Below are 144,179 nucleotides of genomic sequence, written 5' to 3' on the forward strand. Positions count from 1 at the left end.
TTATTAACTAAGGCGATCTTGAGAAAATTCTTTAAAAATAGTTCCGCGGATGGGTGCGTACTTGAATCGTATATGTCGGGAATGATGGAAACTGTACCAGAAGTATTATTGGTATTGTTGTCTGAAGTGGAATTCATGGTGACGAGTATAGAAGATGCTTGTCTACGAGTAATAGGCATATCATAATAAAATGAAATATGAAAATAAAAGACCTGCCTTATAAGTATATGAAATGTAGAGAAGACAGTCTTAACAACGAGAGTTTAAATTCCTTGGGGAGCTATGGCGTAAAAAAAAAAAAAAAAAACATGATTGATTGACATAGGGCAGGTAGTATAGTTCTTGAAAGGAGACAAACAAATTCTTAGAAGAATAATACAAAACGTAATTTTATTGCATATACGTACATAATGTATGAACGTCACCAAAATGTTAAGAGAGAAATGAATAACATTTAAAGTAAATGAGAATATGGAGATGATAATTAATATTTCGATTTACACGGGGCTATCTCGTTCTTATGTTAAGACTGCCATATGCATATTTCATTACAATAGCAAACACAGTTCATGGTTGGCAATTTCCAGACAAGTTTTGTATTGGTCGGCTTTCACAAAGGATATCGAAAGGATGATAGCAAGTTGTTCTGTTTCTAATAAATATCAAAATGAAAACTGCAAAGAATCATATTATTGCAAAATACCTCAGAATTACTATTTTTTTTAAAAAAAAAAAAAACTGATGTTGCGGATTGTCAATTTGAATAGTCACGGATTGTTTTGCTAAACTATTAGAACTAATACCGTTAAAAAGAGCAGATTCGATTACAATTATTAGTCAATTCAGGTAAACTCATGGTGTTTCACCAATCATAGTTGCAGGTATCATGGCATTTGAGTTATTTCAATGAAATAATTATATTGACAAGTGGAACATTCAAATCATTACAAGTAGTTCTCGCTATCCAAAGTCAAATGGTCTAACAGAAGAAGCTGTTGGTATCGGTAAAATTACCAACAATTAACAAAAGTTCTGAGAGTTGTACTTCCCTAGATTTTGTTAGAATATATAAATTCTTCAATTGCAGAATTAGAAAATTCATCATCTCAATTTTTGATGGGTCGTAGGTTAAGACTGAGCATACGTGTTAATAATGGTTTCCTATAACCTGAATTTGTAACAGAAGAGAGTAGGAAAAGGTTACGTACAAGAATAGAACAGCATAAAATATATTATGATAGTTGTGCGCATGATAATTATGTTTCTAATCCAAATGTAAGATATGGATATGAGAAAACTGATATACGAAAATTTGGTAACATTGTACAAGAAAATAATACTCCTAGATTCTAGTGGCTTTAGAATGAAAGTAAAAAGCTTGTTAGATGAAATCCGCTTATTTAGGACCACACAGTTCTAACCGAATATTTAGAAATTAAAGTGAAACTTCAAAATCAAACTGAAGAATCAGAAACTGTAAAGGATGAACAATCAGAACAGCCACGAAGTATGCCAAACCAAGTAATGGCGTAACTCCTAGTAGTGTAGGGTCTAAAGCATAAACAGTAGTTACCACAAAAAGTAGCAGTGTTGTAAATAGGCACAAGAGTTGAGGATTTTGATTATACATAAATTTACGTCTCATTGTGTGTATTCATGTGTAATTTTTAAAGTTTGAACTGCAAATTGTAACTTAGATAATCTGAATATTATTTTTTAAAAAAATAAGAAAGGAAGGTGTAACTATGCTGTAATTACAATAGTTAGCGAACTAGTCTATATATTGACTTTGATAGTAATTAATATGGCCCATTGTAAAAAATTGATACAGTAGTAGTTGTTGCTATAGTACGGAGAACTGCCAATAAAGTACGTAAGTCCAATTAGTAAAGTATCTATTACTTAATAAGCAAACAAAACATAGAAAATAATGTATGTCAGTAAGAAAATACTCAAAACAGTATTTATTCTATTTACAATGTTTTGCGTGCACGTACATCCCTTTACGTGCGACTTCACAATGCCAATTTGGTTGTAAGTACGGAGATAGTCTTCAACTGCCTACAAAATCTTTTTTATATTTTGTGTATGGGACCGCAATGACTGGACTCCTTGTCTCCGGGAAATATGATTTCAACTATCAACTAAGCAAGAATCACCAAATCATACAGTTGGAATTAATGATGATCTTCATTTCTGAGTGGTTCAACAAAATTTTTATTACGTGACACACCGTAAGGTGCCTTGGAAATATCGAGCAACAAACATTGTACGTTGGCCACTGCTTGGATACAATGAACCTCATTACCTATATTAAAAAGTATTATTAGCAATATGGTTTCTGCTGACCAATCAAGAGTAAGCACTCTAAACACGAAATTTGAAGTCTACTTTTCCACCAAATAACCAGAAATGCTGCCACATTTGTCTCCTACCATATTCTTCTTCCTATTGAAAATGTGTATGTTGTTAACATGATTTCCACTTCCGATTCATAAAAGATGGTGCCAGATAACTAATAATTCTAAATATAATAAACAGACTATAGCTGTTTCCTCTCCAGTCCCACACTGTTCTTCAATGTTATTCCAGGGTCTTTCTACCATTATAAATAAACAAATGAGAGTATACGAATAAAAAGTAGGAATCCAATAAAACACCTAGAGACTATGTTGAGTGATCTTCACTACACACGTAAAGATTTACGATGCTTCGCTGCAAACTCTTCTTGCAAAACATTGAGGACTTTAAAGGAGGCATTACGTTACATTCCGTGAAACATATCATTTCGTACACATAAAATTGGCCTTCAGCATCCCAAGAGACGCGCTCTTAAAGTAGTACAAGAATACAGCTAATGACCGTGGTAGGTTTGTTATACGCAAACACACTTCGAATTTAAAGAATAGGTAGTATTATTCAGAGCTTTTCCTTCATCCACATGACTCATTATGTATATACTTTGATATTTCTTTCTCCACATTCCCAACACGAAGGTTATTCATCTATATGTGGAAAAACTTTTAAAACACCATAATTACGAACGGAATTTCACACTCAGGTCATGAATGAGATCTCTTCACCTTGTTGACAACTGTACCGTTTCAAATCGTTTAATAATTTGCTATATTCACTACATGAATATTTTATGTACTTTCATGAACAGACATATGCCGTTTTAATTTGCTCCTTTCACGAAATGATTTGCAACATTCTGTACACCAAAATGGCTTTTCACCTGTATGAACTAACTTATGAGTTTTCAAGTACTTAATGTCACTAAACGTCTTACCACATTCTTCACAAGCAAATGGTTTCTCATTTGAATGGACTGCAAAGTGCCGTTTCAAATCTGCATTCCAACGAAACCTTGCACCACATTCCTCACAAGCATATGGTTTTTTATCTGTATGCGTTAACATATGTCGTTTCAAATACTGATTCGTGCGAAACGATTTTCCACACTCGTCACAAGAAAAAGGTCTGTCCTCCCTATGGGTTAATATGTGCCGCTTCAGGTCAGTACTCCAACCATACGATTTCCCACATTCCTCACAAGAATAACGTTTACGTTCTTTACGGTCTGTCACTTGTTCACTCGATTGATTATTCTGAGAGACTGATTTTTCACGTTCATTTGAATGTTGGTCATCCATCGAGATTTCAACATTCATATGGACAGACAGATGTATTTTTAGGTCAACGTTACGTGAAAAAGTCATACTACAATGTTTACAGATATAATCATATCCTAACGTAGGAGTAAAAGTGTCTTCATCGGTGCCTGCATGTTGCCTAGTACGTAAGAGAACAAAAATTATGTTAAAGGCCAATCATATAAATGCAATTACATAACTTTTTCATCAAATGCATTCAGTATGGTCTTTTATCCTCATGCGCAAAATAAACGGGTTTCTTCTAAGAATTCATTGAAGTTCATTGACGGAAGTCGTAGATTGAATGTCATTTTTCTTCTCACAAGTAAACCTTACGTTTGGGTGAATCGAGTTGCTGACTGAGACACATATGAGAAAGTAGTACTAAATGTGGTTAGTATTTCAGTGAAGTTGTAGGTGCGAAGCTCCAGGGGTTTAGGAGATACAGCTACCAGAACATCACATGGAAGTACAGAATAGTCTTCATACAGTTGGAGGTAAAAGCTCTGTAAGACCTCTTGTAACGACAAAAGGTGAATAACAAATATATGAGTATATATTAGGACTAGGGGGAAGTCATATAGTAAGGGTATACCTGACGGCGGCCATCTTGAAATCCGCCATTTTGAATTAAGGTTAAGTTTTTAAAATAGGAATAGGGTCATGTGATACATGATTTAAGGCGCAAATTTAATCAGAAGAACAATGGTCACGTTAATTTTGAGTTACGCACAATTGATAAAAAGTTACAGGGAAATTAAATATTGTTGCAGCATATGTATTAGTCCTTTACCCCACCTTGTAAATTTTGTATCAATGATAATAATTAAATAAAAACCAGGTGGATAAATATTAGGTCTATGGTAAGAGTTGCCTTGATGGCGGCCATGTTCAAATCCGCCATTTTGAAGCAGACAAAAGTTTTAAACATGGACACCTTATCAATAGCAAATTTTACCATAAATCCAACGGTATAACCATTTTTGCTTTATCATGAACCAGCATTTGTTATCGCATAAACAAGTTGCTAATTTAAGGAAAAATGACCAAAGAGGAATTGATTTATAATTGAACTTGGGTCTTTTTTTAAGAAAAGTCCTCAATTAATACAATCAATATGTAGTTCAGAAAAGAGTGCATGACTTGCACAAATGCTCTGCTCACAGTAAGCACACATGACAAAGGCAATCGAGTTACACATGACACATCTGTCGTTAACAATTCCGTCAAAGCAGTAGTCGTAAGGAGCGATCCATTTAATTTTGTGCTGGTTAATGATAAAGCAAAAATGATTATACCGTTGGAGTTATGGTAAAATTTGCTATTAATAAGGTATCGCTGTTATGCGTTTTGTTTAAAAATTTTGTCTGCTTCAAAATGTCGGATTTGAACATGGCCGCCATCAAGGCAACTCTTACCATAGACCTAATATTTATCCACCTGGTTTTTATTTAATTATTATCATTAAAACAAAATTTACAAGGTGGGATAAAGGACTAATACATATGCTGGAACAATATTTAATTTCCCTGTAACTTTTTACCATTTGTGCGTAACTCAAAATTAACGTGACCATTGTTCTTCTGATTAAATTTGCGCCTTAAATCATGTATCACATGACCCTATTCCTATTTTAAAAACTTAACCTTAATTCAAAATGGCGGATTTCAAGATGGCCGCCGTCAGGTATACCCTTACTATATGACTTCCCCCTAGTCCTAATATATACCCATATATTTGTTATTCACCTTTTGTCGTTACAAGAGGTCTTACAGAGTTTTTACCACCAACTGTATGAAGGCTATTCTGTACTTCCATGTGATTATCTGGTAGCTGTATCTCCTAAACCCCTGGAGCTTCGCACCTACAACTTCACTGAAATACTAACCACATTTAGTACTACTTTCTCATATATGTCTCAGTCAGCAACTCGATTCACCCAAACGTAAGGTTTACTTGTCAGTATCAAGGATATATGAGGCGTCAACTGATAGTTTAGGAGTGAATTCAAACCATCTTAGTGTTCAAATTTTATTTGTCCTAATGGGAAACCAATTCTGCACCACGTAACACGTGGTATCTGGTAGAACAGCAGAGAGGGCTTTCTTTACGAATATACAGATTAATATAATTGTCAAACATCAACAAGTATATTTTATTAGAATTTGTTTCTACTCATGTATGTACTTTCCACCATTTAAGCATATTCCTGGAGCAATGATTTTTAAAAAATAATCTGATATTATCTAAGGAAACAACTGTATATGAAGATATTCGTTAATAGCTTCAATAATTGTATCTTACTTCAATAATGAAAGGAGATGAGTTTACTGACGACTGACAGGTACATCACTACTAACTGCTGCTTGCCTCAAAACGAGAAAATCACTCATGACTGAGGTGGAAAAAGTATGTCATTTCCTGATGTGGAATTATTTCATCTATTGCATGTTGATTGAGCGAAATAACTTAATCGAATCACATTTACTTGATTGTTATATTTCAGAGTTAACAAATGATGTTGGCGAAGAATTAATTCTACAACTTATGCATTTAAAAGACATGCATGAAGTTTCATAAATGAACCTGATTGTGTTTAAGCGAATTGGAAACTGTTCTGGCTGAATTTATGAACACAAATGACACTCCGCAATACGCAAGTATTCTGAGAATACCGCACGTCAAAATTACTAAATTTACTTTTAAAATATTGCGCTGGTCTAATAACTTACAATGCCATTAATCAGATAAGGTCGCTTCAAATGCAAAAGGTAAGAATGTGTATCTTTCAGGAACGCTTCGAACAAAATATATCCTGGCATCTCTCTTTCCAATTAATGTAGCATATGAAATTCGGAATTATCATACTTCGTTTATTTTATCAAATATGCAAACAACTTTCAACGCTGTATATAGCGCACTATACAATGAAAATGAACTGGCTTTTCGAACAATCTTTTCAAATGAAGAAGTTTCAATGAACTGTGTTTAACTTTAAAAATTACGAAATGTCCTATACATATTGATCAATAAATGGCATAAACTGATTATTTACTAAATAGAAACAAGACGTTTGAGTCTATAAAAACAACGCATAATCCGCTTAAAGGGAACCTTGGGCAATAACGTTCTGTCCTCACTATTGATAAACCTTAACCATGGAGATCTAGGAGTCCCTATGCTAACAGTACCTAACGGCGTAAACCTCTATAATGTTACGAAAAAGATACACTCGTAATTGTACAACAACTGAATCGTACACAGACTTAAGACCTTTCCGATTATTTGTTCTCATTGATATTAACAGCACTCCCTTCCCAAGCAGCCTATTCGACATGTCAAAATATAAGCACGCCTGATAAATTAAGCAATTCCAAAGAAATAGTTTTAATACAGGAAACCGGAAGAGATGAAAGGACAAGTTATATATGGTGCATGAAGTTGTACACGCGTAATAACAGATACCAGGAAAAATGAATTCATTAAAATATGATATATATGGCAGAATCTAAAAGACAATAATTACATATTTGTGTTTTTTGTTTATAATTTTAATATCTTATGTACAGAGGTAATGTACTACAGTGTTCTGTTGCGCTTATTTCGTATAATTTTATTTTCAGGAAGTTTAATCAAATATTATAATTTGGTTTTCACTATTTGTCTATGATTTTGAAATTACTAAGAAGGAAGTAAAAAAATAGGTTGGAATAGGTCACCATCAAAATCATTTTGATGTTTAGAAGTTCTTAATCGGCCATATTTAATATTTCACATTTTCCGAAAACACATTTCCTTTGCAGCTCAGGTATTTAATAATAAATGTGTCTTAGCGGGATGAAAAAGCAAGCATCCAGCTTTAACTCGCTTTTTGGTTATGTGATTTATTTCAGCCAAGATCCTGTAGAAAGATGCTTTTTCACGTTTGTATTACGGAATGCTAAATTCGTGGAAGAACACGCATTAAATTGTCCCTGAATCATTTTACGAAACACACTACATTCACCGACTTACGTGTGAAAAAAGTAAAACACTATGATTCTGAAAGGTTGGTGAAGACGTTTTCTTTGAAGGAAAACAGAAACGTCAGTGAAAATTGTATAGACAATTTGCCATCTACTTTGAACGTGGTGACTAGTGCACACGTTATAATGGCCAAAACTTATTTAGCATACTTTATAATGTTATTGCATATTGTCAGTGGTGTTTGTTGTTTATTCTATTCTTATTGACAATAAAAAGAAGAGCAGACACCAATGTATAAATATTTCACCTCTTTTGCCTTTAGACCGCTTAGTTGTGCTTGCACTTTCCTTGCATCAACGAAAGAATCAGCAAGCTGGTTTTACCATTTTCTTTAGAGTAAATGAGTTTCAATATTTCTTTTATTGAACTTGGACAAGTGACTCACAATTAGGTAAAGTCGTGTCATGGTGAATAGAGGATTATTTAAAACGTTGGAAAATTCAGGAGAGTAGCGAAACTAATTGTTTATGTGGGTTTTTGTCCTATTCCAAAGCGTTAAAAAATATTTTTTCTATTTTACCTCTAAAGCCTTTGTATTTGTGAGTATAATCATGACACTGAAGAGGGTATGAGGTAAAGTTCCTTCGTATACCTTTGATAATATATACCATATGCAGTTAGAAAATATACCTAGTGGGGAAAGAGGGAAATTTTGTGTCATAGTTCAAACTTCATACTTTACATTAGTAGATTAGTATTATAATGAGTTAAAATTGCATTATTACTTACGAACTGATAACCTTTTAAATTAACATTACAATAAATAATTGGCATTCATATGAATCATTGTCATTTTCGTAACACGTTATTCTGATCTACATGAAAAAGAGAACAAAGTCTTGTAGAATAAAGCAACTGTGTATTAAAAAGTGTCGATTTTCATTTGTTTAACTTATTCCAGCTTCAGTAAAACAAAGTTCTGCTGTATCATAGTCATTTGTTTATTTTGAAAACTTTAGTTTTTTAAGATTCTTACAACAGAAGTTTCTTCTTAGTCTAATTAGTAGATAATCTAAATTGTTGGTTTAAAATCTGTTGCGCGAATTCAAGACTTATTAGTAGTTCCTACTAACTGTAGAACGAGTAAATACATAAGTGTAATAGATGTTTTCATGGCAAGAAACTAGCAAACTCAGTTTTTTTTGTATTTTTTAGTTTGTCGTGTTATTTTATGTTTGAGGCTGGTCTTGTATTGCCATATGGATTCTCATTAGAGAAGTCCACAAAGAGAAACAGAGAGTTATATATTAAAATATGTGTACAAAATTAACATTAAAAGTCTGTGATAACAACTTCTGTGTATTTATGTATGCTATTTGTGCGTATTTGAAACAGATTTGGATAAGTTAGGTTAGGTATTAAATGAAGAAAATATCGTGCCCCTTGATATTAATGATTTCAACTTAATGAGAGTATGAAACGGAACCGAAAGTTAATACTGACCATTGCCGAAGCCCCCAATTCCCTATAAGCATAATAACGTGTAGTGTGATGTAGAGCTCTGAGAGTGTGTAACACGCAATCCACAGGTTGTGAAATACAGAACAGAGCTAATTCGTTTTTTGAGTCCTTAAGATTCAGTTTACGAAATTTGAATTCTTTTAATGTAAAGCCATTAGCACGAAATTACTAAACATGTTACGAATTCTGTATTTCAATAGAATCACATTCAAGAATTAAATATCATTTTCAGAATAGGTTGTACGAGATATTTCGAATGTAAACCGCATCAAATTTGCATTATAAGAATAGAACCGTGTGTGAAAGAACAGTTCGTGAATTCTTCAGGATAAGTATTTGATTCCAAATTAAAATATATATTTTATTGACTTTTTCTATTTTTCGAATTTACCAAACTCCTTTTTTTACACCTCTACTGGAACAAAGATATTTTTTCAGAAAGCTGTCTAACCCTTTTTGTCTGTACACCCTATAACTGATTTCCGGTAATCGACAGTTAAGGTACGGACCTAGCGACTGAACAAATGAGAACCCCTTAATGAGTAAAGTGTAGATTTGTGTACAGGTTTGACCCCAGGCTAAATTTGAGTTACATTTTCCGTCTCTCGAACTGGGAGCATATGCAGACCTGGGGGTAGTGGGGTATGATACCAAATGGGCAGAGGGAATTTCATGGCGGACAGGAAAATAAACATTATTGTTATTATCTCCTATACTACATAGTAGCGACACTGGAGTATGTTGGTTTGTCAAAATAAATAGTAATAATGATAATACAGAAAAAAGATCCTAGACAGTATGAGTACATTAGATTCTTCAATCAACCGATCCAAATTATAGTAATTACTTGTTTCACTGTTTATGGTAAGTTACAGCCAGCAGAAGTATATAAAATTATGTAAGAGATGGACCATTTATCTTGATACGCCCTTTAACTTTTGAACTAATAGATATAAAACGCTGAAACCATGTAAATATCAACAGTGTGATATTGTTTGGAATATCCTTGAATACCAGCAGATTACCAGTGTAGCGAAGCCATCAGAAAGTTGTATTTTTCAAATGCCACACGTCAGATTATTACATAATTCAAATCTACATGTAAACGGAAAATTTTCATCATATTTATTACGGAGTGTTACACGTTAAGGACGTTACAGAATGACAAAAATCGAAAAACACACGAACTTTTAGTTCTACAACAGTAAATACTCAAATGACACGGTCAAGGTAATGTTCCCAAAGTGTCTTAGTGCCGAATACTAAGGTCATCGTATAAGGTATTTCAAACAAGTAGATACAAAATTACAAGTTATGAAAAAACTTTTTCAAGGTATTTTATCTAAAAAAAAATGTGTTTCAACAAGCATCACATCCAATTACTTCGATGGTCTTCAACAGACATAAACATCATAGTGCCGTTTAGAATAATTTGATATCTCAAACTATTCCGAAGATACAACAAAAGTGACTTTGATATATTTCTTAAAATGGTACGTTTGTGGGAATTCTTTGAACATGTTTTGATCAACTTTGCTTCTCTGATCGTACAACAACGCTGTTTGTTAAGTCCAAATACAACAAATTTTCGGAATTATATAATTTTAAACAATGTTGCAAACTTTATTAGTATTTACCATATCTCCAGAAGGGTTTCAGAATTAATGTTGCTGTAAACACTATTATGATCTTCATTGATATTGGAAACCTTTATATAATTCGACGAAGTACTTATCTAAGCAGATTTCTGAAAAAAAGTTCAATCTTTTGCATATCTGTTCCTATTCATTCGAATTCCAACATATCATTTCATAAAACAGACACTAAAATATTTTTGATATTGTTGCCCTGCTCATCTCACCGGTGTGCTTACTGCTATAGAGGCGGTCAAAATTTTGATGTTTGTGATATATTGCTGTGTCCTAAGTTCGCAGCACTAAATAACATATCTGATATTGTAAGTTTTTATTTAACATATAGATTTGAAATATGTAATAACTTTATGTAGTGTTATTTGAAAAACTATAAGTTGGGTTAGCAGCACTATTAGCCTGATGCTATCATATAGCATGTCACACAATATCCTCTGCCGATGTTTGCATAGTACAATTTTTTCCCATCTTTAATTATTTAAAAAGTTATAAAGGCGAATAAGGTAATGACACACCGTGTGTACGTAAGTAGCATCTGTATGAAGGCTGGCATTAAACGAACGACCATAAATTTTCAAGGAATACACGATATACACGGTACATGTTTATTTAGTTATGGACTTTTTATCAGTCCCTTGCAAATATTTTCAACACCGTGTGCTGGGTTTTCTCGGGGTTCTCCCGTTTCCTCCCACTTTCTTCATTCCACTGTTTCATACATTTTTCATAATCACCATCTCCTTTAGCCTAACCGGCATAACCGTGGGACGTAAAACTCAAAAATTTCATTTAATTTCTTTTTCAAATTTTTTCAGCGGATTTTTGGTTCTATGAAGAACTTTAGAAAGCCGCATCTAAATTACTCCTTTGCTATTAAATTAATCATCTGAGAAGGAATAGATTTCTAATTTCAAAAAGGTAGAAACATGTAATTTTGGTTTACGAAAATAATCATTATGTTAATTTTGTAGAACCAATATAAATTGTATATGGTATATAAATTTGAAATAATACGTCGAAACTGACTGGAATATATTAAAAAGATAAATAAGTGTCTCTTTTCTGGACAAAGCTATCTACACAAACTGAGGTTTATGGGTTTAAAGACATAAATTTACTACATCCCAGTAAGCTATTATGAATATATTACAAAAAGAAGCTGAAAGCATACCTTTAATTTAGAATCGTAATCAGTTTCCTAAAATATATCTTAACAGAACAATGCTTTCAGGAACGGAACGGGGTACTATATATGATGATCAAAATATTAAAGTAGGTTACTAAAATTAATATTACCTTACAACATGGCTTCCACTTATATCATCTCGTTTATCTTCGACTCTCCTTGCTGATACCGATCTCTCTAACTGCTTAAAAATCTCGACCATTTCCTTTCTAAATTGAATCCCAGAATTTTTTGACACGCACGCATTATCTTTCGTATCACAATTTGGCTTCAGAGAAAGAACTTCTGAGTGTACTTTCGGAGTAAAGAATGTGGTTCCATGCTCAATTATATTTCTGTCTACGATGTCTGGTATTATTAATTCTGTGTTACCACTAGCATATTCTGTACTTGACAATATTGATTCTGTGATTTCGTTACTTTCAGTGATATTTTCCTTTTTTATTTTTCCTAATATTGTGTTTGCGGTTGTATCTTCAGTTTCGGTATCTGGTAAAACTAATTCTGTACTTTCAGTAATATATTCATTTTCTGTAATTTTTGAAATCGATTGTTCACTTCCGGTGATGGTTTCTTTTACCGTGTGATCTGATAATTGTGTTTTTGTGTTGTCAGTGACATTTTGATCATCACTAGCTGATGATAGTTGATCTGTATTTTCAGTAAATTCTACTAGTTCTTCTTTTATAGAAACAATAACTTCACTCCAATTTTCAGTTTCCATGCAGTGTTCTCGACTTTCCTCAGTGAGCTCTGGCTCCATCGTATTATTCATTGGTGTAAAGTGTAGAAATAATTTATGTTCATCTTCAAAAATATGGACTTCTTTCAGAAATTAGTTTCAGAGCTATATGTACATTCCTCTTGTGCTAAATTTCTCATATTCTCAACACCTAGAACGGAAAAATATATGTATCTTCTTCTGTAACAATAAAGGAACAAACTATCACAGCTACTTTTTTTATAACACACACTAAAATAAACGCTACAACATAATTTTATTCCTTGTTCTCCTACTTCCAGAAAAACAACTAAATTAATAAGGAAACAGCGGAATATAAAATATTCATCTAAATTAGTTATATGCATAAATATTTTAACAAATGTTGAGTTGTATCGCAAACACATAACAAAATTACGAGTGATCTCTATACGAAGCATGCAAACATTGTCGTCGTTTAGCAATTTGCGATATGCTTAAATCGCGAATTGGACTGACATGAGGCGGTATATAATTGTATGTAATGGTTCTAAGAGACGTCTCTGTTTGAACGATCCTTTTTAATGAAATGAAATAAAATTAAAGCCTTCTTTTTAACGTCCCAGGAATCTACGTTTCAGATTAAGAGAGACGTATAATTAATGGACGTGAAAATGATGGGGAATCCGTGAAATAAGACTGTGGGATTACCCCGAGAAAGCCCAAGGACACGATGTTGACCACTACAAACTTATTTAGCCGGGGATCGAATACCACTGAGCAACCATGCCCAATTCGATCCTCTTAACTTGCGAAACGGCAAACTCTTTTCTCATATCTAAGACCAAGCTTTCAGTATAACATGACACCTGTTACACAGAAGGCTGTTTAAGCCTTATGGTAGTGAAATACAGAGCCTTGCCCTAGGACGTAAAACCCCGTTTCCACCAGCGATTATGCTCGATGTGAGATCCCCGTTGGTGAACGATTGCACGACATCATAGTTTCCACTGGAGACCTCTATTGAGCACTGCCTGATCCAATTTCGCCCACTCCTCCCTGCACACTTTCCAAAGGCTTCCAAGTGTGGTCGGATGACGCTTATTGATGTCCCGTTTGAGGAGACCGAAAGCACAGAAGTTCATAGGGGATGCATCTAGTGACTGGACGGGGATGGGATAGTCTTTACACCTATTCCATACGTGTCATGTAGGCCACCGTTCGTTTGGCAGTATGGCTGCTGGCCTTGTCCTGGTGGATGAACACTCTGTCAGTATCATTACCATACAAAGCCGGGGCATGCTAGCGATAGATGGGTTCCAGTACATGCTCGATATAATACGCAGCATTCACCTTGATATTTGATGACACCTGGTGTATCGTAAGTTTTCCTTTTGCACAGAAACCCATCACTACCATAAATCCCATTGGAAAACTTTCCTTGCAGGAGCGAACCCACTTTGCATGATCGGTTTCATCACTGCGGCGGTACTAAATTGCACGCATCTGCTGGGATCCTGTCAAATAGACCGATGCTTCATCTAAGGTGATCACATAACGCCATTTGTCACCTGCCAGGTAACCTTCATACAGACTTTTGCATGTCAGCCGCCGTTCTGCGATGTGCGTTGGCTTCACACCATGGACCCGCCGCTTGTGTGCACTTGTGAGTCCCAAATTGTCGCGTATGATTCGGTGTACAGTTGCAGTTGACCGTCTAACACGCTTCGCTATGTCACGTTGGGTGGTTGGATTTTCCTGGGACACAAACCGGCGGACCTTGGCAATGACGTCTTGACTGCGTTGTGGAGCCGGTTGCTTCTTTTCCCCTTTTGACGACTCCTGGCAATGGTTTCCTCTGGGTTTGCATTGCGGTGGATGGCTGCAATAATATTCTTTTCAGACACTGTGAAACATTTCTTCTTGTACTGTGTTCTTATTGGGTTGTAGCTGTAGCCTATACGATGTAGCCCTTCAAAAAGGGTCGATATTCGGCGGCATCCTGCTCACACACGTCTCTCCTCTGCACGGCTTGTACACAAGTGTCTGGCTACTCCGTACTGCCTGCGTCAAGTTGCTGACGAGAAACTAGCGCCTCTGGTGGGGACTGCAAATTGCTACCATAAGGATGAATGCCTTCTGTACAAGGCAAGCATACCATGCAACCAAGATATCGAACTGAGGATCGAGCTAGAGTAATAGCTAAAACACGAGCTCGTTAATCAGTCCTTTTCCTCTTAGTCAATCATAGCGCATATCACATGCTTCCTGCATGATCTTATGTAAATAAAATTGAAATAAAATAAAAGGTGGTATTTCATTGAGTGCTTTAAACAGAACTGATTCAAGTGATTTTCTTTCAAATTAGACAAATAGATTATAAACCTAGCTAAAAATACAGTTTGCAAATAACAAGTTACACGTATTTGAGTTCTGAATCACAAAGTAATTATGTTAGATTATTTACTTCTACCTCATATATTATCAATCTCTCTTACGCAGTTTTCCCTGTTTAGGCCAAAATAAAAAAGCAGCACGAATATTTCGCTCCTTAGTAAGACACGTAATCCCGGGATAAATAACATAAGTACCCTTACACTGCTCTTGTACACCTTTTTGTAGCAGTACTAATGCATTCACACTTTTAGAAAGAAGGGGTCTAATTTTGTACGTGCCATTCTTTGAGCGGAAGGTTACGAAAGCTGTTTCATGACTGGTGTGCGAAGTTTACAATTTTGGACATATGAATAAATAGAGTACGGATGATATTACAATTTAGTGTAGGCTTCGGCAAGCTAGAAGAGCATGGCAGCCACTACTCAATTTTCAATATTTCTATGTAATTTCTACCTTAGGGTGTTTTTCCCTAATTGGCTCATGTTAAAAGAAATTCAATATAACGAACAATTTTGATGCTTATAAATTTGACCGTTTAGAAAGTGGAAAATTATTGTGGTATTGTGTAATATTCCTTCAGTTATTATTATTATCAATAACAGTATTCCTTTATTATGTTACTTCATTGACACTACAGTTAATCACGGCAATCCAAATGAATATCTCGAAACTTAATAGCACACATCAATTTATATTACAAGACTTCCTTAGAAATGCAGTATTCCGGCAAGGAAAATATCTACATTTATTACAGTACAATGACAATAGGTTGAATTTAAAGTATAGCCGTTCGCGTTGGACTGTCCTGTAGCCATATTCTTGCTAGTTCCTCGATTCGAAGTTGATATTATGCCTTGGTCTTAGAGCGAAAGTAGTCCGTAGCCGGTCTTCCTACTTCCTGCTGGTTGGTGAAGCATCGTGCTTTCAAGAATTATGCCATTGATTGAAGCAGATAATAGGTCAAAAGGGTACGGTTTGAACTATATGCGGAGTATGTCTGCTGGATGACATAAAAATTCTTAATTTTTTATGCGTTTATGAAGCCGAGTTAGGTTTTGTGTTATCCTATTGCATCATTGCGTACTTTCGGTTCACCAATGCAGGATATTTCTGGCGTAGCGCATCATATATTCGCTCAAACTGATCGCAATAAGGGTCACCATCGATGGTACAACTGTTACAAATGAACTCGAAGTGAATTAGTCTCTCATAGTTCCAGCAGATAGAGTATGGCTTTATGCTCAAAACGGCATTTGTGTACAAGTTCTGGAAACTGGCCATTACCCAACCACTTTTTGCACACTCAAGATTTAGAATTCACCGATTATACATTGCATGTGTCAATCCGCTTCAAAAAACGCACATTACGTGGATTTTGAAACAGTTGTAGGAAACATCTACCTTCTTTTGGGCATGAGCTTAGGTCGATTGATGTGGCACAATGAACCAGCTCCTAATGGTTTTTCGAGTTCTGACCGGGACATGCTAAGGTGGTTGCACAAACGTTGTGTGCTAATGGATGGATTTTCTTCATTGGCGTGTCAAGTGACTAGAATCTAATACACTGGGTGAGCTGAAACTTGGCAGATGTTCGACATTTTCACAACTTTCAAGAAATTTCTGGAACGACAAATTTGCTGTGCTGTGGTTCACTGCACCTTTCACTTTCGCACGATGAAAAGTTTTGGTTTCTGCCACACCATTGTGTCCGTGCTCCAACTCATACAGACCAGTTGACGTATCAGATATTCCTAAGCACTTATAACAACTACCACTCAAAAATTGTCTAAGTGTACTGACCGAGTGGCCCACTTTTTGCACAGTAGTTCTTGGCAAAATTTTACCTTCCACGTACAATCGATTATGCCGTGTGCACGCGTCTGCTTTCTCTCTTTTGAAATTATCAAGAATTACCACCTAACCTTGTACTTGCCTTACTTTAGTGACAATTGTTTCATCTAAAGTTTAACAAATTTCGCGACAATGTATCTGAGTTAGTCAACACTGACATTGTGATTGCACTATTCTTCTGTGATAAATTATGATTTATTCATTGCGTTTGCCTGCTGATATAATTTTAGTGTATGGTGTGTTTATGTTTTGCGTGTAGTGGCCCAAATATGTGGTAATCAATATGTTATTTATCACTGACCATGTTTTTTCTGTTTTGTTTCTGCCCTTAAAAAGGAAGACCTATCCACATTTATTTAGTATATTGTGATGTTTGTATTTTTATTGTATATTTCACTTATCAATGTAAAATTGGGTTATTTGAATAGTAGTTATTTGAAAACAGTGGTGTTTTATCTATTAAGTGGTTTAAAAATAGTCAAACTTTTCCGCACGATGTGGCCGTAGTGTCTCAAATCTCAGGGTAAGAACTGCAACGGTCAGGCTTATCGTTTAGTTTTATTGTGATAAAGCCGTAAAAATATTTGCGCAGGCCTGTGAAATTTTTTTTCGTGTTTTGATACCAAAAACAACAACCACAAGCAGATTCAATCGCATTCATTTTGAAGATATCTATTTTTAAGATGCCTCTCTCTGTGGGCGTTCAATCACAGTAAAATTCGATGATATCCATATTTTGTGATCACTTAAAGTGAAAGTAGAAAGAATTATGTCTGGGCTAAACTAAAATTCTGATCATTATCTTTTTTACTCCGCGAATTGAAATTAGTCTTTTGTTTATATATATACTTTCGTCTCTCCTTCTAGTTTTCGTGATCTTACCTCAGAAATATAATGAATTCCTTCAGCGTCACTATTCATTTAAGTGATTTCAAGTTTTGATTAGTTTAGGGAGTATACTAAGTAAATTTACCCGGATGATGAATCATGTTTTCTTGGTGCCAAAGATAATTCACTTTCTCGAATTTAACAAACGTCCAATACACCATACTACCATTCTGTGCTTTAACTAAAATTGTGTTATCTTTGAGAATGAAAACCTTATACTGGAGACAGTGCATAGATATGTTGCGCTCCTCTAGTTCTAGAATATAAATAGATGTGTATTTTGATGCAAGTCTTGTTTCTTGGATAACATTAGAACTTTTTACATCCACTTGCCACTATTGTACCTTTAAGGTAATTCACTATGATAAACTTTAATCTAACCGCTATGGATGTAAATACACCGAGAAAGATACCGACAGCCCTGTGCTGGGTGATTGTTAAAAGCAAGGAGGATACGGAACACGAGGAAGGACGAGGCGAAGCTGCTGAACGCATCCGTAAGGGGTAGGTACATCACATATGGTCGGTGCACGTAAGTGAAGATACTGGACATACATAATGTAACTCACGTCACTAGATGCCTTACCTATGTCATCATGACTTAACACAATGCACTGATATGAAAATTATTAGATGTTATGAACTATTACTTGTTTAAAAGTAAAAAGTGCAGATTAAGAATAGTCCGTCAATAAAAAAAATCTTTGATATCAACTCAAATAGTAGTCTTTTTTTATCGATTATTATTTAGGGTTCAGTCGAGCAGACGGTTCTACCAAACAGAAATTTAGAGGTAAAATACGTAAAACATTACTCGTTAAGGAATGAGTGTGTGAATGTAAGTAATTACTGTCAGTGGACAGGATCTTGAAATGAACTTTGAGTGATAGTGAAAGTACTTTATGTGTGTTTTCAACTATCTTTGTATATGCGTATGCACCCGTCACTGACGCGCCTGCTTCCTACGGGCGCACTCCCGCGCTGCAATTCGGATTTCCTTGCTGCGCTTTTGTCCTGACTCGATTAGATCGCAGTCGTGGTTTCAGATGCCACCTAGCACAAGTTGATTCGGGTTTTATGTATTTGTAGTAGTTTTTATGCCATACATCCACATTGTATTAATACTGAGCCCTCCTGAAGTCAACCTGCAAGTAGCAATGGAGCTTCTCATTTAGTGCATGCTCTATTAAAACAAATACAAAGATCTAACTAAACTTGGAATAGGAATAAATGTGTCAAAATTTGGTAAATCTGTCTGCTCGAATAATGCCATCATTCCAAACCCTGTAATTGTTTCCCACTTGTAAACGTGAAATACTGGTTTCCTATAATTTGAAAATTTTCTCCGCCAATGGAATATAGTATTAACACAATCCTCTTTTTCGTGCTATCACTCATTTTGACCGTAAAATTACCGGGTGCAGTTTTACTATATGGATTCATAGATTGTAAAATCTTCCGTAGGGGTTAGGGTAGGAGTAAAAACGGGTTAGAAGCCCCGCAGGGTTTCGTTGGGTTCTGTCCTTGACATAAAATGGACAAATTAAAGTCTTCCCTAAATTTTTAGGGCCTTATACGATCTGTGGATACGTATAGTAAAACTGCACCAAAAAATCTACGGTTTCATAAACTGACGCAGCGACGTATTTCATTGACAAGAATATCTCAAATTATTTAAAAAGCGAAGTAAATGTTCCATTACGCTAGTTGCAGTCAGATATGCTGCGTTTATAAAATTCTTAAATACGTACACAGCTCAACTCTATTGAAGAAACGTATGATTAATTTTTTTTGCAATTGCTAATTCACTTACCTGTATTAAGTATTATTGATTATACTATTTTAGCAACTTCTAAAATATTACATTATACATAATTTGTTATTGTGTTCATACTTACTAAAACTCTTTTTTTCTTTCTTCGTACAAGTGATACAAATGTTGGCAACACTCAATGGCAAAAAGTGGCTAAAATCATAGCTAAAAATGACCTAAAAATAATCAGAAGTTGTTAGGAAAGATAAAGCAAACTTTCGCAGGGAGACAAACCTAAATAAATCCCCTTTCTACAATAACAAAATCAAAGCAACACTTCCCTAAGAAAAATAACAATGATCGTCGTCTACGTTTTCAGGTTCAGGCGTAGGTTTCTTTTTACTGGTTTCTTGTACCGGGTGACTTTTATCTCAACTAGTTACAAAACAGTGGATGAAATATCATATATAGAAAATAACACTTTTCCGCACTGTGGAATCCAAATCTTACTGTTAAAGTTGAAGAAAGCGTTTTTGCTTTCAACCTGTTGGTGAGACTACACTTGACTGTATTCACCTGGTTGATTGCACACATGACTTCCGTCTTCGCATGTGGAAGCGTTAGTATAAAGAAAGCCAACGAAACGAATTCTGAATATTTCGAGTTCGCAGAACCGTGTGTTATTCCCAAAGATAAACACACACACACACGCATACGCATGACCTAACTAAGAATGAAAGAAAAAAACCAAACAAATTAGTGAAAGGTAGTGCTTATATCCACACCCCCTCAAGAGAGGCAAGAAGATAGAGACTATCAAGGTTTGTACACACCTTTGTACTCTTCCCACTTGCTTGTATTGTTGTGAAAACAAACAACTTTCAATTGTTTCAATTCAATGGACAGACAGAAATTTGTATGTGAATGTCCGGGATACTGGGATCTGTGAGTGTAATGAATGTGAAACGTATCAAAGGGGTCGTACACATCATCTTTGGTGCATTGGGTCCCGGGTTCAAACTATGCTCCCACCAAGTGAACTTTGTGGTGGACAAACACCGTGTGCGTGGGTTTCCTTGGGGTTCTTCCATTTCCTCCCACTTTCTTCATTCCACCATTTCATTCATTCCTCATCATCACCGTCTCCTTTAGCCTAGATGGCATAACCGTGGAACGAAAAGCAAAAAAAAAAAAAATCATTTCATTTACATATTACGTAACGCGGCAAAGGGTTCGGCCTTGCGTTAATTTCTAATACCTTGATTTGTTGGCAAAGAAAAAAAAAAACACATACACAAATATATTCAAAATACAAGCATTTTTTAATGAAAAGTTCTGCAATTAAAATTATTTTTTATTGTGATAACCGCCAAAACAAGCAAAATTGGTTACAAAAAATCAAAAACGTTACGTTACAAAGCGGGGATGGTTTCAGCTTTGCATTACATAGTGTGGCAAGGGTGAAGGAGAGGCTAAAATTGATCAAAAACAGCGTTACATAATATGTAAACAACCCCTAGCGCCTAAATGCCTATCGCGTGTGTTACCTATCCGGAACACGTTTTTGAATGATTCCAATGTCTTCATTAGTTCTCGAGATATGTACCTTCGAAGCAATGTGTAAAAAATAAAATGGTCTTTCCATCGATATGTCGATCGATTGCTTGTCATGACCAATACTATCATTTCTCAAAATACGGCACTTTCCTCGTCGGGCACCTTATATACAAATACAGTGGCAGATCCAGGATATGATCAAGTAAGGAGCAAAACCATAGTTTGCAGCTTTATCCCGTCTAAAACAGGATTGAAGGCCATTTTATCCCTTGAGCGTCAAAGGGGGGTTATAGCCTTCTTGGATCCCAGCCTGTATATTATATATATGCAGGATGTTCGGGATAAATTGGACAGTTGGTTTGACTCCATAAAATATGCATTTACGGAAGATGTTGCTTGCGTTCTCAAATATATTTCTTCTCTTTGGTTTCAGATACAGCTGTACAGGTAAAGTCAAACAGAACTACAAGGGACAAATGGAAGCCACCAGAATATTGTAAAAGAGTTACGTACAACATGATGATTCGCGCCGGGCACCCAAATTTTGCAATCACGTCAGCCACTCAGTGCTCCTTAAACACAGTGAAAGCGATACGAAGTGAAATGCAGAAGTGCAACGGACTACGAAGCCGTGGCTGCGAGAAAAGTGCACAGAAGACGGTCTGATTACCGCCGCACACAGAAATTCATGCAACAATTGCAGGAGATTGTGAAGGGGATCCAGATAAGGGAATCCAGGCTCTAGCGCGAAAAATGGGTATTGCCCCGTCAACCATGCTGGTGGTTTTGAACAAGGACCTTGAGAGCAAGACTCTGCTCCCTGTCATATGCTGGGAAGACCCTGAAGTGATTGAGAATTTTTACTTCACCGGTCCCGACATCTGGCCCCGAAACTACCGTGATTGCAATCCTATGGATTATTATGTCTGAGGCGTGGTGGAGCAACTAACCAACCGCACTCCCTGCACCACGAAGACCCAGCTGATCGATTGGATTCAGGAGGCGTTCAGCTCTTCCTCGGGATACCGTGAAGGCTGACGCCAGATTTCGGAGCCGCCTTGAGGATGTTGTGGACGAGAACGGTGTTCATTTTTTTTGAGTGTTTTGGCTCTGCCTGGTTCTCTATTCTGTACACTTTCCATGAGGTCAATTCAATTTGGTTTGAAGAAGCTATTCCCTGTTTATTACTTCCACCTACAAGTGTCAAATTTATCCCGAACACTATATATATATATATATATATATATATATATATATATATATATATATATATATATATATATATATATATATATATGAGAGAGAGAGAGAGAGGGAGGGAAAGAGACAAAAAGAGAGAGGGAGAGAATCGGTTGTTAAAAGCACAGAATAGCACCACTGGATTTACTTCTTGCAAAAATCCTTCAGTTGAAGACTTACGATTTTATGTTGGACACCGATTTTCAATTTAATTGATGTTTATCTTCAAGTCCTAAAGTGAAAGCTAACGCTAGGTCAGTAAAAGACTTTAATAGTTTGAATTCCTCATTGACACTGAAAAGCGTCATTTTCTAAGGATGCTTGTAAATCAGGACGTCTATTCTGGATTTCCTTTACGAATTCTTTACCCAAGTTTACACTTATTTTTCGAATATTCTTCTCAACGTCTACTTAATTCGCAGGTTTTGAAGTCATTCTAGGGGAGGGATCAATATGACCATCAAAGCTGCCTTTCATAGCGGGGTATAGAATACTGACACTTAGAGAACGAATTAAACTTCAGAAGATAACAAAATGACGCGTAGAATAAATAAAAAAAAAGTGGATGAACTAAGAAAATGACTAGAAATTGCTAAAAGCTGTTGGCTCGGCTCGGTGATGACTAAGCCGTGAGCCGAGCCGCTGTAGCCGTGGAGAACAATAGTGACTACGCGAGTTTCTTGTTTTTAAGACAGACCAAATCTCAGCATCAAACTAAGAAGGGAAATTAAATGACTTTTGTGAGTTTTGGGAAAGAAACAGTTTGTCAGCAGCTACAATTGTATCAGTAAGATGCCCTGTAGCATCATCAATGGTGCCATTTTCCAACAAACACAATGGAAAAAGATCCAAGGCACGACAGATATCACCCTTTTCGAGTCCTCTTCCACAGTCTATTTATATGCTTCGAAGGTCTATAATTACTGTTAGAAGTTCTTATGTTGAGACAAAATGTTATATCCAGTCAATCGTGATCAATAGGAAATAAGTTCATACGTAAAGTTAGATCAATGTTATTTCATGAGGAGAAAACATAATATAGGTTCCTATCTCCGCGCATATTGAACATATTATGCTCACGTAAGCACAGACGATGAATATCACACTTACAGTAGTATTGCTCTCACCTGAGGACACTTTTGGCCCCTGGGTCCCTACCTCAGAACCCATGTTTCCTGGCCCGGGCTCAATGACCTAGGGGTACATAGGACCACCCCCTCTAAATTTTGGCAGGGGTACCATGGCCCACCCCCTAAATTTTGACAGGGGTACATAGGATCACCCCCCTTAAATTTTGGAAATTCCCAAATCTAAAAATTGGGTGTGGTAGCCTAGGACCATAATATGTACCTCTATTAGTATTGGGGGTCTATGTCGTTCCCTTTCATGGGTAAAAAATTACCAATAATTCAAATTTCGGGGCTTTTTGACTTAATTTATCCCCTTTGATTAGGTGTTATTACCTTATATAGTTATATGGCATATATAGGGGTCCATTACCTTTCATAAGATATGGGTATATTGGCATACCCCTTTAAAAATTTGGGAGGGGTACCTTGGCCCACCCCTTTAATTTTAGAAATTGCCCAATTTAAACATTTGGTATTATAGTACTGGACCCTAACATGTATTATGAACAATTTGGGTGGTCCACCTCGTTCCTTTTAGGGATACAAAATTGCCAAAATATAAACGTAAGCAATACGTTGTACCACGTATTTGGTCTTTTGGCCCAATTTATCCTCTTGGATGAGGTCCTATTACCTTATATGGTTATGTATAGGGGTCTATTCCCTATCATAAGACAGGTACATTTGTGCATCCCTTGAAAAATTTGGGAGGGGTACCTTGGCCCACCCCTTAAATTTAAGAAATTGCCCATTATACTCATTTGGCATAATAGTATAGGACCATAATATAGATGACTATAAATATAATAAATATAGATTACTTGGTCATGTATATTGGTCCATTTCCTATTATAAGACATGGGTATATTGCTGCACCCCGGGAGGTGTACTTCGACCCACCCCCTTAAATTTTGCAAATTGCCCAATTTAAACATTTGATATTATAGTATAGGGCCCTAATATGTATTATGATAAATTTGGATGGTTCACATCGTTCCTTTTTAGGGGTACCAATAGTTACACCTGACGAAATGTCTGTAACTTGATCATACGATCCACGAGGCAGTTTCTTCATTTCCTCCGGTTGTTTTAGAGCTGCCTTTTCCACTCTGTTCATCCGCACAGTCCCTGTTCCATCATGACCTTTAATTCCCAGTGTTTCCAACAGACGCACGGATGTAAAAAAGTTATCCATGTAAATGCTGTATCCTTCTCCTGGTGTAAGCCTTTCAACTAGATTTAAAACAACTGAACCTCCCACCCCGACTTCAGAATTTGTGTTTCCCGTTGAAGCATCCTGATAAGGTTCTGCAGAAATTAAACATCCTAAACGTGTACACATGGCCCATATTTTAAAACCAAATCTTATCGGTTTCCCTTGAAGATGTTGCTTACAACCGTGGTGCCCGAAGTATGGTACCATGGACTCATCAATGTTCACATATGAATCTTTAGGAAAATACTTTAACCAATGTTCGTTTAACATGGTCCATAGTGGGCGAATTTTACTGAATTTATCACTGGTCAAGCTTAGTATTATCACAAACACTTAGATAACGCAACATTTCTTCAAATCGATTTCTACACATGGTCTTAGCTACTCCAACATGATGGGTATCTACACCCAGGTCCCAATACAAACGATACCTGGAAACCTTACAATAACCACTAAGCAAAAGAATCGCGAAAAATAGTCACATTTCGTTAGAAGTAACATCAAATTGTTTCCCATCTTTCTGAACAGTGTAAAGTCTCGAATAGTTAACGAAGAGAGAAATAACGTCATCGTCGAAGAATAGTTCGAAAAGATCAACAGGAGACACATCTTCTAATAATTCTGGCCTTTCCCAGGTACGTGGAGGTTTCGTAGGAATGTTGACCCTCTTCCATTTCCTGATTGGAAGTGAATTACGTTTTACTTTTTTTGAGCGCTGTGAGCTGCTGACACTAGCAGTAGGTAGTTCAAGTTCACTTTCCTCTTCCAATCCTCTTCTGTCCACAACAATTCCGTTGCACGTAATTCTTCTAATTTCAAGCTCAACGCTTGCACTAAGCTGGTTACCAGATAGGTTGTTTATTGATGCACTTTGGCAATCCTCGTCACCGCTGTCTTCGTCGCTCAATTGTGAGTTCTCAGGAGGAGTGATATAAATATTTGCATCTAGGAGGTTGTCCTCTGCTTCAAGGATGGCAGCAATTTCGTTGACAGTCAACCTGAAGAAAAAGAATATATAAAGGATCTATTTTAGTGTGAGTAGAAAATATCGTTCAAAAATTTCTAAAACATATTTTATACATTTAAAAAAAGAATATGTTCTACAAGTTAAATTTTAAAACAAGTAAAACACCATAACAGTCCGTAATGTTTGCAGAGCTGAATAATAATATGATCAATAATTCTATAATTCATATGGGATGCTGTCGTACTCGAAGAAACAAAAAGAAGGTAGTCTTTTACACATTCGGTTTTGAAATTTGCATTGTTTCATACGCTAGAACAATTACTATATTAATTACTTATTGTGCACATTACAAAAAATGAATGTTTCAACCTAAATAGCAGAAAGAAAATACCATACTTGAAAGATTATAAGTGTATTACTATTTTATGCAAAATATTTTAAAAATTTGTATAATTAAAATTTGTTAGTTGATGAAAATATTCATTTTACAATGTTATTGTATCACTTAAGTTTCTGTTGCATGCTTAGAAACACACATTTTAGCTAAAATGCCTATTTCTGTTTGACTATCCAACATTTTCGCTAAACTTATCCGTACAACCGATAATTATACATATATAATATCCTTATCACCTGTTGAAACTGATAGAAGCGAGAGAAGGTTCGATAGAAATAGGAATAGCGAGTTATTTCGCTTAAATCAGTCCTACCTGACAGAACTAGCAATATACCCAAAGCGTAATATGCTCAAATGTTAACCATCTCTGGTGTTCCCAGTGCCCCAATAATTGGGCAGCAGGCTTCTTACAGTAGGCATGCCTACAGTTCCCACTACCCAATGTTTGGGGCACCAAAAAGGTTTAATTGAAAAACAGTGGATTATAATAATAATCGCCAAATATACTATTATACCCAAATTACAGAAGTTCGAAAACAACAAATCAATAAAAACAAATAAAAAAAATCAAAATATTACTACTTTAATATCTTACCTTTTCTGGTCTGACATCGCGTCTTGTTCTTCAGGAAAGTCCTCACTATAAAACACACAAAGGAAGCAAAAGACAGTCACTAACCGAATGTTGCAATGTAGCCAGATACTCCAACTAATGATCCATAAATAATAGAGTTTTAAAAATTTTTTACATTTGTTATTAAAAAATCAGAAATATATCGCCCAATTTTTGGGGCAGTGGAAATATATGGGTTAATTTCTCAAACAATTTCTCCAGCTTTCGTAAAGACCACATAAATCCTGGAGATGGAGTGATGATTTGTATAAATAATAAGTGGAAGAGCAAGAGAAGATTGGATCTTGAACGAAATTGTGAACTTATTTGGGACAAAGTGTTTATTCCAAAGTGTAGCTCTGTGTTTATTGCGTGCTTCAATAGACCACAGAAGAATACTCCTCAATACATCTTAGAAGTTTGTCATGAGTCACTGTTACAAGCATTATCACTCGGCGACGTCATCCTATTGGGTGATTTCAACCTCTCCATCCCGTGGCAGGACAGTAAGCATGGCATCGCTAAAGGCGGAAATGACAATTATTTTATGGACAATTTTATTCATGGACTTGAACTGGGTCAGCACAATATGCATAAAACTCGCAAAAATAGCAATCTGGATTGTGTTATCTCTAATTTAGAACCTCGTCGTATTGTTCCATGCAGAAATCTCTTTCCGTCGGACCACGATTCGTTGGATGTTTCATTCAATTTCTTCCCCTCCAGTACTACAAACCAGCCCCTTTAAGTAAATCACAACTTCTTTGGAACCCCCTGGGGTGACATCTGTTGGGTTATTGAACTCTTTTCTTGGTGTTTGTTGTAGACAGGATCTGTCGACGAGGCGGTGGACTTATTCACATCTGTTATCCACTCAACTATAAAGGATTTTGTCCCTGTAAAACATCAAAATCGAAGAAGTTTCCCGTTTAGTTTGACAATGAGCTGCCTGATCATCTTAAAAACAAAAAGGTTGTTTGGAATCTATGGAAGTCACATCCGAGTGACTACACATACAAACAATTCGCTAAAATTAGAAGCTTTACGAAGAAGGTACAGCGAGGTAAGTACTTTGAACACATGGACTCAATTTATGATTTTACTGTTAGCAACTCTAATCTATTTTGGACTGTAATTAAATCTCGATCGAAATCTCCCGGCATATCAGCAATGGTTCATGACAAGAATTTTGAAGCTAGTGATGCTCAGAGACGCGACCTTTTTAATAACTACTTCTGTTAAACATTTCCCGCTTTTCCCCTTACAATCCATCTTTCCTCTCTCCGCCCCATTTGTACTAACGCCTTATCAGACCTCTCTACCACCCCGGGTGAGGTTTTCTTTCTCTTGCAGTCGCTTTCTCCACATAGATTTCTTGGGTCAGACAACATTGGCTCTCTCTATCTTAACCAAACTGCTTCAGCTATTTCAGTTCCTTTATCCATCCTATTCTGTAGATGCTTCAGAGAGGGATATTATCCCACTAGCTGGAAACTAGCTCATGTGACCCCAGTATATAAATCAGGACTTCAAGATCAAGTATCCTCCTATAGGCCAATATCTCTTCTTTCTGTAATATCTATTATCTGCGAAAAAATAATATGGACGATCTCTACTCTCACCTATCAGTTAATCCTAGTGGCCTTTTGCTTTTTGCTGACGATTGCAAATTGTATAGAGAAATATCATGTTTCCATGACACAATTACCCAACAGGAAGACAAATTATCTTGTAGAGTGGTGAGTGAAATGTGGCAATTGAAACTTAATAGTAAGAAATGTGTCAGTATTCCAATTACTCTGAAAAGTCTCCTGTTCCCTCCAAATACCATATTAACAATTCCCCTATAACACATTCTGCTAGTCATAGTGATCTTGGTGTTATCTTTGATTCGAAACTCTCGTTGTCTGACCACATGTTCTCAATAGTTACGAAATCAATGCGTATGCTGGGGCTTCTTTACCGATTCACTGAATACGTACTGTAGCATCATTAACAACATTCTATAAAACTCTAATAGCGCCCAAGATCGAATACTGTTATCCCATATGGGCCATGCCCGCATCTACACATCTCTCAAGACTTGAGTCTATTCTCAATTTCTTTATTGGAATAGTACGTTTTCGTGTTCCCGCACTTCGAAAATTACCTAAGAAGGAAATTTTGCGGTATCTTAATATCCAGACGCCGGAAGTACACAGAAATAACTCTGATTTGAAGTTTCTTCATAAGATTGTTAATGGGAATCTAAGATCAGAAACCCTAATTCAACAACTATTCTTACACGTCCCTTCCCGCAAAACCCGGAATACCCACCTATTCCATTTCACGCCCTAGGTTGTCAATTTTACCGAGGTCTCTTTTTCACCGAGTACCGGACTATTATAATAATCTAACTAGTGAGGTGGACATTTTTTTCGAGCTACCCAGTGTTTGAAAGAGCCAAATAATAATAGTTGTGCACTCTTTGTTAATACTATTGATGTTACTGTTGTTGCTTATTTTTATTCTTTTTCTTTTTTTCCATTTGTTTACATTTCCCTGTATAAAATGGCACAACTATACTGTATCTGGGAACTTGTTCAATAAATAAATAAATAAATAAATAAATAAATAAATAATTTCTAATTTCATAATTACTATTACAGTGCTTAGGGGTTGAAAGTAGACAGGACAGCATGCAAAAAATATTACACCAAAGCCGAATGGGGCAACCTTTCCTAGGTATGAGCGCGGGAAAGTACTGAAAATTGAACTTTGAGCATTAATAGCTTAAATACTAATAGTGTTGGAAGAAGTATGGTGAATTTCAGAGGAAACCTGACTTGTATTTTCGAAAAATGCCACATTCAAGATGTTCGGGAAATTACACAATATTTTAATTAAGCCTTATCCCTTTTAATCCACAACAAATCAGTCAAGTGAAAAAGCCTTTGCAGATCAGCTGTCCTACGAGAGGTTTTTCTTCATTCGCACCAGGCCAATTTCGGAATGGTACCTAACTTGCAGGCCCCAAGTAGTCTCCTTTCCAATGCCTTTAACGAAGGACGTTATTCCTCTGACACATTCATCAGGCCGGAGATGCCATAACACCATTATAATTCTAGTAAGTCTTCTGGGGCTATCAGCCAAGTGAAAGTATTTACATCCGATGTCGACATATGTTTCGAATGTAGTTATTGCATTCAGCTGCAAGGATTATGATGAAAAGACCAGAGTCAAGTCTGTTTTCCCCACGAAGGGGGAGGGATGTCTAGGCTTTAAACGGCTACCTTGTCCAATGTGTATATTGTCTGTTGATGTGTTTATTGCGGTCAGAATGTTCTGGGAGTTAAGTTATATTTTATTTTGTATAGATACAATTTTATACTGGAGGCAGGCTTAATCATCTCAGGTAGTTCTGAATCACATTCTTAAGACCATCGAGACTTAACGCCCATACACACGTTGAACAGGCAAAGCCCAACACGGATTCTCGGGCTAAAGCATGTGTTGGAGATTTTTTATTTCAGCATAGTTGTTGATGGAGTTTGGGGAATCTGAGTTAAGTGAAAATGAAGCCTCCGGTGGTATCTCTTTATCATAAGAAGGTACCTCGTTAGGTGTGGCTGATGTCCTCTCAGGCGATAAATGTAGTGGTTCCCGTTGTTTTTAGGGACGGGTCCCCTGATGTGGTTCCTCTTGGTTTTGTCTATCGTATGAGATTTCTTCTAGTACTTTGTTTAATCTTCATGTTTCTTGGTGAATGCTTCTTGATAGCTTATCTTCCAGTATTAGGGGAAGGTTGTACTATGTGTGATTTGTATATGTAAACAACTCCTTGGTATAACACCGCTAGGTATCTGGAGTTCCTATGTTGGATATATGTGTGTTCTTGTGTGCAATTCAGACGAATAGTCCCGTTGGAATAAGTTTATCCTACTTGCACTCCGCCTGTCAGCAATGCTTGTACATACATGAGTGCCTACTCTGTGCTCGGTCACTCAAGAGGGACGGGAGTGCAAATAGTTTAAACTCCTCCTTTCGGTTTGTCAAACGTCAACACTGCCGGGGAGGGAAGAAATACGTTAGTTCTTGGCTCTAAAAAGAGCGGATAGGTACTGTTCCTAGAAGTACAGAACGATCCTCTGTTCGGGTCTAAGTCTGGTCTTAAAACAGACCATCAATGCCTGTAGTCTTAGTCATATAACCTAACAGAACGTTGGTAGTTAACATTGTACTTAGCGCGAAGTATCCGTAAACAATCTGTTCCAATAACTCATATTAGCCCTGTGCAGTGTTGTTCAAATTTCGCGAGGACTGTGCTTGCCTCTCAATAAATCAGTTATATGACAGTTTCTCGTATCGAGAACCGGGTTCCATCAGGTACCCTTGCCTCACATATGAGGTATTGAGTATATGATTTTTAGGCAAATAACATTTAACTGGAAAAGCGATTCGCAATTTCCGATGTATTTTGTGTAGCTGGAATCTAGCTGCTAGCAGTAGTCTGATTTGCTGATTGAATGATTTGTGAAAGAATCGACGGTATTTATGGTAAAGCGAAGTTGGGTGGAAAACCTTCAGCTTCGAACGAACGGTTGGCGCTCTATGTATCCAATCATGAGGCAGTGAAGTGGTCCTGATAAGGGTTTGGTCCTGAATGCAAAATCAATGCTGTTGGGCAGTGATGTCATCAATTAGTTCACATAGAATGGATCAAAGATGGCTGTAACATGCTGATAAGCTACAAGTCTTTTCTGACTTTTGTTCTCTACTTCCTCCTTTGAACAAATTTTCTTCAAATAGTTTTTTACCTGCTTGAAACCGAAACAATAAAGAAAATTTTTATTTTTTACATTTTTTATCAGTAGGTTGCGAGAAAACTACCACTACAGTACTAGCTGCTGAGAATTTATAGAAATTAATTGCCGCTTTCTTTGATGTCAATTACGGCTACAAATGAACATTACTAATCCAAGGTTCGCTGTTGTAGTTGATGATGTTGGGAACAAAGGTGAATGCTTCAAACTAGACCAAGAATAGGTGACATGTGTTATTTATGTGAAGGTCAACCATTTCTTATTGTAAATATATTAATTTAATTTTCTCTTCACCCTTGAACCAAAATAAAGACCATATTTTTTCGGAACCTCCCTCCGCGATTAGAAAGGAGCTGGTTCCATCCCCTATGCCATCGCTCAAATTGTATCCAATTGACAGACTTTGAATTCAGATAGAAGAAAACATGAAAACTGTGGTCATTCCAATGTTAATAATAATAATAATGACACTACATGAATATAGTCTCTACTTCTCAGTCTCAAGTCTATTTCCCACTTATCTTTAGAACGAAAGAGTTCTGCACTGATTTGTATGGACAGAGCATTTGACATCTTGGGGAGAAACCACTGCAGGTTCAGAGTGCTGTTCTCTATTATAGAAGAGATTCCCGGAAAACTCAATTCCCACACACCGAAAACGCAAATATTTTAAAAGAATTTACGTATCATTCGAGACAACAGCCTGACGACCAGCTGTTTAGTGAGTTTTTTCGTTTTGAAATACAGTACATGAAAAGCAGTTGTTGTTTGTTCCAATGTAGTGAGTATACTATGAATAGAATGTAGCGTATAGCCACGTACTTCCAAAATTTTAGGTGGCTATACGATAGTTTCCAAAAATTAGATGTTGGTATACGTCGTATACCCTCCATTACATCCCTGCAAATGGTTCATCATTTTCATCGTTAGCAAATTCTTTCACCACTTTCTCTTGTAAATACATGCCAAGAACTATTTTCACACCAACATGATTGCTATTTTTAGTTCCAAAGTAAAGTATTTCATATACTTCGTTGTTCAACTCCCCATTAAATTCCCATCTAACTTCATACCTTTTACTAAATCTAGATTTTTTCATTTCTGTAAGATTTTCTAACTTCATACCCTGTAACACGTCCCTATCTTAAACCATTCGCTTTCGCTTCTCTTTCTTTCTTTACATATATCTTCCCACATTCACACTTTCTCGTACAATAGTCCTTCCGAAAACTTTCCTCTCTCAGAGATCCGAATACGGGGTTACTTTGCCTCCGGAACTATATTTTGACCTGCGAAACACTATTCTACATGTTTTGTCTCTGATATAAAATTAAAGAAAATGGAGTGGTGGTTTGCCATTGCCTTCCATCCAACAGTATCCCAACCATTAAATTCACTCCACCTAGGCCTTGGGACTAATGTCCAAGTTTCCGAACCAATCACCACGATTTCCACAAACTTGACAACTGCAGAACGACTGCCTTCTCCCAGAACACTCTTCGTCTTGCTACTCCGTTTGGACACATTTGGTAGGGGTGGTAATTCTGTCAATGAATTACCGTTGACAAAGCTCTAAATTTCACTGTAGCATGCAATTCTCCCCAATCGAAGCACAACTTGATATTACACACTAAATTTAAGGAAACGTCTTGTATCAGATTTTAAGCATTGTATCTAACCATATGGCCCAGCTGATCGAATATTAATGAAGAGAAATTTTAATTTTTAAGCGAACCTCGTATAAAAGCACTCTCAAGAATTTTTCTCTCAGCAAACAGACGAATATGCATGTGTGCGTGTGCGTCGCGTCAGCGACGGAAATTTTGGTGACCCTCTCGTCTCTCCAAATAAGGTGCTAAAATTCAGCACAGAGAACAAACTTCGTCTCTAAAAATTCCTACCTATGGGTTGTCATAGCTATTTTTAGCTTTGACATCACCAGGCTGCATTGAGTCTGTCCACTGCGTAGAAACGCGAGGAGACGGGGAGAAAATTTAAGTAAGTCTGACTGGTGCAACTAACATGACAACAGCTAGTTACCATGGAAAACGTTCTGGACGAGTAAACACATAAGACTACGCGTATCATTGTATATTAGTTACGTTGTTAAGTTCAGTGCTTTAACACATTAAAATTGCGTTAATAACAATGAAAATGTCTTAACAAGAAAATTTGAAATCTCAATACGTTTGCACGTGATTGTTTATTTTAAAATCGTCTTGACGATAAGAAGCAGCAGAGCAGTGAAAAGCGTCCAACCTATTGGAAAGAAGATAGAATGATAGCAAGGGAATTCACCCCGCAACCTTCAGGACCCCCCTGGAACCACCAAAAAATGATTTCTTTCAGTATCAAAGCGAGTGAAAAGTGACAGTGCGAAATAATGGAAAATAACGATGTAGTGAAATACAACCAGTGACCAGCGATTACCGCGCCTTCGGCGATTGCAATACGAAAAATTGGGTTTAATGCTAAATTTCATTATCATATTCAGTCATTTAAAGTGCCAAATGCAAAGTAATATGTGTTTGTGCTGTTTTAGTGTTGTTAATTAAAGTGAAAAGTGAAATCTTGCGTATTCTTTACCAAAATAATTAAGTTTCTAGTTTTAAGAAATAATCTAATTTACTTTTCTTTTCAGCACAAATAACCAGTGCCCATGCAACGTAATAATTTTCACATTATTAAATTGTATCGGCATTGTGAATACAATTAAAATCAGCTTTTATGTCTTTTTCCCAAAACGGATCTAACCCTAACTGTGAACCGTGTTGTCCAATGGATATATGGTCGGCTTTGGCTAATTGTTATCGAAGTCTAAAGGAGACGCACGAAAGATAAAGGATCGAATCCCGGACCGTAGTAAATGACCAAGCCCTCCTAGGGAACCGCAGGACACGAACCACTTACTGTCATAAAATGGCTTATCCCGAACAGGGACGTACAAGGTTTGAACCCCGATACTGTCATATGTATTCGAGAATTAGAGAAGCGCTTTGCCTCTTTTTTCGTAATACACATGAATTTTGAAACTAGAAACATTTTCGTGCGTACAAGTGTCCATAAGACAATTTCATTAGTATCATATTATGTTTTATTTTATGTTTTATTAAGGTGTACTACTAACTAACTAACTAACTAACTCTATGGCCTATGGAACCCGGAGGTTCAGTGCCGCGTTCACAAAAGCTCTCCACTGACTTCTATCCTTAGCTAATTGCATCCAGTTTCTACTTTGTATTCCTATCTCTGCGAGATCCATCTTAATATTGTCCTCCCATCTGCGCCTATGTCTTCCTAATGGTCGTTTTCCTATGGGTCTACCAGTCAAGACTTTGAAAGCGTTTCTACTTTCTTCCACTCTAGCTACATGACCTGCCCACCTAAGCCTCCTAGACTTGACGACCCTAACAATGTTGGGTAAACCGTATAAACTATGTAGTTCCTCGTTATGAAGCTTCCGCCATTCCCCATTCTCGTTCCTCTTGGGTCCGAATATTCTTCTCAGGATCCTGTTCTCAAATACTTTCAGTCTATGTTCTTCCCTCAGAGTAAGCGACCATGTTTCGCAACCATACAGAACAACAGGCATGATTATCGTTTTATATATTTTAAGCTTCAAATTCCTCGACAGAATTCGCGACGACAAGAGATTTTGAACCGAATAGTAACACGAATTCCCTGCTTTTAGTCGACATTTAATTTCTTCGTGAATATGATTTTCGTCTGTTAATATTGATCCTAAATATTTTAAAGTATCTACTTTATCAAAAGCATTATTTAATATTTTAACGCCTCCACAATTTGCCGTATTACGGTCCCGACGCACTTCCATGCAAGGTGTACTACAAGGAAAGAAAAGAGAGAAAGAACGCTATAGTTAAAGAAGGAAATTCAGGGGCGCAATTCTTACATTAGCAAAGCAGTGTGCCCAACTAGCGAGGGAAAATTTTTGTGATGTTAGCGACTGGAAATTTTGGGGTTAATACGTTAAATTTCGTATGGTTGATCAATTACCTAAAAGATTGCCCTATTTTCAAAAGTCGTTTTTATTCTATAGTGCGAGAACTAATAAAAACAAACTTAGTCAAGTCATGGGAAACTTACGATCTCCTTAAACATTTATGTTAAGTGGAACAGTTATTTTTAGAACCATGCTTAGTTTTTAAACCGTGGAATCTAATTTATTTTCTAACATGAATATCAATTTCGCGTCAGATGTCTACCATTATATACTCATTCAAAGCATATATACTTACGACACATCTACATTACTGTGAAGAGAGTCAGATTTCTTGAGAAGCACCACTAACTGGAAAGAATTATGTTCATTTGAAATCAACGAATTCTGTGCTAACCTACAGTTTTAAAAATGTCTCAAATGATTCAACTGTGTTTTGCACTACACAATTGCTAGTAGATTACATATGTATAATGATCAACACAACAATAAAAAGGAAAATTGTTAATCAATACTAGTTTCAAGAATATAATATTCAATATAATTCCTTCACTATGTGATTTAATAGCGTTTTCCTTGGAGCAAATTACCACGTTTATATATGTAATTAAATAAAAAAATCCAAAACCATATTTAAATATATTATCTTAGCTGGTAGCACTCAATAATTTACAAGGTTAAATAGATAATTCTTTAAATATCACAATAGCCATTACTCAATAAATTGTAGTAATTGTTAGACAAAGAAATTAACAAAATATTTACAAACGTACGGAAGCTAACAAGTTATCTTTAGTATATTCAAAACAATAATACAACGAGACACACAAATACAGCAAATATTCATAGAAGCGTAGAATAATTTAATTTTCAGGATCCTTCTTCACGGTCAGAATATTTTCATAAGAATCAAGCAAAAGTAAAAGTAACACAATTCTATTAATATAAATATTGCTGCTACTATATAAGAATTACACATTTCAGTATATTTTTTCTTTTATTTTCTTAAGTAATATATAATTTCTTCTAAAGTGAGTTGCAGAGCGCTATTTCTTCTCGCCGATCTGATGTACTTCGTGCGTGATTTCAACATCCCAATGGTAGTCAAAACACATTTCAACTTACATTTTAATTTAACGATCATTAATTACTTATCGTAACACAAAAACAAGACAAATACATTAAAATGAGAGAAAAGAGTTGTTCGTTCAAGTTTAGTGTTCTTTTTCAATTTTAAAGCTACGTGAAACTTGGCTGTAATGTTTAACGCCGTCAGCTGCTTTATGGCCACGTGCTTTAATCTAAAGAGTATTCCAACAGATATCGAATCTGGGACGCGATATTAAGTCACTCCTCCACCAGTCACAATTTATAGAATGTGACCAATTAGGCAAAGTATAGGGTGGCCCAAAAGTATGGCATTACCTAATAATTGGTAAAGGCTGAAAAATATAACCAAAATCTGTCATCTTGAAGTCCACTATTCTGAATTACACGCAAGTGTCTTAAATAGAAATCGTAGAATGTAATGTGTCCTGTTAATACCAAAATCTTGCAAGAATTAAATGGAACTGTTCGCTTTTCTCAAGCATTACCCATTACGATGTTTCCTTGTTTGTATTTTAGCAGGTGACTTACTATACAAAATGGCCTGGCCACATGCAGATTGCATTGAAATGTTTCTGATTTCTGCAGAACGAAGCGCCAGGGTGATTGGAGACGATTTTATCCTCACTCATTCTTATAGATCTCTTATTAGCAATGGTTCTGTTTTCAAGGTTCTGAAGAAATTCCAAGAAATCAGATTTGTGTCATATAGACCCCAAACAAGTAGACTACGCATGGCGACAGATAAGGCAATGTTGCGTGATTCAGTAAAAGTCCCCATGTTAAGCGTGGGTAGTGTAGCCCGTAAGCTACGTTCGTCTCATTTCAATCATGCGTATTATGAAAGTGAATATGTTGCAATCTATCGGCAGTTCCGTAATGCGTAGATGTCAGAAAAATGCTGCAGAATGGCCATATCGTTCCCCTGATCTGATGCCACTAGTCTGTTACATGTGGGACCATGTAAATTATGAAAAATGAAATGAAATGAAATCTTTAAGTTTAACCCTTAACGAGTTTTCGTAACCATTTGGTTACACATTTTTTGATTTTGCCTATTGGGTTGAAGAGTGTTTTATTTCCGTGTTGTTCGTTGTAGTTATGTGTGTACATACTTTCTGCGATGGGAGTGCAGCTATTGCCCCCTTGTGACAACTCTGGTGAATTTTATGCGGGAAGTAGTGTATGAATATGTTGTTATTTTGCAAGCAGTGCTGGAAGCAAACAAAAAATATTAAATAATGAAGGTAAGCAGTTTTTGTTTTTTACTTTTCTCGATATGTTCTTGTTTGTAAGTCATTGCCCAACAATGTGCAAAATTAAAAACAGCATAATGTCAAAAATTTATTACTATTTACGAAAAAAATATACTACGTAACAATTTGGTTACATTGGCCGGTAACGGATCAAACGTATACTTTGTACAGAAAAATACAATATATTGGACTAGCTTATATTGATGTATCATTTGATATTTTTTAGAGAAAATCTAACGTGAAAAAGAAATATAGTACTCTGTTTATTCGTCACATTTTAAATTTCATACAGAGGCTCAGTATGGAATATATATATATATATATATATATATATATATATATATATATATATATATATATATATATATATATATATATATATATATCTACATGTGTGTATAAATAAGTTTTACTGTGAAGTCTCATGTCAGATGCAAAGGAGAAATATTGTGATAGACTATTTACATTTTTGCAGGTGTCTGTGTTTCGGCAAAAATGGATGAAGAACGTACCTCCGTTGATATATCCTATGGAAGGAAACTAAGCATAAGGCCAACAGTAGTGATCTTTTTCTCTTCTAATATATCGGATTTCGGAACCTCGGATTCAGAACCTGATCTTACTTTCAGTGATTCAGATCCAGATTATATACCTGAGATACAGTACAGAGTGAGGCATCAGTCCGTTAATACTTCTCTAGCACAGGAACATCTTGGCATTCACATTTGGTTCATAGTATATGTTTTTCGGGTGGGTAATGGACCATATTGTTTGACATGGTTGCCCTGGCGGCCATCTTGGAAGCCGTAATCTTGGATCCAACTTTGGATTTTTAAAATGGAAGGGGATAAGTGGAGTATCATTTGATACGACCTCAATTTCACGGAAACAGTGATACAGACTACTTCACCTGCCGTTATTGGTTCAGAAGTAATTTTGTCACAAAGTGTGAAAATTTAGCATTACAGCATTATTTGCTCTATGTGCTATCCTTCTTGAGCAAGACAAACTGCAAAGCGCCTCTGCCAATCCACTTGGATTCGCAACAGCATGTCAAAGGTTTCACAACATTGCAAAATTCTCTGCTTCAGATGGTGGATATCATGGATGGGTTCTTGATAAGTAAGGTTCCTCAGATGATAGCAGAGGAAGAGCTCTACTGGCGTAAAATCTGGACCACTCTATCCGTCTCCGTCGCCCATTCCAATGTCCCGGAAATGGCCTATCGAGCCATTGGCGTGAACATAAGACATAGTGAGGTGGAGCTCCGTCTTGCTGAAAAATTATGGGAAATCACTGTCCTCATTCAAGATAGAGGAGTCTGAGTTTTTAGTCACAAGTGTGAAATTACTGCAATATTTGAAGGATGTAATGAAAATCTCAACTCTTCCAACAAAGAGACAAAATTGTTTAGGAGGCAGGAGATAAGTTTTTTTTTAATCTTCTGAGGCAAACACATTAGAAGTGTAGACAAGTAAAACATGTTCATAGAACTCTGCCGTACACCAATTGAATCAAAACGATGGTGTCTTAGAATTTTTGGGTACATGCTAGATTTAGTTGTTGTAAACAGCTGGTTACCTTACAAAAGAGAGTGTAACGTACTTGGTAAATCATCCAGACATTTTAAAGTGTTTAGGGCTGATACTGCATCTGCACTAGTATCATGCAGAAAGCCTAACAAGAGAGACCATCTTTAGAAAGCTTGGGCGAACCTCAAGTGAAAATATGTCGACCTGTTGCTACGTGACCATGTGATGATACAAGGAAAGTGTTTGTTGCTCACTGGCCAGCCCACACATATAAAGGAAAACGTCGTTTTGGTAAGTCGGGAGTAACAAGCTCACTAAAGAATACCTTTATGCAGTTCCATCTGTAAGTATATGTATCACGATAAGGAATGTTTTGTCACTTGGTAATTGATATCCTTTCTAGACCCCTAAGTCACTGTTACACTACGTTGATATATTCAAATTTAAAAATATAAAAAATGAAATAAAAAGAATATTCTATAAACCTACGCATATATTTGAATATCATATTTATTCAATCTGTATTTTCAGCGAAATGTAAATATTATTATTTTTTCTACGTGGAATCATAGATAGTACCTTACATTTTCTTATAAATTAATATTCCAGATTTAGATGTTAAATCCTATAAAGTAAATAACTCTTACCATGTTTCATTTATTTCTCCTTTCTTAAGAGACTATTTTTCTTCATTACTATATGGCTACAAGTACTCAAAAATAACTTTACGGAAAACTGTGCAAAGTAACCATTTGGACACAGCTCAGTTCTCGAAAACTATTGGCGGGAAAATTTAGAAAACTACGTTCAAATGATATACAAACCAAATAGACGACATACTGCAAATATCATAATTTTTTGATAATTTTCAAAGGTAGTGAACTGTTAAGGGTTAACGTCCCACGATTATGTCGGTTAGGCTAAAGGAGACGGTGATAATAAGAGATGAGTGAAATGGTGGAATGAAGAAAGTGGGAGGAAGCGGGAGAACCCCGAGAAAACCAACGAGCACGGTGTTTGTCCACCACAAAGTCCACACGGCGCGAGCCTGGATCGAACCAGGGACCCCAAGCACCGGAGGTGAACGCTCTACCACTGAGCCACCGCGCCCCCCTCATGTAAAGTATATAGCATATGGAGTGGAAATAATTGATGTTAATCATTGCAAGGAACTAATTGTGGACGCATCTCCCAACATTACAGCCCGCAGTTTGCGCAAGGCTTTGCGTAATTAGATACTCAGAATTCATTTGACAATCCATCTGAATGGGGTATATATTAAAAACCTCCTGTACGTTTGCGTGGTCCTTACCATACGACTAACCTCTTTTCTTGGAGACTCATAAAAATATAGCCAGAATTTCATAACAGATAGCGCTAAAAATCGAATAACAGTGCTATTCAATTTCTTAAACGTTATTACGATATCACACACTGGGAATACAATTTAACGCAATTGCGTTAAATTCTAGGTAACGGACGTCATTGTGATGTGACATCAAATATTTCGGAATCCCTGTTTCTTATCTACGGTATTACCAAGATTATATTTTGTACCATTTACTACTTACTAGGGAGTTTCCAAACTGTACAGTAAAGCTCGCACAGATCATATTCAGTATCAATTTTAATAAACGCGACTTGAACTATTACAATTCGCGGCAGCCATGGTTTCTAATAAAATGACGAACTTTGGAATACCTATTTGACATATCTGGTAGTAAAAATTCAAACAAAATGACAAATTATTCCGTTTGCGTACCAACTTAAGGTCTACCATACCCATGTATTCAATAAAGAGTAGTAAATAAAGATTATGGTCCGAATCTCTTCACACTCATTAAGCATTACTGTACTAATAACAAGGCTCGAATTTAAGGGAATTTTTTTGCTAAATCAGGGTGCACTTTTTTCATCTCCGTGACTTAAAATGTGTACCTTTAAATATTTTTTTCTACGAAAAGTCTTACCACATTCCTGACAAGAATAAGGTTTTTCATCTGTATGTATTAACATATGATCCCTCAAAACACCATGATGTCGAAAAGACTTTCCACATTCAGGACATGAAAATGGTCTTTCTTGCTTGTGGATAACTTTGTGTCGTTTCAAGTCATTAAATGATTTTCCACATTCATCGCAAGAATACTTTTTAGTACCTTCATGCACCGACATATGGCGTTTTAATTTGCTTCTTTCTCGAAACGTTTTAAAACACTCCTTACACCAATATGGCTTCTCACCTGTATGAATTAGTCTATGAGTTTTCAAATGTTTAATCTCACGAAACGCCTTACCACATTGCTCACAGGCAAACGGTTTTTCATTTGTATGAACTGATATGTGGCGTTTCAAATCTGCATTCCAACGAAACCTTGTACCACATTCCTCACAACTATATGGTTTCAGATCTGTATGAGTTAACATATGTCGTTTCAAATACCGGAGCGAACGGAACGATTTTCCACATTGTTCACAAGAAAAGGGTCTAGCATCACTATGGATTAACATGTGCCGCTTTAAGTCAGTACTCCAACCATACGATTTACCACACTCCTCACAGGAATAGCGTTTATGGTCTCTATCGCTCGACACTTGCTCAATCAATTGACTAGTCTGAGAAGATGACTTTTGACATTGATCTGAATACTGATCAGCCATCAAAATTTCAACACTCATATGGGCAGATAAATGTATCTTTAAATCCAAATTCCGTGAAAAACTCATACTACAATGTTTACAGATATAATCATATCCTGGTATGTGAGTGACAGTATCTTCCTCATCGCCTTCGTGTTGCCTAATACACAAGAGAACGAACATGGCGTTAATATAAGAACGAATTACGTTTACAAGTGTAACTGCGTAACTTATGCACTAAATTGGTTCACAATAATTTTTCTTCCTCATGCGCGAAAATTAATATCCTTTTCCTAACTGTCTGTTTATTAAATAATGTTTGATTGTTTGAGATTAGCGTTCGTTGTCGGAATCAAATTTATATGAAGAGCGGATCGTCAATTTAAGGTGCGTTTCCAACAACAAAATGCGTTCAGATTTTAACTCTTTCGCTTGCGCAATCGAACGCGGAACAATTTCCACCAAATGAAAGCGAACTAACTCCCTAAACCAGTAGAGAATGCACTATTTGCGAAATAAATATACAGACTAATAATATTGGCGAGTATGAACAAGAGCATTCTATCAAAAAACATGTTTACTAGTTGACGTGCTTTTCTCCGTCCAAAATATTCGATAAGAACATCGTCGATATCTCTTTCTTCCTTCAATTAAACGAAAGGAACTTTGATATTCCTTGTAAACTAAAGCAACTACTAATGAATGGTATTTAAGTGCAGCATTAGTAGCAATACCTGGTGTCAGAAAGGGAATATATACTCACGAGCGAGCTGAAATATGTTGTTTTTCTGAAGCGGAAATATCCCATCTATCGCATATTTATTAAAATTAAATTATCGGATTCAATCATACGCATTCAGTGTGATAATTATGTGCAAACCAATAAACGATCTTCGCAAAGAATCGAGTATGCACAAAGAATTACGTAGTATTTTGGGTACTGAAAAGAGAGACTTGAAATTCAAAAATTGAAGCCAATTGTGGTGAAAAGGACTGAAACTTAGCTGAAAATGGAATGAAGCCTTTAAGTTTTACGTCCCACGATTTTGCCGATTAGGCTAAAGGAGACGGTGATCATGAAAGATGAGTGAAATAGTGGAATGAAGAAAGTGGGAGGAAACGGGAGAACCCCGAGAAAACCCACGAGTAAAGTGTTTGTCCACCACAAAGTCCACATGGCGCGAGCTGGGATCGAACCAGGGACCCCAAGCACTGGAGGTGAACGCTCTACCACTGAGCCATCGCGCCCCCCTGAAACTTGGCTGAATTTGCGCAGTGAATATATTTTATACTTTCGATGTTTCAAATAATCTGACAATTACACGCATTCAAGTTTACCAAATTTATTACTAAAATGCATCGCTGGTATAATAAACGATATTTCCTCTAAAAACCTAAGTAAGTTAAAACAGAGGACGACACTAAGTAAAGAATTTAGTTTTGAATTACGATTAACTTATTTCATTGACTGATCATACTATGTAATCGTTGGATATAGCGCATTATACAAGGAAATGAAATTGAATATTAAAACAACATCTTCAAGAAAATTCAGACACTTGTAATCTAACAAGAAAACTTGTGAAATATCCTACAAACACATTGACAAATAAAAGGAATACATTTTTGAGTTATTCAATATATACAAAGGATTCGTATAGGTAATAACACAACATATGTTACAGGTAAGTCCTGGCCAACAATGTTATGTCTTGTATACAGTCCTTGCAGTCAAAAGCTTACCTAAAAACCTGTTTAACGGTCTCTGTGCTAGCAGGACCTAAGGAGGAAATCTTTTGTCGCATCACCAAAAGATATATTCGAAATCAGTAAAAACACATGAAACTATAATGAGTTTGAAAGAATAGCAAACTAACAATCTCGCAACGCACGATATCTTCTCCACGAATCTTGGAAGGAAATGAGAAACTACTTAGACTGCCAGGTAATAAACATTAGTCGATGGAACCTTACCAAAAATACAAAAGTACCAATAATACATAATGTTGTATAACACTGTTAACATATATTCCAGTTTCACTTTTTATTAGGATTCAAGTAAAAGTTTTGAAACCAATGAAGCATCTTCATAAAATCATAGATAGTAACTAACAGATATAATTAAACTAAATACCAAATGAACAATTTTTCTCAAAGATGTTGTAGCGAACCCAGAATGTGAGAAGGAAGCAACATGTCGACTGTTATGCGATAATGTGTGGTTTAGTTTACTGAAGTTAAGTAAACGAATCATGCTTAACAATATAGAAGTACACCGTGGGGGAATTTCATTTACATTTGCACATTGATGACCAAAAAATCCCATCGAAAGCATGACGTGCCGAGTATAGTTCTAAGTTTCTTGATAATATGGATTTTCCTCTGCCCATATGAGGACGTTCCTATCCCGTGAAGTACGACAAATAGTACACGCATTGGAAAAGAATAAAGCAATTTCATCAGGAATGGTGAGAAAGGCGTAGTCCTTCAACAAGATCCTGCACGCTTCCTACCAGCCGATTTAAGTCATCGTCGATTATTCATTGATGGCCATTGACCGAAATGCATGGAGGCCTAAACCCATTTTTATATGTAGCTGCACTGTGCTCCACGCAATTCCAAGTGCTGCAGAACGATTTTGGTCAATTTGCAGGATGTGCGCATTACTTATAACTAGTGCACGTTTTTTCGGATTAACGGACGACTAGAACAAGGAGCATCCAAAAAAAATTCCCAAGCGAAGAGCTTTCTTTTAAGAGATCAAAATCTGACGACTTGGTGATTCCTTTCCGAGAGCTTCACGAAGTCTATCCATGACCTTCGCCACATTTTGGTTGTTCTGTTTCCGTTCACGGACGCACATAATTCCCTCCAAAGTCAAAAATGTGGTATCTGTGATTGTTGGTCACCAAACAAGGAAAGACGAGGGAATTAACTGGTCAATGTACAGATTTTATTCTCTTACGTGGACAAGCAATCGTGTGGAAATTCACGTGAAGAGCACTGGTATTATATAAATAATCAAGATAGAATCGTAAATACTTTAACATCTCACCTTATATGGTTACACTCATTTAGATTGAGTGTACAGCAACTTTCTGATTACTCTGTACATATGCTCGTAAGGGCTTTGGCTTAATAAGCGAATATTTGTTAACTGTACAGCAAGCAACTTTCTTAAAACAAAAAAGAAAGAAAGAAAGAAAGAAAAACATCTCATTAAACTTTCTTTAGCCAATTTTGAGAAGTCACGTTAAAAAATTTCTAAAGAATTTCTAATCTAAATTTTCATGCAAATTGTATATAGAACAAATCGGAAGAAAATGTTTTCAGTAAATCAATTCGAGAATTCTATACCTAACAAATTCAAACCGGGAAGGACGTTTTAAATTCCTTCAGGAAATTAATACGAACTGTCAAATGAATTGTAAATATATTTCGTCAATAAACAAATCCTTAAATCTGTGATATTAAACGAATCCCGAAACTACTCAAACTAAAATATCCTTTACACAATTTTTTCAAATTTACACCAAATTCCATTCTTATAATTTCAAGAATGCATTTATGTTACTATAGTTATATTACAACATTATAAAAACGTTCATCAAACGAAACGCGAAGACTATATATTTATACCTACATGGAGAGCTACCCGGGGCAGCAATTTTTTTTAGGACTTATTTTCCCATATTTCACGTCTGAAAATTACAGAAATTTAACTCAAATCATATTGAGGGGGAAGCATATTTTAATGTCCTGGAGTAGCACAAAAATATATACCTCTCTCTCTGCAAATATTTTCTTTAGAATTCTTTTTAAATCGTTAAACTATCATTAACTGGAAAAAATAAGTTAGTATCTGTGAAGAAATTACAACATATGCACACGACTTGGCGATCGTAACAAGGACTTTACGAAACGAAATTTGAACATTTTAAATAAGGCGACTACTAATACTACAACAAGTGTGTCTACCTTTAGATATTTTACTCCATATTGGCTACTGAGAATAATATAAGTATTTTATACAACTCATGTGATTGCCATCACACCATATACTCTCGTTTGCTCAACATAAATCATTTTTCAAACTTTCAAGTTCCGAAATTAAAAAAAAAAAAATAATTAAAGTTATAGATAACGCACTTTCAATTTTATTTCAAATTAAGGTACAGCACAGGCACAAATAGGAACTTGTAAAACAATTTTTCTAATTACTTTTGGCTATGATTGTAGTAGCAGTTGTAACATCTTGTCCCGACTCAAACAAATTTTACTCTAACTTCACTTCCGAGCTACTACCTTTTTATTTACATCAAATCAAAATGAAATTCCAAAACTGATTGCACATCATCTCTGAGTCCTGAAAACCAAAAGAAATTATAAGGATTTCTTAAAAATTATTTTGAAACCTGTTCTTAAATTTATAAAACCTTATGATTCCAATTGGCTCTTTTAAGTTTTGTACTTAATTTATGAAATGTTCTTATCCCATTTATTGTTCTAACTTCTCCAAATTTTATTAATTCTTTTCCGTTCTGCAAGTTTCAATCTAGTTTTTCAATGCTTATATTTAGATCATGAACTTGAAACTAAGAAAGTCGTTACCGAAACTAGATTAAACCGAAGTCCTTCAAACGAGATTTCGTTAACGTTCATTTTTCAATTTCAAACGTTTGAATAATACTCGTTATTCGGAACGTACAGTATTGTGGTCAAACCGTAATTATTATTTATAGTTTCAACTTTTATTCTAACATTTTCCGACAACGCCCTTATAAAATGTTAGATGTTTTAAATTTAGGACAAAAAACGTTCATATCAATAAAGGACTTCCCAATCCTGAAAAAGAAGCATTACAAAGGATTTGACAACGGCAACTAAAATTTGAATTAGAATCAGAAATACTAAAGTGAAACTATTTCAAACTCAAAAGCTGCTATAAACATCGATACAATATAGAATATGATCTGTGAAGCTCTCATTGATTTCACATATCGCCTGTCAAAAGTTTCAATTTTAGGATAAAATATTTCGCAAATGGGAACTATATGTACACTCTCCTTCTTCCATATGTTCCGTAGTCATATTAAAATTTAAATGCATAACCTGGGATTTCGGACAGACTAATTGTGAGAGAGAGAGAAACGTGAAAATGCAAATATAAAAGATTCAAGTGTTAAGGAAGCAAAGTAAGAACCTTCTCGAAAATTTACGCCAACCAATAAAAATTTAAATGAGAAATCTAAATATGAATATAGATTGAGGAAAAACTGTCAAAGATTGATTAATCCTTGTGCTCCCATGAAGTTGTTGTCAAATTTTATCCTGCAGTTGAACAGAACTTCGGTAAGGGGAACTACCAAAATTCAAATGCATCAGTCAAAACTTGAGCCTTACAGCTATAATTAACTAAACGACACAGTACTATGAAAATTTTACTGGAACACTGAAATCCAATTTTAGGCGAGCATCAGATATTTCGATTAGAACAAAATTCTAAAGTTTTCAATGGGCGAAACGATATGTCGACATCAAATTTTAATTAGTGAACGAAATAAGTATCAAAAAATAACAGAAATTTAAGTACATTCATCAAATGTATGAATAGAAAATACACTTTGAACACAAAACTAATAAAGAGAACAAATTTTTCAAAATAGTGCTTAACGCGTTGTAAAATTCTCAGTATGCCAACCAAAATTACATGCGAAAACTACAAAAATGTAAGATCACCTGAATTTCAGTAAAACAGCTACACATTCGATAGAGAAAAGAATTTTAAAATTTTATGCCCAGTATTCTTATTTTATAAAAATTCTTACGGAAATTTCCATCGGGAAACTACAGACACTGGGCAAAGAAAATATTATATAGTACAAGGAAGAAAAATTAAATGACAAGAAATATGAAACTTCTATTCTTGTGTAGACTAAGCGATATTCGAATGAAGGAACTATAAACATGAAGAAGAAAATTCATTAAAGTCGTGTGAGAAAACCAGCAAACAGAACTTGATCGAAAAGAAATGCGGGCAACAAATATACAAAGGATGACTTTAAAATACCTATCTTAATAAGCCCACCTTTCTTGCTGGTCTAGTGACTATAGCACACAAATTTTATGCATGTGGTCCTGGGTTCGATTCCAAATGAAAGGATAAGAAAATTTGAACGCAAATGATGGATCGTATATGTCCTTAAATTGTAGGCCCACATCTCATAACTTCGGAGCTGAAAAGGACGCTAAACTTCAACAAGCTAACAGCAACAACTTAACAAAATCTGCACGCAGGTTCACTTACAAGATGTTCACATCAATTCAAGTTTACGAAAGATTGTAAATCAAATTAGAAAAATCATCATCAATACATTTCTTTCATGCATAGTAGTAGAGTAATATAGATGATTATTATGTATTTGTCTTACTAGTATAACTCTATAATCAACTTTGGAAACACTTTTTACCAAAGCAACAAATATATTTTCCACGACATCTACGAAATCGCTCATTATATAGAAAATAAGAAGTAAAAAGAAAAGAAAAAACACACACACTTATACTCTTATTAATCCTTACAACAAGTAACTTAATGTACTGTCATTCTTCCAGTGCTAGTACAAGTTCATTGTTGCAGGACTTGAATACTTTCATCACTGTAAACTGTATTATGAGTTTTGTGTAATCCTTGCTCTTTTCCACTATACTCTTACAAAGATATTCAATCTGAAGTGTGGGAAAAGTCCAATATTTTATGTATACATTTTATGTCTTTTTGAATATCTAACCATTGCCTAATCAATACACTTGTAAGTAAGTGAAACTGATTCAATACCGCGAAAGAACTTTCGTTATGTTTTAAGCTGTAAGAAGGTGAAAAATTATCTGTGAGGGAATTAGTAAATTATGGATATTTTAGTAGCTGATTAGGCAAGCAATGTTAAACTAGTATAAAATCTATCAGAATATGCGTGTTACGGAATTTAGCGTATTTAAGCGCCAGCTGTTAGAAAGGGTTAAGATATCAGCAGCTAATTTTAAGTATAGGTGGGCGTGATGTACGGTGTAAGACCAGATATAATTTCTCTTATATGTATCCGTATAAGCTTATACCTAACCTTTACAACAAATTATTAATTGCTCTTCAGACGAAGATGCAGGTAACACTGTTAGCCATCAATTTAGTTAAATAACAAAAGTAAAGTTCATCCTCAACTCTATTGCCTACTGGATCGCAACCTGTATCCTGTTTTCTTCTATCACTTAACAGCTTAGAAAATCACTGATGTACGTTTATTTTTGCGTATTGCACAATTAGAAGATAATCTCATAACGAATATCACAATTCTCGGTTGCTTCATCGCCCTAACCGCAATAAGACATATATCTTTGTACTTAAAGATTATATAAGGGGGTAGTTATCAACGCTCCAATCGCTGACTAATTTTTCTTAAATATAGTTTCAAATTAGTGTAGTTTGTACGTAAAACATGTATTCAAACTGTGAACATTCTTCTCTTATACAGGTATAAGGTAAGCTTATCTCAATGGGGTAAGTATTTATACAAGTGACAAGAATATTATGTCAGTTATATTTAAATGAATGTGGCAAATATAACTGGACACAACTCTAAGGCACTCCAAACCTAAATTCTAAAGGATGGTAAAAACGAACCAAAGGCTGTCAGATAAAACTGCTGTATCACCTGTAAGGAAATAATCATTTGAGAAAAATTAATAAGAGATCGTAACTTTTTTTTCTGAAAGTGAAACTGGTCAACAAACAATAAATTTATCACTGAGCCAGAATACAGATATCTCATTCAAAGAAGGTTTCAGGACAATATATGGAACATGCCGATGCACGTAAATAGCGAAAATAAGATTGTGGATGACAGCTAATGTACTTACAGTATTGTAACGAATGTAAATATTTCTCAAATTCTCATACTTAATAAAGAATATCGACTTTTGCAAATCATTAATGATTCAAATTTTCAGACATTCTATTGTATAAAAACTTGAGACAAAATTATTTGAATTTGACGAATGCCACATGTTTCATGGTAGTGATAGTGCATACTTGTACCTCGAAGTTTGTGAAGTGACATATTCTCGAAATTAAGGAGTATGCTTTGAATGCTTTTGTCCTAAAAGAAACTACTTCTAAACAGACGCTTTAACAGACAATATGAAAAGATGTACAAGAGGATAATTACAAGATAATTACAGGATAATTACAAGAGGATAATTATAAGTTGAAAAAAACTTTACAGTCCAAGTCTGTGTACATGCAACACACATCTTTACCAACGAACAGGTGTCAGACGGAAACACTGGTAACGTTGAAGAAAAGCAAAAAAATAGCTTATGTGACGTGAATAGAGACTAAGATGAAATTAATTATTGGTGTCCATTTCAGGATCACTCAGTAGTATATTTTTTAAGTGGAGGAGTGTGACGTGAATAGAGACTAGGATGAAATTTTTTTATTGTTTTACAAATGAAAGCGGTTTTCTTATAACCTTGATGTAAATACATGCATAGCAAAATAAGATCTACATATAATGAAATAAGTACCCTGTTCATTCACTCCCTCACAAGGAGTGAGCTATTCATACTTACGATAGTATAGTGGCATTGGTAGTCATAATATGTAAATAATACCTCAAGATTGCCATGTCACTACCATGTCACGGGGATTTTCATTATTGCTACTGGGAAATAGATCAATAATGACACTAGGAATCTAGCCTATCATTTTATTTACGGTAATCTGAATGAATTATAAAGATGAGCTTAGTTGGCCCTCACAACTAAATTAATCATTACATGAAAGCACGACGCGAATGTCGGCACAATATCTTGGACCAACAAGCTCATGAAACATGTACAATTATTTGCAATGAAATGCTATAAATTATTCCTGTCCATTATCTTGATCAATAACATGAATTCAAACCATTAAATCAAATAGTTTTGGACAGAAGCGTATTTAAAACCTGAATCAATTTCATATGCAAATTCAGATAATAGTACAATGTCAAATTACAAGTCCTGGCACATAGGCCTAAGGTGCTTGAGGAATGATTAGGATATATGCTACCTCTGGTAGTAATTCTTATGCATCTTAAGAAACAAATAAAGAATAATTCCAACATACATGTTTCCAAGTATAACATCCAACAATTGGTATGGAGAGACGGACAAAATCTATGCGAGTACTGAGTACGGATAACGCGACTAGTATAGTTTCATCCGAGAATGATCAACTGACCCCTAGTAAATTTTTACTAGTGTTTTTATACACAATTTGTTATTCTCTTCTATCTTCCTGTTCTCTATTTCTGGTCTTTCTTAACCACAAAATTGTTATTTCTTTGTGACGTCAATCAGGAAGTCCTTGCCTCTCTCGTCACAGGTATACTTTTCTATGGTCAGAAATAGTTGTTGCTTTCCCTTTCACTTCACTTTGTTTGTCCAAATAAGAGGATTATTTCCGTGAATCAACTTTCTAGGTATATTTTAAATCAATTGTTTTACTAAACAATAAAAAAATTTCATCCTAGTCTATTCACGTCACACTTAACATAAACATTTAGCAGCATAGACCAAGGACTACATTAACTCTTTTTAGATCACTTCTCCAACGGAAAGACCCGTCCCGCTTAAATTTCCTGTAACGGTCTCAAAGTTCTGAAATAAGGAAGGCAGCTGTTCCGTATGTATGAAATGCCAAAAACTCAGCACAAATCTACTGCAACATATTGTAAAGCATGGAAGTACTTCCACTATAATACGGTAGAATTGTAACACACACTATAATTGTGGAACATACTAGCAACATAAGAACGAAATATATACTGAGCTCACATTTTGATTTGGTTTATTGAAATAATTTTTATATCTATTCATGTGCATGGAACTTAATAAAAAGCTAAAAAGTTACATTTTTTGGCATGCTGAACCCAAAAATAAACAACTTTTCAAGTACTCTGGTTCCCGTTACCCGTTAAGTTTATTGCGCGAGAGTTTACTCCACATGTCGAAATAACAAATCTCATCCATTTTACATGCATCTACATTAAGTAATTGACACAGGCAACCTGAAGGATAAAATACTCTGTATATACAAATTACACTTCAATCTCCAGATTTTAAAATGCCTATTTACTTGTGCATTATTTATCCTAGTTTTACAACCATCCTCCGAGGATTTTCGGTTCTTTCTTAAAAGACGGAACACACTCTTGGTTTGTTATTCCTCCCATATTAAAGTAGGTCATCATATATAAAATTAGCTTTGTATGGATCCATGTGAATTTAAAAACATAAACGCTTAGCTTTATATATTTCCACAAACAGTCATTCCCCTACTTTTATAGGATTAATACCTCCAATGAATTTGATATAATCTGTCAACAATCATTGAAATATAACAAATAGATAACTACGTGTTTCTTTTCTGGATGGAGATAAGTACACAAATAAAGGTATTCGGGTTTTAAAACCAATGTCAAATTGTCACTGCACACCACTATTCTATTATTATCGTATTGACAGTAGGAGCTGAAGGCATACCTTCAAGTGAGAAGCACAACCACTTACTTGCAGGGAAATATTATTATAAAAAAATATTAAAGCAGATTAATAAAATTAACATTACCTTGCAACTTGGTCTTCAGTTACATCACCTTCCTTATTTGCAATTATGCCAGTTGAAAAGGCTTTACCAGGTTCCTTAGAAATCTCATTTACTTCTGTTTTCAACTCAATTCGAGAATCACTTAATACGCATGCGTCATCTTTCACATCAAATTTTGACTTCGGAGAAAGAACGTCTGAATTCGCTTTTGAAGTAAAAGAACTGCTTTCATACTTTGTGACATTTCTGTCCACGACGTCTGGTGATAGTGATTTTGTGTCAACATTGGCATCTCTGATATCCGATAGGATTGCTCCTTTGTTTTCACTGAAATTTTCATTTTCAATAACACTCTCCTCCTTAATGTTTAATAACAATGATTTTGCGTTTTCAATAGTATCTTCAGTTTTTAAATTTGGTAAAACTGGTTCTGCATTTTCAGTGAAACATATGTTTTCTTTAATTGATGAAACTGATTGTTCCCTTCCAGTGATGTTTTCTATTTTCGTGGTTTGTGATACTGATTTCGCGTAGCCAGTGATATTTTCACCATCACAATCCGGTAACAATGAGTTTGTATTTTCAGTGTATTCTACTGGTTCTTCTTTTATATAAACAGTAACTTGCACACAAGTTTCAGATTCAATGGAATGTTCTCCACTACTAATACTGAGCTCTGATTCCATCTGGAATTTAGGGTGAATTCTTATTAATCAACAAACACATGAAATTTAAGACCACATATATAAATTTATCGTTCAACATTTCTAACTCTCAGCACATTTTTGCAACAGAAAATCCACCAATATGTACAATAAAACAATATACAACAAAAATATATATCCTCAGGTTGTCCCAGGAGGACGGGGCGATATTTTGGAAAATGGTAGTATGGGTGATTCTAAACAAAATAGTTCATATGAACATAGGTCCTAATCTAAACGGTTTGAAAGCTACAGGTTCAGAACCATTTTTGACATTATGCTGCGTATTGCTCACCCTGTATTTACTCTACTGAGATTAAACAAAGTAAACTTGAAAGGTGATGGAATTGCTTTTCGAACGATATGCAACATGTGGCAGTGGCATCTTTTGAAGGGAAGTTATTGAGGGAAATTTGGGAAAGTTAACGTTATTTAAAGTAATTGGATGGCAAGACTGATTTCCAAATATCCTTCAATACTTCCCTTCCAAAGACACCACATACTGCATACCGTTCGAAAGGCCATATAATTGTCTTTGAAATCCGCTATGTCTTATCTCTGTAGAATAACCACAAGGTGAGGAATATGCAACATAAAGTCAAAAATGGTTCACAACTTGTAGCTCACAAACCGTTGAGATTAGGACCCACGTTTGTGTGATTTTTTTTTTTTTTTTTTTTGCTTAGAATCACCCATACTACCATTTTCCGAAGCAATGTCCGTTTCTGCTGGGACACTTCTAAGAGCTTTCCCGAAATAATAAACGAACAAAAATAACAGCCTTCTTCACTTTAATACGAGATACACTAAAATAGATAGGAAAATATAATTATTTATTATTTATTTGTCTATACACAACTAAATAAACTTCAAAAATGTAACAAAAATGTATGTAATAATATTTTACGTAATGTTGAACTGTAACGTAAATAGATTGACAAAAGTTACGGGTGATTTTAACACGACATACACATACAAGGGAGTCAATTGACAATTGCGTTATATTCAAATTCAAAGAGAACTGTTTTCGAAAGGGTGAATATTTGCCTCTTGTAATCCACAAACAGGTAACTGTTCCAACGACCCTCTTAATAAATAGGTATACGAAAAGCTGTTCTGCCACAAGCAATGCTAAACTTTAGTTTACGGCATATACCAAAAATATCTAACCGCTCATCAAACATACAAAAATAATTTTAAAAAGAACTCCTTATTCAATTAATTTTAGGTTCTACAAATCTTAGTTGGGACAGTGTTTATGAGAGATTATTTCCATCCTTTTACAGAGCTATGCTATAAAAATGAAACACACATACAATAAAAGCTATTAACTTGGTAAGCTCCCTAGCTTGACCAACTACCTATATTGGCTTCTTGGAACCTGGATTTTCTCGGAGGACATACACTACTTACTACGCTGTAAGACAGCCACCTGACTACCGTCGAATTTGGCCGGATTGTTACAACACGACTGCTATGTTGTAATGTTAAATTCATCCCTGTATACTGATCGCAAGCATAATCTTTATTTCACGGAAACACTTTCAGAACATACTTTATGGGTTGGCGTTCCACACGGTCAGTAGACCATATTCTCAAATCAAAAAATATTCAAATAGGAATACGGCATAGGGTGCTGTTTTTTAGTGCTTATATCACTCTAGTAAGCGACTATATCAACAGATTGATAAATTTAAGGGTTCTAATGTATGCTCTATATTACGAGACAATTTTTTCGTTTAGTCCAAACGCATGAAGATGGTTACTTTCGTCGGACTTGCAATTCTGTTCTGTCTCGGGTTGTGATAGCTTGCAGTAAAACTAGAAGGAATGACGATCGGCACTGCATGGAAGTGTTAAAAAGAAAGATACGAATACCAGCTGTTCTGTAGATGCAAGCAGCTTTACGTCTCTCTGGTACAGCTTCTTATGGCACTAGTAATTGTTACGTTTTCATCTTGTATCAATAAAATTCTGTTGTGTGTTGTCAGAGTTATGGGACCGGTCCAAATTAGTATCTAACAGAAAGTGCAAAATAAAATGAAATCTTTCAGGTTTACGTCCCAGGATATGTCGGCTAGGCTAAAGAAGACCGAGCTGGTGAGGATTTAATGTAATGCTGGAATGAATAAACGGGACAACCCCGAATGAACCCTCGCGCACGGTTTTCCTCCACCACAAAATCGAGTTAGAAGGAACTTGAATCGAATCAGGTACCAAAAGTTTGTGCAGAATAGTCGGCACTTATCTAAAAGTGTATATATATGTACGTTTTTTGTGTCAAATGATTTCTTTAGACGCTCTGAACTCTTATTATTCCCAAATAATCTTGCAGGGATCGGGAGTACGCGTCCAGACTGACGTGCTTCTTCTCGCGAGTATAAAACCGCACATTATAAGAACGACTGTGCTTTCAAAAGAGAGAGAGAGAGAGAGAGAATAGGTTGTGTTAGATGACAATTAAAACCAAGAATGCTATATAACAGAGCCTAGGCATAAGCACAGCAAGGAACACCGCGACGGGATGTGTATATAGAAATGGTATGCGAAGAAACAAAATTGAGGTTGCTTAAAATTACATAGTTTAGAACACTTGTAATACATAAAATCCAGGTTTTCTTAAATCGTGTAGAAATACTACCCCGATGGAAATTAGTATGTTACACAGTCCTATTTGATACGCACTTATTAATTTAACTTTAGTATTCTTTCTAAAACATTTAGTGGCATTACTACAACAGACAATTCTATCAAATTTTCACACATTTCTTACATTTCCAAGTGAAATTAGAGCTTTTTATTTCTTTTAGCAGAGCATGCACTAAATGAGGAGCTCCACTACTACTTGCAGATTGACATCAGGAGAGTTCAGTATAAATACAGTGTGTACGTATGGTATACAACCTGCAGTGCATAAAACAAGAACCAAAGTGTGCTGCGTGGCCAATATAAAGCACCCAGCACGGAGAACGCTATCTAACCAAGTCAGGGCAGGAACGCAGCAGGGTGGCACCAGTGTTAGCGATAGGGTGTCGTCCGTAAGAAACAGGCGCGTCAGAGACAGGAATATACGCATAAATTAGGATAGTGGAAGAGCACACTTACATACACAACACTTTCACTATCACTCAAAATTCATTTCAGTATGCTGTGCACTCACAATAATTCACATTCTGATATTTTACGGAAAATGCTCCACATCATACTTTATCTATAAATTTTCTGTTTCGTAGAATCGTCTGCTGGAGTCAGCCCCATTTAGAAATAATTTGACGCTTGAGCATTACACTGTAGGGAAATAAATATCTAAATAATCCATTTTTATATGCACTCACACATCTTAACTATAACAATCACCATTTTCGTGGCGCACTATTCTATATTAGTACCACTTAGCAGCTTTTTCTCTTTTTTTATCTGCTTACACTAACTTTGATCGTCAAATTACAACTTTGAACAACGCTTGTAAGTAGTACGAAGGCGTTAGTAGCAACTAGCACTGCACCATTTCCCAGGTAATATAATTAAGTCGGTATACCTTCACAATATGTAAGTAGCGCAAAGGAGCTTATAGAATTTCGTCTTCTTGTTGGCGACGGATAGCCCACACTTTCACGTGTTTAAAAACAGTACAATTAATATCATTCTAACTTTCTATTTAACTACATTTGTAACATTTCAAGAGCATGTAGCCTTTGTACAGGAAATTGTGGGTAGTTTTGTTGTACTTTACTAATCTTCTAATGTAAATAAAGTATGAGTAACCGGTACGAATACACAGGTTAAATTACTAGGTACTTACATAAAAGAAACATTCATTTTCCACTAAACGAGTAGCATTTGCAAAGTCTACATTTATAATATTGTTTAGAACCCCCCCTCTATTAAACTAATGGAATGTATGTTTAATTAATTTCTGCAAATGTACTTACCCGTACTACTTGACTATATTATTTCAGAATCTTTAAAAATATTTCCATACGTAAGCTGTTTGTAGATATGAATGAACACAATATATTTAGCTAACAGACGACCTCACCATACTGAAATTTAAGAATGATTTCGACAAGAAATTCTTTTCAGGGTTGGAAACTCCAGTATACTAACTCTCAAAAATAATAATAATAATAAAAAAGACAAATCTATTGTTTTGTAAACGAATGTATATTTTTCCAATTGATTATTTAATGTTAGAGATGGGACCTACTCCGTATCAGTTTTCCCCATATTAGAGGGACAACAACGCAAGGAAAAAAACAAAATACGCTTAACATTAGATACTATCGCAAACTAAAACAAAATATTTTTTGGGATATTCCAAACCAATAAAAAATTAGCACCCTAAACATAATCCATACAGACTTAAATCTAATCAAAGCAAAATATTTAATTGGCACTGAAATAAAAAAATAATAGGCCTTATGCTGTCATTTGACGAATGATTAGTGTCATACTAAAGTCTGACTACTGTAGGAAACATGTTAGTAGAGCTTTATTTATTCTCTAATCACATTCAGAACGACAATGTATCAGCTATATTGCTTCCACGTTTTGAAGTGAAAGGAGACAATTATGAACGGTTTACGTTGACACGATGCAATATCTGCGTTTCAGTTTGCGATATTAACTATAGTAGTTATAACTGCAGTTTGCCTCTTTTGAGCTATGTTACACTCCGCAATTTTTAGAAAGACAATTACGCATTGATCCCAGTTCATAATAGAGAGTAGAAAATGGCAGTCTATAATACATGATTTTGAAACCGTGAACAATAATCCGGTACCGTCTTTACAAATATCAATTTACTGCAACATAACGAAAAAAAAATGTATATTATCGTAATGTAAAGCGTAAGTTCTTAGGTGTACTTACCTAAACATTTATGCAATGCGCACAAAAACCGTATATATTTGTATCAAATCAATGTAATATTTGGAGTTAAGCTTGATATAATCAATATGGAAATTGGCAATCATAGTTTCTTCTGATCTTTTGCGAACTCTTTCGTTGCGCAACGTAAATTCTTGTAATGCTCACACGGAATGAGGGCATTAGGAAACAGTAAAACCAACTTCTTAGTTAAATAGGTCGGTAACAGTGGCGTAGCAATAGGGTAGGCAGGGTAGACTCTGCCTACGGGCGCAGGCCATTTCCGTATATTAGGGGGCGCCTCAGGTCTTTAATAAAAAAGAAGCAAATTGTATAAATGGAGCCTCAAGTTTTTGCTGTCTTCATTTCCGAACATGGCAAGAATTAAAATTCCTGCTCACTTAATTCGCAGTTTCTTGCGTTGGCGTATCAAATTATTGGCATTACTGTAAACTCGTCGAGGTTTTAGCACTGTATGATTGAGAAATTAATCCTCCTGTATTAATAAGATATCAGTCCTATATAACATGTACTTCAAATAAAATTCCCCTGCTCAACAGACTTTCAATAATAATGACAAATTCTATAATCTATAAGATGTGGATTAAAACGAGTTAAAAAGTTTGCCATGATTATGAAGCACAGTAATAATTGCCACGTTCCGCGGCAACACAGAACCAAGCGAAGAACTATGAGTCGATCAAACCGGGCAAGTGCCCGGGACGCCAACGTCAGGGAGCGCTCAACCGAGCACCCCAAAATAACTTTTCTAACGTATTTTCTAATATCACTGTAATAAAATATAGGCCAGGACTTGGTGGTGGGGCGGCAAAAGACATCTTCGTCGGGTGAAAATTTTGCCTTCGTCCGCTCCTGATACTGACCAAGTTTACGCAATTTTAAATGGATGAGGAGAATACTGACGTACTCAACGTTATTGGAGAGTAATACTTAGATATTTTTTTTTTAAAAAAAAAAGACCGATTGCAATATAATTTACAATATTTTTGTAGACGTTACAGATGAGGGCACTACCCATCTGAAGTGACAGATATTGTTCTGAAAAAAGCAGACTTCGAACTATGGCTCATGTAGGCCAAGACTACTGTGTATTCTGCAAATTAAAGTGATGGGAATCGCAGATTTTCCAACGAGTGCTACACTTTTCGAAAGAAAGCTGGTGTTCTTAAAAAAAAGACTTTGGTTATGTTATTCTTCCAAGTTAGATGAAATATCCTGTGTGCCGTGCTGGGTGTTTGCAGATAGGCGGAGACAAAATTTCCGAGAAGAATGGATTACTGACATAAATACATGGAAGAACTTGTTAAGTAAAATAGTAAGGCATGAAAGCTCAGAAGGCCATATTCATTCCGTAAGGGCAAAATCTTCATGAATCACAAGGCGAACAATGGTAAGCAAGCTCGATTTGTAACACAACTGAGCATTAATTATTGGCAGGAAGTATTAAATCGAGTGTTTCGTGTTATCATTTTCGTGTGTTCTGGTGATGTGTCACTTCGTGGTCGAGAATCTATGAAAGAATGCTGCAACTTAGATAATTTTCTTCGAACTATTAGTCATACGGCAGAATTTATGAAGTTGTGGACAGACTTTTAGACAATGCCTTTCCATATCCTTTCATCTTAAGGAATCATTAAAGCTCCTGTGGTCTGTGGGAAAGATAAAAGTGGGGAGGAAAATAAGTGGGTATGAAAAGTCATTGTAGGGCTAGAAAAAAAATACCGAGATTTTGAAAAAGATATTAAGAAAGCAAGGGGTCAAGTTGTATAGAAAAGTAGCAGAACGTTGTTGGACCTTATCAAAAGGAAAGGAAGGAAAAGAGAAAAAGGAGATAAAAAAAAGGTGTCATTTATTGTATAAAGTGTAAGGATTGTGATATGAAATATATTGGGGAGACGGGAAAATTGTTGAAGGCTAGAATTAAACAACGTAAAAGTGATGTGAAATATGGCAGAGAAACTAACACAATATTTAAACACGTGAAAGAAAAAGGACATGATGTGAACTGGGAAGAAGTTATTGTGCTAGAAAGGGAAAGGAATTGATTGATTGATTGAAATGGTTTGGGTGGGCGCGTCGAGAGCGGGGTCTTTTGCACCCTTCTTTGACAGCAACAAAATAAAAGTATCCAAGAAGAGAAATATAGTAGCGCAGACATAATAAAATAAAAGAGGTATCTGGAGCATGCTAAAGTGTCAGAGCACGGATGAAGCAAAACGTCATAGCATTTAGAAAATGTGCAAACTCAATACACAAATACAAGGATTGGTTAGTACACAAATGCATGTTAATCTTCTCTGCCGGGGCAGCTCGGCAATAAGTGAACACACGTAGGGCAGCCCATAATTAGTACTGAAGATAACAGTGCAGTAATAGAATAAAAGCAAGGAAATGCTATGATAAGCATAAAATCATAGTGAAAGCTAAGAAAGAGTAGATAAAGTCAGAAATAAATTAATTAAAAGTAACGTGAGAAATGCACTCACAGAGCATTCAGAACATACAGATTCTGCAAATAAGTGAACACTTTCTGGATCATGGATTCATCGTCTCCAAGCAAGATTGCCAGGCGAGCTCGCTCAGGAGCAAGAGGAATACATTCCACGAGAAGGTGGCGGATGGTCAGGGACGCACCACAATTCGAACAGGAAGGTGGGTTCTGCCGACGTAATAGGTATCCATGGGTCAGATGACTGTGCCCAAATACATAGGCGTGCCAATATGCGTTCTTCCGGTCTTGAGGGACGAGAACTCGTGGGTCAAACACCAAGTCGCGGCTTCACAGCGTATAATTTGTCCTGAACGTGCTCATCCCAGTGTCTGCCAGCGGTGAAGGAGAAGACGATCTATCATAGGACGAATATCAGAGCTGGAGAGCGGTACCGGATAGGCACGTCCTGTAAGGGCAGCTTCTCTGGCAACACGGTCGGCATGCTCATTACCTGGAATACCAGCATGGCCAGGCACCCAACAAAATTGGACGTCACAACCTGCAAGACGTAAGGAATGGCAGGAGAGGAAAATTTGCTGAACTATAAGGTGCGCAGTTGACACGTCGGTAACACTACATAAAGCGCCGCTGGAGTCAGAGCAGACAAGAACCTGTCGAAGGTGGCGTCGACGAATATAATGCAGGGTCTCCAGAATAGCAACCAATTCAGCAGTGAACACAGTGGAAGTAGGGCGTAGCTTCAAGCCAGCGCCATGGTCATCCATGACGAAGGCACAGCAACAAAATCGTCATGCCTCAAACCATCTGTGTAGAAGATAGCGTAGGTACGGTACGCGTCGAGAAAAGAGAAGAATTCCTGACAAAATTGTTGATTGCTGGTAAGAGACTTCTTAAATTGCAGTAAATGAAAACTGACAACTGGTGGAAGAACAGTCCACGGAGGAATAGGAAGGAAGCCCAATGGACAGATAGCAGGGACTCCCAGTCCTAAGGAAGCCACAAGGTCTAGAGCACGAATGCCAAAATGCCGAGTAGCAGTGGGTCGTGCTTGATATCTGGCGTAGCTAGCACCAGCCTCAAGTGCAAAGGCCGAAGGATGGGCAGGTAAAGCTTGAATATGAATGTAATATCACAAAAGCAGGCAGTCTCGACGGTGGGAAAGAGATGGCTCATGTGCCTCAACATAGAGACCAGGAATAGGGCTGGTTCGAAAAGCTCCAAGCGCCAAACGAAGGCCAAGATGATGAACTGCATCCAGATGACGTAGGATGGAAGGTCGAGCAGAACCATAGGCAACACAGCCATAATCCAATTGTGAGCGGATGAGGCTACGGTATAAACGCAGCATCACCACACCACACGGTCAGCACCCCACGAGAGATGAGACACCATACGTAGTAAGTTCATGGAGCGAAGACAGCGATACTTCTGTACCCGAACATGAGCAGCCCATGTAAGTCTGTGGTCAAACTCCAAGCCCAGAAAACGAACACGATCGACATAGGACAATCGGGAAAATTTTCAACATGGTTTAGAAACAAGTGGAAAAAACTTTTCATAAGCCGAATAATTTTGGATATTATGTATAGTGATGTTAGGTGGAAAATTTTCTACTACATTTAGTTTCACATAGAGCTACAAAATTGAATTTCTGTAGAGGAAAGTTAGTCAGCAACAAATTTTCCAATTAGCTTTCGGGAACCGGATTCTATTATTTAAAATTTCAATTTATTAAAAGTCATGAATATTTTGCGATTCATAAAAACATACTCCACTTATTTCTACATCGTCGTTTAGCCGTAAAATTGATTGGTAATAAATATTGCCCTAAAAAGTTTCATGAAGTGAAAATCTAACGATTCTTCATTTCAAGAATGTTTCAAAAACTTCAATTCGTCCTTCCCTCAGAATCCACCTTTGATCTTACAATATTAGATTTAGTCAGTTTAATACGCATAGGACGGTTTTCTCATAGCTTGACTACTTTTATAGATTTACATACTGCAACATTTATAAATAAGTGCATATAATATAAAGTGCCAAGTGTAACTTTTTAGCTACCCAAAATTCGAGTTTAAGTAACATGAAAGAAAATACTGATCATTTTCTAGATTATTTATTCATATATTCATTCAGAAGGGAAAGTGAAATGTAACTAATGAGCAAGCTGATTTGTGTAGTTGTTCTTCCAATAAAATAATAGAAGAAACACAAAAAGCTGCACTATTAACGCTGCGTTCTAAAAGCAACAAGTAATTTCATTTTAATTTACAAAACAAAATACATATTTTATATATATGTACTTGTTCTATCGAATTGTCATTATTTCTAATACATTTTTATACATAATAATGGTAGTTTTACAATACAAATATCTGCTGTAAAATATTAATTATACAAGATTCCAATATTGAAATTATGATTTACGAGTATTAAACACAATAAAATCATTTTTTCTTAATTTCTGTTACAAAAATAATCTTCATAAAGAACTTTTATGTAATTATTCATTACATAGGCAGACCTACATGTGAAGAAATAATGGAATTTTCTGTTTCTGAAATTGATAAATTCACAAAGGTTTCTTTTCAATTTCTTGTTACATTTTAAATATTGGAATGGCATATTTGTTCTCTACGAACCCGATGTATGTTTCCTGCACTTCACAATCACACACACACACACACACACACACACACACACACACACACACACACAAAGAGAGAGAGAGAGAGAGAAACACTATTTTTACTCCCAAACTTGAAATATTAGAAAATTTTCTGGTTTCCGAAAGCTAATTGGAAAATGATAATTTGTTGCTGTCTAACTTTCCTCTAGAGGAATTGAATTTAATAGCTGAATGTGCAGCTAAACATAGTAGAAAATTTTCCACCAAACACCACTATACATAATATCCAAAATTGTCCGGATTATAAAAAGTTTTTTTCATTTGTTTCTACACCGTGATGAAAATTTTCCGATCTATGAAAATTCCTATCACTTGTTTCTACAGTGCAATAAAACTTTCCAATTCACAAAAAGTTCTTTTACTTTTTGCTTCAAAATGATGAAAATTTTCCGACTCATAAAAATTTCTTCAATTTTTCCATGCAAGACAGAACAATTGACTTCGATTCATGAAAGGTTGTTTAACTTGTTCCTACATAGTCCTGAAAATTGTGTGAGCAATGAAAATTATCAGATTCTTTAAACGATCTTTCACTTTTTAACATTTCTCTACATGGTTTCAATCAATTTTATGAATACTGAAGAACTGTTACTTGATCACTGATATTTGTTAAGAACGGAAAAATTTTCCGAGAAAGTAAAGAAGAAAATTTTCCACCTCACATCACGGCTAAACAACGATGTAGGAATAAGTGGAGTATGTTTCTATTGATCAGAAAATTTTCCGGAAAATTTTCTCTATACAAAATAGACAATTTTTCGATTCATGAAGAATTCTTTCACTTGTTGCTACGTAATACTGAAAATTGTCTGAGCCGTGAAAATTCTCAGATTTTTTAAACGATCTTTCACTTTTTTTTTAAATTCTATACATGAAGTCAATCAATTTTATGAATACTGAGGAATTGTTACTTCATCACTGATATTTGTTAAAAAGGGAAAAATTTTCCGGAAAAAAATAGAAAAAAAATTTTCACCTCACATTACGGATAAGCAACGATGTAGGAATAAGTGGAGTATGTTTTTATGAATCGGAAAATTTTCATCACTGCTTAGAGCATTATACCGAAAAGGTTTATGTGGCATGAAATAAAAGGAGTTGTGTTGATTTGGAGTTTAACGTAGCTTTCAACAGCGAGGCTATGAGACGTGACCTACTGGTTAACGTGAAATTTGAACGAGTTCCCGCCGGAATCGAACCCGGATCTCCCACGCCAAAGGCGCGTAAATAACCGCTTATTCACGAAAGATTCCAATCTTCAAACTAAGAGATTAACAGAGTAGCACGATTGTCAGTCACGAATGCTTGTGATACGAAGGAGTGGAAAGTGTTTAATAAAACTTAAAATTTTTAACATACTAGGCTATTTACGTATATGGTTACCAGTAAATTAACGTTTTGTCTCTCTCATTTCTATATTGTGGAAAATAACTGCAAAAAACTATTTTACAAGCTCCTTACCATTGTAATCATTTGACCTTCTTAAACGATTATCTAAGTAGTATAGCTATTACGATTCCTAATTATTTATGGTTTCTTGGCTCTGCAAAGTCCATTTATCAGTATACGAGAAAAATAAATTTTTTGTCAGATAGTAGAATTATATGTTCTCTAAAAGTATATGTACTTACTACACATCTACGTGAGCACCCAGAACGTCAACCTTCGTCCATTGCTGTTTGAGTTTATATTAATATCGCGAGCTTCTTACAGACCTACTTTTATAAATTTGTATAAACCTTGTAAAACTCAACCCTACTTCAAGTAGACAGTGGATTCACATATCAGGTTGTAATTATGAACACAACTATGGTGAAATTAAAAATCAGGATTATTTTTTAAAAGTATGTTTAAACTTATACTACTTCCTTCAGAGTGTGATTTAATAAAGTTTCAACAACAACCAAGTAATACGTTCTACATCTATTAACAAATTAAGTTCTATAATCTTTACATGTATACTTTTACCACTTAGTATTGATGATAATTTACAATACACTGTGGAGTTATTTCTTGAAAATTGTTATAGCCACAATTCAATAAACTAGCATACATACTTCTTAGTGCTTGTTCCAAAATGAAATCACTCATACATTAATATACAAAACTAGATAGATAATATTTAATACTTGGGTACGCCGCGATAACCTAGACCACACTCAACTGTTCAATTTCAGTATCGAAATATGAATACGTGCTTCTATTTATGCTTGAATTACAAAACGTATACAAACACAAGAAGGAAATATTTATAACTTACAATAATAATACAGCATATATATATATATATATATATATATATATATATATATATATATATTATATATATATATATATATTACAAATTATTTGAACTGATCGGAATAGTACTTTGTACTTTAGTAAAATGATTAAAAACTTTTAAACATCAAATTATTTTTAATTTTATTCAAGATAAATAAACCTATTATCTATAATAATTAACGGTACGGTCGAAGAACATTTACTATCATATCGATGTATTCTACACAAAAATTTAATTTCGTATTTGATTTTCGAAATTTATGAACTTATAAAGGACTGGCTCTTAAAGTAAGATACAACCAATGAAGTACATTCGTGTATATGCAGATGCAATTTTCGAACTTTTTAATTCAGGTGATAAACTACCACGGAAATCATAAGGGTACACAAGTTGACATATTAATACTGCTAATAATTTCAGAAATAATCTATCAAATCAATTACATCCTTGAGCAATATTGAGGTTATAATTTCTCTTGACTTTTTAAGGCAATATGAAACGAAAATGTAATTTGCAACATGGGCGTCATTTCAAGGAGACACGAGAGGGCAACTGCCCCCTCCCCCCAAAAGTTTGAGGAATACATATTTTTTAATCAATTGCCTACTAATATAGTAGTACAAAACGTGAAAGTGTTATATCGGTGGTGTCTTGCTCCCTCAAGCGAGGTCTTAAACGACACCCCTCATTTGCAATTAAGTGAAACACGAAAGAATATTCCAATTCGACGTGCTGTGTTTCGCGCAGGATTTCAACGTCCAAACATTGTACAGGAACCACCACGTTCTAGTAACCAGTTTCAGCACCAACCTGTACGAATTTCTTAAGATATTAAAACGATGTAAATCCAAGGCAATGAAAATTGCTTGGTTATTGATATTTTGCATCCGTTCTCATCAGTTAGACTCTGTGAGAAGAAGACTTAAGAGTTCAAAGTGAAATTTAATCGACCGAAGTTTATTCAAACTTGAATACCCTCCCAATGGAGATCAACCTGGAATCACGTACTAAAAGTGCACATGCTGGCCACAAGAACAGCTAAGAGTGCAAATGCGAAAATGTGACCAAAAAGTCAAACTATAATAAAATTCATCATTATTAACTTTACCATGTACAAAAAGAACCATCAATCTTTGCGTTAGAGTCTTCTATTAAAGCATTGCAGACTCAAAATATAAGCCATTACATATTCTGTAGTGATGTGAAAATAATTTGTTACATCTCTCACGCAGAAAACTGACATTTATGATATTAATACAGGCACCCTTTAAATACTACAAAGAATTCAGCTGGTGACTTGCATGGGTTTTTGTTAGTTGCAAACAAGGTTCGACTCGAAATAATCCGCTGCAGCATTCAGATACTTTTACGCTATGACATGTAATGCGTAATTTGATTTACTTCTTTCTATGAAAAGTTTTACGTCATACCTGAACTGAATCAGGTTATTCTTTTGTATGTATCCCGATCAAGTAAGTTTGTGGTGGACAAAATCATGTCCATGGGTTTTCTTTGGGTACTCACACGTTTCCTTCCACATACTTATTCCTCCAGTTCTATCATCATTATTCACTCGTTTTATCATCGTTTCCTTTAGCCTAAAGAATATATCCGTGGGATCTTAAACCGAATTATTTTCGTTTTTCTGTACGTATCAATATATGATTCCTCAATACGCCATGGTAAAGAAACGACTTTCTACATTGCGTACTGTCTTTCTTCTTATGGATACCTTTATAAAATTTCCAATCGCTAAACGATTCACGAGATTTATCACAAAGATAATTATTTTTTACTTTCATGCAACAAGATGTGTCGTTTTAACTTGTTCCTTTCGCGAAATGATTTATTACATTCTTTGCAACTGTATGGTTTGACACCTGTATGAATTAACTTATGAGTTTTCAAATATTTAACCTTACTAAACGCCTTACCACATTGTTCACAAGCAAATGGTTTCTCATTTGTATGGCCTAAAATGTGCCGTTTCAAATCTCCATTCCGACGAAACCTTGTACCACATTCGTCACAAGCATACGGTTTTTGATCTGTATGCGTTAACATGTGCTGTTTCAAATATCGATTCGAACCAAACGATTTAAAACATTCAGTACAAGAAAAGGGTCTTTCATCACTATGGGTTAATATGTGACGGTTCAAGTCACTTTTCCAACCAAACGATTTTCCACATTGCTCACAAGAATAGGGTTTATCTTTTCTATTGCCCAGTATTCCTTCAGCCAGTTGATCATTCTGGGACACTGACCTTTCGTATTCATCAGTACGTTGATCACCCATGAAAATTTCAACGTTTATATGCAAAGATAAATGTGATTTTAAATAATCGCTTCGTGAAAAAGCCATACTACAATGTTTACAGATATAAACATATCCTGACATACGAGAGATTATGTTTTCTCCATCCCCTCCATATTGCCTAATACGCAAGAGAATGAAACATATGTTAATATAAAGGAAAATTATATAAATAAAATTTTACAAATTATATAACACATGCGTTCAACATAGATTTCCCTCCCTATACACAAATATAACACATACACTACTTTAACATCTACTACTCTGCATCTCTTCTAAGAATACATCTACAAAATATGTTTGTAAGCTTTTAGCATTCCTTCTCACTATACGAAACATGAATCTTCAGTTTAAGGTTGAACTCAAGTCAACATGTCTGCCCATGAGGAATGAAAATCTTTTTCAAGGGAAAGCGAACCAAAGACGCATATGCTAACCGCTAGATTAATATAGAGAGCCTCATTTACGAAATAAATATACTCATTAACAATACTGGTAAATATGAAGATTATTTCATTCGAGAATATTCTTACGCAATTACGTGATTTTCAGCATCTAAGCTATTCCGAGATAAAAAATTTCGTTTAATAGTAATATCTCCACCTAATATAATTGAGTGAAATTATATGAAACTCTCCGTCGACAGTTTTTTTTTACTACACCAATCACAAGAAAACAATCTGACACTCCCTGTTATATGCCAAACAGTCTATTAATGATTGGTATACATGTACAATATTATTAACAAGGCTTCCTGTTATAACGAGAAAATACTCGTGAGCAAGCTGGAATTTAACACGCCAGAATACGCCATCCTTCGCGCACTGGTTCAAATGAATTAATTTCCTCCAATCACAAGCCGTTAGTAGCCATATCTGTTAATCAATCAGCAATATTAGCAAAGAATATACTGTGCATTTCGTACATGAAAAAAATAGTAAATTTTCATAAACAAACCCAGCAGTGTTGAAGACTGAAGGATTTTTATAACTCGTAAAATGTTTAAAAATTATACTTCGGAGCATACAAATATCTTCAGAATTGTGCGCCAAAGTCACAAATTTCGTAAATATTCGTAAATATGGTAAAACTAACGACAGCTAACGTACGAATAAACTTAAATCGTACTTAGTGCTTCTTCAATGTTTAATGACTGCACACGAAGTTAATGATTTCTAAAAATACATTAGAGTGTTAAATACCCAATCCAACTCCCTGTTATACATCAGTCTCAAGGAAAAAACATTTTGAACTTTAGGAATGCCAATTTTCCTAATTCCATTGATAATGCATATCTGCATCTAAGTTTCGTGCAATAACATATTCCCGAATTTGACGAGTAAGCCTCGAGCACCTTTTCTCATAAAAGAAATTACTTTTAATCACACAGTACTATTCGCCAATATGGAAGATGTATAAAGCACAAGTAAGTTACCCAAATTCTAGGAACATCTCTCTTACACTCAATCGCGGGATTCTTCAGTTTAAAATAACGCAAAGAGAAGTGTTAGGATATTTTAAGGTTGTCTTGGAGAAAAGTGCGACACGGGTAGAGGAAAGAAATTACACTCAAAAAATGAAATGAAATCTTTAAGTTTTACGTCCCGCGTTTAAGCCGGTTAGGCTAAAGGAGACGGTGATGATGAGAGACAAGTGAAATGATGGAATGAAGAAAGTGGGAGGAAATGAGAGAACGCCGAGAAAACACATGAGCACGGTGTTTGTCCACCACAAAGACCACACGGCGCGAGCTGGGATCGAACCAAAGACCCCAAGCACTGGAGGTGAACGCTCAATCACTGAGCCACCACGCCCTCCAAATTATACTCAAGGCTGTATATGCTGCACAGCTCTTTACCAAGGAAGAGTTCCCAGAAAAACACTAACATTTAAAGAAACTAAAATAGTAAATGTAAATATTTAGAAGCGAAGCGATTTAGAATGAAAATGCGTGATACGAAATACATTCAAGTTTTTCTAGCACAATGGCTTCGTAGGGCGGGCACGCAAATTGAAAAGAAGCATGTAGCAATTGCACAAAGATCTGGTGAAAGGGAAGAAGTAGTTACAATTTCAAATCTTGTAAGATACTCGTACGACACAAATTAAATACATTGTACAGCAAGCGGCATTTCTCTATAACAGGGGTAAAATCGGCGCTCAGAATATAATCGTGGAATGTATGCAAAAAAACAAAGGGATAGAAGTTCATATTCTCATTTGGTCTCTTAAAACCAATTTAGTCTCCGAACATGAATATGGCGTTTCTTGCCATACTTAAAAAAGCGCTAAAAAATGCGTTTAGGTGACGCATAAATTACTTGGAAAATCTAATGAAATTTATCTGAAGTAGCTCAAGGTACAGTGACTCACACTTTTCCAATAGGCTTCGATTATCAAGCAGTCTCTCCGGTATGTCAGTTGTTCTACGCACGACAAGATCAAGTCACTGATACAAACAAGAAAGATAACAAATTCTACATGCATAAATTGCATTCCTACGAAGGGCGGTCAAATCACGATGACAGTTACAAGGTGCCCACTTCCTTACGTGTTACTTATCTGTCCTTCGCCATTGCTTCCTCAAAATGTCCATAGCTCCTAGCTTATTTCTAAACAGCAGAAGATCCCAGATAAATTCTTACTCCTTTACTAAAATGTCACAGAGAGAATAGGTTCCCTATGGATCGGTATAAGTAACACAGCGTAGATGTATGGAATTATTATTTACGAAAATAATCATTAAACTTCCGTTTGAAATGAAATGAAATCTTTAAGTTTTACGTCCCACGGTTATGCCGGTTAGGCTAAAGGAGACGGTGATTATGAGATGAGTGAAATGGTGGAATGAAGAAAGTGGGAGGAAACGGGAGAACTCCGAGAAAACCCACGAGCACGGTGTTTGTCCACCAGAAAGTTCACTTGGCGGGGGCTGGGATCGAACCCGGGACCCCAAGCACCAGAGGTGAACGCTCTACCAATGAGCCACCGCGCCCCCTAAACTTCCTTTTGTAGGATTAGAAGTTGCATATAAAAATTGTAATAATGCATCAACATTCATCGGAATATATATATAAAAAAAATATTAACAAAGAATCTGAAAGCATCATAAAACATCTTACCAGAAAAATGTAAAAACACTGATAACATTAAAATAGGTTAATAAAATTAACATTACCTTACACCTTGGTTTCCAGCTAAATCATCTCGTCTATCTTGTACCGTATCAGTTGGAAACGATTTATATGATTGTTCAGGAGCTTCGTCTACTTCTGTTTTAAACTGAATATCAGAATCATGTAATGCACAGGCATTACTTTTTATGTTCATTTTTGATTTTCGATGAACGACTTCCGAATTTGCTTTCGGAGTACTAGATCTGCTGGAGTGCTCTACAATATTTTTCTCTCCGTTGTCAGGTAAAATTGTTTCACTGTTATCACTGCTATCTTGAGTATACGATAGTACTGATTCTCTGACTTCAGAGGCATTTTCAGTGATATTTTTCGTTATATTTGTTAAAGTTTGTTCACTGTATTCATCCGTATCTTCGTTTTTTGTATCTGGTAAAATTGGTTCTGAATTTTCAATGATATACTGTTTTCTTTTACCTGATGAAATTGATCCTTTGCTTCCAGTGATTTCTACTTTGGTTTCCGGTAATAGTGATTTTGAGTTGTTAATAATATTTTCATCTTCACTGTTTGATACACATAGATCTATATTTTCAGCGAATTCTACTGGCTCTTCTTTTATATAAATAGTAACTTCAAAACAATTTTCAGTTTCCATGGAGGATTCTTTACTTCCCAAACTGAGCTCTGACTCCACCATAATTCTCATAGGAGTAAAACGCAGAAGGAATTTATATTAATCATAAAAAATATTGACCTCCTTTAAAACTTATTTTCAGATACATATTCATATATTTGTCTAGTGATACGTTTTCAGATCTCTGAACACCCGGAGAATACACCTAAAAAAGAAATATACAACATTTCTTTTCAATAATAAACGAAAAACTAAGAATCACAAATTTTCACTTCATGACAGTAATGCATTTCGACAGAATATGCTCTACAACAAAATTACTTATTAGTCTCTCATTATCAAACAAGCATCAACTGAATTAACACTGAAACAACATAAGATTATGCATCTGAATTAGTAATAGGCACAAGTATTTAACACATTGTAGAGTTATAATGCAAGAAGTAATGAAATATACGTGTGATCTCAAAATGAAAAGTGTTTACACCAGTGTAGGTTAACAATTGTCAACGAAAAGCACTGCGACAAGAAACAAAGTATTTGTCCCTCGTTTTAGCGACAGAAATATCTGCTTTTATGACCCTCTTAATCAGAGAGGAAAAAATGTCAACTCTTTTGGCTGTAATGTCAAATTTTCAATCTAGTATGGAAATCCTATCAAAAGTATGCGGACTGAGCGCAGAGAAATAATTCAAAGGGTAGCTTGTTAGCCAATCGATTTTCTCCCTAGTCAATCTTACAAGAACAAATACTTCTTACATACTACTAGATGATGTTAACAGTCGTGTTTAATAAAACTGGAACAAATATATTGCAAAAAGCATATTAGGCCGTGACAAAAACAAACAAACAAACAAAAAGAAATATCTTGACCATTCAGAAGTATCGTTTTGATTGTGAAGAAAAAGGTCACTTTTCATCACAAGCGATATATGCATAGAAAAGCAGCAAATAAGTTGGCATACAGACGGTACAGTGTATCTCTAAGATTTAAATTAATAGTAATACCAACAACATTTCATGGGGTACTTCAATCGAAACTGGTCGGCTGGGTGTTTCTTCAAATTACATACGCACACATAAATAATATAAATAAACAGTTTACCAACAATATGATAAATGTATTAGTATTTTGAATCAGAAATAGCAGTACCAAAATACTTATCTCTAGGTCACGAAACAAAATCATTTCATGCAATCATATCTATAAGCCTGCCGCCAAAGAAGCAAATCTTGCATACCTCTCTTATTATTGTCGACGAACAAAATGGATAAAAGTTTTTGACAAATTCCTCACTTCTAATAACACTGGTTAAATCAACATTGTACAATATTATACCTTAATACAACAAACTGTGGTACAGACTCTCCTCCAAATAACATATGATCTTTACAGAGGTTTGTTCGTTCATTGATAAATGTATAATTAAACTGGAATATAGCTAGTGAAAATTGACGAGCTTCAGAAGTAAAGAAATGATACGAAAAAGGAAAAAGTTAGTTTTTACTTTGAGAAGAATAGTTTCTTTATTGTCACCTTTTCATTTCTTCCCTTCCACACATTCGCAATATGAGTGCACAATGATAATGACCACAAAATTCCTTTCTCTTTTACGATAAAATTTTAAGAAATAATAACGGCAATTTTACTTACGATTACATATTCGTACAATTAACGTCCCATTAGATTTTAACATGAAATACTTCCTAGACGAAAGATATAATATATTAACTCCTAATGCTTTTGAAACTCTTGAATTCGATTCGCTATTTTTCAAATGTATTAGCTATGCTTTCCTCTTTCAAGAACCCACCTGGAACTGCTCGACACTAAAAAAGCACTACCTAGAGTAGGCAACTGAGTAGTGCACAGCGGATTCAAGTAGAACATATTTTATGCACCGGAAGATATTAGTGTGTATATTTGTTAACGAACTTTAAAAATCTAACAGGGTATACTTTCAGAAGAAGAACAGTTTGCTTTCGTAGTATATTTGGAAACGCTAACGTGTACCATTCCTTTGGTATTGTAAACAGTATAGCGAACAATTATTTACGTCGCTTCCTTGCTGTACGGATTATTTTTAGGAATTCAATAAATGTGCAACACTCCATACTATCATTCTATTTCCATTTAACCGAATTCGTATCATCCTAGAAAGTGAAGACTCTGTACACGAAACAGTACGTTGCGTTTTACATTCGATCTGCTTTACTTGTCCTATAGTATAAACATGTATTTTCACTGTTAACAATATTTACTTCAAATTACTTAAATAAAAGATAAATTTAACGTTCCAGTAAAACAGTTCCAGTTATAGGATGGTAATTAGAATCTCCCCAAATTTATTGACGGCTTCCGAACTGATATTGTGACCGACAGTGAGCCATTGTGAACGGCCTCACTTATGCATAAACCCACTGTCGCTGAGCACTTGCTCCCTATTGACGCCCTTTCTCGTTTCCACTCGGGCTTCTTGCTGCGCTCCCACTGTGATTCACTTAGATAGCATTCGTACTTTTTAGTGGCTACCTAGCACAAGTTGGTTCGTGTTTTGTCATACGCCCACATTGCATTTATACTAATGTCTACATCAAAAGTTACAAATAACGAAGAGTAATCATTACTAACTGATTTGGGAAAGAAACTAAATACTACCCGTTATATATTCTTTACTTTAAAATTATTTATGAGTAATTACACAGCTCTATTTATGTGATTATTTTAAGTACTTTTCTCAAATCCTGAGGTACTTACCCGTATTAACTAAAATTTGTGTATTGCTTCAGAACCTTAGAAACCGCCTTCACACATAATTTGGTTGTGAGTAAGAACAACCGCAATGTTAGCTAACACACGATCTTATTAATGTCATTATTATGCCTAAATTCAGATTGATAATTCAGAACATTGTGAAAAGAGAACAGAAAGAGATTGCTTTCAGGGTTGGAAACTCCAATCCAGTATTACCTCTCTATTAAAATAATTTCAATGCAAGATAGAAATTGTTTCATGAATGTATATTTCCAATTTTTTTGTTTAATTCAAAATAGGTCGAAACAAAATAATAGGATACATGACATGACGATTTCGAAATTATATAGATGTAGATAGTCGCGAAGAGTGCTTTTTGGTTATCCAGGAATGCTTCCCAACTACAGTGGCGGCTCCAGAGCCGTACATGAAAGATGTCAAACTATTATTTATCCCATCCCAGCAAAATCAAGCGCGGCTTTGAGGTCTCCAGTGGTTTTCTTTAAATTATGGTGTGAGCAGTGGCGTAGGCAAATTATAGTTTCGGACCCTCTTGATCAAGATAAGGAAAAGTAAATGTTCTGAAAAATATGATGCCGAGGAGTGCTTGAACTCCCTTGATTAAATTCTGGGTATACCACTTAATGTGAGGTACAAATATGACAGAAAAGACAATGACGGATTTGTGTTCTTACTTTGCTTTATGTCGTCTTAAAATTTGGTCCCAACTCAGTCGAAAAAGTGTAATACGTTTTATCAGGTCAGCCATCTTCAATGAGATTTTCCTGGGTTTTCCTCATTCACACCAAGTAAATGCCGGGGTAGTACCTAACTTATTGGTCCCAGGCCACTTCCTTCCTTTTCCAACCCCTTCTTCTTTTCCTTTCCATGGATTGTGTGCTCGCCGAGGGACGTCATCCCTCAAACGTTAAGGGCTAAATGGCCTTATATGCTGAAAGCGCAGAAATCTAAATCCTAACCTAACCTAAAATTTAGTTCCCGGTGGTGACAGAGATTCGTCAGTTCTTACGCTACATCCAAGCATTTTCCTAGATTTAACTTACTTTATCGCATACAGTATATAAATATTTGCTGTAACCAAGTACCGGTGTCGTGTGTGTATTTACACTTCACTTGGATTGTACGCTGAAAATGTAGGATCTTTGTTTCGTACAATATTTGGCATGGCTCCTATCTTCATATACGGCGCACTCCCGTTTATTTTTGTTATTTACGGGAAGGGTTATAATTCATACATATAAGCTCAAAGTTTCAAATTTTATTTATATCTGATTTTTACACAGCTGTTGATAATGTTGTTTCTTGCACGCATCAATGAGTACATTGTTTTTGGCTGAGTTATGAGTGCCATTTCAACCCAGCATTTATTCATTTTTTTTTTTACTATTCCCTGGCTTACATTTGTATTTTGATTCAGTCTTGGGAGGATGGCGGAACGTTTCTCCTCAAATAAACACGTTCAACGTGTCTTTGTACCGATTCTTATCATTGACTCAAGAGCGGACTTTTTACGGATTCGAAAGCGTTATTCTCTAATTACGTGGTTCCAGGTATAAGCTCTTTGCCTACTTATTTTCAAGCGGAATAGTTCCGAGTAATTTATTAACTACTTCGTACTCAACGCTCGATTCGTTGCGATCAGCCGTTCACCTATGTACTCGGTGTGCCCTCGAGGATACTTTGGTCCATCTTTATATGACTTGTGTTGGAACAGGAGATGTATGGAATTGTTTCACGTTCTTCTTAGGATGGATTTTTTGTCTCCCTTCCCGTCAATTTACCCCTTTACACACATTGCTTCCCCATTTTCGTTATTTCCTACAGAGTAAACACTATAGGGGAGGGTGGGCCAGAATGAGACAAAAAGTAGTAAATCAGTAATATTTTGTTTAATAGTGTCTATAAAATTAAGAAGCTAAGTTATAATGAGAATTTGGTTCATTGTGCACATAAAGCATGTATTTCTAAACAAATATCGGTTACAGTAAGGAAGTGACGATAAATCGAAAAATAGTCTCCGTTTGTCTCATTGTGGCCCATCATAGGGCCACAATGAGACATGCCATGGGCCACAGTGAGACATAGTAAGGATTAAAAACAAAAACAAAGAATAACATGGTCTTACTAATAAAAAAAAAGAAACTTACGGTTTCTCTTGCGAAACAACATAATTTTAAACTGTTACGGCTCGATATGCGCTTATATAGTTAACGGATGTTAAGCAAATCGAAGTTGTACTCGAATGTCACAAAAGATTGCAATCTCTTTGTGGATCCTAAACGTTTCGGATTTGGGAATATCATTTTTACATCGGACAGATGAACTAATGCTACATCTGGAACATGAGGAAACGAAAAGTAGCCTTCATATTTTAGGCACTTTCTTAAAAAACTAACTTGTATATCATTATTATTGTCTTTTGACATGATAACCTTTGCGATGTAAAAAATGTTTCTAGGTGCCTTGAATTCAACCAACACAAAATCATCAACTTCTGGATCACGTTCAAGCTCTTGAAAACCACTAGGATCAACATGTGGAAATGTAGGGCTCGTATCGGGAAATTCTGTCACCACTGCTTGATGAAATGTTAAAGTCACATTCATCGTCGCTATCAGAGGAAATGAAATCATATTCGTTTCTTTTCTTGTTGCAGGGAAATAAACCTTTACACACACCAGATGATTTACGTTTGCGCAATTGTCTTTCTTCTAGCTTCTTTTCAATTTTCTGTTTCTCAGGCGTATCAGTTGGAATTATGCTTGACGCTTTCGTGCGACCAGTCGCAGCTCGTTTCTTTTACCAGCTTTAGGGAATCCTTTGAAAAGGGCTGGACTGATAAATTTAGAAGTGTTACTTTCAATAGGGCTATTTGTTTGTGTGCCTATTTCTATACTTGCTGCTAATACACTAGGACCTGAAGAGTCTTCAACACTTTCAGCACAAACTACCATTGGGGGAACTGATTGCTGGAGCTGTTATATCATTTGAGTTATCACAAGGATCACGATCAGTCACATAACTGGTTAGAAAGTCATCAGCAGTGAATATTTCACTATCGAATGGAAAAATTCCCGCTTTCTTAAAGCCAGATTTTAATGTTTGATGGTATCATAGAGCGTTCGTGAGCTACCCCAACACAGACACCAATGTAGTAGTATGGGCCCCACTTTGCCTAACTTTTTGGCCCCTGGGTCCCTGCCTCAGGACCCATGGTCCCTGGCCGGGGTCAATGACCTAGGGGTACCTAGGACCCCCCCCTCTAAATTTTGGCAGGGGTACCTTGGCCCACTCCCTAAATTTTGGCAGGGGTACATAGGACCACCCCCCTTAAATTTTGGAAATTGCCAAATCTAAAAATTTGGTATGGTAGCCTAGGACCATAGTATGTACCTCTATCAGTATTGGGTGTCTATGTCGTTCCCTTTCATGGGTAAAAAATTGCCAAAAATTCAAATTTCGGGGGTTTTTGACCTAATTTATCCCCTTGGATGAGGTGTTATTACCCTATATGGTTATATGGGCGAATACAGGGGTCCATTACCTTTCATAAGACATGGGTATATTAATGCACCCCTTGAAAAATTTGGGAGGGGTACCTTGGCCCACCCCTTAAATTTTGGAAATTGCCCAATTTCAACATTGGATATTATAGTACAGGACCCTAATATGTATTATGATAAATTTGGGTGGTCCACCTCATTCCCTTTTAGGGGTACCTAGGACCACCCCCCCCTTAAATTTTGGAAATTGCCAAATCTAAAAATTTGGTGTGGTAGCCTAGGACCATAGTATGTACCTTTATCAGTATTGGGTATCTATGTCGTTCCCTTTCATGGGTAAAAAATTGCCAAAAATTTAAATTTCGGGGGTTTTTGACCTAATTTATCCCCTTTGATGAGGTATTATTACCCTATATAGTTATATGGACGTATACAGGGGTCCATTACTTTTCATAACATATGGGTATATTAATGCACCCCTTGAAAAATTTGGGAGGGGTACCTTGGCCCACCCCTTAAATTTTGGAAATTGCCCAATTTCAACATTGGGTATTATAGTACAGGACCCTAATATGTATTATGATAAATTTGGGTGGTCCACCTCATTCCCTTTTAGGGGTACATAGGACCACCCCCCCTTAAATTTTGGAAATTGCCAAATCTAAAAATTTGGTGTGGTAGCCTAGGACCATAGTATGTACCTTTATCAGTATTGGGTGTCTATGTCGTTCCCTTTCATGGATAAAAAATTGCCAAAAATTTAAATTTCGGGGGTTTTTGACCTAATTTATCCCCTTTGATGAGGTATTATTACCCTATATAGTTATATGGACGTATACAGGGGTCCATTACTTTTCATAACATATGGGTATATTAATGCACCCCTTGAAAATTTGGGAGGGGTACCTTGGCCCACCCCTTAAATTTTGGAAATTGACCAATTTAAACATTGGGTATTATAGTACAGGACCCTAATATGTATCATGATAAATTTGGGCGGCCCACCTCGTTTCCTTCCAGGGGCACAAAATTGCCAAAATATAAACGTAAGCAATACGTTATACCACGTGTTTGATTTTTGGTCGATTTTATCCCCTTTGATGAGATGTTATTACCTTATATGGTTATATGGTCATGTATAGGGGTCCATTCCCTTTCATAAGATATCGGTATATTTGTACACTCCTTTAAAAATTTGGGAGGGGTACTTTGGCCCACCCCTTAAATTTTGGAAATTGCCCAATTTAAACATTTGGTATTATAGTACCGGACCTTAACATGTATTATGATAAATTTGGGTGTTCCACCTCGTCCCCTTTTAGGGGTACAAAATTGTCAAAATATAAACGTAAGCAATACGTTGTACCACGTGTTTGGTCTTTTGGCCCAATTTATCCTCTTGGATGAGGTTCTATTACCTTATATGGTTATATGGTTATGTATAGGGGTCTATTCCCTATCATAAGACATAGGTACATTTGTGCACTTCTTTAAAAATTTGGGAGGGGTACTTTGGCCCACCCCTTAAATTTTGGAAATTGCCCAATTTAAACATTTGGTATTATAGTACCGGACCTTAACATGTATTATGATAAATTTGGGTGGTCCACCTCGTTCCATTTTAGGGGTACAAAATTGTCAAAAATATAAACGTAAGCAATACGTTGTACCACGTGTTTGGTCTTTTGGCCCAATTTATCCTCTTGGATGAGGTTCTATTACCTTATATGGTTATATGGTTATGTATAGGGGTCTATTCCCTATCATAAGACATAGGTACATTTGTGCACCCCGGGAGGGGTACTTTGGCCCACCCCTTTAATTTTGGAAATTGCTCATTTTATATATTTGGTATTATAGTACTGGACCCTAACATGTATTATTATGATAAATTTGAGTGGTTCACCTCGTTCCCTTTTAGGGGTACGAAATTGCCAAATTTTAGTACAACCACGTGTTTGGTCTTTTGGCCCAATTTATCCTCTTGGATGAGGTCCTATTACCTTATATGGTTATATGGTCATGTATAGGGGTCCATTACCTATCATAAGACATAGGTACATTTGTGCACTCTTTAAATTTTTGGGAGGGGTACTTTGGCCCACCCTTAAATTTTGGAAATTGCTCATTTTATATATTTGGTATTATAGTACTGGACCCTAACATGTATTATGATAAATTTGGGTAGTTCACCTTGTTCTCTTTCATGCGTAAAAAAAATTGCCAAATTTTACTACAACCACGTGTTTGGTATTTTGGTTCACCCCTTGGATGAGGTCCTATTACCTTATATGATTATATGGTTATGTATATTGGTCCATTCCCTATTATAAGACATGGGTATATTGATGCACCCTTTAAAAAATTTGGGAGGGGTATCTTGACTCATCCACTCAGTTTTAGAAATTGATTAATATAAGCATTTGGTATCTTCGTACAGGTCTCCAATATGTACAACTATAAATTTGGATGGTCCACATCGTTCCCTTTCATGGGTAAAGAACTACCAAAAATCAAATTTCGGATGTTATTGACCCCTATTTAGCACGTTATATGGTTTATTACCTTTATATGTTTATGTTCTCTTTTAAATTTGGGAATTATCAAATAACAAAATTCGGTAAACGTTTTCTAGGACCCATTGGTATTCCTCTTATGGCCAAATATTCAAAATTTAAAGGTTATTGACCGGCTTTATTATTGAATAAGTACAGGATTTATTACTTTTTCATAAGACACAGGTGTATTTGTGTACCAATCTTAAATTTTGGGAGGGGTACATTTCTTATTGTCATATCAATAATTGGTAATTGTTCTTTGGGTAAATCATTGTGATCACGTGATCAGTTATTGACCTATGATGGGATTAGGAGTCCAGGACATTGGTACATTGAAACTTTGTAGGATAATTTGAGAATGCGTCATTGGTATTGATTATTACAGCCAAATATAAACGTAAGCAAGACGTTGTACCACGTGATTGACCTTGATGAGGTAGTGTACAGGGATACATAGCTAACCTTATTGAATCTTATGACTCATAGTCTTAAGGGAATACATGCTACAACACTGGCAAAGTTATTGTTAATGCAATTTCATTGGCTGATCACTATCTTTCGTGCAATCTGATTGGTTGATCACTATCTTTCGTGCAATCTGATTGGTTGATGAGTTTTAAATCTTTGCTGTATTCAGTTTTTAAGTTTTGTTTTACATTTAAAAATCTTGTTTTCGTTCAACATTTTGCACTCAATGATAAATATGATCAAAACCGTTTATTTGTTAATCGAATAGTTAAAAACCGGATAAAGTTTGACGGTTAACCGTGAAACGTAAAAATTTTTTAGTTTGGAATTTTTTTGTTTGAAAGTTTTTGTTTGAAAATTCTTGCTTTCAAATTTTTTGTTTGAATTTTTTGTTTGAGAATTTTGTTTGAAATTTTTTTTGACAACTTTTGTTTCAAAATTTTTTGTTTAAAATTTTTTGTTTGAAATTTTTTTTCGTTTCAAAATTTTGTTTGAGATTTTTTCGTTTGAAATTTTTGTTTGAAATTTTTTTCGTTTGAAATTTTCTGTTTGCAAATTTTTGTTCGAAAATTTTGTTTAAAATTTTTTGTTTGAAATTTTCGTTTCCAAATTTTTTGTTTGAAATTTTTTGTTTCAAAATTTTGTTTGAAATTTTTTTCGCTTTAAAATTTTGTTTGAATTTTTTTTGGTTTGAAATTGTTTGTTTGAATTTTTTTTTTTCGTTTCAAAATTTTGTTTCAAAGATTTTTTGTTCTAAATTTTTGTTTGATAATTCCCAAATTTAAAAGAGAACATAAACATATAAAGGTAATAAACCATATAACGTGCTAAATAGGGGTCAATAACATCCGAAATTTGATTTTTGGTAGTTCTTTACCCATGAAAGGGAACGATGTGGACCATCCAAATTTATAGTTGTACATATTGGAGACCTGTACGAAGATACCAAATGCTTATATTAATCAATTTCTAAAACTGAGTGGATGAGTCAAGATACCCCTCCCAAATTTTTTAAAGGGTGCATCAATATACCCATGTCTTATAATAGGGAATGGACCAATATACATAACCATATAATCATATAAGGTAATAGGACCTCATCCAAGGGGTGAACCAAAATACCAAACACGTGGTTGTAGTAAAATTTGGCAATTTTTTTTACGCATGAAAGAGAACAAGGTGAACTACCCAAATTTATCATAATACATGTTAGGGTCCAGTACTATAATACCAAATATATAAAATGAGCAATTTCCAAAATTTAAGGGTGGGCCAAAGTACCCCTCCCAAAAATTTAAAGAGTGCACAAATGTACCTATGTCTTATGATAGGTAATGGACCCCTATACATGACCATATAACCATATAAGGTAATAGGACCTCATCCAAGAGGATAAATTGGGCCAAAAGACCAAACACGTGGTTGTACTAAAATTTGGCAATTTCGTACCCCTAAAAGGGAACGAGGTGAACCACTCAAATTTATCATAATAATACATGTTAGGGTCCAGTACTATAATACCAAATATATAAAATGAGCAATTTCCAAAATTTAAGGGGTGGGCCAAAGTACCCCTCCCGGGGTGCACAATACTCAAATGACTCTCATGATTATCATATATAAGAATGGTTGCATTGTCCTTTGAAGAGCCACTGTGTTTAATGAAATGTCTCATCACTTTAGGAAACACTTCACCTGTCATCCATCCAGAGCTAGTAACTAACCCCAGTGTTCCGGGAGGGGCACCGCGAATCATGTATGGCTTGAAGGTTTTTCGAGGGATGATCATTGCTGGTGGCAATGTATTTCCCGATGCACTTATAATACAGCATGTTGTAACCAAGACACCCCGTTCTCCACTCGTACACTTGCTCACTTGTTTCACGCCTTTCGATGCTAAAATCTTTCTAGGTTTCTGCGCTGTTGTAGTTGAGGTTTCATCTAAATTATAGATGCGAGTTCCATCAGAAAACTTCTCAGACCGAGCGTACGCATTCTCTAAATTTTCAAAGAACTTAGTAACATTATGCTTATTGAATGAGGTTGCACGCGAGATACTGCAGCCCTCAGGCTGACGAATACTTAAGTGGAGATGACGTTTTAAAAACCCTTGCATCCAATCAATTCCAGCTTTTTTTGTTGGTCTCCCATGAATCTGGAACCGTCTTATTGTTTATTTTAGCCATTTCGTAAGCTAATTCCCTGAAATCCTTGGTGGATTTGCCATAACACATTTTTGAGTACTGTATCATGTAGTCCGCTAAAGAGATTTCTTCTGCTTCACTGAACACTTGTCTGCTATTATATTTTGGCACCATCCGAATCTCATTTTTAGGGTTTAACTGCTGCTTTTTAACATATCTTTGCAGAGTTTGAAATTTCACGTCGAATTGGTTTGCTGCTTGTCGCAGAGAAAATTTCTGACCATCGACTCCAACCAAAACTGCTTCTACTGCCTTTCTCATTGATTCTTCCGTAAATAATCCCTTGTTGGTTTTCCTCTTCCTTCCTCTCGACATCCTGGATCTACAAAGAAACAAAGAAACAAATATTTAAATCTATATAATAATATTACGAATTTATTATAAGTAAAAATGTTGAAAACTTCCAGCAGTTTGGCTTCATTTTATGGTTTTGTATTTTGGGATGTCTCATTGTGGCCCATACGTGCTTGTCTCATTCTGGCCCGATCTGTTTCTTAACATATATTCAGTCCGATCACCTGGAAGAACATGCACTATATTAATAAAATTATACTGAGTTATATAGAAAGATGTATGCATTTAACATTCGAATTTAACTTACCTGTATTCTTAGAGGATCACCACAAAACGACGTACTGAATAATTTGCCGAAAAATTACTTTCGATGTGAATTTCTAACACATGTGTCGTTCTGCGTACACCATAACGTACAGCCATTTGCAATATGAACTTGTGGGTAGGTTTTGTATTTATCAATTTACACTGTAAATGGCGACATAATTCATGCATGCAAACTAGAGATAACTCAAACGTCTCACTGTGGCTCGTGTCTCATTGTGGCCCACCCTCCCCTACTGTTGTTTTCGTTTCGACATCTACTATTATGTATATTCGTTTATATGCATTTTTGATAAACCTCAGTGTATATATTTTGTCTTTTTAAAGCGCACCTCTCGTAAGTTATTCTCCCCTGTCTTGGAAAGGCGTTATTTTAGGCCTTTTTTTTTTTGGAAGTAATGTTTGAGTGAGTTTTCCATCCTATCTGTGTTTCCGACACATGAGCAGTGCGGCATTTCATCGTAATGTTTAGGTTAGAATGCCCCTGTCTTTTTTTGCTTCTTATAAATCTTTTAAAAAATCCAGGATTGCCAACTTCATTGAATTTCTTGTAACTTTCGAATCAATGATACTTTTGTGTAATGCCATTATGATTCCAATTCACATTCACTTGAAGTAAACAAAGAATATTTTTCCAGTAAACGCGTATGAAACACATTGGACTGCATTAGCTCACTTGTTAAAGGACAATTGACAAATACCTCGAATTGTAGTTGAAGAAATCCTAAAGAAATGCTGCTACATTACAAAAATTAACAGTGGGGTACGTTATACTCCAACGCTGCTGCTTAAGGGTTAAAGTCATAACATCTGGTGACAAGACAGTATGTTACATAAAGTAATTGTAAGAGTAAGAATTTTCCAGGTTCAAAGTCGCAGAAAAAGAAGCTATGTTTCAGGTTACTCTTACCTTATTCCAATTTATGCAAACATTGTTGTTACTACGAGTATTGTTAAAAAAATATTTATTGAAAAACAAAATGACTGTAAAAATCTCTCAACTATATTTTAGCTAAATGCGGTTCAAGTAGAAAACAGAAACACTGAGAAATTAACAAATTTCTTTCAGGAGCAGGAAAATAAAGAAACAATGGGCCTTATTCAGAGTCGTATTGACACGCGATTAGTGTCATACTATAGAGTTCGAATAACATATGTTTCGCGCAGGTAGGCAGGCGTTTAGTATGATGCTAATCATACGTAAAAACGACTCTGCATAAGGCGGTATATTTTTGACAATTTCGGCGCTCTTCTGAGTCTTGGAAAATCGTAATTTGCGAGTGGGTTAATTACCAGTTATAATAAAACTTGTCTTGTGTGCTCAAGCTGTTGCAGAACAATATGCTGTTCGAGGATTAGAAAAAAGAAGCACGGACAACAGTTCTAAATCAATGAAAATGTATTGGAAATAGTAGATCAGAAAATAAGACTGGAGTTTATTAGAAAAACGGAAAAAAGTTGATTATGACATTATTTGGGAAGAAATTTATTTTGAAAGACGTGTTATGAAATGTTTCCAGCTTACCATAATTGTAATCCAAGGTTATTCAGAATACGTGAAATTAGCAAAACCATCATAATGTAATTGAACAAAAGGATTTTTGGAGCAGAATTTATAAGGTAGGATAAGTAAACGAAATAGTATTATAGCCTATATATTGGTTACAAGAAGTTTGACATTCCTAAAGTCGTATTAGGAGCATGCTGAATGTTTCAGAAGCCAGAGTGTTTCATTATAACTATAACCAAAAGGGCCATATGGATTGGGGCATTACCGTGCAGTATGCAAGTTCAACGTACAGCGACTGATTCAAATGACTGTGTCCAACGAAGTGGTGCAGCTACGCGTTTGAGACCAATACATTATTTCTACAATAGATGGCACTACATGCCATGCATAGACTGTTATCAGTGGTAGCTGGAAACTTTTGGAAATACCCTCGTAAAATGCATTATTTACAGAAACAAACACCTTTTATTAAGGCTGTGCCATGAACGATATAGACAAAAATATAGTCGCTTCTCTTCCTATATTCTCCGCTGAAATTCGAATTCAATGTACTGCATTAGAAACCAGCTAATCATATTCGACAACCTCGAGAAAGTGTTAACGTCATTGATTCTGTTGACGTCATAAGCAGTGGAGGAAGAAAGTTGAAGTGGTTATTTAATATATTAAGTTATCGAATGCTCATTGTATATCAAAAATGAATTACTTACTTCACTATTCTAAATTAGGAGCATTGTAAGGCATTATCTTGTTTTTATCTTATACGTGACTCTAAATTTTCTTCCGCCTCTGAAGATTCTTGTCGGATAACGAAAGGGTCATTTGAAACGAAAATTCTTATTTCATAACCCCCAATTATATCTATCCCATCTCATTAAAGGTTTAAAAGGCTTATAGTGTTATACGATTGAGCCTATAATACTAAATCAAGTATAATATTGTATTTTGTAAAATGTACTAAAGAAATGAATCTATCAGTATCGACCCGTGTTCTGCAGGAGCTGTGGTTGCAATAACACAAGTTTATGCGTACGCAAGAGTCTGTTCCTTTCCTCTGACGTTCTTGATTCTTATCCAAATAATATTCATGAACTAAAAAAGAGGAGAGTCTCTTTTACCTCTATTTGTATATTTATTTATTTAAAATCATTTGAATTTTGATTTAATATATAAGCTTTTCCCTTCTTTTCAAAACAAAATTAACGATTGCTGTCAGCGTACGTTTATACATTATTTATATACTAGAAAACTCCTATAACGATATTACTGAATAAGAGATGACATAGAGTTGATTGAGTTTAACGTCCCTTTCAGCAAGGAGGCTGTATGTGACGGGAGCTGCTGATTAACGCGCAATCCTAACCAGATGAGCTCCCACCAGGAATCAAGCCCGGGTCCTTCACGCCAAATGCGCGTTTGCTAATCACTTAATCACGAAGGACCTCTAAGAGACAAATAGAACATATATGTGATGCAAAACATAAATGATGGCTTACGGAAAAAGAAGAAAATATACAAATAATCATACACGCAGTTAAACAAAATTATTTAATTAAATAAACCATCTATCTATTAAAATGCTACAACAGGAATAAGAACGCATGAGCTCCGACCTCTAATTGTTGGTTTTAAGCCTTTGATTGAAGGTTATTATTCATTTCACGTTTATGTTTTAAAATTATTGTTCGAAGCCTTTGTATTTTAATAAGCCTTCTCCAAAGTCAATGAAAATGAATTGTGCTGCCATCTTTGGAGTTTTCTAAACTATATTGTAAAATTTCTTAGGTAGAGCAAATATAGTACCCGGGATTTGGACTTTTCCCATCACCTTTTATTATAAAAAGTTTCTCTAATACAGAAGTATGTACAATAATACTTTCCTTGAAAATACTTTAGGTTAGAGTGTGGTAGGAACCCAATGACCAAGCGTCGTAGGCTTTTAGGTGAGGTAACTTTTTGACAAGGCGTCGCGAGAGGGTTTAAGTTTTGTGTGACTTAGGCGTCGTGAGAGAGAAGAAACCCAATGACCGTGCGTCTCAGGGCTTTAGGATTAGGTGTCTCTCAATTTACCAAGCGTCTAGAGGGTAGGGTAACCCAATGGGTGCCTTATGTCTTTAGGTGGTTTGGTCAACCTGTGGAGATTGATGCTGATCGAGGCGTGCAGCTCCTTTTTATCCTGTAGTGTCGGCTTCTTTCGGTGATCTTCGTTTTTCCGACTTTTGGGAATGGTGGGTGACTCTTCTTCGGGACCGTCGTCTGTTATTATGTATGATTAAGAAATGTAGTTCACACGTAGTTATTGCATGATGTGTAGGCATGCAGAACCTTGCACCCCGAGGCTTAGAAGAAAATAAGCCACAGGGTTACTTTTTGAGGTTTTTGGGTGCCACTATAAAATCTGTGAATTGGTCACGGTATATACTGCACTAAAACACTAAAACACAAATGCAAAGTAAAAAGCACTGGTCACTGATGTACCACTGTAGGAGACACTATCATACAAATAAATTTGAAAGGTTGATGTTGAAGCACTGACAGGTTGTCCTCGAGCCTAAGCAGGATCCGTATGTCATGTCATTTCCCTCAAAGGAGAGGCTGTCGAAGCTCTTGTGATGACAGTCAGTATTTATGCACTAGGTAACTAATAGTAAAGGCCGTAGTATATTGTCGTGAAGTTCGCATATCATATGGTGCTATTATAAAAAGTTTCTAATATCGGTCTAGTTGTTACTAGTCGTAGCAAATAGATGACAGAACACACAAAGAAAACGTTTAAAGTCACTACGATGGTAAACGTAGTTACGCCGGAAGAAAGTTTGCCTATCAAATGTCCTGGTTTTCTGAACACTGTATAAATAGGTTATTGTACGTATGCATGCTTGTTTGAATGACAGAATGCAGGGAGATGAGGAATTTTAAGAGTGAAAAAAACAAGGGATCGCTTGGGATTTGAATACTAAGGTATGTACTAGATTTACTCACCTCAAATAGTTTGCTGTGACATATGGTGTATGTTGTTTTCTGCTATTCCAGTTTTATTTCTTGTCTCCTTTTTTCTTCTTTGTCTGCCGCTGGAACATGAAGAGTGCGCATTCCGTGTCGCTCGTTTATATCTGCTGGGATTATGTTAGTCTTGTTTTTTTTCCTGCTCTTTTCGTCGTCTTATCTGCTGCGTTCTTCATTATCCTTGTATGGTATGTACTCTTACAGGTACCAGACCGCTTCCTTCCTTCCCCAATACTTTCCTCCTATGCTTTCCTCGGATAGTGTGTTTGCCACGGGACGTCATCCCTCATACATGACGGACTAAGTGGCCATAGATGCCGAAAGCCCAGAAATCTAAATCCCTAAGTGCAAAGGAGCTCGTAATTTTAGTGCAATCATCGAAACTTTTACGTTGTATTGACACAAACCTATGCTCTATGTGCCCAATTATCAGGCAATTTAACCCTACGTGCACCAAGGGGTTGCGCGTAACATCGTGCACCAAGGGAGGTTTAAAAAATGTCCACCACATAAATTGTAATTATCTGTCCCAGAAAATGTAATTTTCTACTGTATTTTGTACTAAACGTAAACGAAAACAACTAAAAGCCACGAACAGAACTATTATTGTGTATGTTAACATTTTTATTTGTTATTCTCATAATATATTTTAAAAGCAAGGAAATGCTATTAGCATATTTTCCTAATTTCAAGAATAAGGATGTGTTAGTACAAACATAAGTTATTTTCATTGTTGAATGCTACAGAGTAAACGTAATTTTGTTATATTACCTGCCATAAATCATTGTCTGTTACTTTGAATCAATAATATTGCATTTACAAGCGAGGCATATATTGTTTTTTTTCCACTATGTTTTCCATAAACAAAGGCTACATATTTTGAGCATACAATTGTTATTTTTTCAAGTTTCTTCAATTCAATGCTTTTCGATTTGGCTTCTTTGCAACAAAGAACTCATCTTCCTCTTCGTGTCTTTCGTTCTTTCAGTTCCGTAATACTTTTCGTGACTGTATGTACCAAAACATATTCTATTGCTGCAACAACGTGATTCTGGAGACCAATTGGATCCTCAGCTCTTTCCTGCAAAGTTTCTTTGATAATTTCCGTGCCGAATTGTTGGAGGAAACTATACCTTTTGTTAGATCTTTTTTATGCCACTCTGGATTAGTCAACATAATATGAATATGAATTATAGTATATGAATTGATACAAACGATATCCAACAACGAAAGAAACACAGATAATGGCCATCTTTGGGTGTTCCTTTTGATGGTATACTTCCTGGCCATTTGGTCAACGGGGTCGCTCCGTCTTTGGTCGAGTTATAAAACAGTATAATATCGGACTTATTTTTTATGACTTTCATCGCATTTTGTATCCGCATGCTGTGTCGAGAGCATGTTTAGTACTTTCTTTCGTTTTCCCCGAACGATGTACGACACAATTGTGACTGGTGGATTACCAGAAGCAGGATCCGTAAATGCAAATATGGTGGAGTGTAATTCTCTGCCTTTAGTGAACTTCAGTTCTTCTCGAATGTACTTCCTGTTGCACTGCATCGTTCCAACTAGAGCAAGATTATAGTCTCTGTACAATTCTTTGGCAAGCTCTACGGTTGTATAATACCTGCCAGTTGTCAGATTGCGTCCTGTATTTGTAATAGGAACAACAAGTCGTTTCACTATTTCTTTAGCGTCCCTTGATTGGGGGGTCGATCCTTCTACTTTGCCGACATAAACTTACATATTGAGAACGTAACACTGTTCAGAGTTTGCTAACAATCTTATCAATATCACATACTTTTTGGGCTCAAATTGTCCTTATTTACATCCATCAAAATCAAAATTCCAATCAAAAGCCGCAGAGCTTACGTCGAACAGGGTTTAGTATCAGAATTTTAAACTTAACTTGATATAACTTCATGTACATTATGGTGACACGCTGCACCAAGGGTGGGTACTTTATGTGGACCACGAAAACTTTTTTTTTTTAAAAAAAAAGGTTAATTTTCAGAAATCGAAAACACTGAAAAGCAGAAAGTACAGTTTACATTAGTTTTTACACAAAACCTGAGTTATAGTGTGATACTAACGAACTATCCATAAAAATTGTCATTTTTGGAAAGGGTGGACATTTTTTAACACCCCTTGGTGCACGTAGGGTTAATTCTTGAATTTATCTACGCAACGAATTTTATACCAATTGAATAACTGCTCAACGGATAAATAACCGAGCAATTTAGGTTGGTGGCGTGGAGTCCCACAGATAGTAAATAAACAAATAATAAATGAAATTGAAAATGAATGTATACTATAATGGTAGAAATTTGAAACACCACTTAAGTAGTAGAGGAAGATAATACATGTTACAACAGGTAAGTGTATTTACATATGGTGGAAAGAATTCAAATAGAGGAATATTTCATGAAACTAATTGATACGTCTTTTACTTGTTTAGATTAAATATATCCAGACTACTATGGTCAAAGAATTTTACGTGCAGTTTTAATATATGGATCCGTAATATAAGTTATAGTAGTAGTAGGAACAGGTTAGAAGCCCATAGGAATTGGTTGGGTTCTGTTCTCGAGATGAAATAGGCAAATTAAAGACGCTGAAATTTGTACAGGTGGCTCAATAGTAGAGCGAAAACCTTCGGTGCTTGGGGTCCCTGGTTCGATCCTAGCGCGCGCCGTGTGGACTTTGTGGTGGACAATCATCGTGCTCGTGGTTTTCCACGGGGTTCTTCCGTTTCCCCCCACGGATATAGTATACATGAAGCTGCATCAGTTTCCGAAGGAGCAGGACGCTCATACTTTTAGGGATGATTCATTGAGTATGTACGAACTTACAAGGGGAGTAACAAAGCGACTTTTATGTACTTATCGACTGATACGAAAATAAAAAAGAAAGTATCTGTACTTTATATCTGCATGTGTAATGCGCTTGTACTTTATCTATGGCTGTATGTATAAGGGGGTGGATTTAATGAATATCACATCTTGTGCACATGGATATTTCTTACTATTGCACTACGTAGAACCTTTATGGTATTTCATGTAAAAGTGGTAATAGAACACAGAAGAAACGCAGATCAGGGGGTTCTCATGTATTACCCGTAAAACTTACAGATTTCATTTCATTTTTCAAATTTGTACACTTTACAATCTATAAAAATACATACAATCTACGTACGATACATACAATCTATAGTATAATAGAACTGCACGAAATTAATAACGAATTAAGTAGAACCAGCGACTGTTTTACGGTTCATGCGTTAAAATTAAATGCAACAAAATCCCAGTTATTCTAATAGGCTCGCCAAGAATTCTCTCTTCTATTAATACTTATCAGCTCCCAAATATAAAGTTGTCCAATGCAGTTATTTCATTCTCCATAACTGTTAAAGTAAAATTAGTCATAGTAAATGAAAATCTCTCTTGGTCAGATCAAATAAATACAAGTAGTAAAAGAGCATTTTGGTGCCCTCTACATTAAATCGGCGAAAAAAATTCATGTCAATATCTCTAAATATCAAAGTTGATATGTTACTCGTATTTCTACATCTTGGCTATTGTGACTCAGCCTATCCTGGTCTTCCTGACAATCACTCCAAGCACTTTCAAAGAGTACGAAGTTCTTGGTTTAGGTCTATTTTCAGTTTGAATTATAGTTACCATCTCACATCATTTTATTTAAAAAAAAAAAAAAAAAAAAAAAAAAAAAAAAAAACAACCTGCTTCAAAGTTGTTCGTTTATTTGTAGCAAAATCTTGGTAATTTACCGAGAAGAAATGAATAATATGCATATTTGTGTACGTGATAATGGATAAGGAGAGAGAACGTTGTATGTATTTTCTTATATAAACGGTTCTAAACATCGAACTACTTGGCATTCAGAGGGAAGTACTTGGCGCAAGATTACTTCATTGTAGGATTATGGAAATGTAATAAGCATTTGTTTTGTAAACATGCCTGGTGGTAATCAGGAAAATCTATTAAAAGTTAGTAAAAGGTATTGCTTATTAAAATAAAAATAAATTGTAGATAATGCGGTAAGAAAATAACTGTAAAGAAAGTGGAGAATGTTATACTTTTCAATGTAATGGCAAGTAACTTAACCAACATGGCAGCAGGTTCTAGAACACAAGTTCCCCTTCCCATTAAGGTGTAATAAATATAGAAAACAACGTGCGTGGCTCTAACTCCCTTCACTCGCTAACGATCGCTTGGCAATACTATATGAATTAAATAGTAAACTTTGGTACAGGAAGGAACCAATTATTACACTTTTATCCCAAAACAAGACGGACGACCAACTTCGGAATAAATGCCTAAAAAACTATCATGGCTTACTTTAGTAAAAAGAAGAATTTTACGTAATGTTACCCTCTTGTACAAATTATTTACTACGGCAGAACTATTTTGTTTAGCACGTAGAATCTAGTATTTATCGGACTTTCACAATAGTCACCCAAGTTCACGAAGTAATTTCTTGTTCTCCATACCCATTTACATTTGAGCTCACACTCCAAATCTTTCACAGTAAGTATTACGCGCCTCTGGAACAGTTTACCTGAAATAATACATAATGTTTCAACATTTGCCAAATTTTAAGAAAATCTATAAATTCCTCTCTTTTAAGCAAAGCTAAATATATGAGTGCCATGTAAAGCATTTTCGTGTTACCAGATTATTAATTACCTATGGACGAACATACACCCTATTAATGACCCTTATTAATCTCTGAAGCCTTTATATATTCTGTACCGCTATATACAATATTTAATTCATATTTCTCCATTTTAATTTGTGTTGTATTGGTTCTACATAGGCGTCTTCTTTTGTTTGCTCACTTGTATTTTGTTTCATGTTAACTAACGTTATTTTGTATTTAACGTAGTATTTCACTTGTATTTTGTAGTGTTTAACTATTTTTTAAAAAACGTAAATAGCATGTTTTTCTGTATGTGATTGAAATATTTTTATTTTGCAATTGTTTATATGTTTTTGTGTATTAATGATTTCTTTTAACAGCGTATGCATCTGTTAAGTACTCGGAGAAGGCTGTAGATATTTAACTTCGCCACGTAAAAGAAGACATCAATTCATATATAGATAAAGCTTAAATTTCTTTCCGATTTGCCTATAATAAATACAACATCCAAGTATATAGCGTAAAAATTACAGTCCAAAAATCACAAACTAACATTTGATAGGTGGCCACTAAAAAGCACGAATAGCATCTAACCGATATAGGACAGGGTGAAGTTAAGGGGCCTTGCAGGATTGCATCTGTAAGGAGCAGGCACATATGTTAAGACAGATATGTGCCTAAGCAAGAGTAGTAATAGCAGTTATAAGTGTTTGACCCTAGTAAGGTTACACTTGTAAAATAAAAATACGCTTCCAGTACAATGTGCAGAAATACCTCGAGAAGAAGTAATATATATTAGAGCCCTTTTCCATATGCAATTACTAGTTTGAACTGCCTTATAGAATTTGTAATGATTTTACCGCAAAAATCTATGAAAGCACCTCCAATTCTACTATGAACGTAATGCATGTATTCACAAGTAAATTGCTTTACACTATTTTTCTGTTTAATATTTCGGTTTGGACGAAGTCTTGCAAATTGCGAACGGTTTTTTATTAATACTGCATACAGTATATATACAAATGTACTCATAAAGTGGAAGCCGATGCTAGAATTTCTATCAATGTCTGTGTTTTGGAAGCTACTTTCTACAGAAAATTTTACCGTTTCCTGATCTTGGTTTATAACGTTCCAAAATAGAGGAGGGAAGATGTTTTTGAAGAATTTCTAAGTAATGAAAAAATACATATACAGTCGAGTGTGTAGCTAGTGCCTAATATCCATAAGTAACAATTAACCGCTGTGCAGTAATGTTGCTTACTGTGGCTAAGTTACAAGATAGATACGTCATCATCTTACAGAGTAATAAATAATGCATGCCATATGGAAAACTACTGGATTTTCGTAAATGTGGCGAAGTTAGGCATATGATCAAGATAACGGGTTTAAATGCATATATCCTTATAAGATTCGAAATATAATAAAGTAAATAACTTCATTGCATTTTCCTTTAAGGGAGAGAGTATTTTTAATCAGTATTTCCTTCATTAAAATGTACGTTTTCTATGTTGTGTGTTAGGACTTTGAGATCTTATGGCGTAGAATCCGAATACTAGTTTGACTACGTATTTTCTACATACATCATTAACCCTCGTTTTAAATACATTCTAAGCAAAGATGTAAACTATCCATTTTTACCTATACGTTCAGTTCGTTTATGTTACATAGTATTTCCTGTTAATTTTTATATTTGTATGTGTAATATTTGGTTTTACCCGTAAAATCCCCATATTGTGGCCAGGATATTTGCTATTTGTATCTGTTTTTCTTGAATATAAATGTAGAATATATAAATCCTGCCGTAGCATCTGTTGTGAACTGAAGGTGCTTAATAAGAAAGAAATACTTAAGAAAGAAATACTAAGAAAGTAGTAGTTAAATTTTAACAATACAATGACGGAATTCAAACCAGCTAGCAAACCACAATGTTTCGCATAATAATGATTAATATCGTCTCTTATGTTGCAAATCACTACGTTGGAACACTTAGCAATGTCTTTAAGATAATTCAGCTGAAGCTACTGTCACAATGCACAAGAGGGATCATTTATCTTGAAGCGCGTTTATAACCACCAGACTAACATGTTAACAACCAATACAAAACTTTTTTCCAAATCGCACACAGATTTACCATCCCGTGATACAAACTACAGATATTTCCCATATTTCCTAATTTTGGAAACTTCTATAACAATAATAACTCAACTAAAACGGATGAGGTAATGCATAACTTGGTGTCGGATACAATTATATTAATGATAAATATGTTACTTTTTTCGAATGAATAGGAGAGAATTTGCAAGGAATGAATAGGAAGGAAATGGAGATTTAATTTTCTTATAAAGGCTTTATTTAAAGACATGTTAAGATAATTTTTATATCCAATCAGAGATATGATTTTCAGTAAGCGTATTGATCATAATGGCGTGTACGAAAATTTGATACCTTACGCGCTTCTGCGAGATGTGAAAAACGTCTGTGGGGACGTCTATATTGCTTAATAAAAGATAATTGTGGAAATTTCTAGAATGGCTGTTGCGTTGCTTCTGTAACATTACATTGATAGCTTATGGTAGTTACAAGCTCCGATTTTTATCTATTCTAGGAATGGTTTGAAATATGAAATCGCAAAAAACGGCATTTTAATGTTTAAGTCTACTGAAAGCTATCTGCGTGACAGATAGTTTTCACTCTCTTGCCACTTCGTTTCTTTGTGTTAGAGAATACGGCATATCGTGATCATAGTATTCGACTAATGTACCTTGAATGCGCGTTGCTCCGTCCGTTTACTTCCTATGCTACTGTTCCAGAGGTCTCCGGAATGGTTTCTGAATGTTTTTGACACTGTTGTGTCCTTAGTTTGTAATACAGAATATTGATGTAGTATTTTAAGTTTTCGTTTTAGAATTTTCAAATATCTAATTTTTCAACGTAGTGGCACTTGAAGAAATCAACTACTATGTTGGATTATCAACACAGTTAATCTGGTGGTATTGTAGACTACGTCAAATGATTTTTCCTCTTTGCATCATACGAAATTTTAGTGTGTTTTATCTATATATTTTCATCTATAATAAGATTTACATGAGTAATTCGAGACTAATAATACAACATGTTTATATCCACGTCAGTAGTATGATGTAATATCTTTCACTACAGCCAGAGTAGTTTTTTTCTTCTGACATGCTAGATTGTTTGTTGTCAATGGGAGGTTTGAACACTACGTTAAAAAGTCCTGGGTTAACATACACTAAGTTAGATGTCTACAGCAATTTTATGTTGACTAAATGTACTGTTTATTGTAGCCAGTTTCGTAAGACATTTCTTTTATTTTGCAGGATTGAATGAAAATACTATTCTTTATCAAATCTTAAATGTACACCGAGTGCTTTTTTAAAATAATATGTGCTATTGGCGAAAGTACATTTTAAAGCTGAACATTTTCTCTAGCATGATTTAAGTATTAGAAGAAATTCATACCGATCATTGGACGAACGCTCCGGTGGAGTAAGTGCGCAAAATCATGTTTATATCTGATGAGGCAGCTTGGTGTGGAATTTAGAAGAATAGTAAGCGAAACACAACGGACCAAATAACTAATGTCACACTTATATGGATAGTGAGGAGTGACTTGTGACTAGTGACAATTTGATGAAAAACAATGTACCAATACCAATCAATACCAATATGGAAACAAAATCACTTTTAGTTCGAAAGAATAATGAAACACGAAATTTGCATATAGAATTGTAATATACGAAACCCTCCAATTGTAAAAAATGACTGGGTTCGTCGTTGAAAATATATCAACACACATATTGACTTTGAACTTTGTTTTGTGTGCTGTGTAGCTAACTATGCGACGTTGTTGAAAAAAATGTGAAGACGCTGATAAAACTTCCCAAACTCTTCAACTATTGTTTATGTGTTTTATGTAATCCTTGAAGATTTTATGCATGATCTTGTATAAAGTAATGTAAAACGAAAACAAATAATGGATGTTCAGTCCAGATGAGAAAGAGCTGGTAAGTGGTTATTATTATTAGTTTTCTTCTTTGTCTCTCATTTCATATCAGTTTCTTAAACGAATGTTTCTTTTGTTCAGTAACTTCATTTATTTCATGTTTTAAGGCTTTTAAATGCCATTTTAGTTTTCATGGTAACATATGAAATGTATTTTCCATTGTTGCATACTAAAGGATCCAGAGCATCACAAATTTTTACAGTTTAGGGGATTTGCTGTATAATTATTAAGGTAGGTAGACAGACAAGGCGATGCACATTTAAAGTACCAAAAAGTTAAATTTTATGATCATTTTATCACCAAATTTTATGATCGAACAAATAAGGAAAATGTCAAAGGGGAGTAATAATTTGACTGTCTTCAAAGATTTTGTTTCAAAAATCTGCGTAAGAAGTGGCATATGTAACTACATAAATTGTTTTCAATATACCTAAAAATCATAATGAAGTTTACACCAATTTCACACCTGAAACAGTTCTGAAGATACGATAAAAATTGTTAAAGCTTGGAACATTTTTGTAATGGTGCAATTAGATGAACATATTGTTATTTCATCTAAGAATAACTATTTCCATAACGTTATAAAAACAAACCAGTAATCATAAAGACATCATTTTACGCAGTATAGCAGCCTCTACCCATGTTTTTTATACTTCCATAACGGTTTGTAGTATTAGTGTGCTATAAACGACATTATGATGATCTTTACGATTATTGAAAACCATCTTCGTGATTGGCTCTGATACTTATCGGAGCAATTTTTGGAAAACTATTTGAAAAATGCAAATTTTCAATCCTTTGCAACCTCGTATCTATTTCTTCAAAGTACATTATACCATGATTATAAGATTCTCTTCTAGGTTTCTTTGTATGTGTACTGCCTTACTTACGTTCGTACTGTTTTAGAGGCCTCGAAATATAGGTAAATTTGATGTTTGCCTTCTCAGTTTGTAATAAATCTAGTATTGTATATTTTCATTTAGCATGACATTTGAAATAATCTGAGGTACTGATATTAAAAAAAAAAAAAAAAATAACTTTACGATGAGTAACACCAGTATTAGTTCGAATTGCGAAGTATGAGAAATTCATTCCCCCACATTTATTTCAGCGATTTTTATTTATTAGTTTAAAAATTACAAGAATGCTCGAAGTTAAATAGTTCGCTTCGTATATTCAGGGTCAACTATTTATCTATGCATTTTTAACTTTTAAATTAGTGCATAAAATTCAACGAAATTTTGTAACACGCAAATATCAATAGGGGACAATTTTTTAGCATATTCAGCAAGACCATCCGATTGAGTGTCGCTAACCCAAAATAAAGTTGTATTTTTTAAATGGTACTACGGTTAAATTTTAAATTTACATATTAAATGAAAACTTACAATACCACATTTATTAGTCACTGTTACAAACTATGACCGCTACAATATCACCGACATTCAGGAATATCCAGTTTTTTACTTCTGTAATAATAATAACACAAGTGAGAAGGACGTTGCAAGGCACATCGAAAATATGTCTTAGTATTAAATTCATTACGTGACGTATTTCTAACAAGTAGCAAGAGAGCAGTGCGGGAGGGAAAATATTACTTAATACGGTTTTATTTCGAGAAAGTGCTTAGATAAATATCACATCCAATCCAAAGATGGTTTGTAGTGAAACTAAATACTATGGTAGCAATTTGATATCCCAACCATTCATAGGTATGAAAAACGTGGATAGAGATTGCTATAATGCTTAAAATGACGTAAAATTTTGTTTTATAAATATTAGTTTCGTCTCTTATAAAGTGCTGCATTAGTTGTCGGTAGTTGTAATTACAGGTTCTTCCACTTCCAATATTTGAAGCAGTGTTAAAAACATTAACAATATTAATATATCCGGAACGGGTTGAGCTTACAAACTGGTGTAAGCATCATTACGATCTATATGTAAATTGCAAACCGTCTATGTAATTGGATATAATATCTACTTGAGCACTTTCTTGAATTAGAAACTTATAAGAAAGTAAAATTTTTCAGTTCTTCCTAACTTTGTTCCTACTTACTAGTAATATGTCATATCATGGTAAGAATTTTAAACACTATAGTGCTTCTCATGTGCATTGCTACCTTCACTTCACTTACGTTGGGTTGAGAACATAGTTGATCTGGAGATGTTGGGGAGTATGTCAAATTATGTGCCTTGTTGTTATTAAATCTATGTAATTTTGCAACGCACAGTGAGCTTAACAGTTATAGTGACGTCCCAAGATAAATGTCGTACCCTATATATATATATATTTAAAGCTGATTTTGGGTGTGATCGGATCACGGAAATACAACTGAAGAATTTGAAATGAACTTTTGTACATGTTAATAGTTACCTCGAACTTTCTATCAAATAACTTTGATTAGAATGGATATTCAAAGATGGAGCGGTTGTGTCCTAATTTAAGCGAAAAATTGAGTATCTCAAAACTTCACTAAACTAATTCTTATTAAAAATTAACAAAAGAGTCTCTGAGCATTTTTGGAATTTGTGATTTGAAAGGTGTAAGAAAGAGCATTTTTTATAACTTCTCTTTTTCATTGAAAGCTACTTTTCCTATTGTTCGTAATCACATTACGACTAAATAACATTTAAATGAAATTTTTAACATATTTAGTACGTGCCTCGGGCTGAGTTTTCACCAAGATGGTTTGATTGAAGAATATGCCTGAAGAGAAAGGAGTTCAAAATTATGCTAGAAATCCAGATGGAACTTTGTATATACCCTTAATAATAATAATAATAATAATCCGTTTTCCAAAATTTTTGAGTTTCTGTTTAAGGAGTGAAGGAAAATTTTCTTTATTTTCTTTCTTCACATTGAAAGCTACGTTGGCTATTATTGTGTAGGAAACGACTGAAAACCTTGACATGAATGGCTTAATTAAAGTGTGTATCGAAAGAGGGAACGTTCAAAAGTTACACGAAAAATTCAGCATCTCACGTGACCGTCAAGTTAAGATGAAACTTGGTGTATATATATATATGCATACTAAGAATAATTACCAGTTACCTCTTTCTGTGATAGTATCACGGGATAACTGCTGATCCATTTAAAATTAATTTTATAATATAGTACCTACTTCAAGCTAGATTTCGTCGTTTCACTTTGATTAAACAGCATATTATGAGAAAAGTATAGGACCAAAATATGATGTTACTTTATACCACTACACTCTTATTAAATACATAAGCTGACGAGGGAAGAATGTTCAGGTAATTTCCAGACACATCTCCCCGTGGAAATATCGGGCCCATTAAAACTACAACACAAAGGAAGAAAGAACGTAAAAATTCAATTTGTACAATTTGAGGACAATAGAAGGATAAACAATTAACAGGGCAGCGCTGTGAAGCAAAAGAGTTTGCGATCATATTTAGAGTCAGCAAATGGAGAGCGCCTGCTTGGCTACAGTTCATTATAAGTCTAAGTTTGGTATGAACGAAGCGCATACAGTCAAGATATGACTCGGCGAACTAGGCAATCTTTCAGTGAGTTTAGACCTTTGATCATAAACGAAAAGTGGTGTATCTCAAATGTGATGTATCCCTTTCCGGATATCGGTGTCCTTATCAAACCGAATGTGAACACAATGCAACGCGTATACATTTGATAGTACACAACGGCACTACATAACGATGCTCCAGATCCCAACGACGCACAATGTGTAGTTTCACTAATCTACGTAACCGAAAACCGTTATCGTCAACAATATGATTTGAGCCCAATTGGTGAATAATCACATACACAAAACTCTCCCTAACTTGAATGTGTGGTTTGCTTCGTTCTCTGACCTTCGTATGCCCGACCACAGAGTCCTTGAGTCCTTTACGCATGTTCACAGGTAAAGTCTACAAAACAGCTGCAAAACAGCGCTCAGTCAAAGTGGTAAAAGTGCACAGCGAGCAACTAAGTTTATGTGTGTGCTGGTATAAGAGCAGAATACATGAAGGTATGTAATCTCCTATAAGTTAAACAGTGTATCGAAATTTGTTGTATTAGTGATAGTAACCTGGGAATAGGAAACTGTTGGTGCGCGGCATCGTTTTGTTTCACCATGCGGATTTTAAAAGGTATTACTCCTGTCTTTACGACGAATTTTTGTAAATATGTTTCTCATAGAGTTGTTAAAGGAACACGAAAAGTGTTTGCTGCAAAAAGGTGTAAACAGAGTGACAATAGTATTGTTTCGTTGACAATACGTGCGTTAACACGTAGAGTTATTTTGGAATTGTGGAACAAAGGTGACGAAAGTGCGCGTAATGAAGACATTTGGAACTACGTAAAAACAGTTTAATTTGCACAAACACTCTGAAGATGTGCAGAAACTAGTGAAGAACAGTATTAGTATTCTATATGTGAAAATTAGATCCAGATGGATGAAATATGGTAGGGCATTTTTTTTAAAATACAATGATCTATGGTTCAATTGGGATGCCAGTCTCGATTTACGAATACATAAAGTAGCGTCATGTTCATTCTGACAGGGTGCAGATGATTCACCCAGCAGCAACAGTCGTGAACGTACAGAGCAACGTTTTACAGAATCAAGTGCAAGATCTAAGAGAAGCAAAGTTAAAACTCTTCTGGAAGAGAGATCACACGAAGAAATAGTGGCTGCAGCCCAGAAGAATTTACATGATTCAGTTAAAAAACGGACGCTGCCAGCAAAGTGTGAGAGGTGTCATTTGCCTCTCTACAACGCGCAACGTAGCTCAAAGAAGCACGAAAATGGTTTGTGCAAGGTAACCTGGTATGTCACTTGGTGAAGATCTCTCCTGATGATAGGTTTACAAATGATCCCTAACAAGTATAAGGAATTACGAGATAATGCAATGGCGTTAAAGTAACTTATATCCACCATATTACTTAGTGCGTGAAAGTAAAGAGAACTGCTATGCAGATAACATTACCGTCTCAGATATATCCACAGCAATACTCTACAGTATCTACTTGATCATACACTTAAATGTTTGTGTAATGTTCAACAAGACATTTTAATTGGTTTGCCACATCAACGATATAACCTAACTAAGTGGGGTTGTGATGGTACTTCCAATCAAAGTATCTATAAACAAAAATTCGTGGTGGGTGAATTAGCGAGTGACGAATCTTTGTTTAGTATTTCTCTTATGCCATTCAAGTTTGTTGCCATTGACAATGATAAAATGTAGTTGTTTTGCAAAAGCCTAGACTTTCATCAGTCCGCTACTGTCGACCCATAAAATTGAAGTTTGTGAAAGAAACTGTGGATATAATTAGGGAAAAGGTAACAAGTATTTGCACAGAAGAAGTTAGTTTGGTTCCAACAGAGATAGTTGTAAATTATAAACTCGAAATTTATTTTGAACATGAGCTGCACTTAACAATGGTGGACTGACAGATCTGCATTGCCTTGTCTTCCCAGTCATCTCAGAGATCTTACTTATGTGAGGCAACTTCGGAAGAAATGAATAACATTAGTAAAGTGACTCATAAAGAATATGATCCTTTTATTTTGAAATTTAGAATATCGCCATAGCATGCGTGGATTCGATGTTTCGAATGCCTGTTACACATAGCATACAAATTAAACTTATGTAAGTAGCAAATAAAAGGGGATAGGAAAAAGGCTTCAGTTAGTGCGAGGAGAAAGGCTATGCAGGACCGGTTCACAAAGAAATGGGTCTGTAAGTTGTTCTGCCAAAGCAAGAAAGTGGAAACTTCAATGATGAAATTCACCTAGTAGATGTTTCAGGGAAGCTACGCGATCATCCAAGGTAACAGGTATAGATATCGATCTCATACAACATTTATGAATACTATTAGAAGCAATATAAGTGAATATACCATTAATAAAGAAGCATTTGGCCTGTACACCAAAGAAACACACAATTTATATTTAAAACAATATGAGTAGTCTTATATTCCAGCAACTTTACACAAATTGTTGATTCATGGAGAGCAAATAATTGAACACTGCATTTTACCAATCTGACAACTATCTGAGGAAGCACCAGAGGCAAGAAACAAGTAGGCGCTATAGAGAACTCTTCACGCGAAAAACTTCCAGACAGGGTATACTTACAGATCATTTCCACAGACTCTTAATTTCTTCAGATCCTTATGTCATCAGTTTTCGGAAATTACCGTCAAGACAATCCAAAGTAGTTCCTCGAAATGTTTTACAACTGATGTCCAAGCTTCATGTAACTGTTACTGATGCATAGTTCAGTGGCTGCGAGGACTCATGAACCCCTCTGTGAAGTCTGACTAAAACTGAGTGGAAATGTATACTTGTCTACAGTATTTTGACAGTACAGGATACTTGTACACTCGTTGTGTCTACAGTATTTTTGCACGAACAATATTTCAACAGTTATTAAAAATATTGTACTTGTATTTACATTTCATAAATATTATCACAGGCTTTCTTTGCAGAATTCAATTTAAAATTAGTAATAACAATATAAAGATTTTACAAATAATTACCATACTATTATTAGTATTATTAAGCTTTGCAATCAAAACGTCACCTGAAATATGAGCTTTCATGGAAATTGTACTATTCGTTGTCGAGAATACAAATTGGACTATGGATTTTGCCCACCTAAGTTCGTGAAATTACACATTGTGAGACGGCGCCGTCTGACAGTCCTCGAGCATAGATCGTTTATTTGTGTGACCCTGGAGGATCGCCCGGCTACAGCCAGAACATTGGCACAAGCACTGGGGGCTAGCACAGTGCCCATTGTCCCCACGAACAGTTATACATCTTTTGGCAGACCCGGGCTTATTTGTATATTACTCGTTGCTACATCCTTCACTTTCTGCACACCATAAGTATGGGAGACTAATAGTGTCGCGAACTTCGTGCATGGAAAAACAGATGGCAGACATCCTCTTTTAAGTCGAAGTCTGCAGCATGATGATGGCAACATCCCGATTTCGCGCTACCGCTGCACTAGGCTAGGTGAAGGCTGCATTTTACATTACCGTGTTGAGCTGCGTAATTTTGCACGAACTGTTGTGCACTTCCTGAGTGAATGGAGTGTTCTTTTGCTTCCTTGCCCACGGCGTTGCCCGGTCTCTCGCCGACTGAATATGAGTGGTCGATTGTTCCGCAACCTTTCTCTCACCTGCAAACTTCTTCATCTAATTTGATGAGTTATGCCACCACGTCGAAGACACGTGTCTTGTCATACTCCAGGAGGTTATCCAAGGACTCTACTTTCGACTTGCTCGTGTTGCAGCAGTTCGAAACGTCCATCGGGCACCCAGATGCTAGTAATCGTCTGCAGTTCTTCTTGACTGCTATCACGCGTTACACAGATCGGTGAGTTTAGTCATTTGCTCCTTGCAGCATCAGGTCTCTGCTTGTCAAATTTGACGGTACCATCTTGTCTTTTGTTTGAGATTGCATTTTTAATGGCAGCCAACGTATAGATATGATATGGCTGCCCGGCGACATGATACAGTAATCGAGCTCTTTAAGGCAACATATTCTGGTGCGATAGAGCTCCTCCATGGCTGAGCGGTTAGCGTGCGCGCCTTTGGCGTGGAAGGCCCGGGTTCGATTCCAGGCGGGAGCTTATGTGGTTTGGATTCCAGGTTAATCATTAGGTCAACGTCTCATTTAGCCTCGCTGCTGAACGGGACGTTAAATTCAAACCAAATCAAGTCAATATTCTGGTGGGAAATTAGTTTTGTGAAGGCTTAATCTTGCATGGTTGTCTGTGCACCGGCCAACTGGATTGGATATAACCGTCGGTCCTATTATAGAAACGAGATTAATAGAACTTCCTCTATTTTACATTAGACCCAAGTTTACAGAAAAATATGAAAAATTTAAATGCTTTAGGATTCATTTTCAGCTGTCTGTGAAGTAGGTTTATGTTTTTTTTTTAAATTACGTTTGTTGTAATAAACATACTCTAATTAAAATGTGTTTTATTTCTTTTAGGTGTGTCTTTATATTGAAAAGTAATGAAGGCATAAAGATTGTACTGAAATTTACAGAAGTATTTCTAATGGATATTTTTGAAAGTAAGCCCCAAATGAATTAGAGAGTATGATCTTTATTAGTTAATCAAACGTCATATACATATGGATATCACGATGGAATCCGAGCTGGAAATCAAAAATGAGGAACGTTGTTTGGAAATTGAAAATAATAAGCATATAGAAGTTACTGTTTATATAAAGGAAGAACCTCTGGACGAAGATGAGTCAGTAGAATCAATATTACCAGATATCCAAGGTGAAAATTTCACACGAAGCACAAATCCAGTATCACCAATTATTAAAGATGACAATGTTACTCAAAACACTAAGTCAGTTTTACCAGACATCAAAAACAAAAATATCGTTGAAGAGACAGAATCTGTATTATCAAACATCAAAGAAGAAAATATCACTGAAAACACAGAATCTATTTTACCCGATATCAGTAATGAATATTCTCCTGAAAATACAGAAACAATATTGCCAGACCTCTCACATACAGATTTTACAGCTCATAAAAGTCTTCATTTTGCTTCTACATCCAACACTGATGTTCTTTTAAACCGAAATCCTGATATAAAGCCAGATGAGGGATCAGTTAACCTGATAGAGGACAAACCATATGAATTAGCTGGAAACGAATTTGAAAGGTAACACTAATTATTTTAATACGCTTTTAAACTTAACGTGTATTCCAATGTTTATTTATAGGACATTGTTTCAGATATACATTAGCTAATTCTGTGTAAGCTGCCATATGCAGGCATAAACTATAGCAAACGTTAACTAATTCTGTGTACACTGCCATATGCAGGCATAAACTGCAGGAAAGTCCAGCACATTGCTTATTAGTCCTACCGTGATTAGAGGATTCTAAAATATTGTTAAGGTAATGGTTTGACTATTCGAATAACGTGAGTTCATGCAATAGTGGCTCATTACAACAACAAAAGTCCGTGAGAAATATTGATCCACAAAACGAACTCAAGTACAAAGCGAACCAAGTGATGCTCGACGTACTTCTAGTAGCCAGCGAAGACAACCAATTCCACAAAGAGAGAAACTTTGGATGATCTGTATTTTCTTTAAGCCAATAATAACAAAATCATCCATCAATATCTCAGGCTGTACTGTTATTATGACGCCTGTTTATACCAATTCCAATCCTGACACTAGTAAACAGAGATCTAACTGGTGGAAACTATTGACAGCACTTAATAGTTAGCATGTGGATGTATGTGCTCAACTACATCAAGTGTTCACCAGGCATACTAAATCAGGATCATTGTATTTCACCATAGTGAAAGAAAAAGAAGTTAAACCCCTCTCCGCTACTGCGGTACAGCTTTTTTTAAAAAGCTTTATACTTGTTGAGTATTTGACCATGCTGGAAAAATGTGATCCAACAAATAACAAAATTGTAGAAGTAAATTTTCCCCACACTTCAAATCAGCTACATAACATAGGCTTTAAGTACAGATGTATTACGATTTTATGAACAGAATATCCTTAATTTGGGCATTCGTATGAGCAAAGTATGAAGCCACTCAGTTTAAAAATCATTTTACTTCATCATAACATGAAGTAGGGAACAGCATATTTAATTTTTCAGTCATAAGCTTAGTAACTATGAATTCTTGTGCTTTTGAGCTCCTAAAATTTTCTTTAGATATCGTTATGTGGGAAATGTTCATTGTCTTTAGAAAGCTAGAGAAAGAGTAGAAGAGGATACATCCAATCCTATTCTTAAGCGCAATCTCCGACAATAGGAAATCGATTTTGGACAATTGTAAGCAATGCTGCTCGCAACATGTACTTCTTATAGTTAACACTATATCAAATTTGTTGCTATATTTCTGAAACAAATTTCTTTACGTTTTATATAAATCTCAAATCTAACTGTTTGTGATAGTTCAGTTAATCATCTCTGCATTTCTTATATATGTATGTTACGATTACTTGTAAACATTGAGTTCTTCCAAGCTTGTTTCAAACGCTTTAATGTTTCGTTCGTTGATATTACTATAGACAGAAGACTATTAAAGACTAATTTAGTGGTAGCCATTACATGAAAATATATTTTAAAGGTTTAAGTTTTATCTCACTGCTTACATCTGTCAATCTTAACCTAGCTGACCATATAGCAACTGCATTCTGCTCTTTTGAGTGTACTTCCCCCACAAAAGTAGATTTTCAGTAGTGTGATTTCGCTGTACGATTCAGCATAAATGTTACGTGTTCTACGAGACTTGTGTCAAAAAACTGTATCGTGGAAATTTTAGGATGCCTTAATACATCTTAATATATTAAATGGCCAATGTGTTTCTATGTTAGTTGCATACATCTTTTTAATTATTACGAACTCAGAATGAAAGGAACAATATTTCGTTTCTCTTGCAATTTAGCTATTTCTTACACTGTTTAGTTCGATGGTGATTGTATCGTTAGATATGACCCTTGTTTCTCTTAAATAATAAATGTTCCTCCCATGCAGACACATTCACAGTGACTGTTCACGTTGCTTCTTTCGATATTTATTCAGCATTGTTGCTCTGATGATTCCAATTCTTTATTGTCATCTGATTCATAACACTAATCCGACTCATAATATTTTAATTGTGTTTCCAGGGATATGTAGTCTTGTTCAAAAAAACTAGCCACTATCCTGTTCTTTTGAAACATTTTATTTTTATCCATAGATTTGAAACTGTTTCAGAAATTAAACATGTATTTCTGACTTCCAACAATTTATTTTTTTTCTTTTTACTATTTTGTGATTATTAATTAGGTACAATTAGATATCAAGAAAATATTAAAGAAATTATTAACAAATGACATCTTAATTTGTGTTACTGGTACTAGACAAAAAAGTGTACACTGTCAATGTGATCTTTTTGGTCCTTAAAAGAAATAAAAGAGAATTATAGAAAATTCGACTTTCCGTATTTATTGCTTATTCCGTAATGAATACAAAACTAGATGTACATATTATTGAAAAGTACAAAAAGTGTAACATATTAAGCATTGGGGCAATAGCACTTTATTGTAAAAATATCATCAGTATAGAAAGTTTCGAAAAGTTCTTCGTTGATTTCAGTTCACTATAATTTTGAAACGGAAAGCAGAATTTGAATGATACAGAGTTTCTACTTAATAAGTTGTTAGTGAAATAGAGTTCTACGTATATTAGAATTTTATTTATGTCTCGCCCTCATTACCAGATCTTCTACTGTGCACGATTACTGTAACCTCGTCCTGAAACTCAAAATTCTGGAGGTTTCTTTTGTAGGAGGCACCTTTCCGAACCTGCTTTTCCGAAGACTCGGAAAACTATACTTTACGGAGATTATGTTCTATATGTAAAGATGTATTCATGTATTACAGCAATATTTTTTGACATAGTATTTATTATATTTATCAAAACATTATCAGTTAAACGTGTAAGAGTAAATTGTACACTCCTTGACGGCGATGCTGTGGATAAATATTCCATTAGTTATGATTACGACATTAATGACTATGTCTTCTCTTTAACATTAATACTGTAGCAAAGAAGTGTCTGTTTCTGAATCCAAACACAAAGATTGATAGTAATAATAATAACATTCGGTAAAAGGCACTGGTTGACACAAATGCATGTTGAAGAATTCCAAATTTTCATTTGATAGAATAATAAACTCATGAATTGTTGATAAACGGTTCCAAGTACTTATTTTGTATAATATAGGTAAATATGTTTGATTATGTCTGATGAATATTGTTATTCAAGTATAATCAACATCATTATTATTATTTTGTGAGGAGAAGGAAATAAATGCGCTGAAAGAGCTAATGTATATTGCGAAGCTTAATTTTCTCTTCTTTTTACTCTATTTACATGATTTTAATTTTTTTATGTATTAGACAGTACACTGGTGATGAAGAAAATCAATTGGCTACTCTACCAGGATACGTGTTTATGTGCAGGCATTGCAGTATGGGTTTCTCTAGAAGAGTTGATCTAGAGATACACTTGTCTGCTCATATGCACGTTGAAATTATGTCCTGCGGTCAAACTGGAAATGAAGAAAGTGGAAATTCAGTGTCACAAATTCAATTAGAAAAGCAAAATTTAGTTCATTCTGATCGCACAGGGTACTCATGTGAAGAATGTGGTAGGACACTTCGATGGAGACATGACTTGAAACAGCATATGTTAATACATAAAGGGGAGAAACCGTTTGCTTGTGAGGAGTGTGGTAAATCATTTCGTACAAATAAAGATTTGAAACAACACATTGTAATCCATACAGATGAGAAACCATTTTCTTGTCAGCAGTGTGGTAATTCGTTTCGTAGGAATCAAGATTTGAAACGGCATATTTTAATTCATAGTGATGAGAGGCCTTTTTCTTGTGAAAAATGTGGTAAATCTTTTCGCTTGACTAAGGATTTGAAAAAGCATATGATAATCCATACAGATGAGAAACCATACTCGTGTAAGGAGTGTAATAAATCATTTCGTGAAAACAGCAAATTGAAGCGGCATATGATGATCCATGGAACTGACAAAAAGTACTCTTGCGATGAATGTGGTAAGTCGTTTCGTTGGGACATTGATTTAAAACGTCATAAGCTAATTCACAGAGATGAGAGACCGTATTCCTGTCCTGAATGTAAAAAGTCGTTTCGTCAGACGGGTCAATTGAAAAGCCATATCTTAATTCATAAATTAGAGAAGCCGTTCCGTTGTGAAGAATGTGGTAGTTCATTCCGTCAGAAATGTCAATTGAAGGAGCATCTGCTGGTTCATAAAGACGAAAAGCCACACTTATGTTGTAAATGTGATAAATCCTTTCGTCGGAAAAAGAATTTGAAAAAGCACCTAAAAACACATATTGATGAAGCAGCAGCTTCTAAATAATGCGGTATATTAATTTAATTTCATGCATGCTTTTAAATTGGTATATTTAATTAAAGCAGATAACTTTTAAAAAGGTTATGTTTGTATATAGTAACGTTAGAGAATGGGCCGGCCATATTAGTTAAGGAATATTAGCGAAAACACATAAAACAGAGTATGGGTGTACGTAAGCTAACTAATAGTTAAACACTACGGCGAACGTTTCTTATCAACACAAACATATGGGATTATAGTTTAAGTAAATACTACGAACCATCCTAATGCGTACATATGTGTCACTCGAAAAGGAACTCACATATCTTTACACCAAAAGTTCATGCGCTAGAAATTAAATTTATTAAGCATTAGGAGATGTAGTGAATATTCTCTCCGTTGTCTTATAAGATACGATTTATCATTTCGGCTTTCGTTGTTATTGGCTATTTTTCCGAAGTTCCTGTTTATCAGCACAGTATTCTCGAATTCATAAAATAAAGTTATTTATAAATCGGTTAAATCAGTTTCAACTAATTGTCAAAAATTAAATGTATAAGGGCAGACAGTGTGGCGTTTTCTGTAATGTATGGCGTTTTCTGTAATAACCACTAAAAATGTATTTATACTACATACAGATTATAAATGACAATATATATTGATTATTTATTGTGAACTTGTAACTTTTATAATTTACTTTGTTATAATGACTTTTTAAATGATTTATTTAAGTTTGGTTTAGATGAGTTACGTAATATTTTGTCATCAAAAGATTATCGAAATAAATTTAAAAGGGGAATGTAATTTAAATTGGATGTACTAGTTCATTATTTTCCCGTCTTACTGGCGGTCCCATTTGTATATTTAATCAAAATTGTTATTAAGTATTGTGGCTGTGGTTAGATCCTAGGTCTAATGAGTTATTTTCGTAGTTCGGGCCTCGAAATGTTTCTTTCACGTTTCTCGATCTTCAGGTGTCTGTTTTAACTCCCAACATTTTCATCTATTTTTGAAATCAATCAGTTTTGTTTTTCTTCCTACTTTTCGCAATGTTTTTGCCTTTTGCTTTAGCGGTATGGAGACTATTTCTTCGTAAGGTGTGTCCAATTCAATTCGCTTTCCTACGGAAAACCCTGGTTAAAAGCGCTCCCTTCTCTCTCATCTTTTCCAAAGCATTTTCTGATGTTACTTTTCTCGTACATTTTATCTTCTCCATCTTTCTCCAACACAATATTTCCAAGCTCTCTAAGTATTTCTTCTCTAATTTCTGTAATGTCCAGATCTCTGAAGAATATAGTCCAATTATGGCATTTAACCAACTTGTTCCTTAGTCCAATATTAGTGGGTTTTATTTATTTATTTATTTATTTAATGCTTCTTTGGAAATGTCATTAGTTAGCCTTATCTCTTTGGTACCGTAAGTGTCTCTCGTCAAAATAATTAAAAAATATTTGAAATAATCGACCTCTTAAATTTCTCTTTGTTGTATTCTGACCCATAAGGACGCATTTCACTGGATATCCACATGAATTTCGATTTATCGATGTTTGTTTCCATTCTAAATATCTCTCGCAGTGTCAATTATTTTGTTCGTTATCGCCTGTTATCCTTCTTCAGTTCTAGGTATAGTAATCGTGTCATCTCTATACATGACCTTGTTAATGGTCTGTCATCTTATCTTGCAATCTCCAATTCCCATTAACGTTTCCTTCATTTAACTTTCATTGTAAATGTTGAATAATAATTGTGACCTACGTCCTTGTCTGATACCTCTTCTAATCTCCACACTATTGGGCCAGTCGAAAGCTTTTTGACATTCCATGAAGTACAAACACAATACTTCCTTTATGTGGAGAACTCGTTCCGATATAATTCTCATCAACCCAGTAGCATCCTTTGTGCCTTTTCCTTTCCGGATTCCAAATTGATCTTGGGCGATATCAATAAAAATAAGTAACTACTCCTGAGAAGTCCTGCTCGAGAATGGCAGTAAGTACACCTGGAGTAATCTCCCTCAATTTCGTATCAATAAAACAAGCCGCTACTCAGGTCTAGACTGCTCCAGATTTATGAACGTTCACTCGCGTTTCCTCTGCGCGTAGTACTGAGTCATATCAATAAAAGAAGTGATTACTCATTTCTCCCATTGATCGCGCGGTCATTTCGTTGTTTTTAATCTCTTCACGGATATGGCATCAAATGATGCCACATATTTATCGGGAAAATAATCCGATTTTTTCTTTCACGAAGAAGAGTGCGAACTGAAGGTAAGTAAAAATAACATTCTGAAGCACTTGTTTTTACTTACTTTCAGTTCGCACTCTTCTTCGTGAAAGAAATTCGGATTATTTTCCCGATAAATATGTGACATCATTTTATGCCATATCCGTGAAGAGGTCAACCTATGTATCCTAAACGCCATGGATCGGGCAAGTAGCAACGACAGTTTCAATCAAAGTGCATTTGTGGATATTATAAAAGAGTTTCCAGTGGTACTTTCAAAGTCACAGTTACCAGAAAGTAAACGAAGGAAAGCCGAAACTTTGAAGGCAATTACAGTGAAATGCAAGGAAATATCAAGTACATCTACAACCGAGACACAAATCCAAAAGAGAATCTTTAATATTCGAGCGAGAATAAAACAAAAACAAAAAGAAAAAAGAAATAAAGGGAAAGAAGAAAGTAACTCTGAAACCATGAGAACGAAACCTATTGGAGCTGATGGATGTTGATTCGAATCCAGCAATATGAAGATTAACACGACAAACGCATATCACGTATTGTCCAAGGTCTTTGTAGATTGTGTGGCTTCAAGAACGAAATCAGACACTTGGCCCTTTTGTTTCCTTTTTTTTTTAAAAAAAGTCCAGCCAGTCACGTCGTAAAACACGTCCTTCTGATTGCTTTTTCCACCCATACGTGTCCCCTTTCGCCTTGGCATAAAAAATACATTCTCATGTATATACCCTTCCTATCAATGTTTTGTTGATTTTAACGTCCTTTTTAGTAGCGAGGCTATATGAGACGGGACCCATTGATTAACGTGGAATCCGAACCACATGAGTTCCTACCGGGAATTGAACGCGGGTCTCTCATGCGAGAGGCATGTACGCTAACTGCTTAGCCACGAAGGAGCTCTTCCTATTAGCGTATTCGTCTCCAAAATATTAGGTTTCTTTATTGCCACGTGCTAATAGTAAGTGCTCCGATAGGACTCGGAAATATATATTGTTCTTGCCACTCTGCCTTTGCTCTTTGTATATTACGCAAACTTCCGGAAACAATCAATTTTCAGGTTTCGCAATAATCGTATCCATTACACTTGTAGTAGTCATAGACACAGTACTTTGAGCCACACCAGAATCCCCTGACATTCCGACCTGGAATCCCGGATCAATCACGTAACGCAAAAAAAAAAAGAAAAAAAAAACATCTTTTCGTCATTACATAGTGCATCACCCTAAATTTCGGTTCATTCTCCTAAATAAAAAAAAATGTGCTAACCACTCTACATTTTCTTTCATGAACCTATAATGTTTCTTGTAACCTCCATTTGCAACATTTCTATGCAGTTTAAAATTTTTCCTACGTAACAAAACAATCATATACTCTGCACATTTCGCACGGAGTCACCTATTTAGCTTGCCCCACAAATTTGGAGAAGTTTGTTGCATCACAGAGGAGTCTTTGATTTTTATTGATATCAAACGCGTAGTAGTTACTCGGCTCGGGAATAGAGGTGTGGTTACTTCAAAAGGGCGGGGCTTCTCCGAGGTCAGCCGAGACAAGTAGTGCTCAGTTTTCTTTTTATTGATACCAATGCGAGTAACTACCTCAAAATTACGAATAATGAGTAACTTCTCCGTTTTATTGGTATCACCCTTTGTCCCAACATCCCTTCCCGCCTGTTCAATATGCGCGCAGTAATCGTTCCAGTGTAGAAATAAGGCTAATAGTTCTGTGATTGTTGTACTTCTTTGATTGCTTTTTCTTGGGTAATACGACCAAAAATATCTTCTAATAAATAATTATCAAAGAGGACTTCGAAAATAATTTTAATTTTTATTAGGAATTTTTATTGTAGTAATTTATATAAACCTGGAAGCAAATGTAAATCTCTTTGCTTTTTGTGACAAGTAGGTAGTAATGAAACATTCGGGGTTTCTTCAAATAGCTACTTTTTGTATTTTTGAGCTTATTTGAAAGCCTATTTGCTGAGAATCATAACATTACCTTAGTGTTCAAACAAATAGATAATAAAAAAAAATAATTGTCATTGAAGATTATTTCTGGTCTTGGAGAAGAAAGAAGGAAAGGAAAGCGCTTATAAAGGAAATTTCATTCTACAATTGAAATATTAAACGCATTAGAAACGAGAATTAGTAAAATTAAGGTATGTATATATACTGTATGCATGTATGTATAAAATGTGGGTGTGAGTGTTTCATGTCTGGGAACGTAGAAAATCAAAAATTTCATTTCGCATAGTCGAAGTGAAAAAATATAATGCAGTATAGATGTCTCGAAAGCCTTATGATACTTTCCTTGTATATACGGCAAAATTTGGGTGATTTCAGACTCAATGGGTAGATCTTCTGTAAATATGCTCATATCTTACAATATGTGTTATTGTTTAAAACCACTGCTAACAAATATACATTAATTATTCGCTTAAGCGGAGATTATGACACTTGAAGAACTGTAGTTACGAACCAGGTGACAAAAATAATCGGAAATCCTTTCACTCCAGTTTCGTAGTATAAATACTTTTGTCTTGGTTACCTTCTAAGTGAATGACTTTCTAGAAGTTACTGAATAGTAGTTCTATAAAAAATAATATAGGTGTTAGCCAAAATCCAAGTAAAGCACATTTAAACCGTTTTTATTAACCATATGCAAATTTGTGTTTATTAACATCATATTTGTGTAATTACAAATGAACAGAATTCTCTACAACTAAAACTAATGAAATATCTAGTCTTATAGCAGATAGGTTGGCGAGCTTTCTTTAAATACCTTGTAAGCAAAGAGCTGTGCCCTCGCGATTACAGGTGTTCCAGCTGGAAGTTTTGGAAAGTAACAGCCACTGAAATAGCAACAGTGACACACACAAGACTTTATCAGATTATGTGTCACAAGTTATTTTAGTTTTATCAGATAATTCAGATAAAAAATTCTCATACAATGCGAATTCATTGTTATTGTCAGCGAAACTTGATCAAACAGGTCTCCAAAGATCGGTGATACAACTAGAATTCTTTTCTGTTTGATGATTGAATGTCCGATGTCCAGAGGTCTTGTTTTAACCAACGAAACACTATTTTTCTAATCTCGTTCCGATTCTTTTGATACTAACACGAGATGTAAAACTACAAAAATTTTTTAATACATAAACGAACATTGAAAGTAAGTAGCAGGTGCTTTTTTTGTTTTCTTTACGGATAAGATACGACCCGCTCGGTAGAGTAATGCTCCCGGGCGTACATTTTTTCGCGAGCTACTCTAGTCAGCTGTTTTACGCGCTATCCTACCCAGTTGTTTAAAGTTAGGCACAAAATTTATATCATGGAGTACAAGGGGAACAAAACGAGCCCTGCGGGGCTTTTAACCTGTTCCTACTACTACTACTAATTATCTGCACAAAAGTAAGTAAATCAATTTTTTGAGTTATTATTTTCATATTATTTTAATTTAAAAAGGGTTATAAAAATGTAAAAAAAAAAAAAAAAAATCCACGGGCCGGGTTTGAACTCACACCAAAGGAGATTTTCGTTACTAGCATATAGCGCTAGCCCACTCGGCCACGAAGACCGATAGCAGCAATCGTTTGATTTCTGCTATTTGAATGCAATGTGGAAAGAAATGGATAACGCCAACCAATCAGAACTGTGTTTTTCGTGCCTCCTTCGGGGAGCATTACTCTCCTGAGCTAGTCCTGATAAGATATCCACCTGAGAATACTATTACATGAAAACAAAGATAGGGTCGTGAAAATTGTAGTAAGTCCTAGAGAAAATGTGCTGCAAGAAATTTGACTTTGGAGGCAATTGTATATTAAGATCTAAAATACATATACGTATATAGTAGGGTTGCCATATTTCAGAAATGAAAATCTGGGACTTTAATAAATTACGAGAATCTTTGAAATGCTTAAAATGAAAAGACTTGTATACCAATTTACTTCCTTCCATTAGATAGAGTTGTTCAAGTATTACGTAATCACATTTTTAGTCATTTTAATATACCTTTTACCTAGTTTAGCAAACGTAAGCAGATGATTTACCCCATACCGTACGTTTTCATGCACGGAATTTTAAAAAATATTCCATTTTCCTATTGTTGTCTGTTCAGTTTTATTAAAACAATACATTTTTCTTCTTGAGCGGAAAATTACCAAAACTATCGGTCATTGATTATTGATTAAAATATTTCAGAAGCAAGATGCAGATTGAAACAGAGTACTTAAGATAACAATAAGATTGAGAAGTAGAATATTTTGACCCTGGCCCAACGAAACTAATGCTTCGTTCAATGTCAAAGTAGGTCAATCGTGAACTTGACTAAACCTATGCTCTATATATTCAAGTTTCTTTTTCAACTTTTGAGTTGCCATACTCAGAATCGAAGAGAATAATTATACCTAATCCTGTGAAAAAAAGCAAGCTATAATATTGACTTCCTTTTTTCTCTAAAATCCGAATCATTTAAGCGTCCCGAGAAATATTTTCGGGACGCAGATCGCGAGTCCGTGACGTTCCCGGATTTTCGGGACGAATGGCAACCCTAGTATACAACACACTTTAACGTGCTTTATCTTTGTTTACCTTTTCTTTCCGTATCAAGTTAACGCTTTACACGGCGGCACAAACAACACTACGCCCCGCTTCCATTGCTGCGACCTATATAATTTTCAATATCATGCCCTATATGTTATACACAGAATGTTCAGAAAATTAGGCCCATCATTAGACAAACTTTCTTTACAGTGTGTATAAATTTCACCTTCCGATTGCCAGCGGCCTCCATAGTCATTCTGTTTTTTGTTCCTGTGTCCATTGTATTAACATCTCAGGAACCTACCCGCAGTAGGACTTAAGCCTAGCGTTGAGATCTCGAGATCCATTGCAATGGACTTATTTCGTTTAACATCTCCAAATGACACGCAAAACTCGCTACAGTATATTACTACCAGTGACCTAGTGTATAAATATTAATTGAAAACACCGAGCCTCGGCATTCTCTCCTCTGAAGGAGATTGTGAACTATATTCTACTTACCTTGCTTAGGACAAACGACAAACTGTTGAACGCTTCTACTCTCAACTTTATTTTTGGTGGATGTATTTTATTCAGTGTTAAGTAAGTGTCTAGTGCCTTTTTCATTTTTTGTGTTGCTTTGCAGTGTATGCCACAACCAATGTTCAGATTCCAAACAAAAATAACGCTCTGATTTATTTTTTAAAATTTACGTCACGGGAGTGCAAGGTTCTACACTTGCTCCTAACATCACTTGCTGGTTTTGTTTACACACTTTAGACAACAACCACCAAGAAGACGTCGTTAACCACCGTCAGCAATCCTTAAGTGACAAATATTACTGGAATCAGTATTATTTTTGGATAAAAGGAGCCAGAACACCGCTGAAGGCATCAATCTCCTCCGATCCACTCCACTCACTAGAACGCCTAGTTTCTGAGAGCTCCTTTATCCCAGGCTTTCCAATGCTTCTATATTTCCTATTTTTCCTATATATTTGTATCTCTTCCTATAAACTCCTATATTTTAACGAAACCTCCTATATATTTGTGGCATTGCTACTTCTATTTGTGAAACTAACATAAAAAAATAAAGTGTGGGTTGTTGGCGGGCCTTTGATCTCCAAATTAGGGTGGTTGAATGGAGAGCACAAGATGAAACATGCCATGAAAATAATCGCTACAGAAGGATTAAACAATTTCTGTAAAATAAATTGTTTGAAGCCAAACTGCATTTCATCATTTGTACATCAGGTATTTTTGATAAAGTTATGTGTTTCTTTCAACGCAAAGACCCGCTAATTCAGTTATTCTACTCACAGGGGACTAATGCGAACCCTGACAGCTAGATTTCTATGAAAATTGGTACCGTCACTAATTGTGGATCGCTAATCATCGTGGTGATAGTCGCTTGGTGCGGAAATGCCGTGTTTACTCGCTACGTATAATACATATACCAAGCAGTGACCGGGTGAGACTGTGCCTAGTTATGCCTCAAAAACGCCAGAAAAAGGCAGAACATGAAAAATGGACGCAAGTAAAATGATACCTATGGGAGCGGGACACATAATCAAGAAGAACACATAATCAAGCGGGACACATAGTGTCACACGAAACAGTGTTGCCATCCCTATACAAATTTGTATTTTTTCAGATAGAATGTATACCATTTGATGACATTAAAACAATTGGCATAAAACGTGAAAGAAAATAAGCAAAATGTGGATTATCATTGTTGCCTAATAAGGGAAATATGAGACTGAATTTGAGAAATTATGGGGTCCGTACAGGTAAATTAATCATGTGCAACAAGAAGATTGCAGAAGGACCAAATGTACAGTAGGGAGTAAACAACAGCATGTACATCTAGTGACACACGGGATTGACACAGGATTGAATCAAAAAGTAAACATGGTAGAATTGCCGTAAAAAGAAGTTCCATGAAACTTTATGCGGAAATGTGAGCAACAAGTCTTCCTCTAGCGCAGCAACTCCAGCGGCATTTGTGTGGAATCAATATCTCAAACCGTCCCAGAGAGCTATAAAACGAACTGTCTTGGGGTTGCAACACTGTATAAAATCCTACATGCCTTCCAAATCACAGAAACGAAGGCGTAGCACCTGAAAAGAATACAGAAAAGATGTGACACGAAATATAACAAATCTGTGACAAGAAAGTATGTCAGAATTGATTCTACTGTGACAGATTAGTGAACTGTGATAGATGTCAGTCGAGAATATAGGAAACCTATAGCAGGCTTTCCAATGCTCCTATATTTCCAATTTTTCCTAAATATTTGCATCTCTTCCTATAAACTCCTATATTTCCTACATTTTAAACCTCCTACATTTTTGTGGTATTCCTACTTCCACTTGTGAAAAAACATAAGGAAATAAGGTACGGATGGTTAGAGGGTCTTTTGTCTCCACAGTAGATGGAGACTTCTGTGTTTCGTCCGTTCCTGCTTATTGTCTAAAGACAATTACACCAAACAATGTACTCTAGAGACAAAGTGTTTGAAGCCTAATTGCATTTCATCATATGTACTTGTTATATTTGATTAATTTCTGTGTTTCAACGCAAAAACCCGCTAATTCATTTACTCTACTCAGAGTCATCAGAGCTAGTCAGAATTGTGTGCTATTGAGGATTGTGAAGCCAGATGTGTTGGGAGAAAGAAGGGTACTGATTTATCTACAATTGATTTCAAGAACTGCGAATACCATCTGCGGCAACCTAAAGTTGGAGTGAAAGCGCGAACAATAATGGCTAACTGCTCAGAGCTACAAAAGACTGAGCAATTCCTCCCTCAATTCCCTCATTCAGGAAGAATGTGAAGTGATTCTACATTTGTGTGGTTTCACAACTATTAAGAAATTACCAATATCGAAACCATTGTTGAAGTAGCTGCAGTGTCTACATCCACTATACAGAAAAGATTATTTGTTTATCCCTTGCACGGAATTTGGCAAAAGAAATGAACATGTATTTACAGATTGTAACATCGATGTCTTCATAAAGGAATGGAAACTGTATTCTGTGGGGCAATTTATTGAAGGTCCTTGGTTTATGGAAAAAGCTGAGTGTGGTGATGTCAGATACTTGCCCGTGGATCAATACTGCGCAAGATTATGTGATGTAAGAAATTAATGTGGAACAATTAAATATCCAATGATGTCTAAAGTGCTCAAAGCTTGCTTGTCAGTATTTCATGGTAGTGCTGATGTGGAACATGGTTTCTCAGAGAACAAACACATTTTAGAATGTGATTGATCCGATCTTGCACACGAGAGTATAAAGGCTCTGAGGACTGTAAAGGACAGCATTGGAATGTATGGAGGAAAAGTTGTTACAAAACAATTAACAGATGCTATGCAGAACGCCTGGAGAAAGCATAGAGATTACTTAGAAGAGTGCAGATCTAAAGAGGCCGCAGTTGCGAAGATTTCCAGAGAAGAAAGTGCGTTAAGAAATGCAAAGCAAGAATCTGTATCATAGGAAATTTCAAAGAGTGAATCGTCTTTGAAGAAATTAAATGGACGAAACAGGACAGAAGAAAATAGAAGTAGCTACTAGACTGATGAAGATGCTCAGACTATTTTTTTTTATTATTTCTACTTATTGGATAATTAAAATGTTCCTTTTTCACAGCTTCACGAAACTTCCTATATATTTTCGTCGTGATTTCCTATATTTTTTATTTCATTAGCTTTAGAAAACGTTATTACCATTCCGTATGACGCCTGGTCTCTGAGAGTTTCTTTCGCTAGGACGTCTGGTCTATGAATAGTGCCTATACACACTCCTTGGCCAGTTATATTTTCCAGTTATACCTTCGAGCATAACTGTAATAAGGGAAACTTGGGAGATTGTGGTGATAAAAAGTGACAAGAATTTTTATTGCTGGCGCTTTACAGGTTCATTTTGCTTTTTACGCAATTTTTCTGCGTTTAAGAAGAATGATTGGGGTATCGGTAAAACATATAGAATTGCGAAAAGAACAGAATAAATGTCAAAGATCTATAATTCAGTGCTCTACAACAAGCTATGTTTCAAGATATAACTTAACTGATAACATTCAGCTGCTGATTACTGATACAAATAAGTCAATCTAATTGGAAACCTCGATTCTTAAACAGCCTTTTTGCATTTTCTTCATGCTTCATACAGTATTTTAATTTATTCGTGCAATTCTATTTTAAGAAAATGCTATTTGTTAAATTAATAAAATACTTCTATTTTAAAGATACAATATAATATCGAAAGAGCTTATTATTTTTGGCAGTCTTATATTTTAACCTAAATGTTATGTATTAAGGTCCAAACATCAATGAGTCAACATGCGTTTCTTTATTTGTACCCCAGCCATTTGCTTAGCAAAAGGTATGTTTTTGGGAATACTCTTGGATTAGTATATCAACACCTTGCATAACCTGATTAGGTAGTTCCAAGAAAACATCACGTTATGCAAAATCTCTTTGTTCGAATCTATTTACAATGAGCATATATTTGAATTTATTTATCAGATAAATTTAGGATAATAAAATTGATATATAGGATAAATCATTTTAATCTATCCATGGAAATATCTCGAAAATCATACACCGGATAAGAAAAGAATGTGAATGAAATTTGCTTGTCTCGAAGGGAGTTATCCAATGATACTAAATTTGGCCATTCCCTCTGCCTGTTGGGGTGGAACTGGAGCCAACTGTGAAACCTTAGATGGAAACTCCTAGTTTTAATTACACTCAGAATCTTAAAAAATAAATCTTTGGCTTATGATTGCATCCCCGATGATATGGGGTCTACTTTGAAACTTTTATTGAGAATCCTCATTTTCTTTTGAAGATTTGGATTCTTGAAATATAATTTGACATTTTATTGATCTAATTAAACTACTTTTAAAGGTACCCAACAACAACGATGTGAGTGTAGTAATGAAGACGCGTTGTAAATGTCCTCTCGCAACTGTTTTATTTGTACAGAGAGAAGATAATAGCAATTAAAAAGTTACAATACACTACTCTTTTATCTGTCTTTATTATTCATTCAAGAAGAATATACAAGGCCACTTAACATTTTGGTATTAGTATGTAACTTTTTTTTTTCAGCTCTTGACATTAGTCTCGCAGCTAGTTGTATTTCACCCTGACAACGCGTACATCACTAGAGTTGAGTAGCTCTTGGAAAATGTTATCCAAAACTGTCCCTCCTCTTGGCACCCTGCAACACATAAAAATTAAAAATGATTTGTCATTTATATATATGAACAAACTCCATGGCTCTGGATAAGTAGCTTAACAAATAAAACACAGTTCTGACCAGAGCAGAATGAAAAATATTAAAAACTATACTTACAATGTGTTACAGTTTCAAGGACCTAACGTCCTCTTCATCAGACAGACAACAGAGTGTTGTGTCTGATGAAGAGGACGTTAGGTCCTTGAAACTGTAACACATTGTAAGTATAGTCTTTAATATATATATATGTTTGCCTGTTTTCAACAAAACAAAACTTGGATTAAAATAGGCTACGAAACCAATTACATTATTACCTTCCAATGTTTCGGGATTAGTGTACGGAACGTAAACACACAACCAGGACCGGACATTGATTCAGGTTGGAATCTTCTAGTGGCGCAAGTGCGATCCTGGTTAAAGTCAATAAAGAAAAATCGGAGGAGAAACCGAAATTGAAACTTAGAACTATTAAGAAGAATTAGAAATAAAAAAGAATTAGAAGAACGATTCTGTGTAATGGACGGTATGATATAAAATAGCTGCGGAAAAGCATGGCAGATTCTGCTAGATACATTTCTACGAGCTTTAATCAGTCATAAAGAAAATCATCACCATTATAGGTATTCTGCCATTATTGGCAGGTTACTTGTCGCACGGAACTTCCTAAGCTGAGAAGCTTCCATACTCCAGGGTCTTCCTCTAATCCCTTCATCTTCACGTATGAATTTTCTCTTTTGAAAGCGTCCATTAATTGTCTTCTTTGACCCCTTCCTCTCTTTCCTGCTAACATACCCTCTAACATGTCCCTCATGATAGAGTTCCTTCTTATCCAATGTCCCATCCAATTTCTCTTCATCTTAATGATGTCTGAAATTGTTCTTTTTCCACCACCATTTTTAACACCCTCTCATTTGTTTTCCGCTCGACCGAACTCATTCTCTCCATTCTTCTCGAAATCCTCATTTTGAAAGCTCCCGGTCCTTTTTAATCATTCTTTCGTAATGTCCATGTTTCTGACCTATACAGCTCAGCACTCCACACAAAGCACTTTACGAGTCTTTTTCTCAACTCTTTATTCAAAGTCCTACAAAATAAACTTTCTTTCCTCTTAAAAGCTTCTTTCTCCATTCCTACTTTTCCTTTTATTTAGCCTTCACTTCATATCATCACTGATAATACTATCCAACAGGGATGAATTCAGGGGCTAGCCCGGGGGAATCTCCCCCCGAAGAAAATTCATTTCCCCCGGGAGAAACTCCCAACATTTCAGTCACAAAATGTACAAATTACTTCATCAATTATTTGTTTTTCTTTCCGTGCACGTGGAGACGAAATCCGATCTCTCAATATACATATAAATGACGCAGACCCATTCTATATAAATATTAAGCATGTAACATCTAAGATAGAATACTAAAATAGTCAAGCGCTATGACCGAGTTTGGCAGAACATGAAATTGTCAACTGTTGAAGAAATGTTTGTATTTTAGTAGGCACTATACTCTCGCCCTATATTATATATTAGTAGGTAGCACTAGCACAGATTGAGATAGGAAAGGAAAGATAGGGAAGATCTTTCGATCATTCCATATGATCTCTGATGTCAGCAGACTTCAGTTCTTGAAAATGTACAGTTCTTGCACTATTTGAAATAGAGCGCCTAAATCCCATTTCTCGCATCAGAAGTAACAGACGAAAATGTGTTTTACGATTGTTAAAGTAAACACACTTTTCTTTAACTAAAAATAAGTCAGTTAAGGGGTGAGATTCAGAGGGCGTCATTTAGAGGGATCAGGGAGGAACAGTTATCCCTCCTGTGTTAGATATTTATATAGAATTTATCAATATAATAGTAGTATATAAGTGAAAGATTGCTATTGAAGGTGACGAAGGAGGGGAAAGCGGGGCGACGGCCCCGGGCACCGAAGTAAGGTTTGTACGATTCGGGAGGGAGAAAGAAAAGAAAAGAAGGAAAGAAAAAGAGAGGAATGAAACACGTGCACATATATAAAATGAAAGAAAGAAGCAATAAAAAGTGTTCAAAATCAAGGAAAAGCAGGGTTTACTTTTCAAAATTTTCTCACGTTTCGCAGCTGGTCTGTCGACCTCACTCATATGTACGGGAGTGCCGTCGTATACTTTCTCCCCAAGCGCTGATTTTCCACGACACTGCACTGATCCTACTGAAGATTTCGTAAACTAAACTATTGATGTGTATGCAGTGAAGATACCAAGACTAATATACTTGATTTAGAATCAGAAGTGTGAGAAAGAATGGTTACTTTTTATTAAGATATTCCTATGTATGTTTGTTTTAGGACAAAAAATATTTGAGTTAATTTAATTTTTTTTAAAAAAACTTCTACATTAGTAACTACTGAATATAGGAAAAAATAACTAAAATAACTACTGTAAATAGCAGTTAAAGTTTAGTCTAAAATATTTTTGCCAGTCTTTATTTCATGTTTTAGATAAAATTAAACGATTGTTTTTTTTTAAATTATAATGTCACATTGAATATTTTTCAGCAATTAGTCTCAATATTAGCTAAGATGTGCATGTGAATGGAATTGCTAAATAAGCTGCTTTCTTGCAAAAATACAGAAAAACAACCCTCCCCCCAAAAAGTTCACATTCCCCCGAGTGAAAATATCTGAATTCAACACAGCTATCCAGGTATCAAAAACTAGTCACCTGTCCTATTTTGTCTCCTACTTATATATTTAATAGTGACTGCTTCGTTCGAATAAGCATGGGTTTTGTCTTTTTCACATTTATTTTCATCCCATATTCTTCACAGTTCTTTCTTAACTCGCGATCGGTCGCGCCTTATGGAGTAACGCCATCGGTCCCATGTATAGATTTTTTCTAACGCACCATTTTATCTTTAATATACTAAGATATTTATTAATTCTGGGCACACACGTTTTCAGCATTTCTGAAATGCTGGAGTGATGGCTTGTTGTTTTCCTCGAGGGCTCTCTTTCGCTTTTAGTAAGAAAATAAGTAATAAAGTATACTATATATACATTTTCATTGGCGTTAGTCAGCGCGCAGTCTCTTAATTCAAGACTATATATAGTAGCCATTCTTTCCAACATTTTATTGTAAACTGAACAATTTATTGTATTGTATCGTCGGAAGAAATAGTTTCCAGCAATCGGTAATTGTTTTACTCTTCTTGGCAACACCCTTCACACCAGTTTTTCTTGTCACTAAATTTTGACGACACGTTTTAGTAGCAACTGGCTTATGGTCATTCGATAACGCAACACGGCTTCATAAAAGGCAAATCCACAATTTGTGCACTATATGAACATATCAAGGTAGCTATAACATCTGTTGATCAAAAAGTTAACCCTGTAGGCATATATTGTGATTTTTCGAAAGCTTTTGATTGTACAGATCATGATATACTTTTTGGTGAATTAAAAAAAAAAAACATATATTGTATTAAGAGTATTGCTTTGGAGTGGTTCAAATCATACTTATACAATCGTAAACAAATCGTACAAATTCTTCATATGGACGAAACTACTAAAACTCTGAGAAAAATAAACTCAGATGAACAAATAAATAGAAAGGGTGTTCTACAAGGATCAGTTCTAGGACCTATACTGTTCCTTCTGTATCTTAATGATTTATTCCTAAATATAGAAAAGAGTAATCTGCTCGTTTTCGCTGATGATACAACAATAACTGTAGCTGAAAAAGAGAAAAATGACTTGCAAGAAGCCGTTGATCTTACAACATCCCAACTTACGCATACGTTTTCTGCAAATACATCAAAACTAAATGCAGATAAAGCAAAATGTAGTCTACTACCATTTATCTCACACACAGAGCCGTAGCTAAGGGGGGGCCAGCGGGGCGCCTGCCCCGGGCGCTGATAGCAAGGGGGCGCCGAACGAGCAAGGAAAAAGAAAAAAGTGGTGTTGGACATGAGTAAAAGATGAGTCGCCCCCAGAAAGTATTGGCGCCCTTTTAGATTAATATTGCTGTCGGTTATCAATGAAATACGTAGATTTCTTTAAAATTTTCTTGCTCGCTTCGCTCGCAATCCAAGAGATTAAATAAGTCACACGTTTTTACTTATTACTTAAAGAGTTATTATAGATTATTTCTTAATGACATGTGGTATACAAGGTGCCGAGTAATGACTTATAGCGTACGCAGGAGCATTTTCAAAACCAGAAACGAGCAAAGTCATATTCGGCGTTTTGACAGTGATGAGTTTGCTCAGTTCAAAACTTTTTTCTACCCAATCGGATTAATCACGAAGCACAGTGGGGCCAAAGCACTGAATTCTTGGCAAAAATAAGAATTCGTAATATGAAGCAGAAAATTGAAAGAAAACCAATTAGTTCGGTGTGTGCAGTGGCTACAATAATGTTATTTCGACATTATTTAATCAAAAACATAGTTTTACATCATAAAAGGAAATATTCCTTATATTCGATCCTAAATTATGTAGACCCTAACAGATTTTATGATTGGCATATGCTTTAATTTGTCAATTTATGATTGGTTTACATTCTTACGCATAAAAGGAAAAAGTGTACTTATTCATTTTACAAGTGAAGAGTAATAAAATTGAAGAGAAGTTCTTGCTTATCAAATTATTTGAAAGTTGTGGAGGATTCGTTATGACAATGAAGATGCAAGGACGCTTCAATATAAAAATTATCTCATCACAAGTTCTCGACATGAATATATTATCAGATATATTGAACATATTATGATTTACAAGCATCAGTAACCTGTTCAGGTTGTTTCATATATTGCATCGTGCATTACGTGAGCTCATTTCAGGGCTTGATTGGAACACTCTGAGCTCGAGCGAGCGGAGGCTCATTACAGTTGATTTCAATGTCACTTCTGGACACGTATCACAAAAAGCACAATACTGAATTGATAAACACCATTTTTAATATTGATCTATCTTATGGTCCATAGATTGTTTATATGCTTTCAGTACCACAGTATTTTCCAAATATGATATTAAGTAGGGGATTATCATAGTGATGTGATAATGATATTAGCATCATTTGAAATATGATTATTGACTACACATCACATCAACATTCTAAATATACAAAACGATACATACATATCGGCCGTGTCACCATTTTCACCAGCCACTGAATATCTACATGCTATGGAGGAACAGTCGCATTCAAAGTCAATTTCCTATCTTCTGTCACTAAGCAGCGCCTCTCCGGCTTCAGTGGATAACCAAATTTACACGTCCCATGAGTTCATTGTAAACTGCTATCACTTCTTTTCCTGCACACTATCTTATGTGTACACTATTAAGGTTTCATTATAACAAATTATATCGAGTCAATCTTTTACTTAATTTTCGAGTTTTTGCTAAGAATTGCATGGTGTGGCCCCACTGTGCGATGGTGAGAATGAAGGTGAAGATACACATTCACGCTGCTGTTTGCGCGGGAAAATTAAAAATAAAGGTAAACAAGGGGAACAATAACATTTTCGAACTTCAAGCAGTTGTAGAATAGGGGATTAAGGGGTCAGAACTTAGCCAAACGAAATTCGACTTTTTCAGACACTTATCACTACCAATGATTTATTTTTAAATTCCATTGACATATCAAATGTTTCCAATTTGGAGGTATTTATTGAGGTCATTTTTTCATCAATTTTTTTGCATCGCCAGCATATTATTTTTGCATAAGTGTCTAGTTGTGTGATGTTTTTATCTATCTACATACATACAAAACATAAGTACACACACTCTTTATGTATGTACGTGTTAGTGTATTTTAATATATTAATTAATAATAAATACCTTAAATTCAGAACTTTCGTTCATTAAGAAATTAAGTAATTACTATAATTTCAGACATTTCAGTAGCCAAAGTATATTTTAGATTTTAATTACAAACATTGAACATATTCTTCACCTCCATCGATCAATATTTAGAAATTTACAACGAAGGCTCCTGAATTTTCATTTCACAAAATATTTCTTACCGTAAAAAGATCGAGATTAAAATACTATTGATGTGGTCACATACAGAATAAATTTAAAAATTTTACAATTATTACTGGAAATTAATACTATCACCCATTTCGAACAATTTAAAAACACATAGTTTTTAATATATTGAAATTTCATTTCTTATCGATAGTATGAAACGTTGTAAATAGTAGTAACATTCCATAACTGTTTTCCTAGTGAATCTGTATATAACTAAAGGTAGTTTTGTCAAGTTTACCAAAAAGTCCAAAATAACACTCTTGAAAACAGCTCTTGTTTGAAAAAGGATACATAATGATCGTTTTTGGTTGTTGCAATGGTCTTCTAAGAAGATTAATAACAACAAAAGCTTCTTTTCTTATATATATACAGGGCCGGTCCAGGATCGTCTGAGGGGGAGTGCACCAACATCCATAGGCGCCGACTTGAAGAAAATATTGGGGGGGGCCAAACAATGAATAAATATATCATTATATTCAGTCGTTTTATATCAACTGCTTGATGAAGGCCCCTTCTCCCCTCCCCCCTCGGACCTCTTTCCGCTGCATTCGCTCCGCTGGGAAATTCACGACCTAAGTCAAATTTGCCTCAAGGCATTAAAACAAATTCAAGTTCAAAATTTGGGAACTTCACTGGAAGTTTACGCACCACATTGATCTTCACTTTTCATATCAGTGCTGCCAGAGTGTTGGTTGAAGCTTCAGTGATCTATTAAACACAGTTTTGAAAATGATGTTTTCTATCGAATAAGAAGACTGTTCCTAATATTGAATTAAAGGCACGACAAAGTTTACGACATAAATTCTTGCTTCTCTTTGTTAATTTTTCCTCGACTGGATTATATTGGGGGTGGGGTGATGACCCTACCTTTAAATATTGAAGGGGCCAAAAGTGTTCTGCCCCCAAAGTCGGCACCTATGCCAATATCTACCAAAATAACCAATCACACTGAAACTCTTCAAAGTGACAGACGACAATATTCTTTACCCCTGAGAACTGATCCATAGAACGGGGGAGTATTTTAAAGAGGGTAGCAAGTGTTATGCAGGAAAAAATGTTGTCTCCTCGTGGTTTCTGTTTTCTTCCCTACTTGAGAAATGTTATATTGTTTTGCTTGGTGAATATTTTCCCTTCAAGCTTTAGAAAGTCGACTTAATTTTTTCTTTTTTTTCTTTCTTTTTTTTTTTTTTTGCAAAGCTCTGCCCAAACGAAAACATGATAGAAGAAAGTTTCGGAAAGTGTTGCTATTTTCACTGGTAGCTTCTCATTTTAGATACTGTATATTTACAACGAAGGGGGTTGCACGTGCACCTTTGCACCCCTCTAAATCGGGCCCTGTATATACTGTATATATATAATGATTGGTAAGATGAGTTAGGGGGCGCCGAATTCTACTTCGCCCCGGGCGCCGAAATCTCTAGCTACGGCTCTGCTCACACATCACACCAACTATTGCAAATATCCATGAATCATGAAGTATGTACATTTACTAATACCGTAAAATTTTCATGGCAAGAACACGTAGACAAACTAAACAAAAAATTAGCTCAGACTTTGTATATAATACGAGGTCTAGTCAAATACTGAATCTAGAATCAAATCTGTCTCTATGCTATGACATATTCAGTTCTTATATTAAATACGGAATTGCCATCTGAGGATCTTCGCCGAAACTTCAGAGTGTATTTGAACAACAAAAATGTGTCATGAGAATCATTACAAAATCACCGAAACGAACCAACTGTTGCAAACTATTTGAATCGTTGACTATAATGACTGTTTTTTTCTTTGTACATATTTGAACTTCTCAAAATTACTTGGGATCTTTTGGATAATATTAAAAGAGATAGTGATACTCACAACTACCTTACACGTGGTAAAGATAACTTATCTACTGTGTATCATAGAACATGTACATATGGAAAATCACGTGTCTGTAAAGTTGTATAATAAACTACCTGGGTACATACAAATATTCATGGAAAGAGCTTGTTTGTCAACTAAGTGCACAAACTGCTATTAAATAACACATTCCGGTTTTATGCAGTAGATTTTGAATACCTTAACAGCACATTGTGAAACTTCGAAAGATAATTAAATGCCTGTAGTATATATAAAATGGTAACTACAAATATTCATGTATGTATAAAGTAATAAGTAAATAGTAAATGAGTCCATATATATATTATTGTTATATAGATTGTAGAATTTTTTTAGCATATATACAAGTTGTTAATGAAGAGCGTTGTATTTGACCTAAGTATTGTATCTATTACATACTGAAGAATTCTATATCATTTTGTACAAATGTACATGTAATATGGTCCACAGAATGATTAATAAATCTAATCTAATCTAATCTATTTAGTAATTTTATCCCTTCCAACATATTCTTGTTTCGCTATCTTTCCGGCCAGAAAAGGATTATGAAGATCACTTTCGTCCGAACTTGTGTTAAATTGTTCCATGTATGAATTATGTTCACTGTGTTCAGAAACAGCGTTACCTTCCTTTCTATCATAAAATCTCACTGGAGATGTATCACTATATGATTCCTCATGTAACAACATTCTAATAATAATATTCGTAACCATGATGTTGACACGGAAGGAGAGGAAAGTTACGAACACTAGTCGTATCGTTATAAATAACCTAGAAAGAATTTAACAAACCGAGAGATCTTATTTGTAAACAGGAAACCCATTCATGTATAGCTTTCCCACCTCCAACCAATTACACCGAAACAATGATGTAGGAATAGGGGAGGCATTTTAAAAATAACTTCAGTGAAAAAGGTTATATATATATATATATATATATATATATATATATATATATATATATATATATATATATATATATATATGTGTGTGTGTATATATATATAGGGAGTCCATCAAGTCCTGCAGGAAAGTAAAACATGGAAACTACGTAATGTATTAACAAATACTTTTTGATGTACTTACAGAAAGGTTCAAAGTTTTGTTTCAGTTAGTTAAGGTTCATCGCCAAACCTTCTATTGTGCACTATTCACGTCCAAACACTCTTGTAGTCTTTTTGGGAAACCAAGAATTCAGCGTTGGCGGTGCTCGTCTGGAATGTTCAAAAACACGTCAGTTATTTTGTTCTTGAGATCGTCCAGATTAGCTGGCTTCTGCGATGCACATTCTGCCTTTTTTTAATATACGCCATCTTAAATCACGTGATTACCAGCGCAAACGAGCACCAGGAACGTGATTACCAGCCACGTTATCGAGCATTGTGGCCAGAACAAAACTTTAAACTTCCCTTCTTCCAACCTCCAAAATTTATACACTTAAACGTAATGGTTTCCAAGTTATAGAGTTTTACTTTCCTGCAGGACTTTATGGATTTCCTGTATATATATATATATATATATATATATATATATATATATATATATATATATATATAGAGAGAGAGAGAGAGAGAGAGAGAGAGGGAGAGACAGAGAGAGAGAGTAAAAGAAAATTATAGAATAAGCCTTTGATCAAGAATTTGAACATAACAATTATAATTAATGTTTTGGGAAACATCAGCAGACCCATTTTTGTACTCTAAATCACCATACACTTGACAGTAGGATTCCTGAAAACTATATATTATATAGGACCTACATTAATCAAATTTGTAATTAATCCTTCCAAGCAATGAAACTGGAACTGTTCTCCCTTTGTATCCGCATTTTATTTCCTGACAACAAGTGGGGCGTTAAAATAATTTCTTTTGAACGCTGCATCGATGTATTTTCTTTCTTGTTATTCGTAATAGTAGGCGGGAGCTCATGTGGTTCGGATTCCACGTTAATCAGTAGGTCCAAGTCTCATATAGTCTCGTTGCTGAACGGAACGTTAAACTCAACATCAATCAATCAAAGTAATAATTAAATTATGAGCAAGTAAATCAATATTTTTATATTTTACTTGCGCTTATTTCAACGAAGAAATTCATTTTCCAAGCAATGCACAGTAACTATTTAGGAGAAGAAATATGAATTTGTAGAACTCTTTTGCAAACTGTATAATAGTAGTTATTATTATTAATTACAAAGAAAGATTGCACATCATTCCCCAGGTAATTTTTACATTAAGCTTTAATTTGAGGAACACTTCCGAAGATTAGATTTCGACAATAAGGTATAACAAAATCGTGTAATCATTTATGCGGCAGGATCAGAAACTAAAGTTACAAGGCTCATATTTCTGGAGTTTCGTCTGTTAGAGAGGAATAAGAGTGTGTAGTAATTTTAATACATGGAGTTGGCAACTGTGCAGAGTTTCAGCCACCTGCCACTTACGGTGCCAATTGCACGTAAACATAAATGGTGACTCGTTTGGAAAAGTGGTCCGCTCAGTTATTTTATTTCTGTTGGCTAAACGTGTAACCGCAGCTTATAGTGTGAGACCTTGACACGGTTGTGTGAAGCAATCAGGAGGAAACGGCCAGGACTTCTCACGAAGAACATAATCTTCCTTCAGGACAACGCGCTCCCGCATACAGCACAGAACACTACCACACTATGGCAGTACTTTCGTGTGACATCATTGACCACACTGCCTATTGCCCGGATCCTTCTCGAAGCGACTTTCACCTGTTCCTGCACTTGATGAAGCAGCTAGGAGGTCGTCACTTCGCTTTAGAAGAGGAGGTGAAGCACTTCGTGACTACATGGCTGAACACACGAAGTCAGGAATTTTACCAAGAGGAAATCTTCAAACTCATCCCACGATGCGACAAGTGCGTCAACCGATATACAGATTATGTCGAAAAATAACTTAATGCATGTACTATTTGTTGACTGTATTGGTTATGCAAAATAGTATATACACTTTTCACTGCAGGCTTTGTAAACTTACTTTCTGATCACCCCTCGTATCAAACGAAAATTTTCAATAGAACAATATAGAACTGTACTATAATATTCGTAACAGTTAAAAAAAAAACACTTTAAATTACATTTTTAATGGAAATTTTCCTTTCTTAGTAAGCGCACTGTACTATTTAATTTAATTCATATAACACATTTTGAGTTCATGCAACATACTAACATACTATTTCACCCAGACAAAATTATCTTTATTTATTTATTTATTTATTTATTCGTTTTATTAAAATTAATTAAGCAATTGAAATTAAATAGCTTATATTAATAATCGGGTACTAATATGTAATGTATAGTGTACAGTTGCCTGAAATATTGATTATATCGTTATAACTCTATATCTATGAAGAGTTATTTCACACTCAAAAGATTATTCTATCGAAATTAGTGAATTTGTAAAAAAAAAATAAAATAAAATAAAATAAAATAAAACAATAAAGACGTTTTGAAATATTATGCTCCTTTATTCCATTTCTAATATTCTATTGTTAAATAATGGCATGTTTTGAAGTTCGACTCTTGATAATTTTTTTTATATATTACACAAATATTAGGAGACTAGTATTTGACATGCAACTGGTAAACAAAAGACTGTTCAATTGTCATGTTGGAACCAATTGTTCTTCTAGTGCTAATTTTAGCAAATATGAATAGAACAAACATGAAGAGGTCGATTATTTCCAGTGTCTGGGAAATTTTTAGGCTAGACAGGCTTACTTCACGAAAGAGATCAGGTCAAGAATTGTATTTAGCAAGAGAAAATCATTCCTAACTAGAAGGCTTCAAATTTTTTTAGCGAAGAAATTATCCAAGATCTTTATGAGGAGTATTGTGCTGTATGTTTCGGTGACTTGGACATTATGAAAGTTACAGAAGAAATGTTATGACAGCTTCGAAATATGGTATGGGAGGAAGATGGAGAAGATAAAACGGATGATGAGAGTAACACACGATGTTTTAAAATTGGTAGGATAGAAGAGGACACTTTTACCCAGCATCCATCGTAGAAAAGACAATTAGATAAAGCATCGTCTAAAGAAATTATCTTCTTCATAACACCATAAGGGAAAAAATGGAAGTAACACGAGAACTAGGAAGATCCTAACTCATCGATTATTTGAAAATTGTAAAAAAAAAAAAAAAAAAAAAAAAAAAAAAAAGGGTAAAGGAGCAGACTGAAAAGAGAAAACGTGGTAAAACATTTTCACACCTAAACCTAAGAAAGAAAGAACAGAAAAAAACATTACTCCCAGAACCTATCAAAAGGCAGAAATCGTGCTTTTGGCACGACTCTCGTTATTTTTTTAAACCAGACCTTGTATATGACTGGCTCGGAAAAGTATAACGGTATGCCTTATTTTCTAACTTTGCAGTAAGCTGGAGAAGAAGGGTTAACATTCCCATGTAATCTACTGCAATGACGTACACGAAACAAGCTTTCCCTGCTATCTACAAGTATATTCGTGAAATTAAACTACTTACATACTCTTCTCTGGTAGATCACAACTCAATTTCACCCAATAACTCAACTTTACTGGAAGTGTGGTTATTATTATGTTACCCTGAGCCGCTCCGGTCATACATATAAAATTAATTTTTACATTCTCTTTTGCATCTTAATTGCTTACTTTCCTAAAAAGGGTATTTATATGCAGAAATGAAAATCTTCACTTTAAAATACCAAGAATATGCTTGTTAGGCTAAGGGAGATTGATGGCTAAGGTACGTGAATGATGATGGAGTAATCGGTGGAATGAGAATGCGTGAGGAAACGGGAATACCAAGAGAATGTTTTACGCCACAAACTTACTTGAGCAGGGATCGAACCAGGGACCCCACGCACCAGATATAAGAGCTCTACCACTAAAGAACCGTTACCCATATTTATACACAGTTTGTTGTATGTTCTTAATGTAAAGTGCCACGCTTCAAGGAAAATCACTGCCTTTTCTTATACAAACGGTTGCAGTAAAAGCAGTGTCACTATGCAGTTAGCATAGCTTGGAAGACCACCATAGTTTTAGAATGACAAATGAAAGTCTCTTGTTTTCCTTCTACAATACATGTAAGCAACTATTTCCGAAAGCTTGTCGGTGGAGTTTCCGAACACCGTGTATAAGCTTCTATTTTTATTGGGGTTGATTGAAGCATTAGGCGGGGCCAATACGACAAGCCATTACGTCTATGTGTTGCTGAAGAGGTATTATTCTGCACCCGAAAAAACGGCAAGTAGTTGTAAAATACTTCCAGCTATATTTAAAAAAAAATGATGGAACTAGAATGTTTTATATACACAAATACAAACACACACACACACACACACACACACACATATATATATATATATCTAAAGAATATCGATGAAGTGTAAGATCAAATTTTCATGCTACACCAATCATTTCTTTCTTAAACAATTATAGTTTTTTTTTTTTTTTGAGAAAGTGTATAATGTATGTTGTAGAAAGTTTAAATACTCCTGGGACTAAAGAGTTTTTGTGTATGTGTGTGTGTGAGAGAGAGAGGGTGAGTGTGTGTTGAGCTCTAAAATTATGTGCAGATGAGCAAATCTGATGATAAGACAACATGTTGACATTCTTCTTTCTTATTTCTCGAACTATACTACCGTAAAATTATTATATCGTACTCTAGATGTAATCGTTGATAAATAATTCTCGATCGCCTACTGTTTATGCAACCCAAGCCATCAGAGAAGTTTGGTTGGTTGCAGGCGACCAGGTGTTCGGTTGACTTTATATCAACAAGTTTGACCATTCATTACAGTTTTATCGTTTTCGTTTTCGTAATAAGAGGAAAATGCAACTTAGACACGGCGCAAGCTAACTTTGCACTTTGAAACCGTTACTTCTGGAGCGAGTGAGATGAAAATGAGAGGAAATGCTTGATACTACGCATGCGCAAGATATGTTGCCAACCGCGATTATCCAAACTTCTCAGTAGTAGATTCTACATAATTTATTCAAAAAAAAAAAAAAAAAACTAGTTTGTTTATTACTGAATGTTTTCCTCTTTGCAAAGCATCACACCTCCTCTCCACTATTTTTGCAATTGGGACAATTGACAACAATAGACCATCGTTTGCTCTTTCTTTCTCAAAGCAAGTTCTGACATTATATATCAATTCCCTCAGTAGCGTCATTTCAGATTTGGCTTGGGGAGGGCAAGACCCCTTGATATATGTAAAATTTCGCGTTTTTCACTGACTTACTACTATTCTATTGATAAAATCTATATAAATCTCAAACTCAGGGGGGAAATGCCCCTCCCTGCCCCCCCTAAATGACGCCCCTGAATTTCCTACTTAGACTTCTGATCGTAGTACTGCTCCCAATTTTTTTTAAAAAAGATCTTTTACCTTCCATATCATAACGTTAATTAACCAAAGCATAAGAGAATTAGAAATCAATTATTAAAATTAAGAATAACTGAATGTATCAAACACCTGAACGTGCCAGCATAAAAAAGGGTAAAGAACTCATACAAATATATCCACACAATCCCAGATATTTACACACAAAAGAATAGATACACATAGTATTTTAGTTCTACAAAACACAAAAAATCAGATTGATATACACCACTATAACACAATGCTAAGTAATACGGAAAACATTTTTTCACCCTTCTTATTTTGACCTTTTGGTTACCAAAAAAAAAAAAAAGAAGCCTGCCACATATCTGTTGGTCAACAGAACACATGGTACATTTTGGCAATCGTAGCATTCCATTCGCTTAGGGTCTAAAACAAAAGACATGGCTCGCTCACACCCCTCGAAATAAGATATTTCCGATGCTTGTGGAGGTTTTGTTCTTTCGCTGGGTTTCGTGTAGTGTGCTGGTAGATTGAAAATAAGGTTTGTTGTTACGAGGGTGTTATTATCGTATTCCGGTCCAGTGTAGTGTGGATAGTCTAGTGTAATAGTTTGTAGGTGTATCGGTATGTGTTGTAGTGAATTGACGTGACTATGAATGTTACAAACTCCAAAGTGAAGCACAAAAAGATCCATTCACAGGCTAGAGAAGTGATTTGGAATGTTATTAAGTTGATGGAGATGAAAGCTCCAGAAGGTACCTTCACAATTCCTGTTGGAAAAGCTTTAGAGAGAACAGCGAAGGCTGTAGGGCTATCGTTACGGACGATCAAAAATATTAAAAAAGAAGGACAGACAGTTGAAGCTAAGAAAACTTTCTTTGAAACTCCGAATAAAATCCGGCGTTGTCAGAAACCTGTGGTTGGGGTAGATGAGTTTGATATTAATGTTATTCGGAGAACAATTTTCGACTTTTATAAAACGGAGCACAGAGTTCTTACTGTTTCGACACTGAGGCAAAAGCTTTCAGAATCAATAGGTTTTCAGGGTGGGTGCACAAGCCTTAGAAAAATTCTAAAAGATCTTGGGGTTTTGGTGGAGAAAGACTAAAACTAACAGAACCGTACTTGTCGAGTCTCAAGAAATTCGAGAAAAAAGAATTTCCTACTTGGGACGTATAAAGGAATATCGAAACCTAGCGCGAAATGTAGTTTATGTAGACGAATCATACACATTATCATCTCACGTTTCAAACAAATCTTGGACCGACGACAGCTCTCACGGTCTATTAACATCAGTCTCTCGGGGTCAGAGGTTAATTATGATTAACGGAGGAGGGGAAAATGGGTTTGTACCCAATGATTATTAATGTGGAAAGCAAGTCAGTCTACAGGTGACTACCTCAACCAAATGAATCAAGATAATTGTGAAAAGTGGGTTACAGATAAATTAATACCAAATCTCGCTCACAATTCTGCCGTGGTTTGTGATAATGCATCCTATGACAACGCTATTTTGGAAAAAGCACTTATCTCTGGTTCGACTAAGCAACAAATGATGCAGTGGCTGGCAGAGAAAAACATTTCTTTTGATTGTAATATGCTGAAGCCGGAACTGTATAGTTTAATCCAATCACATAAATCTAGATTTAAAAAGTTTGCAATTGACGAAATTTTCAAACGCCATGGACATTCTGTGCTTCGTTTACCCCCTACCACCCGGAACTGAATCCAATTGAAAAAAAAAAAAAATTGGTTTTTGGTGAAAGGATGGGTTGCGTCACGAAACACAACTTTCAAAATTAATGATGTTCAGAAACTCTGTGAAATTAGGTTCGGGCAAATCGAGAGGAACGAATCGATATCAGTTTGTAATCACGTGAAGCAAATTGAAACTCAGTATTGGGAACCAGAAGGAATTATGGATGAAATTATTGAGAGGGTCGTTATCAGTCTAGGTGGTGTCAACAGTGATAGCAACAGTGATTCAGAAGAGGATACTGACGGTGACTTATCCGGAATAGAAGAAATGTAGGTGAGTGTTTCCTTTATGTACGCATACACATAGATGAAAAATAATTGATATTTCATTTTTATTTGTGGATATACAACGTCTATTATTAATAGTAATGATCTAGATATACATAGATGAAAAGGTCCAACGCACGAGTTATGAATAAAACCTCACATTTCTAGATTCATGGCGAATATTTATTTCAGTTGGCAACGCTGATAAGTTCACTTTTTTGCCTTCTAAATCACGGTCAGATGGGAACCAAATCGCGAACAGCATTACGTCACTCAAGTGCAGAGTTGTTGTGCGTCGTGCCTACTTTTCACAATGCAACTTAGAAAAGGATTGTTCCATCAAATCAGAAAATTCCAAAGCACATGTAATCAGTCTACTTTTTCAATCTGTTACTTCATCAAAAGTTCGAAATTGTCACTTCGCCTAAAGGAACTTCCTCAAGGACGGTTCCTTTCGGTTATGTAACCATTTCAAGATGAGGCTATTTGACAAACTGCACTGAGAAAACAACGTATGTAGTGTACGTAAAAACGTAGGTTATATGCGTAAATCCGTTAGTTCCTGAATTTAATGTACAGTCCTATGTGATCCTGCAGGAAACGTACAACTGGAAACGTATGTTTTACATGTATTTTCCGTATAAGTGTTCCGAATAAACGTACCTTCTTGTCAGAATGTCACATACAGATGGACGTATATATCATATAGCTGATGTATGAAGTATACGGAAGACTGTTAGATGTCAGACACCCTGCAGCGGCATGATGTAACATCTAACCGAGAAAACGGCAGTACGCATGAAACATATGAATAACGTACGCTCCGTACAAATTTTCGCAGTAAACATAAGGAGTCCGTATATTTGTACAATATATCGCTGTCTTGATAACGAATTTTTTCGGTGCCTTTTAACGAATTCTACGATATGACCGTGTTGCATTTTTGACGAAGTGTCCTACCCGTATGTTTTAATGATGTGTCCGGTTCATTTGACGAACTGACCGTTTCTTTTGACGATGAAACCGCTTTGAGGTTTCGACAAAATGATAGGTTGACAGAGTGTTGTAGTTCCAAGCAAAGGAAATATAAGCACGGTTTACTAATAGAATTATAAAAATAACCATGAAAGTTCTACCTCTTTTTCACCCATCATCTTCGAACATCGATATGCTACCTAAGACATACCTGGAGTAGGAAAAATAGTTCCCATGAGCATTGACGATTTTTTGATAACGTTCTGGAAAGCCATGGATTCCGGAAGAACTTGGTGGCCCGTGAAGGGAAGAAGGTATCAAGAACATCGACAGATTCATAGTAATGTGAAATAGAGATATACATTTTTCCTATGTCTTGCAGTTTGGTTGCCATAGAATTAATAATTTCCTTTCGATTTCCTCGCGGCACACCAGCGGCCAATTCGCGGCACACCGGTTGGGAAACGCTGGGCTACGGGCCTGGACTGGGTGAGTATGGATATTTGAACAATATTCTTGTGAAGAAATAAGGAATTTTTGCATAAAATGTTTATTTATTATTTTTGACGTTCATTCCAACTAGCATACTAAAGGGTTATATCAAAGATATTTTCTGTATATTCCTGGATTCATGGCTTTTCATAATTAGGGGTTATTATCGTGCAACTGGTGTATCTGTGCTATTGCTTGCCTAGATAAACAATGAACCGATAGTGGTGTATATTACCGTCTTGTGGAAAAATATGGGAACGTCAATATCTATCAGATGATAAAATATTTTACTTAAAGATAATTATATTAGGTTGATGCGTAATTCCGTAGCGTTTCAAACATAGGTTTGTTAAGTTTGTTTGTTTAGTATTTTATTTACGAGATTCAGTTAAAATTCAGTTAAAAACTTGACCACGTCAAACAAACAGCTATTCAACAATGTAATCTCCGTCTTTTCAATAACTTTCGCCCAACGTTGGGGTAGTTTTTGGGTCTCCCGTCTCCTTCCTCTTACTGATATTCACATATTGACACTATTTTTCATCACCAGTAACAATGTGTGACAGGAACGATTGATGTTGTGCAGTGGAAACTCGATAACGAAACAAAAAAGAAGCACAAATTGTCAAACGATCATTTTTGTTGCGTTCACTATGCATGAGCGGTACCCATGAACCCACCTTCTGGAGCAAAGAGGAACACAGGAATCTCTTACGCCCACTAGAAAACTTCAATGCTTCATTATAATTAGGCGTCTTACTATATATATATATATATATATATATATATATATATATATATATATATATATATATGGTGTTTCAAACCAACACCGGTAACGTTTGGGAGATGATTCCTGACACCAAGATAAGACAAAAAGTATAGACCAACCTTGGTGCACAAATGCTTCCTTTCGGAGTTATAGGCTGCCGAAAATATGAAAAAATGAAATTTAAAGGACCATAGTTCCAAAACTATGGGACCTACCCTAGTCGGGTCAAGGCTTCACTTAGGAACTAGTATGTGCCCTATCCAAATATCCAAGTTTCAGAATCCTGTGATTCTTCTGCAACAATGCAACAATTTTTATAGAAGTAGTTGGTGAGTACTTCAGATTATATGCATATAACCAAACTCCCTCTATAAAAATAGTTACCTGAGTACCTTATGATTCTGAAACATGGATATTTGAATAGGGCACATACTAGTTCCTAAGTGAAGTCTTGACCCGACTAGGGTAGGTCCCATAGTTTCGGAGCTATATTAAGGTTACTCAAGCCTCGAACGGTAAGTCTGTAGGCTTTTACATTGACACTGCTACAGACCTAACCATAGGAAACTTGCTAGTTCCTCAATTGTAAGCTTGCTTCAGATTGGCCAATTATATACATTATAATGCTAGCCTTCAAATTTCTTTAAATTGAGACATCTGTAAAACACGACTTAAAATTTACACTTGGAAAAGCAATATACAAAGAGAATCTTTAAGGCTAAGTCTAAGGTGCACAGATTTTTAAGCAGCCTTCATTCTTACATCTGGTCTAAGCGTATACAGGTTTACACATCAAGGCTATCTGGATTATAAGCATTACTTAAAATTTTCCCTTGGCAAAGCTATAAGTAGAGATAATCTCTAAGGTTAACTCTATCAAGAGCAAACTTAGACTTCTTAGACTTACCGTAGACTTGCTTGCTTAATGGGTATACCCTATATATATATATATATATATACACGAGGCAAATTCAAAAATTCAAGGGGCTTTTGCAATTTCTCACACTCGGGTTCGGTAACACTGCTAGTATCCAGCGCTGAATTAGTATTGTCTGCAACACTTATATCCAACGTGTCGCTCTTATTCTCGCGTTAGTCGTTGGAGTGTAAACATGGCATCGCCATTGTCGATTAGCACCAATTAGGAAATGAGCGCACTGATTCGCTTTTCGTTTGTGGAAGGTGTTAAATCTGCGGAAATTATTCGTCGAGTGCAAGCGCAATATGGTGACAAGTGTTTATCGCGAAGCATAAGACACAAAGATTGGACGTCTCTCGTAAACATTTGGCCCGTTATCGTCTCGAGGGAGATGGATTTTTACAGCAAATCGTTACTATAGATGAAACTTGGATACATAATCGCGAACCGGAAAGTAAGGCTGCGAGTATGGTTTGGAAACACCCATCAACCATCAGCTAGTCATTGATGCAGTGCCAAATTAGTTACAGGTGGAACCAGAAACTTTTTTTTTTCTCGACGGAATCAAAAAACTTGTGAAACGTTGGGAAGTGAAGGAAGATTATCTTAAAAAATAATATGTGTTTCAGTTTTCTATCATTAGAATACATATACCTTTTGACTTCCCCTGGTACAACTTAAGCTTCCTGTGAAGAGATTAGTAGGTATTAGTGGTAGCAGTAGAATTTCAAACTTCACAGCGATCCTAGTTGGAAACATGTAAGAATGTGTTCCGAATAGTGATAGGGAATCAACTTTGATAAGCTAACAAGAAAAAGTATGAAGAACAGCAGGTTCTTATTATCATTTAGCAAATAAACGAGAAGTTAAACATCCAGAATACTTACTGCACATACGAATAAGATCTGTATATCTCTTGAATAATCAGGCCATAGATGATAACGATGTTGAATAACAACCGTATGATCATCCTTCTCCAGGCTCTGATGCGTAGCAGTGGTTGCCGGTGCAATCTGAAGAAGAAGGGTGCCATATATATTTGGAGACAAAACCCAATGAACGTGAAAACTGACAGTATCAACTGAAGTTTTTCTACGTCGTCCAAGTAGTTCATGGATCCTGTGGAATAGTAACAATATAAATAACATGGAGCATTGGTAAATGGCTTTTTATTAGTAAAACTTATCAACACGAGCAATTTGACCTATATCAGCGACAACCCTCACCTTTCTCTAGCCGACTTCAGAAAAGAAAACGCAAGGAGGATCTCAATTTAATTAGTTCATGTACAGCAGGGGCGGATTAAGGCTTTTGGGGCCCTGGAGCCGACTATTTCAAGGGGACTATGTTACGAATAATTCCAGCGCATACATTTTCTTTGCTGCCTTCCACAACATCATAAGCTTATAGAAACACCGAGAACTATGCTCTAATATTTTAATGTGCCACAAGTTTACAATAATTAGTTTAATTACATTCATTATTAACACTTATACTGCAGTGTAACACACAAATACCAAATACTGTTATGAAGACGTTGGTGGAAGAACACTAACGATACCGCGAGCGGGAAAAAATAGCATGAGTCTAAAGCCTATAATATAATAAGTTGATTGCAATATTTTAGTATGAAAGAGAGGGATTTTGGGGGGGCCCTGAGTCTGGGCTCCATTGGCTCCGCCCTTAATCCGCTCTTGTGTACAGGGTGAACCTGAAAGATGTGCAGAAACTGCGGGAGATGATTCGTGCCATCAAAAGAAGACAAAATGTCATCTTGCATGTTGTCGAATTCCGCGTCGTGTACGAGTGACAGGGGTGCCAACTTGGAATCGACAATCAATTCCTGACAATTGGAATGCAACAAAAAGATGTGCACAAACTATCTCTGTCTGTACAATTGTCTAATGTACTTTTTTGTTGATATTCACAGCCATGTTTATCTAGTTTTGATATCACGAATCACTTCCCGCTGTTTGTGCACATCTTTCTGTTCCGTTCCAAATAACATTCGATTGTCGATTCCAAGTGGGCACCCCTGTCACTTGCGGAATTCGACAACACGCAAAAGGGTTTTTGTCTTCTTTTGATGTCACGAATTACCCCCCCCCATGAGTTTGTGCACATCTTTAATGTTCACTCTGTATACAAGACTGAGTCGTAAGTCTTGCAATATTGTGGTACACAACATATATGTATTTGTTATAAAGTAAAGAGCAAACCCCCCTTACTATTACTCACGGCCGAACTATAGAAACTAAATCCACAATAAGTACAACGAAATCAGGTTAACATTGACAGCATACCTCCTCGTGTTGGACTATCTGCCAACTACTTCCAGCCAGTTTCTACATTCCACGTCGATACGTCTTGTCCCTAGATGTATACAACTCAGTCAATGCTATTTCCACTTCTTGCTGATTTGTGAAGAACATTTTCGCATTTTCGGAAAATACACAATTGACAGGAACATATAGGCCTAATAATGCGAAGGGGCAAAATCAGGACTCTGCGCCGAGTATATGATTAGTTTGATGCCATCAGCTTCCTGAACTTTTTGTTGTATTTTTCAAACCGAGTGCTTTTTCGTTATCCTCTTGCATGAGGACACGCTCTCCTTTCACCAATGCAGGGTATTTTCGGCGTAGTGTAACATACATCCACTCCTATTATTCGAAATGAAGGTCGGCATTGATGTTACAACCGTTACGAACGAACTCAAAGTGAATTACTCCCTCGTACTTCCAACACACAGAGAGAATGATTTAATGCTAGAAGCGTCCCTGTTTGGC

The 144,179-nt window shown here is 35.5% G+C and overlaps 2 protein-coding genes and 1 non-coding gene across 9 annotated transcripts; 1 reads left to right on the plus strand and 2 right to left on the minus strand.

The window, feature by feature from the left end:
- Nucleotides 1-389: 389 nt before the first annotated feature.
- LOC145691023 (uncharacterized) lies at nt 390-74,715 on the minus strand. Of its 7 annotated transcripts, XM_081766566.1 has the most exons (4): nt 71,152-71,282; nt 57,272-57,382; nt 52,657-53,321; nt 39,815-42,147 (listed from the first exon to the last, which is right to left on the minus strand). In XM_081766566.1, the coding sequence occupies exons 3-4, from the start codon at nt 53,319-53,321 to the stop codon at nt 41,244-41,246; spliced, it is 1,569 nt and encodes a 522-aa protein (XP_081622692.1). In that variant the 5' UTR covers nt 57,272-57,382; nt 71,152-71,282; the 3' UTR covers nt 39,815-41,243. The 7 variants fall into 7 exon arrangements, with proteins under 7 accessions (XP_081622697.1, XP_081622698.1, XP_081622696.1 ...); XM_081766571.1 differs by lacking the exons at nt 39,815-42,147; nt 57,272-57,382; nt 71,152-71,282 and adding exons at nt 390-3,795; nt 12,092-12,874 and having other exon boundaries at nt 52,657-52,792; XM_081766572.1 differs by lacking the exons at nt 39,815-42,147; nt 52,657-53,321; nt 57,272-57,382; nt 71,152-71,282 and adding exons at nt 390-3,795; nt 12,092-12,874; nt 19,716-20,100.
- On the minus strand, nt 43,164-43,235 carry TRNAW-CCA (transfer RNA tryptophan (anticodon CCA)). Its single transcript has one exon. It is a non-coding gene; the product is annotated as a tRNA-Trp (tRNA).
- A 15,882-nt stretch (nt 74,716-90,597) lies between the features above and the next one.
- Nucleotides 90,598-112,822, plus strand: LOC145691024 (uncharacterized). The gene is made up of 4 exons (XM_081766573.1): nt 90,598-90,762; nt 96,385-97,071; nt 105,053-105,743; nt 108,997-112,822. The coding sequence occupies exons 3-4, from the start codon at nt 105,196-105,198 to the stop codon at nt 109,994-109,996; spliced, it is 1,548 nt and encodes a 515-aa protein (XP_081622699.1). The 5' UTR covers nt 90,598-90,762; nt 96,385-97,071; nt 105,053-105,195; the 3' UTR covers nt 109,997-112,822.
- Nucleotides 112,823-144,179: the final 31,357 nt, after the last annotated feature.

The sequence above is a fragment of the Thermobia domestica genome, chromosome 7, assembly GCF_964235325.1.
Source record: "Thermobia domestica chromosome 7, izTheDome1.hap1.1, whole genome shotgun sequence".
NCBI classification, from domain to species: Eukaryota; Metazoa; Arthropoda; class Insecta; order Zygentoma; family Lepismatidae; genus Thermobia; species Thermobia domestica.

Coding starts and splice junctions, on each gene's coding strand:
- LOC145691024 (XM_081766573.1), top strand. CDS start 105,196: ATGGATATCACGATGGAATCCGAGCTGGAAATCAAAAATGAGGAACGT. Junction 105,744..108,996: donor GCTGGAAACGAATTTGAAAG/GTAACACTAATT, acceptor TTTATGTATTAG/ACAGTACACTGGTGATGAAG.
- LOC145691023 (XM_081766568.1), bottom strand. CDS start 71,816: ATGAGAATTATGGTGGAGTCAGAGCTCAGTTTGGGAAGTAAAGAATCC. Junction 42,148..71,151: donor GCTGGAAACCAAGGTGTAAG/GTAATGTTAATT, acceptor CTTGTGTATTAG/GCAACACGAAGGCGATGAGG.